Here is a 120,952-nt window from a genome sequence, read left to right as displayed (position 1 = left end):
AACAAAAAACTCTTTTCTTTCTCTTTTAGCTTCCCCCCTTTCCCCCACCTCAGTATTGGAAAAATAACCCCAAACCAAACTCTTATAAGGCAGATGCATAGTCAAGCAAAACAGATTCTCACAATTTCATGTCTTATCAAAAGTCTTGATCTGTAGCCAGAGTCCATCACTCTCTCTTAGCAAATGGCCATTTTAATAATCAATTCTGTGAAATTGTAGCTAGTTATTATATTGATCAGTTAGTATTTCAAATTTGCTTGTCTTTACAAAGTTGTTATTTTATAAATTATTATTAGAGACAGCTAAGTAGTACACTGCACCAAATAATGGGTCTAAAGTCAGGAAGGCCTGAAATTAAACCTTGCCTCAGACATGTATTAGCTGCATGACCCTGGCAAATCACTAAACCACTATTTGCTTAAGTTTTCTTAACTATAAAGAGATGTAATAATAATATCTAACTTGCAGAATTGTTGGGATGATTAAATGAGATAATATTTGTAAAGTGGTTAGCATGGAGTCTGGCATATAGTAGGTGTTATATAAATGCTCATTCCTTCTCCTGTTTCTCCAAATGATGAATTGAAATGGGTAGGAAAACTTGATTATCTTTTTCATTTTTAAATTCCTTGAATTCAGGGAGACCTCATTGTAATTGTCACAATGAATTAGCTATAATTCACAAATTCTATTAATTATAGTCCTGCAATGGGTATTGCATCTGTTCCTTCTACTATAAATTTCTTCAAATGTATAGAAAGAGACTGGGAAAATTATCTCTATGGTCTCTTATATGTTAATTTGCATATCAAGGAGGTAAGAAAGTACTATGAAAGGTCCCTTATGTAAATCAAAACAAAGTCAGTACTTGTTGACTGGAGATTGGCTGAACAATCATGGTATATGAACATAATGGAGTATTATGAAAAACAATGAATATGAAGGATTTAGAGATTCATGGAAAGTCTCATTTGAAACGATGCAGGGTAAAGTAAGGTGAACCATGGTAACAACATACATAATACTATAATAAAATCAGTGAAAAGAACATGAAAAGGAAACAAAACTATGGTCAATTTTAACCAAACATACTTCACTCTTTTCAGGAGAGATGGGGACTGTAGGTACAGAGTGCTGAATATACAATCATATGGTATGTCTGTTGGTTTTACTTAACTGTTCTTTGTATAAAGGGAATTTTGATGCTGGGAGTGGGTAGGAGGGGAAGATTATATCTAGAAATGACTCTTGTAAAAACAAAAGACATAAGTAAAACTTTAAAAAATCATATAGTTCTATGATAAATGTAGTATATATATATATGTTTTGTTTGCATTGACATGCATATACACACGAATCTTCTAGATATGGTATTAATAGATATCTCTAGAATTTTCATCACCCATCCTTCTCTAAGGAGACTGATTTCTTTCAAGAGAAGAAGTAGGAGATTATTGCCAGAGATTGACCACTCTTCTCCTTTGAGAAATGATACTGGGCTGAGATTATATTTATCTCCCTCCACCTCCTAAATATTGTTAGTCTTGGGGCAATAATCTATAAATTCAAGCTGAGCTCCTGATCACTATCCTTTCACAGGGAAGTTGTGCCTTTTTATATACCCAGCTATATCCAAAGCTTGATAACCTTTCCAACAAATACTAGTTCCACAATGAACACACATAATAGAGAGAGAGAGAGAGAGAGAGAGAGAGAGAGAGAGAGAGAGAGAGAGAGAGAGAGAGAGAGAGAGAGAAGGAGGGAGGGACAGAGGCAGAGAAAGAGACACAGAGAAAGACAAAGAGACAGAGAAAAGAGATAGACAGATAGACACAGAAACACAAAGAAACAGAGAAAAGAGAGACATACAGAGAGGAGACAAAAAGAGACAAAGACAGGCAGAGAACAGAGAGACAGAGTCCCAGACCTCCCAAAGTCTCCTGTGTTGTAAACTGGGGACATGATCAGGGTGCCTCAACATGTTATAGTCTTCCCAGAGTCCTCTCCTTAAAGAGAGTCTTGAAACTTCATGTCTTTTTTCTTACAGAGAGAAGTCCAACATCAGGATGTCTTTTCTTCTATGCTCCTGCCAACTCTGTCCTTCTGGCAATCACAGAATACTGAATAAACAGAGTCCTATGTAAACCTGAGGCCTGCGTTATATAATAATAGGAAGCTGAATACGGATTACATAATAACTAATCTTGAATCTAGAGGGCATATGATGAAACACACCTCTCTTTCAGTGGGAAGTGGGACAGTATTGTGTGGTGATATATATTATTAATTGTCATTATGTTGGTTGGTTTTGATGAACAGTGTCTGTTAATTACAAGGGAAGGTGGAAAATTATTGGGATTTATATTAGGAAATTATCATGGTATATATGAGGAAGTAAGTGGGGCAGTGGATAGAATACTGAACTTAGAATCCTGAAGATCTGAATTCAAGTATGCTGTTAGACACTAGCTGTGTGACTCTGAACATGTCATTGAACCCCTTTTCTCTCAGTACCTTATCTGTAAAATGAGTACACATTGGAGAAGAAAACTATTCCAGTACCTTTGCCAAGAATACTCTGTGATCAAGTCCCATGGAGTCACAAAGAGTTGGATATAACTGAACAACAATAAAAAGTGGAGGGAAGGAAATGCATTTCTCTATCACTGGATGCTGTAAGTGCTTTGCCACTATTATTTCATTAGATCCTCTCTGTAAAGTAGTTACCCACATTTTATTGTCCTCATTTTACAATTAAGGAAACCGAGACAGAGGATAAGTGACTTGTCCAAGGTCACACAGATAATAAATATCTCATGCCATGTTTGAACTCATGTTTTCCTGATTCCAGGCCTAGCACTTTATTCACTTTGTCATCCAGCTGTCTAGCTGGTGCAATAAAATAAAATAAAGGCATCAGTAAAAATGCCTAAGCACTCAAATGATACAATGTATAGAGTGCTAAACTTGAAGCCAGGCAGATCTGAGTTCAAATCTTACCTTAGACACTTCTTATATGTGACAAAACTGTGGGAAAATTATTTAATCTCTCCTAGTCTGTTTCTTGGTCTCTCAGATGGGGGATAATAACAGCTTTTACCTCCTAGGGTTTTTGTGAAGAACAAATGAGATGACATATTTAAAGCACTATGAAGATCTTAAAGAATTATATAAATGCCAGTTATTATTGAGAAAAAATAAAGAAAACATTATCTGGATATTTGGGTCTGAATCCTAGTTCTGAATTCTCTGAAAAAATAGGGAGAACAATGAATGAATTATTTCATGGCTGTTATGAAGAGAGTGCCTACAAAATTTTAAAGTTCTATAAAAATGTGAAGGGTTATTTTTAGTAATAAATAATAAAATGAAATAAATACAAAGAGAGAGAAGGCTCAAGGCCTTTCTGTCTTGTTTCATCAAAGAAGGAAGCTCATTTGTTGTCTGTGTTGTCAGGGTGATAGCAGAGGCCTGGAAGGAACAATTCCTCTAACTTGACCTCTCATTTCTCAGGAGTCCAAAAGTCTTCTTGTCCTATTGTCTTTCCTTCCATTTCCACATCAGTACAGAAAGGTGAAAAATCTCCTGGCTTCTCTAGGGAGCACACATGATCAGGCTCAGGAATGAAGTTGAACATTCTCATAACTGCCTATGTCATCTTCCTGTGTCTCTTGTGTAGCCTCAGTCATCCTGTTTCTCTCCTGCAGAGGTTGTTCTGCTTTCACTTCACTGTACACAACAGAGAAATCCTGAGAGAAAAAGTACATGGATGAAGGCGCATGAAAGAAAGAGGGAGAGTGAGAGGGAGAAGAAAAGGGAGATGAAGGAGAAGAGGAGGGGAAGGGAGAGAGGGAGGGGGAAAGGAGAGAGAAATTCTGAAAGATGGATGAAGGTTTAGGAGGGAGAAGGAGAGAAAAGAGAGTGGGAGAGGAGAGAAGAATGTGAAGGAAGGGAAGGGAAGGAAAAAGAAGAGAAAGAGAAGAGAAAAGGAGGGGAGAAAAGAGGAGAGGAGAGGAGAGTAGGGAATGAAGGGGAAGGGAAGAGAAAAGAAAATAACAGGGGGAAACCAAAAGGAAGGGGTTGTAGTAACAAAGAGGATCTGAGGGAATTGATTGACTCACCTGGGTGGATGATAGCATTGATGTGAAGTCAACTGTGGGGGAAAGCAAGCATTTAGCTTTAGGCAATGACTCTATTTAAAGTTCACCCCACCCCAAATTGTAAACCCTAGAACTCTGAATCATCTGTTCATTTCTGTCTTTACAAAGTTTTAGATAAGCTGAATTGAAAAGTCAATTAGTCCAAGCTATATTTGAATAGGAGTCCTTTCTATAAACTCCTAATGGTTGTTCATCAAACCTTTGCTTGAAAACTTCTAATAACAGTTCAATTCAATTTGACATTCATTGAAGTGAACCTTTTTGAAAGCACCTTTGGGGAAAAAAGGGAATCATGTACTTTTGTGAAAAGTGAATTTTATTGCTCCAGAAAAGGCAGAGGAAGAGGTAGTGATGGATGGGGTATGTCCAAACAATAGAGCAACAAGAGTGTGTGTGTATGTGTGTGTGTGTGTGTGTAGAAGGAATGGAGCAATGAAATAATTCTCAGACAAGTCAAAGAATTCTTGGACAAAGACAGGTGGATATAGTGGAGGAGTTCCTGCACAAAATCAAGTTACCAGATCAAGTATCCTAGGGCTGGATTTCTTAGCCTTTAATCTATCATGGACCCCTTGGGCAGAATCTGGTGAAGTCTATGGACCCTTTCTCAGAATATTTTTTTAATTTTTAATTTTTCAAAATACACACAAAGATAGTTTTCAACATTCACCCTTGCAAAATCTTGTGTTCCAATCCCCGACCCCTCTCTATACCTTCCCTTTTCCTAGACAGCAAGTAATTCAATATAGGTTAAATATATGCAATTCCAGAAAGATGTTTTTAAATGGGTAAAATACAACACCCAAGCTTACAAAGGAAACCAATCATATTGAAAGAACTTATCAAAATATATTAACAATTTCATAGACAACCTGTAATCTAGCCATGAACTTTTGGGAGTTGACAGATCCTAAGTTAAGAGGATTCTTGTCCTAGAGAGAAGAGGAAATGGCACAGTGCTAAATGCTTTACAAATAAATCATTTGATCCTTAAGGCAGCAGAGGTGGAAACTGAGGCAGACAGAGGTTGACTTGTTCAGGGTCCCATAGCTAGTAAGTATCCCTCGGGGAACACTTCCTTGGCTTATTGACATAACTCATTGTTTTTTCAGTTCAGGAAGAAAAGGAAAACAATGAAACAGTGACTAAGCAGTCCAGAATATGATATATCATTTGTTCTCTAAACACTGAAAGATCCAGATTGTTAGCTGACAAATATCACTTTTAGCTCTGATAAGAACTAACTGCATGACTTTGGATAGATCATCTGATCTTGCTCTTAGTTTTCCAAATGATTTGAGTAGATGCCCGGTAAGGTCTCTTCTAGGTCTAGCATTCTCTAGTTTTGTGATTTATTTGATTGTTTCCTAGGCCACAATTAAGGTGCTAATATGGAGTAAAAAAAAAAGCACCAAAATTCCCTTGACTTCATGGTGCCCAACCAAGCAATTTTGGGGTGTTCCTTTTTGTACTGTGATAAAAAGAAGCCCACCTTTCCTGTCTATTACCTTGTTACCTTATTTACCTGTCACCTTATTATGTGACCTTAGTACTTGATCTAATTTGCTTCAGCCAAAAAAATGAGGTGAGATTTCTTAAACTTATTCTACACATCATTTCTTTTCACTTGAGAAATTTTATTTGACTCCAGATATGTAGGCAAATAAAATAAGTATACAAATCTAATATTTACTAATAATAAGTCATAATTTTGTGATTCCCACATTTAATTATGTGACCTCATATGGGGTTATAACACATAGTTTAAGAAACTTTGATCTAGATGACCTCTAAGGTCCCATGCAGCTGTAAATCTCTTTTCCCCTATACAGAGTACTGGTCCTAAGAGGCTCTAAAAGTCCTGTTCCAATCTGAACTTTTGTTAATTGCCAACTACTATTTGATCATAGATTAGTAATAAACTTGGAATGGAAACAGAATTTGGGAAAAAAAAAAACCCTGAATTTCCTTCTCATCTCTCTCAGCCTTCAACTCTTACCCACTGGAGATGTTTTCTTTTTAATCCACTTTATTTTATTTTAATTAAGGGAATGATTTAGCAACACATAGCTCAGAAAGCTAAGGGACTAGTTTAGCCAAAGATTAAGTAAAGGGAGAACCCCTTTAGGGCAAAACTGCCATTCATCTGCAAGACATTTTCCTCATTGTCCTGGTCATTTTGTCACAGGTTAATAACAACAAGAATATATCGTGCAGCCAATCCACCAGTTCATAAATATATGTATCAATTAGTTGACAAGCATTTGTTAAGCATCTACAATCCATCAAGAATTGTGCCAAAAGCTGAGGATGCAAAGATTAAAAAAATATTGTCTTAAAGAGAACACATGGGCAGTTCTGCTGAGCAAGTTTTCAGAAGAGGATGGCCAAGAAAGTCTGGCACCATGTTGAGTGAGCTAACCTAATTTGGAACGGACCTCATACAACAGGACAGTATACAACTCAATATAAGAACCAGTTCCTATTATCTCACCTGCATCTTCTTTTTTTTGCTGTGAATTCCAGACCTCAGAATATACTATGTCACTGATGACAGGATTCACTGCAAGTTCTTGGTCTGCAAAGACTGGGTTGTGTGTTCTAGACTGTTGGTCTGTGTCTGCAGGTGCTGAGCCAGAAATGAGAATAGAACCTTATAAGCAGGATCAGATGGATGTGTCAGAAGTTAAAAATTTATATTTACTACATTATAGCAGAAGATGAAATCCTCTCACACACCAACCCTGATTCCTTTTTCCAACAATCTCTTTCATCTCAGGCATGTTATTGGGCATTCTAGAAAAATTCCATGTTTATTGAAATGTAGCACAAACAGTATTGGTTTTGTTATCAAAATCCTCAGTTCAGATGCTAGAATTGATATTTATCAGCTATATGGCTATGGGCAAAATTTGGAAATTTAGATCTTTAAAATTTGCCCTTTAATAAACTTATTTGTAAAATGGGAGGATTACACTCTATAAATCATAAAGTTCATTTAGAAAACCTTTCAGCTCTACATTCTCTAAAAAGCCATATTATTCACTTTATATTAGGGTTGTGAGCTCACATAAGAATATTTCACAATTATATGATAATATAAAGAGATACCCAAGGGATCTATGATCCACAAAAGGTTAGATGAATGTAATATCTGCTTCCTACTGGCTGAGAGGCTGATTAAACCACTTTCTCACAAAAGCCATGGGAAACAGGTTTAAAAAGGTTTGATCATCCAATCTTTTAGATAAGGAACCTAAAGTGCTAGGTACTTATGACTTATTATTGAAATCATCATAAAGTAATAATGACATTAATATAGTGCTTTAAGGTTAAAATTACTTTATATAAATTATGTCTTTTTATTCTTATAACTCTGTGAGGTAGATATTATAGACAGAGATAAACCCATTTTACAGAGAAGAAAACCGAAACTCAGAGTGACTAACTAATTTGCCCATGGTCACATAGCTAGCAAGTCAGAAGTAGAATTCAAATTTAGATCTCTTGCCTGGTTCCAAGTGTATCCTTCTTTCCATTAAATCTGTTTGCCTCACAAAGCTATACTCAAGAAGTCTTGTTCTCTGAGGCTCAGCAAAATCTAGGATAGATGGTAGGCTAAACTGATAAGATAATTTATGTTTCCTTCTCCTCCTCCTAATTGCCTGGCCTCAGATCTGAAACCCTTATTTAATGAGGAGGTTGTTACCATTGACATATGTTGGTTCCAGCTCCACTTCAGTAGGATTTTGGAATCCTGGGATGGCAAGGTTCCTGTAAAATATACACATACAACATATTTACTGGCATAGTAACCACACTAATTATACATTAATGACATCATCAAAGAGAGAAGCCTGCAGGAAATGGTGTGATAACACTGAGTTTTAGGGAAATCAATAACTAGAAAGGGAAGAAAAAGTTGGTGTTTTTCATGGGGTTTTAATGTGCATGAATCTGTGCATAGGTAGAAAAGCACATTAAGGAATAGGATGGACCAATGATAACTAAAACTAGGGAAGCAGGGCAGGAAGCCTGGGGACAGAGCCAGAGGGTGATGGTCATTTAGTCACAAAGTACTAATTTATCCTACTGACATGGTGGCCACTCTAGTTGACCATTTCAGGTAATGTCATCCTTGTCCCCCTTGTGTCCCCTACCTCTTTTTTCCTCTCCTCTCCTTTCCTCTCTTCTTTTATTCTCCCCTCCCCTTCCTCTTCACTTCTCCTTCTCTTCTCCTCCTCCCACTCTCTCCTTTTTTTCCTCCCTCCTCTACTTGAAAGGCATACATTAATACTTAGGTTTGTAATATAAAAATCTAGTTAGGTGAGTGTAGTATCTTCCCCTAATGACCAAGATGCTCCTATTCCAAGATTTAATTAACTTAATTAACTTTTTAATTATGGAAATCAACGACATATCAATGCTAGGTATATATAGAATGGTTAATGCATATTTGGTGAGTGACTTTTCTTTATGTATCCCAAAGCATACAGGGCAGAAAGGTGGTGCAGTAGATAAAGCACTTGTCCTGGAATCAGAAAGATTCATCTTGCTGAGTTCAAATCTGGTCTCGGATATTTCCTAAGTGTGTGACCTTGGGCAAGGTCACTTAATCCTATTTCCCTCAGTTTCCTCATCTGTAGAATGAGCTGGAGAAGAAAATAGAAAATCACTCCAGTATTTTTGCCAAGGAAACCCTAAATGGGATCATGAAGAGTTGTACAAGATTAAAACAACTGAACAACAACAAATCTCAAAGTGTGTGAAATCAGGAAATGTATAAGTATGTTCTCAGGGATAAATGGCATTTTCCTGCTCCTGGATTGTGGGCTTCTTAGCAGATGACAAGAAGTCAGCCACTGAAAGGACTAAGAACTTGCCTGGAGAGTCCAGGAGCAAAATTTTCTCCTGCAAAGAAAGGAAAAATTAATGTCAATTAATCAGAAAATATTGTTTCAGTCATTAAATATAACTCAGACACTGTTCTAGATATTGGCAATGCAAAGACAAAATGGCGAGTACAAATGTCTTGCCCTCATGAAGCTTGCATTGTATTGGGGAATGTCAGGAGAGAATATGCAGCATTGTAGGAATCTTACACAAAATATGGAAATGGACGCCTATGTCCTTTTTTGTGCCAGGTTAAAACAAGATAACACACTGTAAGAAAAAGGCATGATTTTCACTTGCTAGACTCTTGGAATTTGAATGAAGCCCTTAGACGTGATTGTGGACTTCACTATTATATCCTAAGATGTTAACAGTTCTGACAGACCCAAATTCACATTGAACAAAGTTGCAAGCACTCATCTTCCATAAAGTTCTGTGCTAAGCCCAACCAGGAAATACAGAAGTGCTCAAGGAGCTTGGGAAGTTATTGCATCATGGGTTTATAGATTTAGTTTTGGAAGGAAGCATGGAAGCCAAGTAGACCAGTTTCCTGGTTTTACAGATGAGTAAAACACTGGTCTTGGAATCAAGAAGATGAGCCAGAATCCTGCTACAGATACAGAAGGAGCTATATGGTTTCATACAAATCACTTACCCTTTGTCTGTAAAGTGGAGGCACCTATTATGAAATGAGATTATATAGATACATACATATACATATATGTATATATATATAACCCTTTGAAATCCTTAAACTCATATATAAATACCATTTATTTATGCTATTTATTAATAATAATAATAATAATAATTATGATGGCAAAGTTGATAGAGTCATGCATCTGGAGTTATTAAAAAAAAACCTAAGTTTAAATCCAGCTGCAGATACCTCCTAGTGCTGTTATTTAACTTCCTAGCAAGTTATATAACCTCTGTTTGCCTCAGTTTTCTCATCTGCAAAATGGGAATAAATAATGATAACACTGATCTCCCAGGATGGTTGTGAAGATCATATGAGATAATAATTGGTAAAATACTTAGCGCAGGACTTTGCACATGGTAAATCCTTTTTGAATGTTAGCTATCATCAGTCATCATCATCATCATCATCATCATCATCATCATCATCATCATCATCTGACTTGTGCTAGGTCATATAACTAGGCACACAAGCAACATCTTATTGTGCTTATTAAAGCACTTGTCCTTTAACCTTAGAACTGAGGCCCCTTTCTATATATTTTCCTAGTTCTGTTGTAAAGGCTATACCCAAGAAGTGCCTAGGATATTTCTCCTGAATCTATGTTGTTTCTCCTTAGTGAGATATTAAATTCTCTTCAAAGATTAACTCTTTGTTAAGCTAAGAACTCCTCTAACTGTAGATATCATCCCAGTCCCTTTATTGTAACATTTTAAATGATTGGTTCATAGCCAGTTCTCACATCTAGGCTGTAAATCAGAAGAACTATATCTTTGGCTAGTGAAAGAACTGGCATGTGTGAACTCTGAACCACTCTCAGTGATCTTTGAAAGATCTGGAGAATGGGAGGACAACAACATTGGGTTGGAGAGGGGCAACTATTTAAAAAAAAAGGGAGGAATGTTTGAAAATAAATAACCAGGGACCCTAATCTTTATTCCTGGCAAAATTCTAGAATATATTATATAATATATTCTATATCTTTTACAGATTATATTCTATATAAAATATTTCATAGATTCTATAGAGTATATTTTACAATATATTACTGGAAATCTAAAGAAAAAAACAGAGATTGCACACTGAATGAGGTGGTATAGAAGAAGTTTATTTCCTTTTATGATGTGGCTAACTGATTTGTAGAAGGCAAGAATGCTATTGTTACTATTTTTAGTGAATTCACCAAAGCATCTGACATCCATGAGATAGCTAATTAGTACAATGGTTCTGGGTTTAGCAAACCTGAGTGGACTTGAATTTAAATGTGGTCTCAGTTACTTGCTAGTTGTGGGACCCTGGGTAAATTACTTAATTTTTTTAAACCTCAGTTTTCTCATCTGTAAAAATGGGGATAACAATAATACTTCTCCATAAGGATATTGTGAGGATCAAATGAGATTTTATATAAAAATACATGTATAATGATTATATATATGTATATATATACACACACACAAATACAAATTATATATATGCCTCTGTATATACATACATACTATATATATATATGATTCTATGTGCATATATACATAAACAAATTATATATATGTGTGTTTCTGTATATATACATATACACATTATATATATATATATAATCTTGGGGCAGTAGGTAGCTCAATGAATAAAGCACTAGGCTTGGAATTAGGAAGATTTATTTTAGATACTTATTGTCTGTGTGATTCTGGCTAAGTTACTTAACCCTTTTTGCTTCAGTTTTAGCATGTTCCAGTATCTTTGCCAAGAAAACCCCAAATAGGGTCACAGGAAGTAGGATACAATTGAATAGTAACATCAATCTAATCTGTCTAAATAGGGATGTAGGTATATATACACATCCATATCTACACATAAATTTATAAATCTTAAAGTACCATACTAAAATGTTATTGTTTTTATTATTAGCTATGATTATGCTATTATTGTGGATGTCATACAGAAATATGGGTTAGCTAGTATAATAATTAAGAACTTTTGTTATAAAACCCTAAATGCAAATCAGATGTTTTTAAGTGAGACTGAATAGGAGAAAGGGCCAAAGAAAAAGATAACAGAGAAGTCTAAGATTGAATCTAATCCATGAATAATAAGAGTTTCAGTTCTGAGTCTGATTAAATGGTGATTTTCAAAATATGTGACAGAACAAAACTGGTATTTGACTTGGAGTATTCACATCTAATGCTCCCTAAACTTGTCCTCTTTTCCTTATTCTATTTCTTTCTTTAGCAAGCCCAGAGAACATATGTATGTTCTCCACAGATTGTCATTCACCAGAAAAGGAGGTAATAAATGTTGATTATCCTCTTGTTGGGACAGGGATACAGATTTTGGTCACTTAAGACTGGATTTAGGAACTGTGACTGGAATTTTGGTGCTTTTTATTCCATTGTTTTCAGTCATGTCTGACTTTTCATGATATCATTTGGGATTTTCTTGGCAAAGATAATAGAATGATTTGCCATTTCCTTCTCCAGTCCATTTTTAGATGAGGACACTGAGGCAAACAAGATTAAGTGATTTGCCTGGGGTCACATAGTATCTGAAGCCAGATTTCAACTCAGGAAGATGAGTTTTTCTGACTTCCTATGTAGCACTTTATCTACTGCATCACTTTGCTGTCCCTAGGTGCTATTTCTACCAAGGATGCTTTTCTTCCCTGATTCATGTAAGCTTCATGTAAGGTCATGTAAGGTCAAGAGCAAGGGAATCCTTGCCTCAGAGCGGAGATTTGTGGGGAAATGACACAAGAGATCTTGAGGTATTATTGGATACTCAGAGATTCAGGGCTCACATAAGACCAGCTCTATATGCTAGATTCTGAGTTGAAGGGTTTAGGGAGAATATAGGTCAAAAGCTTCCAATGTCTAGTTTCCTAGGGAGAAGGATGAAAGAACCATCTCATAGCATGTTCTTAAACTGAGAAATGAAGTATACACCCACTAACAGAGAGGTCAATCAACAAACATTTATTAAGCACTTATTAAGCAATATGCTAAGGGGAAATAGGTGTTTAATAAAAAAAAGATTATTGATTAATTGATTTCTAGGCACACTGTGTTAAGCCCTGGGGGAAAAAATGAAAAAAGAAAGAAAGAAAAAAGACCCTGTCCTTAAAGATCTCACATTCTAATAGTGGAGACAACTACTTACTTATGAGATAACAGAATAGATGGAAAGTAATATCACAGGGGAAAGTACTGGTAGTGGACAGAACCAGGAAGGTGGGGCTTAAGCTGGGTTCTGAAGGAAGCTGGGATCCTAAGGCAAAAAGGTGAGGAGGGATAATTTTCCAGACCTGGGAAATTACAGAGGCTTGAGGATGGAATGTCATGTTTGAAGAACAGCAATTAGGTGAGAACAGTTGGATCACAGATTTTGTGGAGGAGAATAAAGTATAAGAAGACTGGGAAGGTAGAAAGAAATCGAGTTGGGAAGAGGCTTAAATGCCAGATATATACTTTTTATTTGATGTTTAAAATGATAGGGAGACTTTGAAGTTTATTGAGAAGATAATTGCTGAGAACACACCTGTGGGATAGGGGCTAGGAACCAACCAATGGAAACAAGCCAACAGAATGGAGACATAGGGACACAGTGAACAAGTTGGCAAGTTTTCACAGGACTCATCCGACCTAGGATAAACACTCTGCATAGTTAACAGATTCATATACTATCAGAATTTGAAGGGATCTCAGAAGCCATAATAATAATTAACATTTGTATAACAATTTAAAGCTTCAAAAACACTTTTTAAACACCTCATTTTACCCAAAGATAAAATTTTTATCCAAAGAATTTTACTATCCCCATTTATAGATGAGGAAACTGAGTCAGGCAGAAGTTACATGATTTGTTCAGAGTCACATAACTAGTAACTGTCCAAGTTTGGATTGGAACTCAGATCTTTGCCATTTTGGGACCACTACTCTATCCACTACTCCATCTAGTCCAATTTATACCTGGGTAAGAATTCTCTCTCCAAAATATCTAACAAATACTCATCTAACCTCTCCTCAAAGAGTTAAAGTGATTTGAAGAGGTGGGGACAGTATTTTTATTTGAATTTCCAGTACTTAGCACCATATCTGTCATATAATAAGGTTTTTTTTTTTTTTTGTTATTGTTGTTGTTATTGTTGTTTTGCTGAGGCAATTGGGGTTAAGTGACTTGCTCAGGGTTACACAGCTAGGAAGTGTTAAGTGTCTGAGGCCAGATTTGAGCTGAGATCCTTCTGACTTCAGGGCTCTATCCACTATGCCACCTATAGTAAGTTTTTAACAAACTTTTATTGACTTTGACTGTTGAAGGGGAACTCAAACTTCCTATTCTACTTTTGGCCAATTATAATTTTTTAGGAAATTTTCTTTATAAAAAGTGGGAATCTGTGTATTTGCATTTTCTATGCAATCTTCTTCCTTCTGCTCCTTGAGACCAATCAGTTTTTTTTTTTTTGATTGATTGATTGGTGAAAATGTGGAGGGGAATAAAGGAGAATTATATTGTAGCTAACCATAAGGACATTTGTTTAAGCTCATATGATCTTCATAAACCCATAGGGTGGCCCATGTATTTAAAAAAAAATAGAAAAAACCCAAAATCTGAATTTCCAATGAGTTCAAGGCCTAGATGATAAGGTTCGGCTGTTTTCATATATTAAAAAATCAGGGGGCAGCAAGGTGGCACATTGGATAGAGAGAACATGGGTTCTGAAGTTAGGAACAACTTAGTCAAAATGTGACCTCAGACATGTTACCCTTAGCAAGTCACTTAGCCCCAATTGTCTTCTAAAAACAAGCAAAAAAAAAGTCAAATAAATGTCATTTCTGCTGGTATGATAGAGCCAATTCTTAATGAGAGGTATGGTTAAATTTTTAGTGTGAACATTAATATTTCAGAAATCTACAAACATAAATCAGGGCTTAATTTATTGTTTTGTTCATTGTCTGGACAAAAATGTTGGAGATATAGATTAAATTTAAAAGTATATTTTGTATACACATTTTAATTTTTTATTTTTCAGAGATCTGGCTAAACATTTACTAGCATACCTCTGGTCTGGTCTATTTTTCATTTGGTGCTGCACTAATTGTTCAGTGAAGTCTGAAGCATCAAGGTGATAGTCTGGGCATGAGGCAGAATGGGCTCAGACATTCTGTAAATGTTATGGAACAGGGCCTACAAACCTGATCTTCTTCGGGATCTGAAGTATAGCAGAAGAGCAACACCAATGAGACCCAGGAATCCAAGCAGGCCCAAGCTGAGTCCTCCAGCAAACAGGCCCCTTTGCTTCCCTTTAGGGGTTAAGAAAGGAGAGTATGGCATGAGACGAGGATGGGAAAACAGACCTAACCATTACTGAACCAATAATCCTGGTGGCTCAGAAAATGGGAAGATGGACCAAAGAGGAGGGGACAAGGGAGGATTTTTGAATTAGGCTTAGATTTTAAAAGATAGATACCCGCTTTAGCTCATATACAGGAATACAGAAAATATTCCTTTTGTCTTTGAGCAGCTGAGTCCTGAAATTGAGTTTGAGAATTGGTGACTGTGAAGCCAGGGATGGAATGTAATCAATTATACTATTATACCATCCTCAGCAGTATTTGTATTTTTGCCCAATGTTCAGTAAAGTGATTGCCTCACATGAGGAATAGGGTTCTTGGGATTTAGAGAGAAGAGACTCAGCCAGTTGTTGAGCCATCCCTCCCCCAATATCTACCTAGTGATATCACCCAGGATGATACTGATCCCCAAGGACTCAACCTTACACCTTCCCAAATGAAACAATGTTCCATGATCTGGTATCATGAGAAATGGCCCCATTCTTTTGGGAAGATATCAGATGTTCATCTTTAAGATGCCAGGTCCAGTCTTCCTTAGATACCTGGGAGAGAAAGTTCCACTCCTTCACTGAGCTGGGGACCGATGCCATTGTCAGCCTCACAAGAGTAGATCCCAGAATCCTCAGCTTTTAGAGAGAGGTTGAGAAATGCAGCTTCTCCTAAGTGGGTCCAAACACTCCCCAGGATTATACCCTGGTGAAAAAACTGATAGAAGATTGGACTGGTGCCTGTCTCAGCTTCACAGTGAAGCTCCGCCAAGTGCTGTCCAGGGGCTTGAGACTTGATTTCACTGATAGTCAGAAGAGGACGGGACACTGGAACTGAGGGAGAGATTGGAAATCAATATGTAAGTTTTGGAAAATGAGTCCTTTATTTCAATAACTTCTATCAGGAACAAGTCCATATATATAGGGCGTTACTTTAAATATATATATATATATATATATATTTATTTATATTTATAGTAACACTTTTTCCTACATTGCCCAAATTTCCTCCCTGTATCCTTCCCCCTCACAGAGAGCCATCTTATATAACAAAGAATATATATATATATATATATATGTATATATATATACACACACACACATATATATGTGCATATATATATATATATATTCACACACACACACAAAATCTTTCTAGTTTTTCATCTCTGATGTAGTAGTAGTAACAATAGCAGTAGTAGTAGCAGAAGCAGCAGCAGTAGGTAGTTGAAGTGGGATAGTAGTAGTAGTAGTAGCAGCAGCAGCAGCAATAGTAATAATAATAGTAGTAGTAATATTAACAGCAGTAATAGTAGTGAGAATAATAGTAGTAGTAATAGCAGCAGCAGCAATAATGAGAGTGGCAGCAGCAGTGGTAGTGGTAGAGGTAATGATGATAGTACTAGTAGTAGTGGTAGTGGTGGTGATAGTGGTATAGTACCTGTTTTGGTAATAATATCTACCCCTCAGTTTTGTTGTTAGGTTTAACAGAGATAGTGCATATAAAGCACCATAGAAATGTCATCTATTATTAGAGGCCACCTTTCTACTCCTTTTAAAATTGAAGTGACAGACACAGAGAAAGGCAGCTTGATGAAGAAGTGACATAGCCAGGACCTGAGCCTATGTTCCTACTCTCAGTCCAGCATTCTCTCAGTGATGCTGTGCTAGTCCTCATTGTGTAACAAGATATTCTGGGGGCAGAATAATGGGGGGAAAGTGTACCAATTGGAAAGAAGTCCAGTTATTCAAGTCATCATTCAGTGATTAGAAGAAGGAATAAAGTCACCAAGTCAGTTTGTTTGCTAGAAACAGGAGAAACAAAAGTGATTTGTTCTATAGATAGTTTGGGATGACAACTTTGTTAGAAGCAGGAATAGAAGCCTGAAAGAAAGAGACTTATTTGTGTGGGGAGAACAGGAGAGCCTCAGCCTGGACTATAGCTAAGAGTCATAAGACAAGAAAGGAGCAAGAAGAGATTTCTTGGGGAATCATGGAGAGAAGAATTGGGGCTGGGAATGGGAAAGGTTTGTAAGGTTGGTCAGAGGTATTTAGAATGAAGGGATTCCTTCTTAAGATTCATTATCTAAGCTAGAATCTATTTTACCTGTTGTATAGTCCTAAGTTCCAGTTCCCATTCTGCCACTAATCAGCTGGGAGACCTTAGATAAGTTACTTGATTCCTCTGAAACGCAATTATTTTTCCCCAAAAATTCAAAGATTGCAGATTAAATTATCTCTAAAATCCCCTTTAGGTCTAATAATCCGTGGATCTTTATAAGCAAATGTAGTGCTAAACCAACATTGTTAAAATCAGTTTATTAAAATAATTTCCTGAGGGTTTTTGTTTTGTTGTGGTAGTGGTGTTGGGTGGTGATGGTGGTTGTTTTCTTGTTTTTACAGATTTGACCATATACACTGGTACATTCAAATAAAGATAGCATTTGGGAAGCTTTTCTAGGTGAATACTTGAAGGAAAGAATCTCGTCTCTTCAGAGTAAAGAAATTAAAGATGAGGATTTCTCTTTACCACCATATGTCATTTCCTTTCAATGAATTGTAGAAAGCTGCAGGCCTGGTCTTTCTGATTCAAAGCCCAAAATCTAATCCCATATACTGGCTTCCCATATATGAAGGATATACAAACAAAATAAGAAAAGTGTTTGAAATGGGGAAAGTTAATTCTTTTGTGGCATTTTGACTTAATGAGCTAGTTCCTATTCAAAGCTTATTATAGGTCACTCTAGTTGTCAACTTGACTACCATTAAGGTACATTAATCTTTGGAAGTCAGTTTATTATTGTTGTAAGCACAGTGGTCTTATAGGGTTATAGGGGCGTGGTGCATACCAGGCACTGGGGACAGAGAAAAGTCATTATTAAGGCTGGTGTTTGTGACAAGGTACATAAAAGCAGTAGAAGAACTAAACACTGACTGATCAGTATCAGAAAACTAGCAAGATTAGAGAACTACATATTAAAATAGCCTTGACATACCTTTTTATACCTACCAGACTGGCTTAAATGATAGAAGGGAAAAGGGACAAATATTGATGGGGATGTGGAAAAATGGAGACATTAATTCACTGTTGGAGAAATTATGAACTGATTCAGCCATTTTGGAGAACAATCTGGAATTATGCCAAAAGAGTTATTAAACTATCTATGCCCTTTGATCCATCAATACTACTACTTAGTCAATTTCTGAGGATCATTAAGGGGAAAGGAAAAGAAAGTTTATGTTCTAAAATATTTATAGCAGCTCTCTTTGTGGCAGTAAAGTATTGAAATTTTTGAGTATGGCCATCAATTTAGAATTGACTAAACAAGTTGTGGTGTATGATTATGATGAAATATTACTGTGTTATAAAAATGATAAACTCAATGATATTAGAAAAACATGAAAGACTTGCATAAAATAATGAAGAGTGAAATGAAAAGAACCAAGAGAACATTGTATACAATAACAGCATTATTGTTTAAGAACTTTCATTGAATAAGTTTTTTTGACTATTGCACCCAAATTAACCATAAAGGATATATGAAGAATGATGTTATCTGAATTCAGAGTAAGAACTGATAAGTAGAGCTATATAAAGAATAATTATATATATATGTGTGTGTTATATGTGTATATATATATATATATATATATATATATATATATACACACACACACACAAATATGCACACACATATCTATTTGTGTCTAATGGTAGCCATCTCTAGATTGCATGGAGGGAAGAAAAAATAAATTTACATGATAATTTTACTGTATATTTGAAAGCAATAGCAAATTGTACATAGCAGATTTACAATTTCATATGCGATCATCTTTTTAGTCGTACTGTGTAATAGTAATGCTTGTTTTATTCCATAAGTTACAAACAAAACAAAAAAGGAAATTAGCAAGATCTTAGCATGCTTTAGAAGCAGCATAGTTTCTAATAACCATTTTGAATATGTCTATTAAATTAACCTCAGACACACTAACTGTGTGACCCTGGGCATGTCATTTATTCCTTTTTGCCTCAGTTTCCTCATCTGTGAAATTAATTGGAGAAGGCAGTATTTCTGCCAAGAAAACCCCATATGGGATCATGAAGAGTCAGATGCAGCTGAAAACAACTGGGTGAAAACTGAGCAAAAGCAACAAATCACTGGCTTTGTTGAATTGTTATTACACTGACTGCTATGAGGGGACCTGTAAGAAATAAGAGCAGTGTCTGAGTTCCTAAGGTCTCAGCCCCTTAGGGAAGGGCAGAGAAGTCCAGAAGCCTATTATGATACCATCCCACCCCACCAGAGGACAGCCTGGATCCCATAAGAGAAATACTCAATATTGGAAATGTGCTATCTGCCATGCATGTGGCTCCCCTCTGGGAAGGGTCAACATACCTTTGACTGATAGCATCAACACCTGACTAGATTGTACAGATATGCCATTGTCGGCCTCACAGAAGTAATTCCCAGAATGCTGTTTGGTCAGGGATAGGTTAAAGGATGCTGCATCTCCAAAAGAAGCTGAGCTGTTTTTCATGATTTTGCCCTCATGATAAAATCGATATAAGATTGGGGATGATCCTCTCTGGACATCACATCGAAGCTCCACAATCTTCCCCACAAACATTTGTGTCTTAGGGATGCTGAAAGTGAGGAGAGGAGGAGACACTGGAACTGAGAAAAAGATAAGGATAAGAGTCAGGCAAACCCAAAGATCCCAGTTTTTGGAATAAGAATGCATTATTTGATAAAAATTGCTGGGAAAATTGGAAATTAGTATGGCAGAAACTAGGCATTGACCCACACTTAACACTGTACACCAAGATAAGGTCAAAATGGGTTCATGACCTAGGCATAAAGAATGAAATTATAAATAAATTGGAAGAGCATAGGATAGTATACCTCTCAGACCTGTGGAAGAGGGAGGAATTTATGACCAAAGAAGAACTAGAGATCACTATTGACCACAAAATAGAAAATTTTGATTATATCATATTGAAAAGGTTTTGTATAAACAAAACAAATGCAGACAAGATTAGAAGGGAAACAATAAACTGGGAAAACATTTTTACAGTCAAAGGTTCTGATAAAGGCCTCATTTCCAAAATATATAGAGAATTGACTCTAATTTATAAGACATCAAGCCATTCTTCAATTGATAAATGGTCAAAGGATATGAACAGACAATTCTCAGACGAAGAAATTGAAACTATTTCTAGCCATATGAAAATATGCTCCAAATCATTATTAATCAGAGAAATGAAAATTAAGACAACTATGAGATACCACTACACACCTGTCAGATTGGCTAGAATGACAGGGAAAGATAATGTGGAATGTTGGAGGGGATGTGGGAAAACAGGGACATTGATATATTGTTGGAGGAATTATGAACATATTCAGCCATTCTGGAGAGCAATTTGGAACTATGCTCAAAAAGTTATCAAACTGTGCATACCCTTTGATCCAGCAGTGTTTCTACTGGGCTTATATCCCAAAGAGATACTAAAGAAGGGAAAGGGACCTGTATGTGCCAAAATGTTTGTGGCAGTCCTATTTGTAGTGGCTAGAAGCTAGAAAATGAATGGATGCCCATCAATTGGAGAATGGTTGAGTAAATTATGGTATATGAATGTTATGGAATATTATTGTTCTGTAAGAAATGACCAGCAGGATGAATACACAGAGGACTAGCAAGACTTACATGAACTGATGCTAAGTGAAATGAGCAGAACTAGGAAATCATTATATACTTCAACAACGATATTGTATGAGGATGTATTCTGATGAAAGTAGATCTCTTCGATAAAGAGATCTAATTCATTTTCAATTGATCAAGGATGGACAGAAGCGGCTACACCCAAAGAAAGAACACTGGGAAATGAATATAAACTGCTTGCATTTTTTGTTTTTCTTCCCGGGTTATTTCTACCTTCTGAATCCAATTCTCCCTGTGCAGCAAGAGAACTGTTTGGTTCTGCACACATATATTGTATCTAGGATATACTGTCACCTATTTAACATGTAAAGGACTGCTTGCCATCTGGGGGAGGGGGTGGAGGGAAGGAGGGGAAAAATCGGAACAGAAGTGAGTGCAAGGGATAATGCTGTAAAAAATTACCCTGGCATGGGTTCTGTCAATAAAAAAAATATTTAAAATAAATAATAATAAAGAAATAAATTCAAAAAGAAAAACAAAAGGATAAGAGTCAGGGTGAGCTTCTGCTGCTGTGGCTCATGACCCTAGGCATCTGGGGTAGGGAAAGAGTACTCTCATCAATCCTGATTCCTATTTTTTTTTGTTCTGCATCTAGCTCCCTCAGAGGTTTTTCTCCAAAATCTAAGAAGAGAATGTCTAAATATTAATCACCTTGACATCAGCTCAGAGCCTTTCTTAATCTTCATCTTACTATTTGGTCACCGTCCCTGCCACCCCCATGATCCTTCTTTGCCCCATATGTCCTGTCCTTCCATAACAAATTACAATTTGTTAGGAAGAACTGATACCACTAAATAAGTATTTATTTTCCCTCCAAAGCTCTACTTTTCGTAAAACCATTGGACACCATTCCATATACTACTGATTCATCTCTGAATGGAACTCTAAAAAATAATTAAAATACATTAGTTGAAAAGTAATAGCATGGTATGTAATTAACAGTAAGAGCCCTAGCATTGGCACTGGGATACCTGGTTCAAATCTCAGTGCCAATATTTATTCTCTTGTATTGTATTTACTCTGCTCCTCTAAGTCTTGATTTCCTCATCTTTAAAATAAAGTCTACAAACAATTTGTCAATAAAGATAACATTTTACTTCTATTACAGAGCTAGAGTGAGGAAACTATGTTGCAAACCTCAGAATATAATGTAAGCATATATTATTATTAAGGAGCAGAAGAAAGGGATGTTAATACTTACTTTTTATAGAGATGCTCACTAGTCTACTATGTAGAGGACTATTGGTATTGTCAGCTGTACAGTAATATTTCCCAGCTTCACTCTCTCTAACAGCCAGTATTTTAAACTCTGCTTCTAGCAACCGCTCAGTTTTCTTCTTCAGGACTGTTCTCGTGCCTTTCTTGTACCACGAGAATGTGATGTCACCTGTGCCCTCAGCTACTGAACAGAGGAGAACCAGTGTTTGCCCTTCTGTCACTTGCCCTCCAGGGGGTTGGATCTCCATATGGATTCCTGAGACAGGGATTCCTGAGTGAAAGTGAAGTAACAAATAAGGAGCCTGATCCTGATAGACTTCAGGTTTAGGGAAGTTGTGAAGGGTGAGGCTAATGGTAGCTACTTGCATAATCATAAAATAAATGACGTTTGAATTTAAGTTATTGAAAACAGATCATTATAGGCACTGATTTTAGAATGTAGGTCAAGAGTTTTAAAAAATCAAAGGAAAACCAGTCTGCTCTGGATATAATAGCAATGAATTTGAAATCAGAATATGTGGGTGAAAATCCTAGCTTTGCAATTTCACACACACATGTACATGGGTCAAGTCCCTTTTCCAATCTGGTACTTGATTTCCCTATCTGTAAAATGAGAGGAGTAAACTAGATAATTCCCAGGACCCCTTAAAAATTCTAAATTATGAAACACAAACCTTTTTTTTTTTTTTTTTTTACCCCGGAGAATATATATTTCTGACTCATGATCTTTTAAACTTTATCTAGTTTAACAGAGTTCCATTTCAGGACCTTAATTCTTTCTTCCTGACCACTTTCCCAACCTCTAGCAACAGAGGAGCAGACTAATTCTTGGTCAGCTTTGGGGCATTTCCCTGAAAGTCCTGATGGGCAGCTTATTCTGTTTTAAAGGGATATGGAAGAACAATAGTAAATGTAAACAAAGTTCATTTGTTTTTAAAACTCCATCTTCTTATGATTTACTATATGAAAGGACAACAGAAACCTAGGCTATCTGGAGATAGGAAGGCAAATGCTTCCTGCAGCTTTTTTTTCCCAAAGAATCTCTTCATTTTCACTTCACTCCTAGTTCATCAACTGATAGGAAGCCCATCTCTCTAAGAGAGCTGTTTACATTGTCACAGGGATAATGTGATGAGTTATAAGGGCAACTAAATGGTCCAGTGGGTAGATTGTAGGACTTGGAGTCAGGAAGATTTGTGTTCAAATCTGGCCTTAGACACTTACTGACTGTGTGACCCTGGACAAGTCACTTGACTTCTGTTTGCCTCTGTTTGAGTTCATCTGTAAAAAAGGAATAAGAATAGCATCTGCCTCCCATGGTGGTTGAGTGGATCAACTGAGATAATATTTGTAACTTAGCAGAGTGTCTGATATACAATAAGTACAATATAAAGATTAGTTATTATTATGATTAATGGAAGTAGTACAAAAAAAGTCTCAAAATGCATGATGTAATTTACTCAGCCTCCCTCGTATTAACCCTAGACCTATTAGATATTTTTCAAATACATACTCTTCACTTTGATCCTAACTGAAAAGCTCTTCTTCCAGACTTCTGATGTCATTGTTTTTGCCTCACAAAAATAAAATCCAGAGTCTTCCTTCCAGATGTTGGTGAGCTGGAGTTTTGAGGTTCCTGTCCATCCTGACAAGTTGATAATGCTATTTCTGAAGAAGGAGAAATGCAACTGGGTATTTGCTTTCTCTGGAGGGAACTGGGTCTCACAGCTCAGAGTCACAGTGGTCCCCTCTAAGGGCTCTAAAGTTGTACTTTTCAGTATGGGAAGTGAAAACAACTCTAGAAAGAAAAGATAAGATAATGTTCAGGAAAGTGCACTTCAGAAATTCTGAGGAAACAAGATTTGGATTTTTAGCAAAACTAATGGCAAATCCAATATTAGAAAAAAGGCACACTTCTTTTGGTACATTTTCCCTTCTTATTTTCTTCCATCCAATTAACATTTAACCTGATCGCCAGTGAGTCAATTCTGTGCTGACCCAGAATTCCAATCATTGGTAAGCTCATGAGATCCAAAAATTACCCGTCTCACCCTCTGCCAATCCATCCCTCTCACGCTCTCATAGATTCTGTGCCAACCCATCCCTATGGGGCTGAAAATCTTTACCTTGGACTTGGATTGCTACTGGTTTAGCTTTTATTTTGCTTGATATCCCCCAAAATGTTGGCTTCTTTGCAGTACAGTGATACTTGTCATTATTACTTAATCTTGCTTTGGGGATAGAAAAATTTGTGTCTTTAAAAGAGTCTTTTAAAAAACTTTTAAGAGTTTTTCCATTCTTATAGTATGTTACATCAGTAAGTTTTGTTTCCTTCTTTCTCCGGCATCTTAAACCCAGTGTGTCTCCTTCATACACAGGATATGGGGTCTGTAGAATGAGCTCATCTGTATGAGACAGAAGGAGACATCAGTCACTTAGTCTATCCATGATTACTTTCCCTTTGGTCTTTCGATTTTTTTTATCCCCAACAATGGCTTGAGGATCTGTAATTGCCCCAGTTTTTAAAAATGTCTTCCATATTTCCCATAAGACTCAGACTTCTTCCTTCTCCAGGTTGTAGTGATTGCTCTCTATTCCAAACACATGCAGAACCATCTGTGTAGTGATTTAAAATCTGAGAGCTACCTGGTTCTCTAAATATAGGAACTGATTGCATAGCTTTAGAGATGGCTAAAACCTTAGGAGCCATCTAGTTCAACACCCTTAGATCTTAGATGAGGAAAATGAGCCTTTGAGAAGCTAGAATTTGTATAAGATCACACTAACAGTGACAGAGATGACATTTGAACCCAGCACCTCTTACGCTAGAGCTTCATCTACTGAATCAGACTGAAAGGGAAAAAAAAAAAACTCAGAGAATAATAGAACCAAAGATATTAGTATTCAATCCCAAACCTAAAATACTGGAGGATCAAAACCTAGTTCAATTCTGCCCTCATTTCTATTTAGGTCCACTTCCACTTCCATTCTGGAGTGAATTTATTTTAAAAAAAATTCTCTCTAAGCTCACCTTCCTATAAAACTTTGTCATTCAGGAGCTGCCATGCCTATGGAGCTGAGCCTTAGTCTCTTTCTCTCTATATGCACACACACTCAGACACATAAATATACACACAAACATATACACATACAAAGTTACTGCTAGGGGGATAGAAAGAAAGGGAGAACAATCTTGCTCGACTCATACCATATCAAAAACTGAAAAAATTTAGTTGTTTTAATTGTATTTGACTCTTTGCAACAACATTTGGTGCTTTCTTGTCAAAGAAACTGGAGTGGTTTGCAATTTTCTTCTGCAATTCATTTGATAGATGAAAAAACCGAGGCAAACAGGGTTAAGTGGTTTTGGTTAGGGTCACATAGTTAATAAGTATTTGAGGCCAAATTAGAATTCAGGAAGATGAATGGCACTAGATCCACTGCTCTACCTAACTTCTACATATGCATATACTCAGAATACACACACACACACACACACACACACACACACACACACACACACAAACATATATCCACATTGACATATATGTATATAGCAACACATACATACATATATATATATAGTATATGACACACCTTTCTTAGCACACCTTTCTTAACTACTTACTATGTTTTAGACACTGAGGATATATAGAAAGGCAAAAACATAATTTCTGCCTTCAGGGAGCTGACATATTAAAGGAGGAAATGATGTGGAAACAAGAATGTTCACCCATAGCAGAATCAAGGTAAATGGGAGATGATCTCAGAGGGAAGGCACTAACAATGGGAAGATGGAAGGCTGGGATGGAGGATTAGGAAAGATACATACTACTTAACATGATGCCTGATGTATAGGAGGCATTTAATAAATGCTATTTGACTGGCTTGAGAGATCAATTGACATGTGTTCCCAACATCTAAAACAGAATAATATAAAACCATTGGATTTGGAGTCAATGAACCTCTATTCACATTCTAGCTCTGCCTTAATAAGTATCTGACTTTGGATGACTCCTTGAGCTGTTTCCTCAATTGTAAAACGAATAAGATGGATTAGATGGTCTTTGGGGGCCCCATTCAATTCTAAATTTTTCAGGATAGAGAAATCTGTGTCTTATTTGAAATTAGCAAGAGTTCTTCCATTCCTATGTGTCACTTCAATAAATTTCCTTCCTTCCTTTCTCTGGAATTTTTAGAATCAGTCTCTTTCAAATATAGGAAATGGGGTCTATCGGATCAGCTTGTCTATATGATGGGATGAAATCCTAGCCTTCCCACATAGACAAGTCACTCTTCTATATAGTTGATCTCTAAGACCTCTGTTGATCTCTAAGACCTCTTTCAAGTTCAAATGGCTGATATCATGTGTAGGATCCAGTTCCAGTTAATAGGATGAGTGTGAATATGAAATGAAAATACACAGCCAGGTAGGATGTGTCTAAGCAGTCCATTAGGAGATTTGAGAGCCAGAGTTAATATACTTTTTAAGCTAGTGCTACATTAACACCAGAATTAAGCTACATTACCACCAGATGTCTCCAGGTGACATTATGTACATTTCAGGGTTAATGTATATACCATACTTCGACATTTCAGTTTGACATTAACTTTAAATAGTAACTAGCAGTAACAATAAGAGTTATAAATAGCAGTAACTAGCAGTAACAATGTACCTATGATAAGAGTTGTAAATAGTACAGTTTGTGATGCCCTGTTTCTGTTACATGCATTCTTCACCAAGATTATACTAAATTTATCTCCAGGATGTCTTTCACTATTGTTACATGGATACTGTGAACCAGTGCTTTGAACTGCATGCCTTTACAGAGAGCAGCTCTCAAGTAATACCTGAACTGGACTCTCTTCTGTACATGGACTTATTCAATACTGACCCTCTACACTAATGTCTTTCTGGCTCAACAGTTTAACTCCAACTTTGTGGTTAAATGTTTCAAGCAGATTTGGAGCAATAAATTCATAATTTTATTTCCTAGAAAAAGGAGGCTGCTTTGCAGGATCTATCTATGATAATTTGTGCTTGTTGTTATAAAGGGGAAAAAAACTGTCCCATTCTAAAAGAATCATTTCATGACACTACTAGAGAAATGAAGGTCCAATATAGTATGTAATTATGCTAATTCTCATATATTAATCAAGAAATGAATCCCATACCATAGCTCTATAATACTTAGGGTAATGTCTTGTAATTAGTGCACAAAGATTCTTATTTTTTTCTATGCCTGCTTGTTTAAACTAGAAGACCAAACTATTACCCTACAACCAACTAGAAGTGAATACTAATATCCTAAAGGCCAAAGCAGGGGATGGAGAAGAAGATAGATGCTTGGCTGACCAGGTATCAGGATAGTCCTGAAAATAGGGATATGCTATTATTGTCCTATAAAATTTCTAATTGCTCCCCAATTCCCTGTCCAGGAAACATTAACATGCAAAACTTAGAGGCAATAAAGATTTACTCCTCAGCCCAAAGTAAGACTGAAATGAAGAACCTGAGCTCTTAGAGGAACTGAAACCAATTTTTAAAGATGAAATTAATAAGTATCTATTGGTATTTGCTATTTCTATATTACCTACATTTAAAGAATTTAAAAAGAAGAAAAAACAAATTCAGCAAAATTAATCAACATGTTGAAAAACTTTGGTGTTATAGGCTAATATTTCATATTGAACAATTCTAATTTCTACAAAGAGATTTGGGGGATCCAAGTTTTTTCCTTGGATACAGGATTACTGAGGGGTGAATCCTGGATCCTGCATTGGTACTGTCCAGAATTTTGAACACTAATGCTGCTATGGGTTTCTTCAAGTAGTTTCTGGTTGAAGTACCATTGTGTTTTCCCTGTTACATAGGAGTGAAATCCATTGCATTTTAGAAGCACTGTTTCCCCTTCGAAGTAAGTAGTCCATGGGGGTGTGAGGAAAATCACTGGCTTCAGTGTAGCTGATGTGAAGAAGGAAAAAAAGGGTCAAAGTTGAAAGAACTCACAACTACAGCCATAATAGCTAATATACAAAATACAAAAAGATGATTGTCTCTTTATCTCAATGTATTTTGGGTTCATAAAGGGAATCCCTATGCTATCCCTTTCCTTTCCCTCACACAGTCCTCCAGATGTTCCTGCTTTTCAAAGACTGTCCCCAGCCTCCAGATATCAGCTCACCAATTGGGAGAAGTCTGTCCATGTATTTCAAACAATGAAAGAACATTTAAGAAAGGACATCCATAGAACTGTCTTAGGATCTCAGAAAGGAAAAAGGCTAAATTAGTTCTTTTTTTTCTTAATGTTTTATTTTTTCCCCATGACATGAAAAACAATTTTAACAATTTTTTGTCTTCAAATTTTGAGTTTCAAATTCTCTTCTTTCTTTCCCTCCTTCCTCATTGAAAAGACAAGTAATTTGACATAGATTATATGTGTGTTTTCTTATAAAACACATTTCCATGTAAAACATTCTGTAAAAGCAAACATAGATAAAAAAACCCAAGGAAAAAAAAGGAATCAAATTTGAATAAAAGTTCTCTGACTCCATAATAGAAATGTATGGCTACCAGAAAGGGGTCTCAAACACTGCCATTTCCAGAAAAAGAAATATCATACAATATTAATACTTGAAATAGGCCATTCAGTCCAAGTTCCCCATTTTATAGATGAGCAAATTAAAGAACCTCAAAGTTATGACTTACTTAAGATCATATAGTTACAAGTGACAGATCTGGGATTTGAATCCAGGTTTTCTGACTCTACTGAATTTTAGGTGATGGATACACTTGTATGTACAGGTATTTGGATATGTGTGTGTGTGTGTGTGTGTGTGTGTGTGTATACATACACATTTACGCATGTATGTATATAGACAATCAATAAGGGCTACTATGTGCCAGGCACTGTGAGTGCATATCCATCTATCTATCTGTTCTTGATATATTGTTAATGACAGAGTTTGATTCAAGATCCAAGTCTAATATTTCTCATGCCTGATGCATTTTTCAACACACATCTCTTTTAGGAGAGCAGAGGGGAAACTGGATAGTTGCAATATCCCAGGAAATGTTGATTTGAAGAAAAGGATTAATGTCTTAGTTTCTGGCTCTTGCCTATTTGGAGATCATGAAAAATAAAATGTAACTCACCAGATTGTCCACAGACTGAAGCTGCAAGAGAGGCAAGAAACAGATTACTTAATGTGGGAATTCTCAAAACTTTTCATTTAATATCTCATGTTCTGGCAAAGAAAAAAGGAGGAAGAGAAAGAGAAAATGGAAGAAGAAAAAGAAGAAAAGAAAAATAAGGATGATAGGAAGCAAAAAGAGGGAAAACAGGAAGATGTTCTTTCTTGTACCATGAGATCATTATTCACATTCTTTCCTTCTCTTCCTCTTCCTTCTCCTCCTCTTCATCTCCCTCCTCCTTTTCCTGCTGCTGTTGTCTCCTCCTCTTCATTATCATCATTGTCATAGCTAGCATTCTTATAACACTTTGGTTTGCAAAGCATTTTGTATATGTTAGCTTATTTGATTCTCAGAACCATCCTTTGAAGTAGGGACTATTTTAAATTCTCATTTTACAGAGCTAATAAGTGCCTGAGGCAAGACTTCTAACTCCCAATCCAGTCTATATGAGTGCCACCTGACTATCTCTGGGTCAAGTTCTTAGAATGATTGTCACCATCTTGCCTAAGCCATTCATACTCATTTTTACAATGCACTATTCAAGTCTTGCCTTACCCAGAAAGCTCTCCTTTGCAAACCAAAAGAATATAGCCTTCCTTCATTTTTATTGCAATTATCAGGAGTTTGACACTTAGCTTGGGTTGACTCATATCACTGCTGTGTTTGGGATTGTCTTGTTCAACTTCTTACTCTCTATGACAAGAAAGTAGCACAGCCCCTTGGTAGGTGGACAAATAAATTAACTTTCATTCATTTCTGGTTTGAAATTCTGAAAGAGGGCAGATATAATCATATTATATCATTTTTGCTAAACTGTTATTTACTATAAAGTAGGACTTTTTATACTTCAGATGGCAATGAAGCCCCACCATTTACTCAAACCTTGGTCATCTGGATTGATCAAATCTTTAAAACATCCCTTCCCCCCCGCAAAAAATGGAAACCATCACAGTCAGCATAAAGAAAATACCATTTCTTTAGGCAAGGACCCACACTTAACACCATATACCAAGATAAGATCAAAATGGGTCCATGACCTAGGCATAAAGAACGAGATTATAAATAAATTAGAGGAACATAGGATAGTTTATCTCTCAGACTTGTGGAGGAGAAAGAAATTTGTGACCAAAGATGAACTAGAGACCATTACTGATCACAAAATAGAAAATTTTGATTATATCAAAATAAAAAGCCTTTGTACAAACAGAACGAATGCAAACAAGAGTAGCAACAAACTGGGAAAACATCTTTACAATTAAAGGTTCTGATAAAGGCCTCATTTCCAAAATATATAGAGAACTGACTCAAATTTATAAGAAATCAAGCCATTCTCCAATTGATAAATGGTCAAAGGATATGAACAGACAATTTTCAGATGATGAAATTGAAACTATTACCACTCACATGAAAGAGTGTTCCAAATCACTATTGATCAGAGAAATGCAAATTAAGACAACTCTGAGATATCACTACACACCTGTCAGATTGGCTAAGATGACAGGAAAAAATAATGATGAATGTTGGAGGGGATGAGGGAACACGGGGACACTGATGCATTGTTGGTGGAGTTGTGAACGAATCCAACCATTCTGGAGAGCAATCTGGAATTATGCCCAAAAAGTTATCAAACTGTGCATATCCTTTGACCCAGCAGTGTTTCTATTGGGCTTATACCCCAAAGAGATACTAAAAAAGGGAAAGGGACCTGTATGTGCCAAAATGTTTGTAGCAGCCCTGTTTGTAGTGGCTAGAAACTGGAAAATGAATGGATACCCATCAATTGGAGAATGGCTGGGTAAATTGTGGCATATGAATGTTATGGAATATTATTGCTCTGTAAGGAATGACCAGCAGGATGAATACAGAGAGGCCTGGAGAGACCTACATGGACTGATGCTAAATGAGATGAGCAGAACCAGGAGATCATTATACACTTCAACAACGATATTGTATGAGGATGTATTCTGATGGAAGTGGATTTCTATGACAAAGAGACCTAACTGAGTTTCAATGGATAAATGATGGACAGAAACAGCTACACCCAAAGAAGGAACACTGGGAAACGAATGTGAACTATTTGCATTTTTGATTTTCTTCCCGAGTTATTTTTACCTTCTGAATCCAATTCTCCCTGTGCAACAGGAGAACTGTTCGGTTCTGCAAATATGTATTGTATCTAGAATATACTGCAACATATTTAACATATATAGGACTGCTTGCCATCTTGGGGGGGGGTGGAGGGAGGGAGGGGAAAAAAACGAAACATAAGCGAGTGCAAGGGATAATGATGTAAAAAATTACCCTGGCATGGATTCTGTCAATACAAAGTCATTATTAAATAAAATAAAATTTAAATTAAAAAAAAAGAAAATACCATTTCTACAACACTTAATATTTATTGTATTATATAATATAATTTTTGAAGGTCTAGAAGTTCCCTCCTCCAAACTCCTCCCCCCAAACATTTCCAGGGTCTTTTCCTATGATAAAAAATAGTTTATTGTAAATACCAGTGGGAGTAAGGATAAGGGAAAGAATCTGGAATTCAAAAGTTGTTTTAAGTGTAATTGGGAAAAATATTAAATAAATAAATTTTAAAAATAAAATAAACCTCATTTTTAAAAATTGAGTTTTATCATTTCATACACACACAATTGGAATTTTAAGAAAAAAGGAAAAAAATTGTCATAAAAAATAACAGAGGTAAGTAAGGCATTTTATGTACAAAATCACCAAATAGAAACTAAAATCTTAAACAATTTAGATAATGATTAAAGACTTCTAAAGAAAAGCCAAAGAGTATAAATAGACAAAAGAATCTTAGAAAGAAAAGAATAATGGAGAATAATCAGGAAGAGAATAAGAGAAAGGGAAATAAATATTTCAGGGACAAAAATATCTTACTCCTCATTAGTGGTGGTTAAATTTTTATTTTTATTTTGAGCGAAGAGGAGGGTGGAACAGAGGCATTAAGGAAAAGATTTAACAGAATTCTAGTGTAAGTAGAAATTTTTAGATTTCTCTCCCTGCTTTTGAGAAGATAAGAAAGTAGGGATAGAATATTGGAGAAGGGAGAAGAATGTCACAGAAGGAGAAATTAGTATTTGGCCCCCTCAACAGAAAGGAATTGCATATAGAAGTGATATCATAGTATGGGGAAGGGAGAGAGAAAGAGAGAAAGAGAGAGACAGAGAGAGAGAGAGAGAGAAAGAGAGAGAGAGAAAGATTATTATCTTATGTCATAAATCACAATAAGTTCCAAATGAATATGTGGCCTAAATATAAAATGTAATACCATAAGTTACAGTGGTTAATAAAATGAGGTACCTTTCATATCGGTGGTTAAAGGGAGATTTCTCAACCAAATAAGGCAGAGAAGTAATTGTAAAAGATGAAAAAGATAGTTTTGGTTATACAAAATTTAAAAGTTTTTATACAAATAAAATAAAAACATAATAAGAAGAGGAATTGTTAAAAATATGTATATCAAATATTACTCATTATAGTCTGATCTCAAAGATGTATGGGAATTGACAGAAAGATATTAGACCAAGTCATTCCCAATATGTAAACAGCCAAAAGGTCTCAAAAGAAGAACTGCAAATGATGAAAAAATATACAAAGCAATATATGCTTCAAATCTCTAATAGTAAGTAGGAAAAATGATCTGAACTTTCATTTCATCTATCAGCATAGCAAGGGTAATAGTTAATTAAATGAATAGTTAATTTTGGAAGAAGTGTGAGAATAAAGGATCACATGCCTGTGGATGGAACTATGACTTCCAATCCTTCTTGTCATTGACTTGGAAATTATACCAAAAATGTTATTACATTGCTTATATTTTTTTACTCAGAAACTTCACTTTAGGAATGTTTTCTAAAGATGGGAAAAATAGAAATAAACACCCTATATTCCCAAATATTTGTAGTCAAGAACAGGAAATAAAGGGAATGCCCACTGATTAAGAAAGGATGGAATATATTATATCATAACAGAATATGGTATAGTGAAAAGAGCACAGACTCTGGAATCAAAAGTCTTGGATTCAAGTGTTTTCTCTGATAATTATTACCTGTGTGACTTTGGGCAAGTCACTTCAATGGGCCTCTGTGTCTACATGCATAAAATGAGGAGGTGGGACTAAGAGATCTCTGAGAGTCCCTATAGCTAATATGCAAGGTGTGAATGTAATGGAATATTATGACTGATTAAGAGATATTGAGTTTCTCCAAAGGATCTAAGAAGGAAAATGTTAGCCATCTCTGGAGAAAGAGCTGATTAAATACATGTATGCATAGTGTGATTTTACATATATATTTTTTGTGTGTGTGTTAAATGGTGGCCTTCTTTAGTGTGGGTTGGGGAGAGAGTGAGAGAGAAAATTTGAAACTTAAAATGTAACAAAAAATTAGATTAAAAAAGATGATGAATGTGAGTTGAGAGGAAGGGGGGGTACAATGGATAGAACATTAAATCTGAATCAAGAAGGCTTGGGTTCTCTGGCTTCAGATGCTTCCTCATTGTGTAATGCTGGTCAAGTCATTTAACTACTGTTTGCCTCAGTTTTCTTCTCTGTAAAATAGGGATAATAACAGCATTTATTGCCTAGGGTTGAGTGAAAGCCAAATAAGATAGTGCTTAGCAGAATACGAGAAATATTGTATTGTTATTTAATGATTTCAGTTGTGTCCCACTCCTTGTGATCCCATTTGAGGTTTTCTTGGCAGATACTGGATATTGCCATTTTATCTCCAGCTCATTCACATAGTAGGTAGTAAGTAAATAAATTAGCTCTTATTATTGTTGGAAAAACATAGGAAAATTTGAATGAATTTATGCAGAGTGAAATAAGCTGAACTCAAAGAGTGACATATATATATATATATACAGGGTGTTGAAAATATTATTAGTAGAAAGTTGAAACCTGATTAACTAAAAAAAAAATACCAACAGTTATCCTAGAGAATGGATCAAAAGGACCATTCTCCTCATGGTGAGATACATGGAACAACAAGGACCGAATGTTGAATATATTGTCAGATTTGGCCTTTTCATCACTTGTTTAATTTTTTCCCCTAAAAATTCCTGTAATGTAAAACCAACATTCTTTAAACTTGTTTGAACAAAAGATAAAAAGAAAGAAATATGAACAATTAATGTGACTATTCCAGGCTGCTCAGGGCAAGAATTTCTTCTCCGAGATCAACTCAGAGAGGGCTTTGTTTCCCTTACAGCTCAGATCCCAGTCTGAAAATCCTACTTACCAATTACCAGCAGTGATGCCCACAGGAGTATGAGGAGAAGGTCCAAGGATGATTGGAAGGGAAATGTTCTTTCAGTAGCAAACAGATTCATTTCTGATCCTTGAAACAGAAATGTGCACATTAAGACAAAGGTTCGGAAGCAACTTTTCAGAAGAGAAGTGGCCATCTTAATTAAAAAAGGGAAGTAAAGAAATCCTCCTTCAGCTAATTATAATTTCTTCCCTTTTAATTGACATTTGTCTTCTTTATTCTCTCTTTCTAAAAAAAACAGTTTGATTTCCATATTTTCTTCATATTGTTATTTGTCAAATTTTCCAACTTTTGGCTGCCTCTCAAAATCAGCTCTTTCTGGCGCTGCATTTGGGACCAAACTGAGATCCCTTTAAATTGTATATAATTTGCTTTGTATTGCTAAAGAGATCTTCACTTTCACATATGCAAATGCTTGATGACTTTAGTGTATAATTCCCCCCCCTCCTTTGAAAAACACACAGCTGTCAGGCTATAGAAAAAGCATTTATGTGCTTCTAAACAAATCAAGTCTTCTAATTCTAAACAGAAAGTTCAAAAAGGAGTAAGGACAGTTTAGCCCCTACCTGATAAGTTAAATTAAAGACACAGAGCTACGAGAGCTGGAAAATTTTCCTCAGCTGAGCAAAGAGCCCTAGTTTGAAATGTTTGCTTTAGGTCTTAGAAGACAATACTCTTCTTCATATGATCAAAATCTATTAGAGCCTAAATGAACCGCAGAAAATAGTAAGTCCAGCTCCCGGTGATGTAATGGAAAGATCATTGACTTCTAAGCGAAGTTTCTTTTCAACTATTTAGGTCACACAGTTTGAAAAACTCTGCTTTAAGGCACCTGCAACTTGGTGGAAAACCAGAAGCTGCACCAGAAGTTAAGAGAGATACAATGTATTAGGAGTAGGGCAGGGCAAAGCAGAGGCAAAAGATGTCTTCTTCCAAGCATATGGCTAAGGAAGAAAAGATATAAGAAACATAAATAACAAGATGGAATTCAGAATGTGCCCAGTTTAATTCAACAAACTTTTATTAAGCCCTTACTCTATGTAAGAGTTCTGTTCTTTTTGTCCTGTTCCTATTATATCTAACGTAGTCATACTCAGGAATAGGGAAGCAGTGTTGTCAAGAAAGCAGCCGCTACTGGTTTTGGTGGGCAGAGTCCCATAGGTATATTTTATGCAAAAGATCTAAGCAGTCAGAAAACCCAAAGTATTAATATTTCCCTAGAGAAACAGATAACATAGGGGGAACAGAAACATTGACTCAAAGGCCTAGATCCTACCCTCAATTATATATTCAATAATAGCCTTTGTCTCACTACAGGGTTATTGAATTGTTAAATGGATGCTTCTAGTTGTAATTTATTATTTTTAAATAATATTTTAGTTTTTCTCTAATCACATGTAAAAATGATTTGATATTTTTTAAAGTTTTTTTTTGTTCCACATTCTATCCCTTCCTTCCTTCCCTTTCCCCTCCCTGATGTAGGTCATACATATCAATCATATAAAAATTTTCATATTAGTCATTTTGCACAAGAAAATTCAATCAGGAAGAAAGAAAAAGAAAGAAAGAAAAGAGGAAGAAAAAGTATGCTTCAGTCTGCATTCAAACAATATTAATTCTTTCTTTAGAGGAAGATGACATTTTTCATGATGAGTCTTTTGGGATCATGTTGGATCATTGTATTGCTGACATTGACTTTATTATTCACAATTTTTCATCATTTATTATTGATCTTATTGTATACAGTCTTTTACCAGTTCGGTTTTCTTCACTTTGTATTAGTTCATGTAAGTCCAGGTTTTTTTCTGAAATCATATTGCTTGTCATTTTTTTAAGCATATAGAATGGCTAAACAAGTTCTAGTGTTTTTTTTTTCCCTGAGGCAATTGGAGTTAAGTGATTTGCCCAGGGTCACACAACTAAGAAGTGTTAAGTGTCTGAGGCTCGATTTGAAGTCATATCCTCCTGACTTCAGGGCTGGTACTCTATCCACCATGCCACCTAGCTGCCCCACAAGTTGTAATATTAAAACAATATACCACAACTTGTTCAGCCCTTCCCCAATTGATGGACATCCCCTAAATTTCCAATTCTTGACACAAAAAGAACTGCTATAAATATTTTTGTACAAACATTTGATTTTTTTTTTTTTTGGTCTATAGAACAATATGCAGTGGATACAACCACTTTCAGGTTCTATTATGAATCAATTAGTGTCTGATATTCAACATACCATACATAGCTTCCACTTTTCCCTTTAGTGAGTTCATCCTGAAGCTTTCATCTTGTAAAGGGATTCTGTTCCTGACTTTTGGAATTTCAGAATTGTGTAAAACCTACCTTTGATTTTCAGGTAACTTTTATATTTTGTCTTCTTTCTCTATTAGAAGCTTATATCCCCAGGATAATACACCATTACCAAATAGGATTTATACCAGGAATGCAGGACTGTTTTAATATTAAGAAAACTAGGAGCACAATTTATTACATTAATAACCAAATTAACAAAAATAATATGATTATCTCAATAGATGCAGAAAAATCATTTGACAAAATCCAACACTTATTCCTATTGAAAACACTGGAGAGTATAGAAATAAATAGACTTTTCCTTAAAATGATAAGTAGCATCTATTTAAAACCATCAGCAAGTATCATATGTAATGGAAATGAAATAGAACCATTCCCAATAAGATAAGAGGTAAAACAAGATAGCCTACAATCACTAGAAATTTAGCTTTAGCAATAAGAGAAGAAAAAGAAATTAAAGGAATTAGAGTATGTAATGAGGAAACCAAATTTTCATCATTTTGCAGCACTTTTGCAGATCTTGCAAAGGTGCAAGATACAAAATAAATCCATATAAATCATCAGCATTTTTATATGTTAGCAACAAAGTCCAGCATACAAAGAGAAATTCCAGTTAAAATAACTGTAGATAATATAAAATATTGGGGAGTTTACCAAGACAAAGTCAGGAACTATATGAATACAATTACAAAACACTTTTCACACAAATAAAATCAGATCTAATCAGTTAGTTATATGAAAAAATGCTCTAAATAATTTTTGATCAGATAAATAAAATTAAGACAACTCTGAGATACTACCACATACCTTTCAGATTGGCTAAGATGACAGGAATAGACAAGGATGAATGTTGGAGGGGATGTGGGAAAACTGGGAGACTAAAACATTGTTGGTGGAGTTGTGAATGGATCTAAGCCATTCTGGAGAGCAATTTGGAACTATGTTCAAAAAGTTATCAAAGTGTGCATACCCTTTGACCCAGCAGTGTTTCTATTGGGCCTATATCCCAAAAAGATCTTAAAGGAAGGAAAGGGACCCACATGTGCAAAAATGTTTGTGGCAGCCCTTTTTGTAGTGACACTCACTGGAAAGTGAGTGGATGCCCATCAGTTGGAGAATGGCTGAGTAAGTTATGGTATATGAATGTTATGGAATATTATTGTTCTGTAAGAATGATCAGCAGGATGATTTCATAGAGACCTGGAAAGACTTATATGAACTGATGCTAAGTGAAGTGAGTAGAAGCAGGAGAACATTGTACACAGCAACAGCAAGATTGTATGATGATCAATTCTGACAGAGGTGGCTCTTTTCAACAGTGAGATGATTCAAGCTAGTTCCAATGATCTTATGATGAAGAGAGCCATCTGCAACCAGAGAGAGGACTGTGGGGATTGAGTGTGGATCACATTTTCCTCCCACCCACCCCCCCCCACCTTTTTATTGTTGTTTGCTTGCATTTTGTTTTCTTTCTCATTTTCCCCTTTTTCGTCTGATTTTTCTTGTGCAGTATGATAATTATGGAAATATGTATAGAAGCATTGCACATACTTAACATATATTGGATTACTTGCCATCTAGGGGAGGAGGTGGGGAGAAGAGAAGGAAAAAAAAATTGGAACACAAAGTTTTGCAAAGGTAAATTTTGAAAATTATCTTTGCATATGTTTGAAAAATAAAAAGCTTTAATTATTAAAAAAAAAAAAAAAGAAAATAAGCTCATGTTGCCTGGTGCACATAAGATAGTATTAACAAATGCCAGTTCCTTCTTTTTCCCTCACTCTCTCTTTCCTTCCCTCCCTCCCTTCTTTCACTTTCCTTCCTCCCTCTCTCCTTCCCTTCCTTCCTCCCTCTCTTCCTTCCTTCCTCCTTTCCTTCTTTCCTTCCTTACTTCTTTCCTTCTTTCATTCTGTCCCTCCCTTCTTCCTTTCTTCTTCTCTTGCTTTCTTCCCACTTAAAAGGCAAAAAAAATGACAAGGACACCAATAACAATGCTAAAAATAACAATTGAAAAGCTGGGTACATTTGTGTCAATGAAATAGAATTTTTAAATTGTTTTTCTTTTAAAATATTTTTTTTCAAAGAGCAAAATTTTATTTTCTATTCTTCCCATCTTTCTCTGCCAATAAAACAAACAAAAAATCCAAGCATTTGTAACACACATAGTCAAACAAAACAGATTCTTGCATCAAAATCTATACTTGTGCTTATATCGTCTTTCTGTCTCTGTCTTTGTTATAAGATTAGGCCTAGTAGCTTTGACACTAGCCTTGATGGTTTTGAGATATCATGACACTCTTCCCTTAAGGGAGGGTGTAAGCTTGTAGGACATCCCATAGGGAAATAGTGACAATAATATTTTTCACAGGTTAGTACTTTTGTGTCACCCAAATAATATATTATATGCCATCAGGTCATTGTTTTTTTCCCTGATGACAAATTCCCCTGAATACTATTTCACTTCGACCCCTGATATGTAACTTCACCAACTTAGAGGAGCCACTCAAAATCAGAGTATGAGAACCCCACACTAAGAAGACCATTTTGGACCATATATTTCCTTCTATTGAGAGCACCCTCTTCCTTCCAGGAGCTCATCTATCTATTGCAGCTGCTGAATGGACTTGTATCTCTATGCTCCCCACCTCAGCACTATCCTTGAATGAGTTATACTCCATGTTAATGAATTTGCTGAGTTATGTTTGGCTTCCCTTTTTTCTCTTTTTTTTGCTCACAACAAAACTTTTCCTTGAATTAATGCTCATTCTTTTACATGCTATTGCTAGCACCTAAACTCATTAAGGGGTTATTTTCTCCAACATTATTGGCTGGCCCATATGTCTTTCCTTAGACATAAACTGGATTCCTGAACAAGAATTTAATCTATTAACAGCCACACATTCATTGTGGGAGTATGAAAATGTGAGTACAGTTGTAGAAAGTCTGGGTCAATAGGGGAAACCTACATTCTCCCAACAGAGACTCCTTTATGGCAGAGGATTGTCTCAAAACATTCTTTCTTTCTGTATATATACACATGTGTACACACATACAAATATCTGCATTTCTGTCATTCTGCACCCTAAGTTTTTCATCTCTCTATTGGGAGATTGGTAGTATTCTTTATTATCAGTTCTCTCAAATCATAGTTGGCAATTGAGCTGATTAAATCTTCCAAAGCTGTTGCTATTGTGTAAATTGTGCTCTCTCTGCATCATGCCATGCAGATCTTCCCAGGTTTCTCTGAAACCATATCCCTTTTATTCCTTATAGTACAAAAAAACTTTTCTATGTAATCATTTGTTCAGTCCTTTCTTAATTGGTGTATATTTCTTCAGTTTTCAGTTCTTTGATAAGATTAAAAGAATTTACATGAAAGAGAACTGAAGGGGTTTAAGTTCTTTTCAAAACAGAAGATGCTATAAAAAGGATTCTGACATGAAGGGGGATGTTGGGCTTAATAGCCTTTACAATTTCTTCCATCTATAAGACCCAGGGATGATTTTAATTGAATGATACAGGTCTGATGATGTGAAACCTCTTTGGGACCTTAGCCTGGTATTATTCTTGGACCCAGAAATAATAGCTTGGGAAAATTCCTTGGAGAGAGAAGCTGAAGAACTCAGGACAGTTCAGAAAGGGCAACGATATCTTTAGGCACCACACAGACTAGACTTACTTAAACAGCTACTTTATAGAAACTTCAAGCTGAGAAAAGAGTCATTCCTATCCTTGCGGAAGCACTGATCAGTATGATCATGAGCATGCTTAGTAGAGAAGCACTTCTACTTCTCTTTTTCTAATTCACTTTCTCTGAGGAAGCAAGTACCCTTATTTGGATGCTGGTGTGGACTGTGCCTAGTCTGAATTTGTCTGATTTCTTTTTTTATCTCTATGGATCCATTCTTCATTCTGGCCCTGGGTGAGTAGGATAATTTAACACGAGTTCTCAGGGATAAGATACGGATGGAGGCCTGCAGGTTTCCCAGAAATGATATCTCTGGATATGCTGTTTGAAATGTATCTTATTGGTGAATTTCATTTTTCAAAGATCATGGTGAACAGGAGGGATACAGTAGGACTTCAGGAGAACAAAATATTAGGATCTCAAAAAGAAGGGAAGAGAATAGAATCCACAAATTATACAACAGAAAATAGAGTTTGACTTCTCTTTCTGGCAAAATTCTAGATGCTCTTATCAAAGACATCACAAAAAGGCATTAAGACCTGGTCTTGCCAGTCTAATTTTATGTCCTTTTTTGATAGGGTGACTGTGCTGGTAGATAAAGGGGATGTTAAACATATTATTTATCTAGATTTTAGCAAAACATTTGACAAAATCATAGTATTAATTGGCATTTACATAGCAGTTTGAGGTTTACAAAACAATTTTGAAAAGAAAATATAATCTCATTTGATCAGCACAAGAACTCTAGAAGATAAGTGCTATTATTAGCCTCATTTTACAGATGAGGAAAATGAGGTACACAGAGATTAAGTGATTTGTCTAGGGCAAAAAAGGGTCTGAGGCTAATTTTGGATTCAGATCTTCCTGATTTCCTGATCTAGCACTCTAATCACTGCACACTATGCTATTCTTGAAGAAAAGACTCGAATATGGGCTAAATCAAAGAGTCTTAAACTGCGATTTGCAATGCCTTATGAGATCACATAACTGAATGTTGGGGGGGGTGCATGAAATTATGATTTATTATCAGCTTTGCTCAGCATTGCAGAGAGCCAATATATACTAGCATAGGAACCATGAATATTAGAATCTTACCTAATTTTTATCCTGTCCTTTATGTCAGGGTGGCAAACTCCCCAAGGACCAGATTCATGTCTGTTTATGTACTCATCCAACCTAAGAATGGTTTTATATCACTATGAGATACATACCTCAAGGAGATCATGATAGAAAGGAAGTCTTCATGTGCACCAAAATATTTGTAGCAACACTTTAAAATTTTTTTATAATAGCTTTTTATTTTCAAAAAAAAATGCAAAGATAGTTTTCAACATTTATCCTTGTAAACCTTGAGTTCCAAATTTTTCCCCCTCCTCCCCCTCCATTCCCCCTGCCCTAGACAACAAGTAATCTAATATAGGTTAAACATGTGCAATTTGTCTAAACACATTTTCATATTTATCATGCTACACAAGAAAAATCAGATCAAAAATGAAAAAAAGTGAGAAAGGAAAAAAAAAAAACTCAAGCAAACAACAACAAAAAGGTGAAAATACTATGTTGTGATCCACATTTAGTCCCCATAGTCCTCTTTCTGTATGCAGATGGCACTCTCTATCACAATATTGATTGACCTTAATCATCTCATTGCTGAAAAGAGCCACTCTTTTTTTTAAGGAAAAAAGAACCCGAGACCAAGTAATTGACCATCATCTGAGGACCAGATAAATTGGAATACATGAACATAACAGTATCATAGATAGAAAAGCACATGTTTTGTGGAGGGAATTATTGGTGAATATTTAGGACTAGTGACTGTTTATAGGGTAGAGAGGAGTTCATTGCCAGGTAAAATAATGACAGGAGAATTCTGAAAACGGACTTGAAACTGAGTATGTGAAAAGAGACATACATTTTTGAACTTGACCAATGTGTGAATCTGTTTTGCTGGACTATTAATGTTTGCTTTGAAGATTTTGCTTATTTTTAAAAATGGTTCAACTGAGGACAAAATCAATGAGAAAGATAATAAATGCGTGTATATATATACATATATGTATGTATATATGTATATATACACACATATAATATACATATGGGTGTATGCACATGTATGTATATATACACATGTGCAAAGCAAATGCAGAGGTTTGTGTAGCGTAGCTCTGCATTGAAGCTTGAAGCAAAGAGACTGGATGAAGGACCTTTTCCACCCAGAGATATCAATATTCAGGGATATGATGAGGAAGTCTGGTTAGATTGTTTTTTATATGATGGTGCAAGGAGATTAAGAGTTTGGGATGTCATTGATTATAAGGTCATCTGTAACAGCACCAAATTAGTGGTAGAGACAATAAAAGTTGATAGGCAGAGAGAGAACTCATTGTGAATTAAGGCAGAGAGAGAGCTCATTATGAATTAAGGTGATACAGGCTAGTATAACAAAGAGTAAAATGCTTGAACTGGACCTGGATGGGAAAAATAGAAAAACAGTGTTCTAGTTGTGAAGGAGAGGGACTATTTTATTTTCTTTCTGGTGGAAACAGGCACCTGAGTTTACATGGCTTGAGGAGCAGCCTCTCATATCACAATGGATACAGAGCTAATCTAACTTAGAAAATCCTGGTTTCAAGTACTTTCTCTGACACATATTGACTGTGTTACTCTAGGCAAGACATCTAAGCTCAGAGTGCTCAGATAATTCTAAGCTGTTAAAATGTAGAACAGCTGTTGATACACATGATTGAACACCTTCTGTTCCTTCTTCACTTCTTCCCCTCTGTTATTTCTATAGATACAACTACTCTCTCTTTTTAAAAATTAATTAATTAGTTAATTGATTGATTAATTTACAAAGCATATGCCTGGGTAATTTTTCCAACACTGACTCTTGCAAAACCTTTTTATTCCAAATTTTCCCCACCTTTTCCCCCATTCCTTCCTCTAGCTGGCAGGTAGTCCAATACATGTTAAATATGTATACATATTTATACAGTTATCTTGCTGCATAAGAAAAATCAGATCAAGGAGGAAGGAAAAGAAAAACTGAGAAAGAAAACAAAATGCAAGCAAATAACAACAGTGTGAAAATGCTATGTTGTTTTCTACACTGTTACCATGGTTCTTTCTCTAGGTGTAGATGGCTTTCTTCATCACTGAACAAATGGAACCGGTTTGAATCCTCTCATTGTTGAAGAGAGCCACATCCAACAGAATTGATCATCATATATTCTTGTTGTTGCCGTGTATAATAATCTCCTAGTTCTGCTCATTTCACTTAGTTCATATAGGCCTCTTCAACCCTCTCTGAAAACATCCTGCTGGTCGTTTCTTATAGAACAATAGTATTCCATAGCATTCATATACCATAATTTATTCAGCCATTCTCCAGTTGATGGGCATCCACTCAGTTTCCAGTTTGTTGCCACTACAAAAAGGGCTGTCACAAAAATTTTTGCACATGTGGGTCCCTTTCCCTCCTTTAAGATCTCTTTGGGAAGGGAAAGGGACCTGTATGTGCCAAAATGTTTGTAGCAGCCCTGTTTGTAGTGGCCAGAAACTGGAAAATGAATGGATGCCCATCAATTGGAGAATGGCTGGGTAAATTGTGGTATATGAATGTTATGGAATATTATTGTTCTGTAAGAAATGACCAGCAGGATGAATACAGAGAGGACTGGCGAGACTTACATGAACTGATGCTAAGTGAAATGAGCAGAACCAGGAGATCATTATACACTTCGACAACGATATTGTATGAGGACATATTTTGATGGAAGTGGATTTCTTTGACAAAGAGACCTGAGTTTCAATTGATAAATGACGGACAAAAGCAGCTACACCCAAAGAAAGAACACTGGGAAACGAATGTGAACTATCTGCATTTTTGTTTTTCTTCCCGGGTTATTTATACCTTCTGAATCCAATTCTCCCTATGCAACAAGAGAACTGTTCGGTTCTGCAAACATATATTGTATCTAGGATATACTGCAACATATCCAACATATAAAGGACTACTTGCCATCTAGGGGAGGGGATGGAGGGAGGGAGGGAAAAAAAATCGGAACAGAAACGAGTGTCAATATAAAGTAATTATTAAATAAAAAATTAAAAAAAAATAGAATGCAAAAAAAAAAAAAGATCTCTTTGGGATATAATCTCAGAAAAAACACTGCTGCATCAAAGGGTATGCACAGTTTGATAACTTTTTGAGCATAGTTCCAAGCTGCTCTACAAAATGGTTTTTTCCGTTCAGTTTCACCAACAATGTATCAGTGTCCCCTCATCCCCTCCAACATTTGTCGTTATCTTTTCCTGTCATCTTAGCCAATGAAATGATGAAAGCTGAACAAAGGGAGCAATAGATATTAAAATAACATTAAGGGAAACAAAAAGAATAGTAAAAGGCAATTGAACTCTGGGCACTTTTAACAAACAGTCTTGGGTCCTTTTGGTTTTCTGCAGAGAACAGAAGATAAAATGCCCTTAATTCTTCTCAGTATAGAGGCTTGTCTTACATTATAGGAGGTCGCTGTAATGTAATCCTTACTTTGTTTAGCAATTTAACAATTTTTGTTTAACACAAGTCATCAACAAAACTTATAACAATAAAATAAGGAAGAGAACAAAATAGAGACTTTTGAATCTAATAACCATTAGTTCCAAAGAGATATTTGTATATATATATTTACATATTTATATATATGCATATACATATACACATATATCTACATATGAAAAAAATCTAAATACATAAATCTCTAAAGTGACTTAGAATTCCAAACATAAAGGTTCCTCTTTGAAAAACCCTTCCTAATCACCCTAATAAGTTTTGATCCTGATGATTTTTCTCTGTCTCTTGTTCTATCTCTTTTTCTTTTCTTTTTTTCTTTTTAATAACTTTTTATTGGTAGAACCCATGCCAGGATAATTTTTTACATTATCCCTTGCATTCACTTCTGTTCTGATTTTTCCCCTCCCTCCCTTCACCCCCTCCCCCAGATGGCAAGCAGTCCTTTACATGTTAAATAGGTGACAGTATATCCTAGATACAATATATGTGTGCAGAACCGAACAATTCTCTTGTTGCACAAGGAGAATTGGATTCAGAAGGTATAAATAACCCAGGAAGAAAAACAAGAATGCAAGCAGTTTACATTCATTTCTCAGTGTTCTTTCTTTGGGTGTAGCTGCTTCTGTCCATCCTTGATCAATTGAACTTTAGTTAGATCTCTTTGTTGAAGAAATCCACTTCCATCAGAATACATCCTCATACAGTATCATTGTTGAGGTATATAATGATCTCTTGGTTCTGCTCATTTCATTTAGCATTAGTTCATGTAAGTCTCGCCAATACTCTCTGTATTCATCCTGCTGGTCATTTCTTACAGAACAATAATATTCCGTAACATTCATATACCACAATTTACTTAACCATTCTCCAATTGATGGGCATCCATTCATTTGCCAGCTTCTAGCCACTACAAACAGGGCTGCCACAAACATTTTGGCACATACAGGTCCCTTTCCCTTCTTTAGTATCTCTTTGGAGTATAAGCCTAGTAGTAGCACTGCTGGATCAAAGGGTATGCACAGTTTGATAACTTTTTGGGCATAATTCCAAATTGCTCTCCAGAATGGCTGGATGTGTTCACAATTCCACCAATAATGTATCAGTGTCCCTGTTTTCCCACATCCCCTCCAACATTGCACATTATCTTTCCCTGTCATTCTAGCCAATCTGACAGGTATGTAGTGGTATCTCAGAGTTGTCTTAATTTGCATTTTTCTGATTAATAATGATTTGGAGCATATTTTCATATGGCTAAAAATAGTTTTAATTTCTTCATCTGAGAATTGTCTGTTCATATCCATTGACCATTTATCAATTGGAGAACGGCTTGATTAAGAAATCAATTATAAATTAGAGTCAATTCTCTATATATTTTGGAAATGAGACCTTTATCAGAACCTTTGACTGTAAAAATGTTTTCCCAGTTTATTGTTTCCCTTCTAATCTTGTCTGCATTTGTTTTGTTTGTACAAAAACTTTTCAATTTGATATAATCAAAATTTTCTATTTTGTAGTCAATAGTGATCTCTAGTTCTTCTTTGGTCATAAATTCTTTTCTCTTCCACAGGTCTGAGAAAACTATCCTTTGCTCTTCCAATTTATTTATAATCTCATTCTTTATGCCTAGGTCATGAACCCATTTTTGACCTTATCTCAGTGTACGGTATTAAATGTGGGTCAATATCTAGTTTCTGCCATACTAATTTCCAATTTTCCCAGCAATTTTTGTCAAATAATGCATTCTTATCCCAGAAACTGGGGTTTTTGGATTTGTCAAACACTAGATTATTAAAGTTATTGACTGTTTTGTCCTTTGAATCTAACCTATTCCACTGATCAACTAGTCTTTTTCTTAGCCAATACCAGATGGTTTTTAGTAACCATTGCTTTATAATATAAATTTAGATCTGGTACAGCTAGGCCACCTTCATTTGATTTTTTTTTTCATTAATTCCCTTGAAATTCTTGACCTTTTGTTTTTCCATATGAACTATGTTGTTATTTTTTCTAGATCATCAAAATAGTTTTTTGGGAGTCTGATTGGTATAGCACTAAATAAATAGATTAGTTTAGGTAGTATTGTCATCTTTATTATATTTGCTTGCCCAATCCAAGAGCATTTAACATTTTTCCAGTTGGTTAGATCAGACTTAATTTGTGTGGAAAGTGTTTTGTAGTTTTAAACATAAAGTTTCTGATTTTCCCTTGGCAAATAGATTCCTAAATATTTTATACAATCAGTAGTTACTTTAAGTGGAATTTCTCTTTGTAACTCCAACTGTTGGGTTTTGTTAGTGATATATAAGAATGCTGATGACTCATGTGGGTTTATTTTGTACCCTGCAACTTTGCTAAAGGTGTGGATTGTTTCTAATAAGTATACCATCATATCATCAGCAAAGAGTGATAATTTGGTTTTCTCATTGCCTATTCTTATTCCTTTAATCTCTTTCTCAACTCTTATTGCCAAAGTTAGCATTTCTAATACAATATTAAATAGTAACGGTGATAGTGGGTAACCTTGTTTCACTCCTGATCTTACTGGGAATGATTGCAATTTGTCCCTGTTACCTATGATGCTTACTGCTGGTTTTAAATAGATGCTACTGATTATTTTAAGGAAAAGTCCATTTATTCCTATACTCTCAAGTGCTTTTAATAGGAATGGGTGTTGGATTTTATTAAATGCTTTTTCTGCATCTATTGAGATGATCATATGGTTTTTGTTAATTTGATTATTAATATGGCCAATTATACTGATAGTTTTCCTAATATTGAACCAGCCCTGCATTCCTGGTATAAATCCTACTTGATCATGGTGTATTATCATGGGGGTGCTTTTCTGTAGTCTTTTTGCTAATATCTTATTTAAGATCTTAGCATCAATATTCATTAGGGAGATTGGTCTATAATTTTCTTTCTCTGTTTTCAACCTACCTGGTTTAGGCATCAGTACCATGTCTGTGTCATAAAAGGAATTTGGTAAGACTCCTTCATTCCCTATTTTTTCAAATAGTTTATAAAGCATTGGGGTAATTGTTCTTTGAATGTTTGGTAGAATTCACATGTAAATCCATTTAGTCCTGGGGATTTTTTTTAGGGAGTCGATTAATAGCTTGTTTTATTTCTTTTTCTGAAATGGGACTATTTAAGCAATTTACTTCCTCCTCTGATAATCTGGGGAGCCTATATTTTTGGTGGTAGTCATCCATTTCGCTTAGGTTATCAAATTTATTGGCATAAAGTTGGGCAAAGTAACCCCTTATTATTTCTTTAGTTTCCTCTTCATTGGTGGAAAGTTCTCTCTTTTCATTTTTAAGACTACTAATTTGATTTTCCCCTCTCCTTTTTCTAATCAGATTTACCAAAGGTTTATCAATTTTATTGTTTTTTTCATAAAACCAACTCTTAGCTTTATTTATTAGTTCAATAGTTTTTTTTTTTACTTTCTATATTATTAATTTCTCCTTTTAATTTTAGAATTTCAAGTTTAGTAATTGATTGGGGTTTTTAATTTGGTCTTTTTCTAGCCTTTTAAGTTGCAAGCCCAATTCATTGATCTTCTCTTTCTCTATTTTATTCAAGTAAGCCTCTAAGGATATAAAATTTCCCCTTATTACTGCTTTGACTGCATCCCACAAATTTTGGTATGATGTCTCATCATTGTCATTATCTTGAGTGCAATTATTAATTGTGTCTATAATTTGGTGACTTACCCAATCATTGTTTAAGATGAGATTATTTAATTTCCAGTTACTTTTTGGTCTATTTTTTTGTTGAATGTTGTTTTTATTGCATTGTGATCTGAAAAGGAAGCATTTACTATTTTTGCCTTTCTGCATTTAATTTTGAGGTCTTTATGTCCTAATATATGGTCAATTTTTGTGTAGGTTCCATGAACTGCTGAGAAGAAAATATATTCCTTTCTGTCACCATTCAGTTTTCTCCAGAGATCTATCATAACTAATTTTTCTAATATTCTATTTACCTCTTTAATTTCTTTTTTATTTGTTTTGTGATTTGATTTATCTAAATCTGAGAGTGCAAGATTGAAATCTCCCGCTATTATAGTTTTGCTGTCTATTTCTTCTTGCAACTTTCTTAACTTCTCCTTTAGGAAGTTAGATGCTATACTGCTTGGTGCATACATGTTTAATACTGATATTGCTTCATTGTCTATAGTACCCTTTAGCAAGATATAGTTTCCTTCCTTATCTCTTTTAATTAGATCAATTTTTGCTTTTGCTTGACCTGAGATAAGGATGGCTACCCCTGATTTTTTGACTTCACCTGAAGAATAATAGATTCTGTTCCAGCCTTTTCCCTTTACTCTGTATGTGTCTCCCAGTTTTAAATGTATTTCCTATAAACAACATATTGTAGGGTCCTGACTTTTGATCCAGTCTGCTATCCACCTCCTCTTTATGGGAGAGTTCATCCCATTCATATTTACAGTTAAAATTACTAAATCTGTATTTCCTGACATCCTAATATCCCCAGATTATGTTTTTCTTTTTTTTTTTTTTGCCCTCCTTCCCCCCTTTCCTAGTATTAAACTTATTGGTCCCATTTGTGTCACGCAGCTCTCCCTCTTTAATATCCCTCTCTCCTCCCTTTGAATCCCTTCCCCTTTCTTGTACCCTTCCCTTATTACTCTTTTTCCTTTTTCCTTTTCCTCTCCCACTTTTTAATGAGGTGAGAGAAGATTCTCTATAAAACAAATATGTCAATTATTTCCTCTTTGAGCCAACTCTGATGAGAATAGGATTCACACAATGTTCCTCACCCTCTCTAAGTTCCCTCAGATATAATAGGTTTCCTTTGCCTCATTGTTGCATGTAGTTTCCCTCTTTATATCTCCCCTTTTCCCTTGTTCTGACACTATCCGCTTTCCATTTCTACTTCTTTTTTAATGTTATATCAGTAAAATCAAATTATACATGTGGTTTTTATGTATATCCACAACAGAAATACAGTTCTCAAGAGTTCCTTTTACCTTTTTCTACTTCTTTTGAGTTCTGTTGTTGGAGATCAAATTTTTTGTTTAAGTCTGGTTTTTTCCTTAGAAACAAATGGAATTCCTCTGTTTCATTAAATGTCCATCTTCTTCCATGGAAAAAAATGCTCAGCTTAGCTGGGTAGTTTATTCGTGCCTGCATTCTAAGTTCTTTTGACTTTCAGAATATCAGATTTCAGGCCCTTCGATCCTTTAATGTTGAGGCAGCCAGATCTTGCGTGACCCTTATTGTGGCACCTCGGTATTTGAACTATTTTTTTTCTGGCTGCTTGTAAAATTTTTTCTTTAGTCTGAAAATTCTGAAGTTTGGCCACAATATTCCTCAGAGTCTTTATTTTAGGGTCTTTTTCAGAAGGTGTTCGATGAATTCTTTCAACGCCTAATTTCCCTTCCGGTTCTATTACTTCTGGGCAGTTCTCTTTGATGATTTCCTGTAAAATAGTATTTAGGCTCTTTTTTTTTCATCATAATTTTCGGGTAGTCCAATGATCTTCAGGTTATTTCTCCTAGATCTATTTTCCCGGTCTGTTGTTTTTCCAAGTAAATATTTGACATTTTTTCCAGTCTTTCATTTTTTTGGTTTTGCTTGACTGATTCTTGATGTCTCAATGAATCAGTCATTTCTATTTGTTCAGTTCTGATTTTTAGTGAGTTATTTTCTTCATTAGCTTTTTTTTACTTCTTTTTGTATATGGCCAATTGAGTTTTTAAATGAGTCATTTTGCTCTATGGAATTTTTTTCCATTTCACTAATTTTTTTTTTTTTTTTTTTTTTTTTTTTTAGTGAGTTATTTTCTTTTTCCAATTCACAAATTCTGTTTCCCTGAACTTCTTGGGAGTTTTTTACCTTTTCCAATTCACATTTCAGGAATTTGTTTTCTTTTTCCACTTTATCAAATTTTTCTTTTAATGAGTTATATATCTTTTCTGTACTCTCTTACACAGCTTCTCTTTCCTTTCCCCATTTTTCTTCTAGTTCTCTTTTAAGGTTTTTAATAGTCTCTTCTAGGAGAACCTTTTGTATTGGAGACCAACAGTTGTCTGGAGACTGTCTGCTATTAGTCTCTTCAGGGTTGAAAAGCGGTTCTCTTTCTGTATAGAAACTATCAATCATTCTTTTGATTTTTTTACTCATTTTGTTAAAGCCTGTAAGGTCTTCCTTCAGGGCCAGGAGGTTACCAGCTTCCTCTGCAGAGCAGTGATAGGTGTATGGACGGGTAGCTGTCCTGCCAACCGGCTACAAAAAGCAGCGAGGTACTGGAGTGCTCTGGGAAAGAGTTCCCCACCCTGGAGTAACTCAGGCCTGCAGGGCCGAGCTGGGAAAATGCCCTGCAAAGAACCCCCATTGTGTGAGATAACGACTGCCCTGGGGCTAGATGCTGAGCAGTGAGAGTTTCACTATCCCAAGCCAAAGCCCACCCTGGGGATATGGGTATTAGCAGTTAAGCAGTGAATGGATTTGCAGGGACCAGAAATGTCTATGCCCCAGGAAGCACAGCCTCCTGGGGAAGTTCTATTGCTCCAGGCCAAGCCCCCGACTGTGCCAATTAGAGGCTGCCCAGGCTGTGCCCCCCTGCTGTGCAGATTTAGAACTGCCCCCGCAAAAGCCCCGAACTGCAGGATGTGGCTGCAGGGCTGCATTAAGTCTGCCTGAGTCATTTCCGGTTTTGGGTGATTAGGGATAGATCTTGTTAGTTTCTGGCATTTTTTAGAATACCCTCTGTTTTAGGCTTTAATTTCTCTGCCAGTTTACTGCTTTGTAATTAAAGCAGAGCAGTTAGCCTATAGCAGAGTCGTCTCTATAATTTCTCTAGCCACAGAGATCACCCCCGCCCCTGGTCTGCTCAGAATGCTAGTCTCTAACTCCCTGCACTAAGTCTGCTTCTGGCCCCTCAGAACAAACCTTTCCTGGTGATCTTCCAGATTGACTTTAGCTGGTAAGTTGTAGTGCTTCTAATCTTCATGAATTTAAGCAGTGAAGAGCTATTTTTGAGGCTGAATTAAATAATTGGTTATGAGGGGAATGAGAGGAGCTTAGAAAGTCACATGTGCCTTCTCTGTCATCTTGGCTCCCTGTCTCTTTTTCTTTATAATGTTGTCATTTTATAAATTATTCTCTTACTTCTGCTCGTTTCATTCTGATCAACAAATCAATCAATAAACATTTATTAATCATGTATGATATGCCAGATACTGTGCTAATCATTAGGAATACCAAAAGAGGTAAAAAAAAAAAATCAGTTCCTGCCCTCAAGGACCTTACAATGTAATGGGGTGGTGACAACATGTGTACAAATATATGTAAAGCAAGCTATATACAGAATAAATAGGAAATGATTAACAGAGGGAAGGCTTTATAATTAAGATAGATTAGATCAGGATTAGCTCATAGAGGCCTTCTGAGTTTCCTTCAACATTCCTTATGGCAAAATTATATCCTATTACGTCATATATCATCACTACTTAACCATTTCCCAATAGGTAAGCACCCTTTTAGTTTGTGGGGTTTTCTTTTTTTTCTTTTTTTTCTTTTTTTTTTGTGCTACTACAAAAGAACTGCTATAAATATATATTTTTGGATAATATGAATCCTCCTCTTTCTTAGATCTTTAGGTATAGGTTTAATCAGTGGAATTATTAGATCAAAGAGTTTAGATGTTTAATAATATGTTTTGTGGCTCATTATTCTGTATCTTCTAATATTGGATCTGAGTAGTTGGTAAGAAGTGAGAGGGCATAAAGACACTTGACCTATCTATTTATTCATTTCTTGTCCATTGTGAAAGAAGCTAAGTATTATGGGATAATACTATGACTACTATGCTAAGATAAACAACATATAGCCTTTCCCTCTAGGTATGAGAATACAGAATGCAAGACAAGACAGAAAATTCTGTAATACAGACTATGGAATCTTGAGGAGGGAAAAACTACTTATAGCAGAGATGATGAAGTTGTTGTTTGTCCTTTCTTATTTGTTCTTTTTTTGTGCCCAGTTGGGACCCCAGAATGGCAGCTACTACTACCTATAGGTTGTTGTTTGTCCTTTCTTCATGATGAGGACCATGACATCAGGAAGGTAATGCCATGACTTGCAAATGAATTGAATTTATGTGAGGGAAAACTTTGCAGAGTCACCAGCCTTACTCTCTCCTCCAGAGCCCTGTGGGTTCTTTGTATAAAGGCATATAAATTTTGATTTCTAAAACCTCACAAGATATTTTGGGTTTTAAAATTAGATTTCTTTTTAAGGATCATGTCTTAAACCAAAGTCACCCTGGCTCTCATTGGCCAACAATAGGTCCTAACTCATGTATCACTTAGTCATTGTTTTGGACCCTGATAGCTTTCAGTGAGTGTAAGTAGCAATTCTTTCTGTTTTGGTCAAAAACCTTCAGGTGTTCCCTTCCCAGATAAAATTTTTTTGAGGGGGAGTAGCTAAAAGAGGTCATTCTTTGCCTCATTTCTTACCTAAACGTAATTACTGAATGGGTTTTGCCTCAGTCAAACTGAGACCCGTTAAAGACCTTAACTCAGAGATTCCTATTACTTCCAGGACTATCTTCCTGATCTATGTCTTGTCACTGGGTCCATATGACTCTGGAAGAAAAAGTAAGAATGGTAATTGTTCACAGACAGCCCTCATTTAAATACAATTTACTTTTAAGTCATGGCATCACTTTCCTGATGACATGGTCCTCTTAGAGAAGAAAAAACAGACAACAACCTATGAGCAGTAGAGATGTCCCTCTGGAGACCCAACTGGACAATTCCAGTGGGGCAATACAGCTCCTTTTCTCCCTCCCTCTCTCCTTTCCTTCCTTCCTTCCTTCCTTCCTTCCTTCCTTCCTTCCTTCCTTCCTTCCTTCCTTCCTTCCTTCCTTCCTTCCTTCTTGTAGAGGGCTCAAACTATTGGGTTGATGCACTGAAGTCGGGACTGCTAGGTGCTTGAGGCTAACTACTGATTGGACAATACTCTATGGGCATATGCTTGGAAAATGGTCCTTTTCACTATCTGTACTGGTTGAATGATTGGTGTATAGAGGATTGTAGGAGGGACTAGGGGGTGGAGAAAAGCTAACCAGGGGGCGGTAGATGAGGAAGGAGGCAGTCGGGGAGATTCTGCTTCCATCCTGTTCAATCCTGCGTCTGGGGACCAAGAATAAAGATTAAGGACTTTTATTTATCCTGACTCCGGCTGATTCTAGGATGTCCTGGGTATTAGCACATCATTACACCTTCCTTCCTTCCTTCCTTCCTTCCTTCCTTCCTTCCTTCCTTCCTTCCTTCCTTCCTTCCTTCCTTCCTTCCTTCCTTCTTTTCTTCCTTTCTTCCTTCTCTCTCTCTCCCTTCTTCCTTCTCTCCATCCCTCAGTCTGCACAGGAAATCTTATCCTTACCTATAGGTGCTCTGCAAAATATAAATTTTGATTGTTGAAATCTTGAATGCCATCTTGGGGTTTATGGGTTAGATGTCTTTCTTAAGATGTCTATCTTAAACCCAAATCCCTTTGACTCTCATACCTTAGTCAAAAATAAGTCCCAATTCAAGCCTCATTAGGTCATTATTCAAGCCCTGGTGGTTCAGAGTTAGTGTAAATAACAATAGGGGTAATGAGGAAAGGCTTTTTGACAGAAGAAGTATTTTCTTGGAAAATCAGTAGGATTTTGATAAGCAATGACTGAGAATAAGGCATGGCTTTAGAGGCCATAAAGAAAACATGTCCAAAGACAGGAAGGAAGAATGCCTACAGAATAAAGGGAGAATTGAAGGGACTAATATTCCATGCAATTTTAACCATTGATAGTCTTGGATATTTCAGAGGCCCTATTGGTACTTTCAAGTGAGGAAGGCACTTACAGTGAGTTGAGAGCAGTCTATGGTCTTGCTTCCCCTGCTTTTTTCCTCTATCCCAACTGTTTAGATTAATTTAATTAAAATTAACAAGTGTTTTACAGGCAGGCAGTGGACAGAGCACTGGGTCTGATGGCAAGAAGATCTGAGTTCAAATCCTGTATCAGACATTTGCTAACTGTGTAATCTTGGGCATGTCACTTAGCCCCTATCTGCCTCATCTGTAAAATGGGGACACACAAGAAAACCCCACAGACAGTATTCATGGAGTCACAGAGTTGGACATGACTAAACAAAAACAGCAACAATATTATATGTCAACCCTCTATTCAATGCTAGAAGCACGAAAGTGAAAAAGTGTTCACTCATTTAATGGTGCTTTTAAGCAACATATACATAGAAAATTAAATATAAAAGACAAAATAATTTTGGGCAAAAGAGCACTAAAAAGTATGCATATGTGATAAGAATAAGCTTTTTCTCTGTGTGTGTGTGACCAGAATCAATTTCCTGTGGAAGGTTGTAACTGTCATTGTTGTTTGTCCTTCATTCTCAAAGACTTTAGAGAGGTAATGCCATGAGAGATAAGTGAATTTCATTTAAATGAGAGAGGGTATTGCAAAATCACCAGTTTAATTTTCTCCTCTGGGTGAAACTAGATCAGGATTACAAGAGATGATCCTTACCTCAGATTATGATTATCTTGAGTTCCAAAGCTAATTCTCATTGAATGATCTCAACATTTCTATGGTCTATATAAAGTAATAAACAAACAAACTCTGAACATATTTGGTAGCAGAAAATGGCAAATACTGAGCCCTATGGTCCCTTGTGAATATAGAAAGTAATCAGAAAGAAGCCAGAAGACCCAGATTTTAGAAAAAGCTTGAAATTAGTATGTGAGAATAGATAGGTGAGCTATGTTTGAAAAAATCTGTTCCTAAGTCATGTGAAGCAATCCCCTTTCTATCATTTATATATTAATTTTGAATGTTGGAACAGCATATATCTTTCCTTTTTTTCCTTTTTCCATCTGTTACTCAGCTCTTTCATCAAAACCCATGATTTTTATCAATCCTCCATGGACCACTTTCTTCAAAGGGGAAAAGGTGCTTCTGACATGCAATGGATCAAATTTCTATGCACCAGGAAAGACAAAATGGTACCACAAGGGGGAAATGCTCCAAGAAACTTCTGGAAACAACATAAGGGTTAATAGTTCTGGAACATATAAATGTACGACTAACAATTCACGCCTTAGTGACTCTGTAACCTTGATCTTTTCTCCAGGTAAGAAAAGAGATGAATTAAAAAACATTAAAATGGTTTCACTTTATTTTTCTCTTCCTGGGAATCCCAGGACTCAGAGCCCATAACTCAGTTCTTCTTCAAGTCTAGAAGTCAAGGCCTTGTTACCTCCAGTTCTAGCTTCAGTTTAGGACCAGAAATTTAAATGGCTTAATAGCCTGAGTGATTGTGAGGATATTGTCACTTTTGACAATAAAATGGAAGTTGAGAAGAGGGAAAGGTTTGGGAGGGGAACTAACTGGTTCTATTTTGGACATGTTGAGCATCAGTTGAATTTTTTCACCTGGGAAAAAAATCAGGATGTAGGGAGGATGGCAAGAGTAATCTAACCAAGATTCTAGTCTTGTCCAAGGAGAAGGAACAGCTCATTGTTTAGAAAATCTTGAGTGTATCTCTATGGGACTTGGGAAAGGGGAGGGTATCATTAAATATATTACCATTTAGGGTAACATGACTTTTATATGCTCTGGAAAACTTTAAAAAAGTGTGATTTGTTTTATTGCAGTGGTCTGGAACTAGTAACTCTGAGGTATAAGTCTGTATATTCTTAAGTATCAGATATCACCAGATCATTTTTATTTTAATTTGGTCAAAAAAGATAAGAATAATGAGATAATAGTGATATTAATGATGATGATGATGTCAATAATGATGGTATCTTCCATTTTATATAGTTGTTTAGTTGGCTTTCAAGTCAGGAGAATAGCATTCAAGTTTCCCTTTTGATAAATACTGGCTGTATAACATTGCTAAATCACTTTACTTTTCAGGGCTTAGACATGGCTTTAAAAAGCTAACTTTAGAGAGAGTGCTGATGTTTGATAAAGGGAATTTCCTCAAGTGGGCATTCTTATACCAATGAAAATCAGAGGTCCAGCCTTTAATCTTAAATATTTTGCCTCATTTGATCTTCATATAAAATCAATGAAATGGGTATTATTATCATCTTTATTTTACCAATATGGAAATGAAGGCTCAGAGAAATTAAATGAATTTCCAAAAGACACAGCTAATATCTGAAGCAGCATTTGAACCCAGTTCTGCTTAACTCAAATTTCAGTTATATATTCACTAAGCCACTCTGATTCTAAGTAGAACACTTTTTCTCCTTCTCCACAAATCCAAAATTTTGAATCTGCCCTTTATAGGCTCAACAATGTTGACAGACATTATTTGAGAGAAATCATCTCACTTTGAAGAGGAGGGAAATTGTCTCATGGAATTAATCTTAATTAATCTAAGCAAACAGGAAACAGGGCTACCCACGCAAGCCCTGAACATCCTGATGAAGCTTCACACTAAGGATTTCCTGGTCCTCCTCATCTCTGCATTGCACTCAGTAGATAATGGTCTACTGAGTGCAGAGAAGTCCATATCATCATTGATTCTGCAGGATGGCCTTTGTTATAAATGAATGAATATATTAAAGCTCAAAAGGTTTAGAGATAATTAAGTAACTAATGAATGTGGGTATGTCTTACAGTTCTTTTGATCATGCGGATTCCATACCCTGTATTTGAAGGAGACAGTCTGATTCTTCGGTGCCAGGAAAAAGATAACAATACTTTGACCCAGGTGACATACTACAAGAATAAAAAAAAAATTTCTGCTTTTAATCAAAACTCATATGTCTTTATCCCACAAGCAAGATTAAATGATAGGGGTCAATATTCCTGTACGGCATTCAAACATAAATCATGGAAGATTATTTCAAATGAAGCGGTTCTCTACATCCAGGGTATGATTGACATTATTATGGGGAAGGGAATAAGGATAGTCAGTGGCAGGATTACTGATTGGGTAGAGTGGGATGGGCAAGACAAAGGAACATCTTATGGACTGACCATTAATGGAAACAGACTGGGCCATTAATTCCCTTCTCTAGGAAGTTGGAAAAGCAGGAGTTAAAGCAACTAGGGGAAGAGAAAACAGGATTGTGGAGGTGATTGTGGATGGGTATGTCTCTTTCTCTGGCTAAGAATCAGCAGGTGTTAAAAAAAAAAAGTTCACTTTTTTTTGGTCTCTTCTTTCTAGAGCTGTTTTCACATCCAGTTCTGCAAACAACAGATTCCCAGCCCATAGAGGGGAGTGCGGTGACTCTGAGGTGTGAAATCCGGATCCCTCCACAGAAATCAAATATCCAACTTCTCTTCTCCTTCTTCAGAGAACCTGGAATCATGCTATTGGGCCAGTCTAGAGCTGGAGAGTTCCAGATCTCAAAATTCTGGAGGGAAGACTCAGGGTCTTACTGGTGTGAGGTAGAAACTGTGTATCCTCGGGTTTACAAACAAAGTCACCCGATAATGATGAGTGCAAGAAGTAAGTGTGAGGGAGAGAGATCTGGAATTAAGAAAAGGGAGGCTGAGTAAATGGTATCACTTTTGGCATTAAATCACATTTTATATGATTTTTCCTGTCCATAGTATAGGAATGAGACTCTTACTAGAGAGATAGGGCTCTGCTGCTTAAGTAGAGCATTAGGATTGGATTGAAAACCATAAGAATCCAAGGCAATGGATGCATATTGCTTCTGGAGGTGGAAGCAATGTTTACAATGTCTCAAAGACACATTCTTCCCTAACATATATGTGTGTGTGTGTGTGTGTGTGTGTGTGTGTGTGTGTGTGGGGGTATGGGTGTGATGAGAGGGAGAGAGGCATATTCTAAACTGAGATATTCAGATGAGCAAAATTCCAGAATGGTAGGTCGATGGAGTAGGACATTTAGGAAAGGGACATCCATTATAATGAGAATAAACATATGAAACACATCATGATAAGCACTGGGAATACAAAAAGGAATAAATAATGTAATTTCTTTCTCCACAATATATTTACAATCTAGTTGGGAAGTTATTTTTAAAAAGGAGCATATGCTAAAGGTGGAGTATATGCTAAGGATCAAGTCAATATGGAAATAAGTGAGTTCAACATTCAGCAAGCATTTATTAAATATCTCTGCCTATCAAGATATCACTGAGAGCTAGAAGAGGAGTAGAGGAGAAGCTTGGCTCAATATATGGCCAATCTCAATGCTTCGAAAATAGTAGAGGAAAATCTGTTGGAGGAACTAGTTTTCCATGTAGAAGTCCAATCCTATTTAATATTGGACAATTGATGCCATTGGCATTAGATTAGAAAGTTAGCTAGTTAGAAAGTTCATAAAACTTGATTAAAGAGGAGGGAGGATATTGTTTCCTTCCTAAGAGTAGTTTGGAATTATTTTCAATTTTCATTCTTCAACATCTGGCCCTGAAACATTTCCTATTTCATGTACTCTGACCTTTTATTTCAGCACTTCAAATGTTTGTTTTTCCTAACCCCAAATCCCCTATAGAAGATTACCTCACAAGTCATATATTCACCCAGGAATCCCCATCACTGGAGTTCATATAGAAGTGCAACCTCATGGAGGGCATGTGATAGGAGGGCAGAAGCTGGTTCTTCTTTGCTCAGTAGCTGAAGGCTCAGGAACTATTACATTCTCCTGGCACAAAGAAGGCACAGAAGCCATTCTGGAGAAGAAGATTCAGCACTCTTTGGTAGCAGAGTTCACAATTTCTGCTGTGAGGGAGAATGATTCTGGGAAATACTATTGCACAGCTGACAACAATAGCAGCCTTATTCCCAGTCATTCTGTGAGCATTACTGTAAAAAGTAAGTTTACTTCTATTCCTCTCCTCTTCTCTTGTCTCCTTTCATTTCCTCTCCTCTCTTCTCTTCTCATGGCTTTCTCCCTCTCTCCCTCTTTCTTTCTTTGTTTTCTTTTTTTCTTTCCCTCTCTCCTTCCCTCCCTCCTTCCCTCCTTCTCTCCCTCCTTTTCTTTCCTTCTTTCCTTCCTTCCTTCCTTCCTTCCTTCCTTCCTTCCTTCCTTCCTTCCTTCCTTCCTTCCTTCCTTCCTTCCTTCCTTTTTTCCTTGGTAATTACAAATACAGAAAATAACTTACAAAACTTCAACTTATGGGAGAAAAAGTTTGTTTAGCAGTCCCTTAGTCAAGCTCATTCTTGGTCCAGAGCCATCCTTGTTCTTCCAAAAGTTTCCATTTTCCTTCCTCCTTCCCTGTCTACTCCCAGTCCAAGTTGGGCTCGCACTAAACTCTCCTGTCCATCTTTTTGTTCTAGGTCTCCACTCCTCTTTCTGTCCAGATTGAATTTTTTTTCCAATATTCTGAATTTCTTTATTCCCAAGAGATAAGCTGAAAATGAAGAGATTCTAAGAAAAGAAATACAGATTGGATAATGTTTTTCCAAGATTTGCTATCTCTAAAGTTCACATAGAAACCTATTACCTTAAGGACTAAGCCATAGCAGGACAGAAAGAGGAAACACTGAGTCATATTCATCAGGCACAGAGAGAACACTGGAGAAATCTGGGGGGGGGGGGGGATGGAGGGGAAGAGGGTGTTTACTGAAAGCAGATTTTGAATTGTTATGAAGGAAGGTGATGGCAGCAAAGTGAACTGACTTTCTTGTTTTCTCAATCAATCCTCCTTTTCCCTGCATTACTTGAGATGGCAATCTAATCTTCTGCTCTTAGATTTTTCATCTGATGATTTTAAATCCCTAAATTGATTTTTTTGATCTTCTGTAGATTCACTTGAAGATATCTTTGGGACACTTCCAATGGCAGTCAGGACAGCAGAGATAACAAGGACCTTATCCCTTCTTCAATTTCTATTTGATACTTAAGAAGCCCAAGAGACTCTTCTATGTCCTGTTTTTTAGATTTGCTGTTTCACTTTTTTTGCCAGTCCAAATGAAGCAATAGGTTTTTTGCCCCAGGAAATTCTAGGCCCTGGGTTGCCCTTCTCTAAGATTCATACTTTGCTCTGTGCCTACAGGGAATGGAAGGGGCTCACTTATAGCAGTAATCACCGTAGCTCTGGGCAGTGTTCTTGGTTTTATTGCTGTTGCTCTTCTGGTTTACTTCAAGCATCAAAGGAAATCAGGTTTGTTGTCCTCTGTTATTTCATCTTTGTGACAGCTAGAGAAAGTGTGGTAACTACTGGACTAGAGTCAGTAGCCCTGGGTTTAAGTACCAGCTCTGACACTTACAAGTTCCCCATATCAATGAAAGCATTGGATCAGTCTTTAGACTAGAGATGAAAGGTGCAGAAAAGTATCCCGACTCCAAATCCTAGCTCCTTTACATTGGAGCCGCGCCAACTCCTTACAATGTAGTGCCCTTACCATTTAACAAATTAGTACCCCTGGAGGTGGTTGGTAGCACATTCGCCAGATTGCTGGGCCTGGAGTCAGGAAGGCATGAGTTCAAAACCAGCGTTAGACACTTAAATATGACCTTAGGCAAGTTACACGCACAAATAATATTTGTAAATACCTGGTCCACAGTAGTAGATTCCAAATAAATATTCCTTTTCTTTCTTTCTTTCTTTCTTTCTTTCTTTCTTTCTTTCTTTCTTTCTTTCTTTCTTTCTTTCTTTCTTTCTTTCTTTCTCTTTCTTTCTTTCTTTCTTTCTTTCTTTCTTCTTTCTTTCTTTCTTTCTTTCTTTTCTTTCTTTCTTTCTCTTTCTTTCTTTCTTTCTTTCTTTCTTTCTTTCTTTTCTTTCTTTCTTTTTCTTTCTTTCTTTCTTTCTTTCTTTCTTTCTTTTTCTTTCTTTCTTTCTTTCTTTCTTTCTTTCTTTCTTTCTTTCTTTCTTTCTTTTTCTTTCTTTCTTCCTTCCTCTCTTCCTCCCTCTCTTCCTCCCTCCCTCCCTCTCTTCCTTCCTTCCTTCCTTCCTTCCTTCCTTCCTTCCTTTTTTACCCTTTTCTTTTCTTTTCCTTTCCCTTCTCTTCTCTTCTTTTTTGGTAAAGGAAAGGAGAAAAAGCATTTATCTAGTACCTACTATTTGCCAAGCTTAGCGCTAAGTAGTTGGCAAACTCATTTAATCCTCACAATAACCCCCAAAGGCAGGACTTTGAGAGTGCTATTGTGTCCATTATATACTTGAGAAAACTAAGACAAGCAGTTATGTGACTTGCCCAGAGTCACACATCTAGTAAATGTCGATTTGCATTTGGGTTTTCCTGGCTTCAGAGCAGGCACTCTATCTACTGTGTACCTAGCTGCCTTTTCAATCCCTTGGTGTTTCTGTGATAATTAACACATGTTCCTCTTTGAAGGCCTCACCTTCCCTTCAATAACTTGTAATTAAGTTTGAACTTTCCCCTTTTTTGTAATGTGATCATTTAAAAGAATATTACAAATGGAAAATAGCTAGTCCAGTACCCCCTTCTTCATTTGACAAACGAGAAGACTGAAAGCCAGAAAAGTTATTTACCTAAGACCCCATTCAGTCTTGAGGGTTGGCTCTTCTGATATGAAGTCCAGCAAGCTCCACTTCTGTTATTCTGTGCTAAAAAAATCTTAACATAGACTGAAAGATTACATGCTAAATAACCCAATTTTCCAATGAGAAATTTTTCTTATAAATTTAAATGCAAATTATGAAAAATACAAATTTAACTAGGACATTGTTGTTGTTTTTGAATATTGATAATATTATAAAGAATTAATTTCATTATCCTGTGGTCAGTTAAGCAACAAGAGTCTTCTCAAAGGGAAGAGTCCTCAGTCCAGGAGCTATTTTTAGAGATCTTGACATCTGGGGAGTGTGGTGACCTCTGCCTCAAGGTGTGAAAGAATAGTTTTGCATCTTAAAAGATTGTACTAAAATAGCTCAGTCATTTCTGGGAACTTCTGTTTGTTCTTCAGGGTTAATTTCACTTCCTCAATATAGGTATATTTTCCAAGAATTTATGAGAAATTAGCATCTACTTTGGGAACTAAAGTTAAATGAGTAATACAGGCAACTTAATAGATTTTTGTGAGGAAGGAGGAAACTGCAAATTGTTGGACAAGTTGTGATAACATAATTAAGAAGATGTGTGTTTGGTTATCTACTGTTGACACTTTTATGGTTCAAAGAAGTCATAGATGGCATGTTTGTCAAATTGCAAATGACAAGATACCAAGGTGGAATACTTAACATATTGGATAAGAGAGCTCATGACAGGGTACATGAGGAACCAGGTCTAATTAGGTGGAATTTGTGATCAAGTAATCATCTTTACTTTTTTTTTATGATCAAGTAATCATTTTAAAAAATATAGAATGGAATAGGCATAGCTAGAGTGGAAAGAGATCTAGGTTTTTAAGCAGACTACAATCTCAAAATGAGTCTAAACTAGAGAGATTTCTAATGCAGATCACTGTTAGAATAGATGCTTTCTATTATCCCTTCAGATTCAGATTTTATGATGCCCTTCAAAGTTGGAGAACTCACTATATTTCAAAGCAGCATATTTCCTCTTTTTATACCTTTCTAATTGACAAGTTTTTCTTTATGTTGAGTAAAAATCATCTGCGATATGATCTCTGTTCATTGTTCTTAGTTCTAAACTCTAAGACCAGTAGAAAATTGGTCAATGAAAACCACATGAAAGTCTTTCAAAAGATACTCACTTCTCCCTTCCTGATATTCCTTACCAAGGCTCCTTAATTTCCCTGTCTTTATTCCTTCCCTTTGCTTTCTGAACCCAGACTGGGAAGACTTTGCTGATGATGTGAGCTTACCATCACCATATATTTTTTTGTGATTCTGACTGAGTGGGAACATTTGATTCCATGGATTTGGGGAGGTTTTAAATGAGAGAGCATTATAAGACAAAGAAAGACATGCCATTTTGAGGGGCAAAGAGCAGGGGGAAAAACCCAGAGAGAAAAGAAAAATCTTAGTGACACAAGGCTTTGGGGAGTCTTTAGCCAAGAGGGCACAGAGAAATTTGTGTGATTTGTGGGGTGATAACACCAAATAGATTTTTTCCTTCAGTTTTCCACATAGTGATGAAACTAGCTGAAAGGATGAGCCTAAGCCAGGAAAACATGATTTCTGTCACATATTGAGTGTGTGACTTTAACCTCAGTGCTCTAGGGCCAGGGGTGTAAAACTCTGGGAGGCCCCAAAATTCTTGAGAGGCCTAATCAGATTGAAATGTAACTGGGAAATGTTTAATAAAATAAATAAAAATACAACACAATGGATAATGCAAATTTGTGATTTTCTAAGCTAATATGGGACCACAGGGATCCATTTATATTTGAGTTTGATGACAGCTAATGTACTCAGTTCTCCAAGACTAAGAATTGACTTTACATCAATGAAATCACAAAGTCTAGTACCTATGTTTAGAAATTTAAAAATAGTGAAATTGACAGCTTCTTATTTTCAAGTTTCTGCACATATAGTGGATGCCTACTTTGTGTAGACAGGGAGTATGCTGGGACATTTGACATTTGAGAACAAGGATTTGGGTCTGAGTTCAGGTTCTACTATTTACTTGTTTAACTTTGCAATCTTGGGCCAACCAAACCATCTTATTAAACTTTAGCTTTTTTTAAATCAGTAAAATAGGAACGATCAGTTTTGCATTACCTAGCTCTCAGGATTGTAGAGAGCATCAGATGAGATAATATGTGAGAAATATTTTTAAACCCATGGTCACAACCTTAATTATAACTTACTTGCCTTGTGATTTTGATAGGTTCCAGAAGGCTTTCCACCCACATTTTTCTCTTAATCTCTTTTTCCATATCACTACTCCGGTAATCTTCCATATATAAAAATTTAGCTGGAAGTAGTGAGGTGTATAAGTGGTCCTTGCTACTAGGGAAGATAAGGGGAGAGGCATATTACTAGAGTTTAGGAATTCTGAGTTACAGGAGGTTAAACACCAAATTGGGTACCACATTAAGTCAGACATCAATATGAAATGCCCCTAGAAAAAGAATATCTTGAGGTTGCCTAAGAAAGAACAAACTAACCCAAATCAGGTTTACATGTCTATCAATATTGGGATTAGCCTGTGAGTGGATGTTGCGCTTTTTGCTTGGGATACTAGGTCTCAAAAAACAAAACAAAACAAAATCAAAAAACCCAACAACCTCAAAACCTTTAGTTTAATGACTCCTTCTCAGGTAAAATTTAAATATGTTTTCATTGACATTCGGGGTTATTGTCATTATAGTTCCATTCTAACTTTCTATCTATCACCAACATTAAGAAATAGAAATCTCTTCTGGGGTTAAGAGGAGTAATATCTAAATCAGGATTTAAGTAAATACAGATGTAAAAGTCATGAAATGTTGGCAGTAGGGTTTCTTCAGGGTACGTATATTCAAGGGGCTGAAATAAGAGCTAGAAACCAGTAAGAGAAATAGAGATTTAGAAAGAGGTTAGTTGTTATCTTTGGATCCTAGAATGTGAAGAGGTGATGGTGACACCTAATTTGTTTCCCCAAAGCTTTGTATATGTGTGTATACACACACACACACACACACACACGACTCCAAATGACAGGGGTAGACCGAGGCAGGGGCAGAGTCAGAACACTGAGAGCAGACCATCAATCCAGTTCTGACAGGGTGGGGGGAGGCACCAGACATTCTGATAAGTAGGGAAGGTCTGGGGTCATGATGTCTAAGAGAGAAGGTCTTTCTCCTTATCTGGAATAAACATTTACAGTTTATAATCTAATGTAGTCAATCCTAAATTATATTAGTTCTAATGATTAGGAGGGAAGGGTGGTGTTGCAACCAGGGGGATTGAGGCAGAACAACTAAGGACAGAACAATTGGGAAACTGAGGCAGGATCATTAGGGAAACTGAGGGAGCTGTGGCACAACAATGCTGTGCTACCCTCTTCCCTGGCTGCTAAATTCTTACTCATCCTTCAAAACCTATCTCAAATGGTATCTTCTCCAGAAGCGTTCCCATATTTTCCCATTCAGTAATGACTTTTCAATCTTTGTGTTTCCCATAGTACTATGTACCTTTCTGATGTAACCAATATGTATGATTTTGTATTATAGGTATGTGCCATATCCACTTAATAAACTGCAAACTTCATAAAGGCAGGGACAGTGATTTATCTTAACTTGGCATTTCCTCCAGAGCCTAGGGCAGGGCTTTGCACTTAGTAGGCTCTTCATAAATGTCCAAATTGTTGGCACATGTAGCAACTAGCCTTTGGCCTTTGGGAGCTTAAAGTCTTGTTGAGGAGATAAGGATTATGAAACAATTAGAGAACAATATAATAATTTATAGTTTAAGAACTTCATTTGGTTTGTAAACTTCTCAGGACCCAATGAACCATCAAAGCAGCCCATGACCAGATGATTGTAGATTTATGAGCCTCCAAATTATATTTTATACACACACACACATATACATAAAAACAGACACACAGATATACACATACATATAGATATTTCAGCACATTCACAACCTTGACAGACTATATCTTGAGAAGTTAGCATAAAATTCACCCACAAATCACCTTTTTACAAATTCAGTTGGTTTGTTTCAGGGGAACAAAATGAGAGAGTTGTAGTATGTATATGTATACAGACATGTGTATATGTATATATGGGTGTATGTGTGTATATATATATATATATGTATATATATATATATATACACACACACATATATATATACACGTATACATATATATGTATATATACGTACACATATATGTATATATATACGTATACATATATGTGTATATATACGTATACATATATATATATATATATATATATAATGCTTTGTGAACTATAAACTGCTATATTAAAGCCAACTATTATAACTAGAAGGTGACTGTAGAAGATAGCTAGAGTGTGGGCCTGGAGTCAGGAGGAATCTGAATTCAAATCCATCTTCAGACATTTACAATCTTCCTCAGTTTCTTCATTGTTAAAATGGGAATGATAATAATAGCACCTACCTCTCAGGGTTGTTATGCAGATCAAATTAAATTACATTTGTAAAGTACTTTGTGATGAGGTTCTGGATGCCTGGGTGCAATTGGCAGAAAAAGACTGAAGAATTGCTCTGAGGCAGATAGGGAAGGGCATCAGTTTAACCTTATCAGTTTAAGCCCACCTTGATGTGTCCAGCCAAGAAATACAACTTATATCAACCTCCTGAGGCCCACCCTCTATGGAGGTTGTGGGCAGCCCCATTTTGCTGTGCAAGAAATCCCAGTTATGTCCCTGAGGTTAAATTTCCCCTATAAAATTTGGCTATGATCCATACCATCATTGCTGGAACCCACTTTGGGTCAGTCCACTTGTACTTGTTATGGTCTGTTTTTCCTCATTCTTCCATCACATGGTATCTCTCCTGTGATCCCTACACCATGCCTTAGGATGTCTGTCTTTTTCTTATAGATAACTCTTTTAGGCTGCTAAGTCCCTTTCAGGATTTAAAGCTGTCAGCTAAGGGCACTTCCAACTTCTTGGGGGTATTTCCTTTCTCCTAACGAATTGTGGGTTTCACTAGGGAACGTGTCCTTTCCATCATTAATTATTAAAACTTTTTTGCTAACTAAATGCTCTCCCACTCTTTTTCATATTTGCCATTCCTAGTGTTTATTGTATTCTTTTATTTTGTCTGGAATGTCTCCTAAATAAACCAACCTTTTGCCAAAGAGAATGGCCATTGTGGATTCTATCATTTGGTGCCTGAGACTACAAATCACATCTTTTGCTACATCAGCCGCATCACTTTGCAAACCCCAAAGTCTTATATAAATGCTAGCTTTTATTAAATTTCTAGACACAAGGTTTTGTGCTGTGGAGGAAGTGTGCTATCTAATAATTTCCTATCCTAATTCATAAATGAAATTATATACTTGTATGTGTGTGTGTGTGTGTGTGTGTATGTATGTATGTGTGTATATACACACATACATCACTATAAAGCAATAATATTTATAAAGTACCTGGAATGTTGTGGACACAATGTTTGTCTCCGCTAATCCATCCACCTCCAACTAATTATTCTTGTAAACTAGGTGTTTCTGTTGTTTCTAAAGAAATTTGAGTTTCTTCAGTGTCCCTCTAAATTTTGGTCCCTCTAAATTGAGAAAAAGCCCTAATTCCTCTATTGTAGTTCCAGATCTGCCAGAGAAAGAGACCTCTACTGATACATACTTCTACTTTGCTTTTTAGGGCAAGATTTTTCTACAGACCTGCCCAGGTGAGATCTACCTAGACTTCCCCAGACCTCTGCTTTTCTTTTTGCTACTGTTTTTTTTTAAAGGTGTATACACTTCAGAAATATGGAATTTAGTTACTGTTTATCTCAGTGATTGGACATGTCTTGCTCTTTTCTTAACATCCTTCTAGATGTATGAAAGTTGTTCCCTGAACTCACCTTCCTTCACCTGGGGCATATGTTTTCTGGGTTCTGCTTACAACAGGTGTTATAACATTTATTTCTTTAACTCATTGGTTTATATAGTGCTGTTTATTTATATATATTCTGTCCATGACAGTGACTCAGACATGGAATATCATAATTACACTGGACTTTTCATCACCCATGGTATGATCTGTATTTAATTCTAAACATGGACAGCCAAGGATCAAGTCCAGGCATGTGCTGAGTTTATGTCTTTCCACAAAGTGTTTCCCTTTCATTCCTAAGAGCTTCATTGCATTTAAATGTACATTGTCTAGCTTTTGGTCCCAAGCTGCCTGATCTTCTCCAACCAGTTCTAGCATGAAGGGAAAAAATCTGCTTGATGTTGTCAACTCATGTCATTCAGAGTTTTCTGTGCCTTCTTGGCTGCTCATTTCCCTAAAGTTCTGTGTCATTCTAATTTTCCTTTTTTCTCAGGAATCGCTCTCCACATTTAGTTCTGTCATTGTTTCCCAAAATGACATGCTTTTCTGTGTCTTGCAGGAGTCTTCCTATCCAAATCCAAGGAACTATGGAATCAAATGCATGTACACAGTTGAAACTGCAAGAAATACATAGTGATGGTAAGGGTCATGCAATCAGCAATATCTTCCTAAGGTGGGCTCAGAGAGTAGAAGGAGGGGAGAAGAAAAGGGAACCTGAGGAACTTTTTTGAGCAGTGTGGGGGGAAGACAAAGGAATATTATTCTTTAAAAGATTTTCATTTAGTATTGACCAATGCACACTAATCCCATAGTATAGAATCAGAAACAATGGGCAGAAATCATACTGTGAATGATTTTTAGCCAATGTAAATGAAAATTTCCTGTTAGAGAGGTATAAAGAAAATAAAATACATTTTCTTGAAAGGTAATGACATTCCCATCATTGAATGACATCACAAAATCTCAGAATTAGAAGGAACATCAGAGAGTATCTAATCTAATATACATCTGAAACCTATCTATAATATACTCAATAAATGATCACAAAATTTTATTTGAGGAAATCCAATAGGGTGGAACCTACTACCCTGCCACTTCTTGAGGCAGGCCATATCATTTTTTAATAGGGGAGTAAAGTGTAAAATTTACTTTCCTATTAAATGTCCTCTTATTAGATTTAGATAACATTCTAGCATTATTTGGTATATTTCAATCAGGTAAAGGGTTGGATAAAAAGACATCCCTGATGTCCAACCATAAGAATCTATGAATTTGAGGTTAAGTCTTGTACAGTCTTTCTAACCACCTCAAGGTTGAATTTTTAGGGAGTTGGCTGGAAAAAGTCAGTAGCATCTTAGACAATCTCATCTTCTATTCCAGAGATGCCAGTTGTTGAAGATGTGATCTATTCAGAAGTCTGGAGTACACAGCAGGGAAAAGAAGAGGCGGGTGAGATACTGGAACTCTGTATAGAATAATTTTGTTGGAGCTTAAGAGTACTAGCTTATTATCAGTAGATATTGACATCCTTCAGCTGATTCTCAAAGTGGTAGATGTGAATGATGTGAAAACTGTCCTCAGGTCTGCACTGAGAGGAACTACCTAGTCTCTGTGTGACTACCTCACCTCACCCTACCTGCCTCTCTGCTTCCTCAGCCATCCCTTCATACAAAGCTATATGTGATAGCACAGACTGGGAATCTATCACTTGGAACAAGTAACAAATCCTCTGTTTGACCAACATGAGTTTGGCTTATGGCAGAGTAGTCATAGAACTACTTTTCTGGACTATTGAAGTTCATTGCTCTCTTGCAGAGCTGCACAAATAATGTCCCATCTCTGTTATGTTGAGGAATTGGCTTCATTCTATATACTTTATTTATTTTAACATTCATTTTTTAATATAATGAGTTCCAAATTCTCTCCTCTCCTTCATCTCTCACTTACTGAGAAGGCAAGCAATATGTTATCAATTACACATGTGAAGTCTATATTTCCATATTAGCCAAAATGATTCTAGTATATGGAATTTTTTGCTTTGGAGCTTCTGTGAAGCTCCCTCCAGGTCCCTTTGGTAGGGAATTAGACACATAGGTTTCTTTATCTTTTTTACTATCTTCCTGGAAAGCTGTTATAGAACTTGGAAGCTCTGCCTAATCCCATCTAGCCTCCATTTTTTAGGATGTATATTGAAGAGAATCAAACTTGCCCCCTTATCACTGTAGTCTCTTTCCACAGAATTATAGTAGTGGGCAAACTAAATAATACAAAGGGTTTGGAGTTTGCTTCAGGGAAAGTTTCTGATCATGGGTGAGTTTTTTTTCCCCCTTTTTTACTCTTAGTGGAGAACACTAAGAGGCAGCAATCAAAAGTGACTCTAGTTAGGGAATTCTCATGTTCACATTAATAAGATGCTAAGATGTGAATGCAAAAATCAGGTGTTAGAAGAAAAACTTTGCTAGTTTTATTGGAAGATTTGCTCTATGAAATCTTGTCAAGGACTTAGAAAAAAGTAAACTAAGGCAAGTCTTCTTAAACTTTTTCTACTTGTGACCCCTTTTCATCAAAGAAATTTTTACATGACCCCAGATATAGGGGTAAATAAAATATGCATACATTTATTCATAATAAATCATAATTTCAAGACTCCCATATTCAGTTATGAGACCCTTATTGGGTAGCAACCTATAGTTTAAGAAGCTGGAGGATAAAGGATGAATAAGCCAGAAAGTTGAGTCTGTTGAAATAAGAACAGAAGTGGAAGAAAGGAATAGTCTTTTAAAAAGAGATGACAATGACCAATGGAAAAGTTTGGAGTAGCCTGGGCTCTTGGATGAGTAAATATAAGCTCTAAGGTTGAACATTACTCTTACCTCGCCTTTTCTTTCCATAGAAGATGCCTCAGAAAAGCCTCCACTTGACAAGGTGAGTCATATTCCCTGGCTTCCCAGTCCCATTTCCTTTCTCTCTCTTCTCTAGTGCTTTACATTTGTATTTTGTTTCCTAGGACTACTCAGTCATCTACTTGGTAGTGAAGAAGGCAGAAACTCAAGGAGACTCAACTGGGAGTTCCCAGATTGTGAATGGGATCAATGGAGATACTACAGATGGCTTTAAAAATGTCCTACTTTCTTGATCCATCCAGAGCTTCGGTTTCATGTTTGGCACATTCTTTAAAGCAGAAGAAATATTTGTATTATGTATGGCTTATTGGAATTCTTTTGTAATAGATTTTTAATGGTTTATCATAATTTTTTTCTTTTTGTATGTTGAGCTAATAGTTTTCTTTGAAGTACAGCTGCTTGTAGTCTCATAAACTTGTTTTCCAAGAATGTAACTGGTGGTTTTTCTTTCTCTTGATTTATGTAAAAATTCCTGCCCTATCCCCTTTCTTAAGGTAATGGTAGTTCTTGTCAAGGTTATTTTCAGTTTATTTACTAGCTGTAGAACAGAGCAGATAAACAATCTTGAGATGATCATCCCAAAGTCACTGACTGCATTACAGACAAAGGTTAATGATGGGAAGGAGGTCTCTAGCAAGTGCCTGAAGCTGAGGTCACAGAGAATCTGAAATATATGTTTAGACTGAGGTTGCCACAAAGACTAATTAAGACTGTGGGGGGGGGGGGGGGAAGTCTGTAAGTCTGCAAGTGCCTAAACCTTCAAAAAGTGTCCTTTAGCTCAGGCTCTGGTACCCTGGCCGATTAGCATCTGCAAATCTTTAGAACACTTGATCAAATTCCTTGCAAATGAAAAGCAAGGGACTTCAGCCATCGAACATTTTCTCTTTGTAAACAAGAACAATCCAGTCTTAAGTTGCTTTGGTGCAAAAGACAGGCCCTTTGACCCTTTCACAGATGTGCATATATTTAGTCTAAAGAAATCTGGTGGAAAAACAGAAACTTTACAATCTGAAAAGATCTATATCCCTCATTTGAAAGAACTCAATGAGGGGAGCTTGTAGCATTCATGTTCTGGGGATTTGCTGTTTATTCAAGATGAAGCCTTTGTAGTTAGTAGTTTTTCAGTTGTGTCTGACTCTTTGTAACCTTTTTGGGGGTTTTCTTGGCAAAGATACTTGAGTGGTTTGCTATTTCCTTCTCTAGCTCCTTTTAAAATGAGGAAACTGAGGCAAATAGGGTTAAGTAACTTGTTGGAGGGCACACAGTAGTGTTTGAGGCAGGATTTGAACTCAGGAGTTCCTGATTGAGAAATCAGCACTCTCCCCACTGTGCCATCTACATGCCTGAGATGGAATTGTTATAACTTATTTCCTTGATACACCTTATTATTCATTTAACTGCATTAGAATATGTGTGTGTTATGTGTTGCATTTGTTTTCATCTTTTAGTGCCATGGAAGTAACTATCTATTTAGAGAGCACCTGCTATTAATTGCTGGTCAATAAGAGTGACAGTCTGATGTCATTCATGGAATTAGCTTTCTAAATCTAGAAAAGATGCTATGAAAGAATCATAGGGCTAGCAATGAAGACCAACTTAGTCCATGATAATCCCTCGGGGACAAAATGATTCAATGGAAATATCACTGATAGGGATCTAGTTATATCCAGCTCTGTTATTATATGTTTTTAGAGTAGTCACTTCTCTTTGAGCTTCAATTCCTCATCAATGAAATGAGAGGGTGGGACAAGATGGCCTGGAAGTTTTCTTCCAGTTATGATTCTATGACTTCCAAGATATTCCCACTGTCCAGATAACAATAAATCACATTTCCATAGGCCTCCAAGTTTCAAAGTGCTTTTTTTCACAACAACCCTTTGAGATAAAAAATATGAATATTATTATACCCAATTTACAGAGCAGGAAAGTGAAAGTGTGTGTATGTGTCTGTGAAGTAATATGCTGAAGAGGCATTCCAAGACTAAAAAAGAAGCTCACTGTTATCATCCTCTTCCTCCCCATTCCTACTATTACGATATTCTCTTGTGATTAGAAAGAATTCCTCACAAATAATAATAATAATAATAGCTATGCTTAATAGAAGCAGCTTGGAATAGCTTGTTGTGACTGTTTGCCTATTATAAAGGAAAATATTAGGGTGAAAGAGGAATTATCCATCTTGTAGACAAGAATTGCTTGCTGTCAAGGCAACTTTTGTTCTAGTATTTTAAGAATCTAGTTAATTTTTTTCAATGAACAAAGATCTACCTTCTTTCCCTTCTACTTTTCCACTCCTCCCTCCTTGAAAAATCAAGAAAAACAAAACACTTGTTACAAATATGCATAGTAAATGAAAATAAAATCTCTCTTATTGCCATTGAACTTCACAAAGGTTTCTATTATCTCTCTGTCAGGAGCTGCTGCTAAGTTTCATCACAACTCCTCTGGAATAGTGATTATTCATTACATTGATCAGGTGGCCTTTGAAGGATAATAATATCATACTTTAAAAAATATTTTTATCTTTTATTTCACCTCCAAATAATTTCCTCTTAAATCTATGAATCCTTCCTTGTACCAACCCCCCTCCCCCATTTTTGCTAACACAGATAAACATAGGCTGTGCCTAATTGTAGGTGACATTCCACAGGCATAGTTTTCTCCTGAAAACACTGGTTATTTCATTATCAGTTCTAAAGATTTAAAATTGTTAGTGCCATTTCATTAGTGTTTAGCTTCCTTTCAGAAGAGTTATTATTTACATGATTGTGGTCATTTTGAATATTGTGGTTTTATTTTCTTCAATCTATATTACATCATCAGATCTTTCCTCATTTCTCTGGATTCTTTACATAGAATATTTGTTATGATACAATAAAATGCCATTCCATTCATATTCTGAAATTAGTATGGCTAATTTCATAACATAACATAAATAACAAAGCGTATTTGTGGCCACCAGAGGGAGATTTCAAATCAGTTGCTGCTATGTAAGTTTCTGTGAAGAAGCATATGAGGAACTATAACAGCATTATTAATGCTATCTATTCCAGCTCCCTCACTTGATTGTTTTGAGTGTCAAATGTGATGATAGATGGGAAAACATTTTGAAAAAAATAGTAAAATATCTTAATAACAAATATTGTTGTTCATCTGTGACCTTTACGACCACATTTGAGATTTTTCTTGGCAAAAATACTGAAGTGGTTTGCCATTTCCTTCTCTAGCTCATTTTACAGATGAGGAAACATGCTCACAGCATGAATGTTTGCCCAGATTCCCCCAGTAAGAGTCTGAGACCAGATTCGAACTCAGGAAAATCAGTCTTCAAATGTGAGATATTATTTCAAGTCAAAAAAATTGCACAACTAAAATGTTAATCCCAATTTTAAAAGTATGACAGACATAGTTTCTGGATAATTAATTAATTTATTAATAATGCTACTATTTTATTGATAAAATAGGTCAATGGCATTTTCCAATGCCAATATATCCTCATGGAGGTGAGCTCACGGTTTATACAGCCTTGAAAGAGTGGGTGTTCCTGAGGGTGGCTATCAACTCTGGTTAACAATTAATGAGAGAATGAATATTATAATGAAGTGCTGAGCTATATTTCAAAGAAGATCATGGGGTACATTACATGGATCACTCAAGTCTTGCTCAAAGATGTATCAATTTCCATTTCACTTTTCTGAGAAATGGGAAAATCCACATTTTCCTGGATCTGTGTAAACATAATTAGCAGGAATCCACTCACTCATCTAAACTTAAAATTTGTTTTACTATCTTTAATTAGATTTTAGCCTGGGTAAATCTTTTTTTTTCCCCCTAAGGCAATTGGGGTTAAGTGACTTGCCTAGAATCAAACAGCCAAGACATTTAGTGTCTGAGGTCAGATTTGACCTCAGGTCCCCCTGACTTAAGTGCTGGTGCTCTATCCACTACACTAACTAGCTGCCTCATGGGTAAATCTTTAAGAGATTTCCCATACTGGTTGATTTCTGGAGAAGAAATCCAGTAGTAGAAAAGGATAAAAACTTTGGTCCTAATTTAGCAATTAGTTATTAAATACAAGAAAGAATCATTTCTCTCAGTTAAAATCCTGTGAGGTGCAAGTGGAAGTATATACCACACAAGAAGTTACCTATATAAGACTCAATAGATTGTATTTGAATGTACTTGCCTCACAATACTGTACTGTAGATTTCTGTTCCAGTATTCTGTCTCCCTACTAAGCTACTAAACCCTGGCTGATGTAAAGCAATTTTTTTCTCCCCTCCAGCAGCAGTATGAGCTTTAAAAATGTTTATTCTTAATGACTTACTGAAATAATGAATAAATGAAGAGCACTATAAGAAAAGAAATCATGGGGGGAAGGTCTAGTACTGGTGAGGTGGGACTTGGGGAGCTGTCATTTTTCATCTAGGGAATTTGGGAAGTTTTTTGAAGAAGTGGAATGATAAAGGGATCATTACAGGATAATTTAGAAGGAATGTATAAAAGTGAGAATAGATAGTAAAAAAGTGAGTCGAGTGAATGATTACTGAATTAGGAGGACCTTTAATATACTGATATATGAGAGGCATATAGACAGTGATTTTAAGAATTTTGACTGACATTCTGGAGAGCAATAGGAACTATGCCCCAAAAGCCATAAAACTAATGCAAGCCCTTTGATTCAAAATATTGCTACTGGGTCTGTATCTCAAAAAAAGATCATAAAAATGGAAAAGAACCCATATGTGCAAAAATGTTTATAGAAGTTCTCTTTGTGGTGGCACAGGATTGGAAATCAAGGAGACGCCCATCAACTGGGGAATGGCTGAACAAACTGTAGTTTCTGATTGTAATGGAATATTATTGTTTTATAAGAAATGATGAACAGGTAGATTTCAGAAAAACCTGGAAAGAGTTACATGAACTGCCACTGAGTGAAGTGAGCAGAACCAGAGAACACTGGACACAGTAACAGTAACATTGTGCAAATGATTAACTTTGATGGACTTTGTTCTTCTCAGCAATACAATGATCTAAGGTAATTCCAAAAGACTCATGATGGAAAATGCTATACACATCCAGACAAAGAACTATGGAGTCAATGCAAATCTGCATACTATTAGCATACTATTTTCACTTTTTTTTTCCCTTTCCTGCGGCTTTCCCCTTTTGTTCTGATTCTTCTTTCTCAAAATGACTAATGTAGAAATATGTTTAATATGATTATACATGTATAACCTATATCAAATTGACTGCTGTCTTGGCTAGGGGAAGGAAGGTAAAGGAGAATAAAATGGAAATCAAAATCTTATAAGAATAAATGCTGCTACTGGGCTTATACCCCAAAAAATACTAAAGAAGGGAAAGGGACCTGTATGTGCCAAAATGTTTGTGGCAGCCCTGTTTGTAGTGGCTAGAAACTGGAAAATGAATGGATGCCCATCAATTGGAGAATGGTTGGGTAAATTGTGGTCTGTGAACGTTATGGAATATTATTGTTTTGTAAGAAATGACCATCAGGATGAATACAGAGAGACTTGGAAAGACTTACATGAACTGATGCTAAGTGAAATGGGCAGGGCCAGGAGATCATTATATACCACAACAACGATACTATATGAGGATGTATTCTGAAGGAAGTGGATCTCTTCGACAAAGAGAAGATCTAACTCAGTTTCAGTTGATCAAGGATGGACAGAAGCAGCTACACCCAAAGAAAGAACACTGGGAAATGAGTTTGCATTTTTGTTTTTCTTCCCGGGTTATTTTTGCCTTCTGAATCCAATTCTTCCTGTGCAACAAGAGAACTGTTCGGTTCTGCACACATATATTGTATCTAGGATATACTATAACATATTTAACATATATAGGACTGCTTGCCATCTAGGGGAGGGGGTGGAGGGAGGGAGGAAAAGTCAGAACAGAAGTGAATGCAAGGGATAATATTGTAAAAAAGTTTTTTTCAAAATAAAAAAAATAAATGCTGAAAACTGATAAATCAATTTTAAAAAAGAGTTTTGGTCGAATAGTCATTATCTATATAATTTCTTAACAGCAGATTTGGACTCCTCTGATACTGAGATGATTGAATTGATGTAATGGTAGCCTTTTGAAAACAAAAATCATAGAAACAAAACACCCTAATAAAATAAATATTTATTTTATTGTATCTACATAGTATAAAATAAATATTTATTGTACTTATATAGTATGCATTAACATTTGCATATTGACTCAAGAGGAATAAAATTCTTAATGGCACCTTAGTGCCAGGAGACAGGATGTGAGAGTAATGACAGTCCAGAGTGTTGAACTAATCAAACACTTATCCTCTCCAAACAAACTAGTCACATTTAACAAAAGCAGCAGCCCCAAGGCAAAACAACAACACAATACCTACCAGATGAATTCATGCCAACAAATTAGAGAGCTCTGTGTGGGAGAGAATGTTGAGCCAATACACAGTTGGCAACAGTGGAGCAGAAAAGCAGTGAGCAGTTTTCAGAGGTTTGTTGTACAATGTTGTATTTGCTGATCTGGGTCAAAACATTTGCAAACGTCAAGCCTCGTTTGACTAAAACGATAGAAAAATTCAGAAGGTGCTAAATGAAAAATAAGAACTCCGTAGGGAGTTTCAGCAGGATAGTTTATTCATGTCTTAGAAGGCAGCATTTAATTCCATTCAAAGTAAAGTACAAGTGAATTTCAGAAATTTGCAGGATTCTTGGTTCACTAAATAGGCAGATGAAATTCAGTTTTATGATGACCATAAACAATTCAAATAGGCTTATATTTTCTCTTTTTGATCTGTTCTACAGATCTGTTGTTTTTTTAATAAGATGTTTTACATTCTCTTGTTTTTTTCATTCTTTATAATCTTTTTGTTTTTAATCTCTCATAGCTTCACTGACTTTCCCTTGCCCAATTCTAATTTTCAAAACATTTTCATCTTTGAGACTGTATCTCTTTTTCTAGTTGGTTAATTTTCTCATAATCTTCTTATTTTTCTTGGATAGTTTAAAATTTTTTTCTTCAATTAGCCTTGATCTTTTCTATTTCCATAGTATGTTTGTGTGGTGGGGTTTTTCTTCTTTGCCAATTCATTTTTTTTTTTTTTTAATTAAGAGGTATTAGAGTAAGCACCTCTAATCCTAGAGTCAGTAGAGTGTGAAGCTTCTGCCTTCACTTCATCTTTCCTCTCTGACCCTGTTTCTCTGAACAGGAACCCCAAACCAAGAGCTCCACCCTCCAGCAAGTGTCCCCCCTGCCTCTGCACTCACCCAGTGTTCAGGTTCCTTCTTACCCAGGGCCACATTCCAGCAGCACAGCTGGGCCTGGTACTTCCTAATTACCCAAGTTCCCAGACTCAGACTCCAATTTCACAAACAGGAGGTGAAAGTTTCTGTGGATCCTTCTGAGGTTCCAGTCATACTTAGCTAGCCCCAAGGCTCCCCACTTGCTGTTTCTATGGAACTAGTCTAGAGGTGTTTGCACTTCACGGGGGTTAATCCTCAACCTGGGTCTTTCTTCAGATCTTCTCAGGTTGTACCTGGAAGACCTCTGTTCTGCCTCAAATTTTCTTGATTTTCTTTCACTGAGGCACAGATTTGTTCTGTTATAGGGAAAGTCTGAAGAGCTTGAAATTTATCACCCTACTCCACCATCTTGCCAGAGTCCTCCCTCATAGTGTTTTCAACAGATTACCATCAATCAATACTAAAGCCACTGGCTATTTACCTCAAATTGAAGTCAATCTTTCCTTGGCTGAAATTCCAACTGAAGAACAGGTTTTTAACGCCATTAGGCTTCTTTCATGTGGCAAAGCATCTGAAACTAATTCTATTCCAGCTAAGATTTACAAGGTGGGGGGTGGGTCCATTGCTCATACAAAAGTGAACTAAAATTTTCTGGGTTGTATGGCAAGAAGAGGGTATCCTCCAGGAATTCATCTTTGTAAAGACAAAGGGAATAGATTGTTCTGTGACTGTCACAGAGGGACCTCTCTTTTAATCACTGCTGACAAGATTCTTGCCAGAGTCCTTTAATAAGCCAATCTTTTGGGGAAGCTAGGTGGCACAGTGGGTAGAGCACCAGCCCTGAAGGCAGAAAGACCTGAGTTCAAATTTAGCCTCAGACACGTAATACTTCCTACCTTTGTGACCCTGGGCTAGTCACTTAACCCCAATTGTCTCAGGAAAAAAAAAGCTGATCCTTCACCTGGAAGATTGTCATCTATCTAGAAAGTCAGAAAGGACTGAGTAATGATCAATGGTCAATTTTTGCTACTTGACAACTCCAGGACAAATGCCAGGAGATGAACAGAGGTCTGACCCAAGTTTGTGTAGCAGTCTGTAAACCTAACCAAGGCCTTTGGTACTGTTAGTCAAGAGGACTTATGGAAATTATGTCAAAATTTGGTTGCCTGGAAAAGTTCATCAATTTGTTTTTTTTAAATCAATTTCATGATGACATGCTTGCCTGAGTTCTGGATAATGGACAATGTTCTTGTACTTTCCTAGTCACCAATGGAGTGAAACAAGGCCATGTGCTTGCTGCCATGCTTGCCAGGATGATATTTTCAATCATTTTGTCAAATGTCTTCATGGAGGACATACATGACATCAAGGTCAGCTACAGTACTGATGTAAATTCTTCAACTTGCAAAGACTACAAGCCAAGGCTAAAATGGAAGAAGTGTTGGTGGGTGATTTTTTGTTTGCAAATAATTGTGCAGCCTCTGAAGCTGAGATGCAATGAAGTATGGAGTGATTCTCAGCTACTTGTGCTAATTTTGGCCTGCAACATTAAGACACAAGTGCTCCATCAGCCAGCACTATACCATCCATATGAAGAACCACTGATAACAGCAAATGGAAAAAATGTGCATAAGTTGACTTACCTTGGCGGTGTACTTTCTAGGAATGTACCCATGGATACTGAGGTTGATAGATGCATTGCTGGAGATAACTCGGTGCTTGGGAGATTTTGAAGGAGAGGGTGGGAGAGTTAGACTGAGTACCAAACTGAAGGTCAATAGAGCTGTTGTGCTGGCTTCATTGCTGTATGCCTGTGAAAACTGAATAATATACTAGTGTCGTGTCAGGAGACTGGATTGCTTCCGTCTGAATTGTCTTAGAAAGATTCTGAAGACTGTCTGACATATCAATAAGATATCAAATATTGAGATTCTTTCTTGAAGAAAACTGCTCAGCATTCCCCATTCTACCACAGAGAGCATTCTAAGCTGATTGAGCTTTTCACAGACAAAATGTAACAGCTCCAACATAGTGGTGTCATTTTGGTCCTCTTCAAGAATGAAGGACAACAATCAACCAACACTTTCTCCCATATTATCTGAATCACTGGTTCTGCTATGAAAGCTGGAATAGCATTGTGATTTTTCCTATCATATATCCCTTTCATATATCACAAAATGGCATAAGAAATTAAATGGGATTTTTTTTTTTTTTTGGAGTTTTGCAGATGCCACGGAGAACACAAGACACAAAAAAATTAGAAATTCACAAATGCATAAAAAATATATATGGTATTATAGAACTTTTAATACCATAATTATTCAGCCTTCTTCTCAGGTAGGAAGGGAGGGCCAAAAATTTTCACGTGGATTTTCCAGATCATGAGGGTGCTATGCCCCTAACTTCAACAATGTCATTTTCAGTTCTGTATTCCGGGTCTCTCTAGAATAGAGGATATGGAGCACTGAAAGCATACTGGACTTGAAGAAAGGGGACTTGGGTTCAAGCTCTAGCCAGGGATGTACTGGAGTTAGCTCAAACAGGTTCAGAAAAGCTGATTGTTAAATTTTCAATGTAGACATGTATACCTCAAAAATCAACAAATATTACATATAAATGCTCAACTTACTATTTGTTGATTGTCTACTTTTAGAAAGTGATTGAAAAAATATTTATAATGAAAATTAAACTTAAATATGGGCTTTCTCTGTGTGTATGTATTTCTTCCCATAGACTTGGATGTTAAACATTTATTGGTATATCACTGTTCTTAATTTTTTATTTAACTAGTTCAGGGAAAGTCATCAATCTCTCTCATTCTCAGTTTTTCCATCTGTAAAATATGAACGTTTGGTTGCATGACCTTTAAAATGCTTTCCAGCTCTATTTTTTTAAATTATAAAATAATTTAAATAGAGGATACGAGGGGACCAGTAATACAGAATCTGGAGTGACCTGGACTTGGAGCTTTTAGATGCCCAAGAACAAACACTGGAAATCCCCCTTCATTTCCCACAATAGAATTTTGCTCAGGGGTTTTTTCAGGAAGTTTAGAGAGGAAAAACCTTAGAAAACAGAAGCTTCAAGTTAGATAATATACTTCATCTGTCAGAGATAGAAAGGTTCACAGAAATCAGCTAATTCAGTTCCTCATTTTACAGAATAGGAAATAGGAAAATGTGGCCCAGTAATAGATGTAAAATTGTCTAAAATCACACAGCACTTGTGTGACAGAACCAGGGCTCAAATTCAGTTGTTCTGATGCTTACTCCATGGCCGTGTCAGGTTGTCTTCCTGTCTTCTTAGGCACTTAAATTTTGGGAAGGAATCAAATTGAGAAGAGCAATTACTCACAGTTTGAAAAAAATCTAAGTTTCTAAGTCCATGGAGAGTAGAAAGAATCTCCCTCTTAATATCATACAAGCAAGATATATCTATATCTATATATAGATATATAATATCTATAAGCAAGATACTGTAGTGCTTAAGGAGGAAATGAGACAAAAATGGATATGAATTTAAGACTTGGAGCTGAGAGTCTTACTTGGCTTTAAATCCTATCTCTGACACTAGTCATTGTTACGTCACAACCTTTCTTTGACATTAATTGTGTGCTCATTGTTAAGTCACAGTCTTTTGGGCTTTAGTTTCTTCATCTGTAAAATGTAACACACAAAACTTTGAAGCACCATATACTTGTCAGCTATTATTATTTTCATAAATTTTTATCAATTTTCTGGAAATGACATAAAGAGAGAGAGAGAACAATTTTGTGGGCAAAAAACATTCATCATTTAGCAAATAACATTCTGGTATTTAGTTTCTTTGCATTTAGGCTGCTTTTTGAGTGATGACAAAAACATTGTTCATTACTAAATATAATTAGCAATTTTCATTTGGGTAAAACAGTAAGAAATATGTCTTCAAATTATCTCTACAATTCATGAGGTAAAAACTATAAGTAATTAAGAAAAATTCAGTTGAGGGAGAAAGGTAATTTTAGTGATCTCAGATACATATGGTAGGTTTCTATTTTAACTAATTATTCTTATTAACTAGGTGCTATATTTAATTATTTCTACACTAAAATATGAAATCCTGAAAAACAACCCTAGTTACCTCAACAGAATTTTTAAAATTATCATTTCCTCTCATGTGTCTTTCATAGAACCTTCTTGTAATATTTTTGCACTTTCTCATTCATTCAACCATTTATTAACTTGATATACTTTTTTATTACTTATTTTCACCTCCTGGTCTTTTATTTGTGTCAGAGCCCTATCAGTCTTCGAAACCCTATGGTCACTTTCATAGCACACAGTGGAATGGGATTTTGATGGAGAGCATATGATATGGGAACACAATATGGCAGCTGCAGAAGGAAGATGCCATGGAAATTTACTAAAGAGCTGCTTTTGTAACATTTGGACCAGAAAGAATTCCCAAAATGAGTTCATCTCTTACAAAGACAGAAAGATGAAAAGACTTGAGTAAAATTAGGTTTCATAATACTTTGAAGTGGGAACTCAAAACAACCCTGTACTTCATGGATAATTTTGTGAATGCTAGTTTTTTCATTCATTTATTTATTTAGAATGCCAATTAGTCACAGAGTCCCTGTGAATATAGTCCCTGATAATTTCACTTATCTAAACTGGAGAACTTTGATTTTTAATTTTTAGAAATATATCTCTATTTTATAAGTTGTCTTTGTGAGAATCACAGATGGAATGCTGTGAAAGTTGCGTTAGATGACTTCTAAAATTTTTCAGCCCTAATTTTCTATGATTCTATAATTAAGCAATTTACTTTCCTCCTGAGTTTTAATATGATTTGTACTCTTGTCCATTAAAACAGGCTGCTTTCTTGCCTGCCTATGCACTTAAATAGTAGAAGGAAGAACAATTCAGAAAGATTAAATCAGTCAAGAGTTTGATCAAAACCCAATTTTTGGTCTGATTCTAGAAAGAAGAGAAAAGCCCTTTCTGAGCCCTTTTATGTAATCAGAAGTAGAGGTTGTTTTTTGGGACAAGCCAAACAGTCAAAAAATGCTCTTAACAGATTTCTGAAGACAGGAATCCTTTAGGACAGTGGTCCTCAAAGTGTAGTCCAAAGAATTGTTGGGGTGTCTGAAACCCTTTCAGAGGGTATACAAATTCAAAATTATTTTTTATTTCTAATATAGTAAATAGTTATAAATATAACCCTGTGAACAAAAACTCTTTGAACAGATCCTCGATAGTTTTTTTTAACAACATGAAGATACTGAGAACAAAAGCTTGAGAACCACTGCTTAGGATTTCAAAATCCCATAATTTTATCCTTGAGAATACTCCCTCGACTTGATCATATTTCATTCCCCATAGCTTTGTAGATCAATTTTACATGGTTGAAAACTACCCATCACTTGAGTATTTTTATAATAAAAATGCATAAATTTAGGATGATGAGCATTTCCTAAACCAGCTATATTGGTTTTCAGACATTAAACAAAGCTCCCCTTACTCTATACCCCCACCAAAAGTTCTCATTAACTTGGCACTTTGATCTTTGTAAAGCCCTTTCTTCACAATAATTCTGTGAGACAGGTAATACAAACACCATTTTCTCTTTTTCACCTCCCTCTCTAGTCTCAAGGTAAAGCAATTGATGCCTCCAAAGGGGAAATGACTTGCTAAAAGGTCACATAGCTAACTAGTAGCAGAGGCAGGATGGATTCCAAGGTCATCTAATTCCAGACTTAGTGTTTTTTCTCTTATACCAGGAGACTTCACCAGATCATCCAAGTGTTAACTGTCCCATTCCAGTAAAAGTAGGAGCAAAGTTTGACAAAACCATGCAGTAATGAAGTTTGACTAGCACACCACTTTTCAATTAATCAGTTTGTTTAATCATATTGTTTTGATTTGAGGGAAGAATTCATGGAATTCCAAGACTGGAAAGGTAGGAAATAGATGGTGGGGAATACTGAATGCTAAACTGAAGAAGTTATATTTTGCCTTAAAAGCCATAGGGATAATGTTGTAAAAAATTACCCTGGCATGGATTCTGTCAATACAAAGTTATTATTAAATAAAATAAAATTAAAATAAAAAAAAAGTCATAGGGAGCTTTTGAGAAGATTTTTGAGTAGGAGAGTTGTTGAGGTGTGAGAAATGAGGGGGAGAGATCCCCAGGCCAGTGTCCCAGGTTCTTGAGAAAGCATTCATAGTACTGAATGCAGGTGAGGTTTGTGGCAAAAAAAAAAAAAAAAAAAAAAAAAAAAAAAATGGGTTTATTACATTGAGAAACAATTTCTCAGTGGGCCAAATCCTGAAAGGATTTTTAGCAAAGATTTGGGGTTCAGTCTTTGATTATATTGGTTTTTTATGGCCTGAGGCTAAGGAGCAATCTCTAAATGAATTTGAGGGACTAATTTTTCAGTTCAATAAAGGGTGATGATTATGCCCCAGGTCAAGATCTCCAATTGAATTGTAGGTGGAGATCTCCTCAATGGAGGTCCATTGTAGGTGGAGTTTCCCCTGGAACAGGAGGGTGGGACCCTCCCAAAAGTTGGGAGAGGTTGAGATTTTAGGGTTTCTCTAACCCAGGTCCATCCACTCCCAAAGATCAGGAGGACACAATTTACATCACAATTATGCCTTAGAGTCTTTCAGCTGTTAATTGAAGAATGGATTGGAGAAAGAATAATGGAATCTTATTGTGTTGGAGGAAAACATGGTGACAGTTTCAGAAAAATCTGGGAAGCCTGGTATCAATTAACGCAGAGGAAGTAGATTCAGGAGAACAATTTGTATTGCAACAACATTATCAACATGGACACTTAAGACGTCTGAACAGTGTCCAATTATGACTCCAGAAGACCAAGCACAAATCACATCCTGCTTATCTCCTGACAGAGAAAAGTAAACCCAAGATGTAGAATGAGATAAATTCCTTCATTGGCATTTTCAAAAACATATTTTTTATTCTGTATATCAAGTTTATTTGTTGTTAGGAGGTGGGTATTATGCTTCATCATGAATTCTTTGGAAACACAATGAGTTATTATCCTTATCAGAGTTTTTCAAAGAATCTTTCAGAGTAGTCCATTTTAAAAATGCTATTATTATAGTATAAATGTAGCATTTTTTTTTTTTCCATTGTGAGGGATGGGAGGTAGGAGAAACAGAAAACTGCTGATTAATTGAAACTAATTAAAAATAAAATAAATTAAAGCAATTTAATTTTAAAAAAGAAAAAATGGATTGGAGAATGGGCAGATTGAAAGCAGGAAGACAAATTCAGAGTAAGTCAATTAACAAGCATTTATTAAGAGTTTACCATGTTTCTGACATTGTGCCAAGTACTGGTAATATAAGAAAAATTAAACAAGCAAAACCAGTGCCTTTCTGTAAAGAGTTTTTATTCTGTGAAAATTATCTGTTTATAGAGAATAGATGGAAGGTAATCTCTGAGGGAATTTACTAGCAGCTAAGGCGGATCACGAAAGGTCTATTGTTTGAGTCTTTAAAGGAAAAAAAAAAATTAAGGGAAAGACAGGGAAACTAAGAAGCCAATGAAGAACATTCCCACTATGAGAAAATTCTAGTGAATGGAATGGAGTGAAGAAAGATTGAAGACAGGGAGACCAACTAGAAGAACAGTTCATTAGCTCAGACAAGAGATGAATAGGGAATGAAGGGAGATGGAAGCTATGTGAGCAGTCAGCTCTAGGGGCCTCCATTTCTTTTCCACTAACCAGCTTTGATTTTATCATTCAACTGAAATCCCTCTCTCCAAATTTACCGATGTTCTCCTTGTCATTGTAATTGTTAAGTGTACATAAAGGAGTCAACTGGAACCAGCTTGAATTGGCTCCAGAGAGCTGATTATTGTTGGGTGATTATACTGTAGAAATGGCAAATGCTATTAATGGCTTGATTTTTCTTTCTTTTTTGAATTGTCAGTTTAAGAAAGTTTTAACAATTCTGATTAAACTTAAAAGTATACCTTGTGCATTTGTTTTAAAAAAATTAAGATGCTTGTTAACTATTTTCCAACAAATCTCTGATTATGTGTCTTGGTGTTGCAGCATAGATTGAATATTTTTCTGGAAATAATCTTGAGTTATTTTGATTGTTGCTTTGTTTTCTATGTTGAGATATGTCAGACACTTTTCTTCGATTATTTCTTGTATTATGGTGCTCAGGTTTTTTTGACTTTTCTTGTTCTTTTGGGAAGTCTATAATACTTAAGTTCTCTCCTATCTTCAAGATCAACATGCTTTGCTTGATGGAAATAATATTTTCTTTTAACATTTTTGTTTCTAAATACTATCTTTCATTTCCATATATTTGTGTTCCCAATCAAGTATTTCCTCTTTTGTTTCTTTAGTGAGGCTTGCCACCATTGATTCAAGTTTTGTTTTGCTTTTTTAATTTTGCCAATTATTTCTCTCATGTAGTCCATAAATTCTATTTTCACATTGCATATTTTCTTTTAATCTGTTAAGAAACAATTGGCTGTAGGTTCATACTTTCTTGGCAATCCATAACTTCTATTGCCTCATTAGTTGTTGATTCATTTTTCTTTGTCTTGCAATATTTATTCATAGATGTCTGGGGTCATTTAGCTGATGGTGATCTAAAGGATGTATTCCATTCTCTTACATTTCAATATTTTCCTTGTTGGTACATTTGCTCATGCACAAGGTCTTTACGTTAATTTTCTTCTTCCTGAAATTGTTAGCAATTTCAGTTTTTTTTTCATATTTTCCTCTATTGCTTACTTTCTGATTCCTTCCCCTATGATTGTGGTTTCCTGGCTGCTGTACCTCTAATATGTCTCAACTTACAGCATGCAGGCAATTCATATTTCGACATCCTCAGTCTTTATTTTAAGTGAGTTTTAGAAGAACAGAACTGCGTCCAAATGCATGCTGAACTCTTTCCCTCAGGCTTAAATGGAATATCCAATAATTCTACATGTATCCTACCCCAATTCCCTCTATTCTTTAGTTTTTTGAACCCTGCTAACAAAACCAAGTGATGATGCTATTGTCCTAGCCAAGACAAGAGACTTATCTTTTGGTTTTCTCTATCGGTGGGAAGAGAGAATGTCAGCATCCTCTTCTTTGTATGACATTTTAAAAGTTTGAGAGTCATAATTTCTGAATAATTAATCATCTTATTAATAATGCAAGCATGTTATTAATAAAAGGGGTCAGTGGCACTCTTAAATGCCAAAGACTCACAGCTGCGACTTACACCTTATATGCCCTTAGAAAATTTGTTTTTCCTGAGAATGGCAATCAACTCTGACTAGGTACCAATTAGTGAAAGAATAAATATTACAATGAGAGGCTGGATGTATTCTAATGAACTTTGATTCTGTAATTTACTTCTAAATAACCCCAGACCTTGTGCAATACAATCAAAGAATTTAGCAGCACCAAACTCATGTAGAGCACAGTAGTCTTCTCCCTTGGATTAAGTTCCTTATGAGTTGGGTGGGTTTTGATTTGTTCAGAGTCACATTTTAATATGTTTGCCAGGAAAACATCAGATGGAGTCATGAGGAGTCAGATACTAAAACATTTCAACAACAAAATTCCTTATTCCACCTAGATGCTTCACTTGGCTACTGATTGCTTTGGGGAGGGAGAGGGAGACAAGAGGGAGGAAGAAGAGATAACAAGAAATCCTGGAGTTTGAACCTGGGTGACTGAGGAAATAATGCTATTTTGATAAGAAAGAGCATGAAGCCTTGATTTGCCAGAAGAATTTGCATATGAACTCAAGAAGGAAGCACACACAAAAGGGGAAGAGATCATCTTAAAATGAAATTAATGCAAGCTGAGCTGAAATAGCAGAAATTAATTTCCCCCACCAGGAAGGAAGTGTTGTAATGACAGAATGTTATAAATAAAAAGAGCTAAAGTTAAAGAATTTCTTTAGATTTAATTACAGGACCATAGATTCAGAATGGGAAGGTATCTGTGAGGTTTTTGAGGTTAGTGCCTTCTTTTTACAGATAAGAAAATTGAGGTCCAGAAAGGTCAAATTACTTACCAGAGAACAGAGAACTAGTGAGTGCCTGAGGAGAGGCACAAAGGCAGCCTGATTCCAAGTCCAGTGTTCTATCCATTAAATTATGAGATCTTTCTCCAAGGGAAGGCTGTTCAAATTTGAGATGACAGTTAGTAATTCTTTACCTAGAAAAAACCGCAGACTGAAACTAAGACCAGCATAAGACCAGCATGAGGATGATAGAAGGGATTGGGGGAAGGGTAGTCAGAAGCAAAACACTTTGAGGAAAGACAGGGTGAAAGGTGGAAAGAGAAAAAAATAGAGGGGAAAATATAGTTAGCAATAGTAACCATGAAAAAAAATTGAAATGATTTTCTCTGATAAAGACTTCATTTCTCAAACAGAGAGAACTGAGTTAAATTTAAAGAAGAGCCATTCTCCAATTGATAATGATCAATTTTTAGTTTTCAGACTAACTAATCAAAACTAGCAATAGCCATATAAAAATGCTCTAACTCACTTATTTTTAAATAAAATTTAATTTTCAAAATACATGCATCTAATTTTCAATATTCAACTTTGCAAAACCTTGTATTCCAAATTTTTCTCCATCCCTTCTCGCCATCCCCTTCCTTAGTAATCCAATATATTCTAACTCTCTTTTGATTGGAGAAATGCAAATTAAAAGCAATTCTAAGGTACTACCTCATGGCTATTCAATTGGCTAATATGATGGAAAAGAAAATGACAAATGTTGAAAGTGTTGTGGGAAAAATGAAACATTAATGCATTGTTGGTGGAGTTGTGAATTGATTTAATCATTCTTTGGAGCAATTTGGAATTGTGCCCAAATGTATACACTTTGACCAAGCAATATCAGCAGTAGGTCTGTAGTCCATAAAATATATATATATATATATTAAAAAGGAAAAGGACCCATGTGTACAAAGATATTTATATTAGCTTTTTTTTTTTTTCGTGGTGGCAAAGAATTAGAAATTAAGAGGATGCCTGTTATTTGGGGAATGGGTGAACAAATATGAGATGTATGATGAAATACTATAATAAATGAAAAGGAAATTGTTCTCAGAAAAAACATAGAAAGACTTCCATGAGCTGATGCAAAGTGAAATGTACTGTGCACAAAGTAACAGCAATATTGTGAGATGATCAATTGTGAATATCTTAGCTATTTTCAGCAATATAATGATCTAAAACAATTCTAAAGGACTTATGATAATAGATCTATTTATCTCCAAAGAAAGAATTGATGCTATCTGAATACAAATTGAACATACTTTTCTTACTTTATTTTTCTTGAAGTTTTGGGTTTTTGGTCCATTTTCTTTTACAATGATTACAATGATTAATATGAAAATATTTTGCATGACTACACATATATAACCTATATCAAATTACTTGACTTCTCAATGAGAGGGATGGGGATGTAGAAAGGGAGAGAATTTGGAACCCTAAGTTTTAAATACAAATATTAAAAATGTTTCTACATGTATTTGGGGCAAATAATATACTAAACAAAAATTTAAAATTAAGGCCATCATGTTTATTAATAAAAGGATGGTAATTTGGTTGTCTCTCTTAAGGACCCCTCATAGTGGTGGGCTCGGAATTTATATGTCCTTGGAAGAGTAAGTATTCCTGAAGGAGGCAATGAACTCTGGTTAACAATTAATGAGATAATGAATATTACAATAAGAGGGTGGGCTATATGACAACGAGAGTCTATGTGATTTGGATCATCCAAATCTTAGTCAAAGAGACACCAATTGCCATAATACATCTTTGACAAAAGGGAGAATCAACATTTTTCCAGAACTATCTGGGTAAACCCAATAAACAGGAATCCATCCATTTGTCTAAACTTATAATTTCTTTTACAATTAGATTAAATCTTGGCCTGGATAAATCTTTGAGATAGATTTCCTATGCCAGGTGATATCTGGATGAGAAAGTAGAAAAGAGGGAAAAGCTTGTTTCTGATTGAATAATTAGTTAATACAAGAGAGAAATAATAATTTCTCATAAATCTAATGAAATTAAAATTATGTAAATTGTGTCCCCCTTGGCTTTTGGGGAGAAATGGGGAAAAACCCGCTGACAAACTCTCCTCTGAGAGAGGCCCACCTCAGGGAATCAAGATAAGTGGTTTCATTCTGTTATCTTGATGGTGACTAACTGCACCCGCTATTGTGCTGAAAATTACTCCAGGACCACTTCTAGTAGCTGAAACTTAAGTGGTCTCATTCAGCTGGAAATCTAGGCCTGGGGGCAGTAACGACATTGAAGGAATCTCATTTAATAGAAATGCCAGTCTCAGATTTCTTATAAAAAGACAATTTTAAACTCCAAATCTTTTCAGAAGTCTGAAGTAGGATTATGCTTTGCCAAAGGACCTCCCCCTTGGCACAGCTGCCTACCAGGACTTCTGCCCTCTGTGAAGAGATCCTCTTCTCAGTGATAACCTTTTGTTATTTCTCTGCCAGAACAATCTTGCCACTGAAGAGTCAGTCTTCCTAGCAAAGCTGGCTTCTCAGTGCCAATAAAAATCCCTTTCGCCATTCAAACTTTTGGGGTTTGTGAATTCTTTCATGTTGGACCTGTGCATCTCTGACCAGAGGGGAGTCCCACAACTCTCTGCACTGCCACTAACTGCATCAATAATTGTCAAACAGTTAACAGTGCCTACCTATTAAATAGCTAATAAATGCTTGTCCTCCCTTTACCACCCCTTCCCCTTCTCAGATTAACTCATCAAGTCTGCTGATCATTTCCCTTTTGCACATTGCTTTGAGTGGATTTGCCATCTTTGGAGGTTTGTATGCAGAAGAGACTGGATGACCAATCCTCAGGTATATTATAGTGGAGAGTCCTTTTGTGTATGAGTTGGAATACAGGGACACTTGGTTGTCTTACACCTCTCAGGTGAATTCTGAATTTGCCATGGAAGCTCCTGATCTTGCAGTTTGATCTTTTTGAGTAGATTGAGGCTCAAGTAGGGACTTCCCCCTGCAGGTGACAGGGAATGGTTCTCATGTTGGCTACACATCCCGTTATAGGCTAACAGACAAACAGACATAAAATCCCCACAATATTAATGTTCTGGCTAATAAATCAGTCTCATGCCCCAGCAGCCAAGTCAGCCCCTCACTTCTCAAAGGGTATAATATGAAATGCTCTGTGAATGCTTATCTTTTTATTATTGTTGTTCACATATCATCATTGAAGGGAACTCTTGGTAAGAAAATTCCCTCAACTAAGGGAGCCTGTCAATGACATTTTACAGTCTTAGAAAATTGTCCAGAGAGCTTGAGACATTAAGTAATTTTCCCAGGGTTACATAGTCAATATAAGTTAGAGATAAATTTGGAACCCAGATGGAGGACAAAGTCCTGGTCACACCACCCTTATTCCTGTTCTGATGAAAGTGGGTTTATGTAAAATTTGGTTTCTGCTTTAGCAATTAGCCAGGAAAGTGATCACAAGATCTCACTTTAGATTTGGGAGGGACTTTCCACCTCCCACACTTTACTGAATGTTAAATTGTAAATTCTAATGTAAAATTTTAAGTGTAAAATGTAAAATACACACATACACACATAATTTACTGAAGCCCAGAGAGATAGGTGATTTGGGGAATAAGTGTTTAAAGCAGCATTCAAATCCAGGCCTTCCTTTCTCCAAGTTCAGTCAACTATATCTCCCCGTCTTTCTTTCTGTATTAATGCTTAATGACAGTGTTCAGTAGTCATATGATAAAGCTGGCAACTGACATGAGAGACAAAAGCAGAAGAATGAAATATGAATAAGGAAATATGATTCTCCATGTATTTTCTTTGCAAAGCTTCTGGAATTGTCATTTCCTTCTCTAGCTCATTTTACAGATGAGGAAACTGAGGCAAACAGTTAAGTGTTTTGCCCAGGATCACCTAGCTAGTATCTGAGGCCAGAGTTAAATTTAGGAAGATGAATTTTCCTGACTTCAGGCCTATGCACTTGGCACCTAGCTGCCTTCATACTTACTTGGCACACAGTAGGTACTTAATAAATGCTAATTTTCCTTTTCTTTTAAAAAATAATAGCTTTTTATTTTCAAAATATGTGCAAAGATAGTTTTCATCATTCACCCTTGCAAAACCTTGTACTCTAAATTTTTTTTTCTTCCCTTCTCCCTATCCTCCCCCCAGACAACAAATAATCCAATATAGGTTAAACATGTGCAATTCTTCTATAAATATTTCCATATTTATCATGCTGCACAAAAAAATTATTTTCTTTTTCCTATTCATGGCCTTGTTGTTTATTATTCTGTTCTCAAGCATCCAACATTTGCTCTGCCCCTACCCTGGCATAATTTATCTTTCAAAGTTTATTTGAGACCATTTTTCATACAAATAGTATGGTAGCCTTGGGTAGGTTTTATGAATCAGACTTATATTTTGTGAGGTTTATTTCAGGTGCAAAAAAATATTATTTATGGCTGCGATTTCAATTAAACTGAATAGATCTTTATTAAAGACTTTGTGTATTTGACCCTATGCTAGCCTATAGGGATATAGAGGTAGAAAAATCAAGGTATGTGCAGGAGATTGAGGGTACTTAGAAGCCCCAAAGTCAACTTTATTCCAGAATAGACATTAAAAATGGTCACATTTCCATCTTTTTCCTATATGTCTCCAACTCTGTTCTTACTTTGCCTCAAATTCAACTTGGCTAAAATCAAACTCAGGTCCCTCCCCCAAGTCCTCCTTCTGATTATCCTATTTCTGTTCATTATAAACCAGCTTTTCTATTAGATTAGACTAATACCTATGAGGTAGATCATCACTGACTCTTCTTTTTCCCACCCTCATGAACAATGGTCAAGAAAGGAATGGTCCAGTTGAAATGAACATTCTCCAAAGTGAACAGTCCTGGAGGGTAATTTGTAGGCATCTTACTAAGAAAGCAAGGTGCCACCAGAATCCACTGACTCTAAAATGTAATTAATATAAGACAAACACTGAAGGTGGTAATTTTAGCACATTATGAAAGTGTACTGAGGAAAAAGGGGAATTATGTAATGACAAGAACAGATAGAACTCTTCAATAGGATCCCTGGACCATAGAAACTTTGGTCAATCCATATTTAAAGATGAGAAAATGAAGCCTGAGAGATGAGATGATTTTTTTCTTATAAGTGCTTAAGCCTGTTTGAGGCAGTTCTAAAGAGCTGATTATTAAATTTTTAGCATGAGCATAATTTATACCTTAAAAATGGCCGGGAAAAGGCTTGTTATACTATTTCAATGATGATCTAGACTTAAGAAAGTGATGAAAAATCTTGTATAATCAAGTATACTTGTCCAATTGTTAAATATTTACAAGCATACTTCTCTCTAGAGAGTAGATTAAAAAGTGTCAGGACTAGAACTGAGAATTTCTGGGAGGAAAAAAATTAGTGTTTTCTCCCTTGCACCAAGATGTCTCTCAGTATATGAACATTGTCAATAGCTACACATAATGTTTAAGACTGGAATGATTTTAATGATCATTCATTCTGTCTAGTTCATTTTAGAGATGAAGAAACTGAGATATAGCCTGTAAGAATATTGAAAAAGAAGGAAAAGATAATCAGAATTTGTTAAAATGTTTCTAGTTAATTCTAGGTTCTCTGCCCTCCGGTGTGGGATCCTGAATTTTTTTTTTTTTAAATAGCAATAATCCTTGACTGGAAGCATATTTTACTAAATTATCAAACCTTGATAAATATAATTATTAAACAAATCCAAATTCTCTGCTTTATCTTTGCATTTACTAAGCAATCTTTTGTTTTGTAATTTATTTTCCTGGATGGATGAGCTAGGCCAGAAAGTATACACTCTCCATGTAGCTGATTCCATTTCCTTTCATAATGAAAATATCAATGAATCAATTAGATGGCTTCAAATGTGTGTCTGCTCAGAGTGCAGTTTTGAACTTAGGGAAAGAATTAAAAATAGAAATGGAAAAACAATTTGAGTGTGAATCAAATTGTTGCTGAGGGGTCAGAAGAGATTTGCATTTTCATTATTTTCAGCAACATCTAGACATCTGTCTGCAGCGTTGGTCTTCTCTGAATCTGTAGGTTTTCACTTCACTTCACTTCAGCTGCTTCACTTCAGCATAGATAACTGGGGAGTCCTGGAAGGGAAAATACTAGGGTGAGGATATGGGAGAGAAAGAAAAGGGGCAAGGAATAGCCAGAAAACCCAACTCACCTTAATCTCTGGAAGCTTCTTTGTGTTGTTTACTGTGGAAAGAAGGGAAGCTTTGACTTGTGAGTCTGTTCAAATTCAGTCTCAATCTCTTATTAGGTGTATAATCCAACAGCAGTCAAATAACCTCTGTCTACCTCAGTTTCCTCAACTTTAAAAATGAGAATTATACAGCACCTACTTTATAGCTTGTGAAGGATAAGATGACATAACATTTATAAAGTGTTCAGTATAGTGCCTAAGCACATGGTAGGTGCTTAATAAACTTGGGTTCATTTCTCTTATCACTATATCATCAAAAGTGATTGTCAGACTAGATGCTAATCCTCACATAAAAAGAATTAAATTCAAAGAATTTGCTTTTGCAATTGTCTGTTCACTAATCATTGATCCTATATATCATAGGTCAGAGATTTAAAAGAAACAGGATAGACTTATCATCTACAGGCAACACAGTGAATAGAACTCCAGATGTGGTATTTTTATAGATGAAACACAGAGATGGACAAAGACTTGCTCATAGTGACACAGGTGGTAAGTAAACAGTTAAGATTTGAAACTAAATCCTCTGGATTTAAATAACAATATTACCAAGCTTTTGATTTTTCCAAGTATTAACAATATGTCTCTTTAATGCATTTATCTTATTTTTATATTATAGTTATTTGTATTTGTATCTTATTAATTTATTAGATTAAAAGCACCATGTATGTAGGGACAAAATCTTATCTAATTTTTTTCTTTCCTCTGGGAACAATATACTAAAGCACTGAAAATGTACTTGCTAAATTAAATTTTGGTGAATTGAATTAAACTAATTGAGATACAAAACCTTAGTCTTAATCCTTTTTCTCCCTGTACTTTCTTGTTTGCTAATCTCGTCACTTCTTAGGAGTCACTAGATAAACTAGATAAAAGTAATTAAATAACTGAGTGATCTTACCTTCTTTTCCATGTTCTTTGGAAGTGATTAACTCAGAATAAACCACATTTTCAGCTACAGGATTTACTAAAAGAGAAGACAAAAAAGACAAAAATTTCCAGAAGATATTGACCAAGGAACTAACACCATAGATTTTTAGAAGATTTCAGAGATCATCTAATCCAGACCCTTTGCAATGCAGGAACCCTTTCTTCAACCATTCTACAGATAGTCATCAAACCTTTGTTGGAATACCTCTAGTATTGTTGAGTTTACTAATTGCAATAAAGCATTTTCCATTTTTAGAAACTGATAGTCATTGTTATAGAGCAATACTCTAAGATCCAACAAAACATAATTTAGAATCACAATCACTTCCCATTGACTCATTTTTATTTACTTTTCCCAACAGGGTACTCCAGAGCTCAGAATAGACAATGTCCTTACTTATAGGATTCACTGTAAGAAAAGACAAAATTGATCAAGAGGCTCTGGTCAAGAGCTTGGATTACTAGCTTTTCTTAACCATCTTTCTCAGAATCTTCCTTACTTGATGATGAGACAGGCAAATCCAAAAAGATCAAGATACTTGAATCAAGAGCCTTGAGAAAAGCACTGTCTCACAGAACCACTGACTGTTTCTAATTTGGGCTCCATAGCTAACATTGATGAGAATAATCATAGTGCATGATTTGAATCGAATAATATGTAGGATCATTTTTTTTCTCCAGATACCAGCATTAGTTGCTGACCAACTGCCATTGATGGTCAGGTAAAGCCAAGAATTCTGGGAAATATAGGACAGCATTCCCAGACTATACTTCCTACTTCCAATCTAGTCCCCACAATCATTATTCCAGGAAGCAATCCTAGGGAATAAATGGTCTGGCAGATCTTTCTGCAATTGTTTATGAACAAAATGATCAACACTATCAAATGGCCCATCCCTTTTAAGTTACTGGAAATAGAAAAAAATTCATTTATATCTGCTTTGCCACTTTACCATGGGGCCTTTCCATCTGACTTGCAATTAAAACCTTTATATGTTGTCTACCACCATCAGAATGTGAGTTTCTTAAGAGAATTTATTGGATGATCTTAATTTTTGATTTCTATCCTCAGCACTTGACATAGTATTTTTCTTATATTAAATAATTAATAAGTGATTTTTTATTCTTTCATTCATTCATAATTCTAGGTAGGCCACTCATTGATTTTGGGTAACTGAGCTTGAGCAAAGCATTGAGCACCTACAAGAATTTAGCTCTGTTTACCTTATGTTCCCTTTCTTTTGCTTCACTCTACTCACAAAGCCCAGTTCTTCAACCTTTGCCCAAAGATGAGGTCCTTACCATTACCATATATTGGCACCAGTTCCTTTTGGGAAGGTGAATTTGAATAGACAGGTTCTTGAAGGTTCGAGATGGAAGAGACCCTGTGGGAAATAGATACACAAGCTATACCTTGGAACATAAATAAGTTATGGGCAGAGTCCTGGAAGCAAAAAGAATGGAAATGGTATTGAATTTTAGGGAAATCAGAAGACAAAAATATCATGGAGAGATCTGGATATTCTATCAGATGCATTCTTTATGAGCGTAAGTATTATCAATTACACAGGCAACTTATGTGGGTTCTTTTAAGAAAGAAACAATGAAAAAAATAAAAATAAAGAGAAACAATGTGATGGAACAATCAAAGGAGGCATAGTCTTAAATTGGAATGATTTAGTAACAGGCTCCATCCATAGATAAGAATGCCTTAATGATGAAAGACCCACTCTGAATGGCTGAAATGTTTATCCTTTTCATTATCATAATAACTCTCATAAGAGTTTAATTTATCACCTTTATTTGTTGGGTTAGCCTTTGTATAAAATCAATTAGAAAAAACACAGCCCATGGGTTAGAATCTCATAACCTAAGGGTCAAATACAGGGAAATGAAAAGCATTGTGTGATATCAAGCCTGTGTGATAAATAAACATATTAATATTAGACAAAAGCAGATCAAAAAACTGGGTAGTAAAGGGCAAGTTTTAAGAATAGTGATGAGGGACACTGTCCTATGAAATCATCTGCACATTCCAAAAGGTCTGAAAACAGCCCCATCTCCAAGGACAAAAGGTAGTAATCCATTTTTGAGCTTCTGCATGGGTGAGTGGGATAATGTGATGGGAGATGGGAGGGCAGAAAACATGAAGAGGGTAGAAGAAGCAGAGGCTTTACCTGTATGGGCTGGGGGCAGAGCTTCTTCCTAAAAAGCACAAGAACAGGGTATCAGAAGAGAAGTAGGTCTTCTCTTCTCTCCTTCCCTCTCTTTTCTTTCCTTCCTTCCTTCTTTTTTCCTTCCTTCCTTCCTTCCTTCCTTCCTTCCTTCCTTCCTTCCTTCCTTCCTTCCTTCCTTCCTTCCTTCCTTCCTTCCTTCCTTCCTTCCTTCCTTCTCTCCTCCCTTCTTATCTTTCTTCCTCAATATTTTGTCTTTCTTCTTCTTTTTCATTGTTTTTTCTCTTTCTCTTACCTATTCTGTCTTTTTCTAACTCTCTCTCTCTCTCTCTCTCTCTCTCTCTCTCTCTCTCATACACACACACACACACACACACACACACACACACACACACACACACACACACGGCATTCACTTTTCAGCTGATTTTTATGGATTGTTTTTTCTTATACACTATGAACTCCTTTTGGACAGAGTGTTTTTTGCCTCTTTGTGCCCCTAGAGCTCAGCACAGGCCTTGCATTCACAAATGCTTTTTATTGCCTAACCTAGGAGAATTTCAAGGGCAGATAATCATTTGTCAGATATGATAAAAGCAGACATTTCTCTATCACTTTAAAATTTGCAAAGTTTTGTAATCTGATTTCTACTTCACAACAATACTATCCTTATTGGGATATGGATTAGACTACATGATATCTGAAATTGCTCCCAAATCTGAGTTTTTATAATTCTATGAAAGTTAGCTACCTGCTAACTCACTAGAAGACTTTGAAGATAATGAAAAGTTTTCTTTCCTGGAGAATGGATTCTTCGAGGGGCAGAGAACTAAATGGGGCCTTAGAGAGAGTCTAAAATATTTTTATTCAAAACTGGCTTCAGGCAAATGGGTAAATTACTTAAATTCTCTCTGCCTCAGTTTCTTCATCTGTAAAAGGGAGGGAATAATAATAGCAATACCTTGCAAGACTGAATGACATAATATTTGTAAAGGGCTTCACAAACTTTAAAGCTATTTGGGGAAAAAAAACCACACACAGTAATCTGATTTACCTGAACTGGATTAACAAGCTGACAAGTGGGAATTTTAAAGAAAAGAGCAAAAAATTTTAGGCTCAGAATAGTTTTGTTCTTCCCCATAAAGAAGTGTTAGAAGATAGAATTCTAAAAAGTAGTTTTCTAAATTCAGTGAATTATAAAGTTCTTTTTAGAATGCATTCATTTCATATAGATTTTTTTAAATTGACACTCCTATATGAAATTGCCTTCCATTTTAGGAAGTGGGGAAGGGAGAAAGGGGAGTTTAGGGAGGGAGCGAGAAAAATTTGGAACTCAAGATCTCATAAAAATAAATGTTAAAAATTGTTTTGACATATAATTGGGAAAAAATAGTTTAAAAAATCCATACCCCAACTGCATTTTCTCTCTGCTTATATGTGTTCCACTGAGCTGAGAATATAAGCAAAGAATTAGACATCATCAAAATGTCTTCCTTGGATAGATTTTAATACAAAGCAGATTTGATATTAGAATTTGCATTCAGCCCCTTTACCACCAAAGTCATGGTTTAATCCTCTGCCAAGAAAGGCCTTTGAAAGGCCACATAGTACAATGGAATGATCACTGGATCTTTCTTCTCTCATTTACTTCCTAATGTGAAAATGGGCAAGTTAGTTACTTAACATTTTTGGGCCTTAGTTTTCCCATCTATAAAATGAGCTTCTTATGTCTCTCCCAACTCCAAATCTATGACATCTCTGAAAGAAAACTGAACTAATAATCTTATCATTGGGTATAATTTCATATGGAGATTAACCCTCAATCATCTGAAACTAGAATAAAGGATTGTACCTCATTCTTTGGTGGAATTTCAATATTAAACAATAGCTTATGTCATTATATAGCACAATGGCAAAATACTAGTTTCCCAATCAAAGGCCTTGAGTTTGAATTCCAACTTTCCCATCCTCTACTTGTGTGACATTAGGAAAATCGTTCCATCTCTTAGTACATCAATTTTGTTCTATGTCAAAAATAAGAGTTTGAATTTCTAACTTCTTTTCAGCTTTAAGTTTTATGTTCTCATAAAGCTTCTATTCAGTTGAATTAGTCACTGTTTATGTGATTTTCCTGAGGGCAAACAGGAGAGGTGATTCACAAGGCACTAACTTGTCAAATACTAGACTGGGTTAAGGGCAAGGGAGGCTAGTCGTTATGAGAAATCATCACTGTAACTATGCTTTAGAAGTGTCCTATATTGCACATTCAAAAAATAATATAAAGTATACAGGAGCGGGGAAAAAATGTTTTAGGTCCTTATAAAATGAACTGTGTTAAGAGATAGGGTAGCAACAACAACAAACAAACAAACAAAAAATCAAAGTCTGAACTCCATTTAATTATAATTTAATTATCAAACTTGATAAGGAATTAGAAAATGTACCATCCTCAACTTCATTCAACTTGATTTGAGAAATAGGGAGAAATAGGGAGAAAAAAGGAATGCTGCACCTAATGTCAATTTCTGTTGAAAAATTGGATAGTTTTGCTAAAAAGACTCCTCCCTCTCTCTCTTTTCCTCCTCCTTCTCCTCTTTCTTTTTGTTCAGAGGGATGTCTCATTAACAAAAATTATCAATAAAAATGAAAAAAAAAAAACAATCTATATAAGGAAATAGCTCATTCAGCAACATCAAGTCACAAAACTGAAATTATAGATGTATAGAAACTGCTTGATTAATCATAAAATGTATATTTTCCATGCTTGGAGTCAGAAAGTCCTGAGTTCAAATCCAACTTCAAACACTAGTTAAATGACTCATGGGCAGGATACTTATCTCTGCTTCAATTTCCTCATTTATAAAATGAGGTTAAAAATAGTACTTACCAAAGGATCAAATGACATAATGGTAAAGTGCTTAGTACAGTGCCTGGCACAAAGTAAGAACTATATAAATGTTAACTGTTATTATTATAATACTCCTTTTCTCTCATCTTCCCCTACTTTACATTGCATTAAAATTTTATTTATAGACATTTTATCTTCTCTAGTATGATAAAAGCTATTGAGGGAAAGGGTGTTTCATTTTTACTTATGTATTCTTAGTACCTAATATAATGTCTGGCATATGGTAAGTGCTTAATAAGTGCTTGAAGTGTAACCTAAGAAGTCAAGGTCTTTACTCTCATTGATGGAAAACTTCATGGATAAAAAACTGAGTTATGAGGCAAAACAAGTGAAATGGGAATGCCAAAATATCCTCCAAGATTTATTCTTGTCCTGGGGATGGAGATTTTTATTTTGGCATTGATGTAATTTATTTAATGAACCATGAAACTCCTCTGCCAAGTTGAAAGTCTTCATTGTTAAATTGAGGAAGACATACCCATGGTTGGATGAATGGGTTAACTGGTTGCAGAAGTTCTTCCTTTTTCCTCCTTCAAATAAATCATTCCTTTTAAGTGTCTTGGCTTCTTTATCTTTGTTGAAATGCCCAGATTTCCTTTTCTTCTCTCTACAGATCTCTAAGACCCATCAGGAAGGTGAGATTTCTGAACTGGCATGAAATCCTTAGATCAATTAATTAGGATGGCAGTGGGGACAATAAAACAAAGAATTCACACTTTTTCAAGGAGTTACTTAGTCTGGGGATTTTTTGAACTTTGTGAAAGAGAGAACATCAATCTAGAACTTGTCTTCCTCTGGTGAAGACAAAGAGGATTTTATCAGTCAATCAATTAGTCAATCAACAAACAATTCTTTAACACTCACTGTGTGCCAGGCACTTAGCATCTTAAGTACTGATCGTGCTTGTCTTCAAGGATCTCCCATTCTAATGGGGGAGACACTCTGTAAATAACTAGGTACATTCACAATCTATACTGAACAGATGGAAGGAAATCTCAGGGGAAAAGCAGTTAAGGGCACTTGATAATACTTCCTGAAGAAAAGAAAATGTGAATTGAGACTAGAAGGAAGCCAGGTAAAAGTACAGAGGGAACAGGCATGAGTGGGTCAGCCAGTACAAATGCATAGAGATGACAGTGACAGATGGAGTGTTTGGTGCTAATAAAAAGATCTCTCTCTCTCTTTCTCACTCTCTCTCTCTCTCTCTCTCTCTCACATAACTTGTTTAATTAGAATTGTCTCTTGTGATGGAAAGATCCCAACACATAAGAACAATATAGAACTCACATGCTAGCTTAGTGTAAAAATTGCAGGATTTGATGTCAAGAGGTTGGGGTTCTAGCCTTGAGTTTACCACTGACAAGCATTATAATTAGAGTTGCTTTATTATTTTAGAGTCTCACTTTCCTCTTCTGTAAAATGAGTCATTGGATCAAATAAAATCTAAGATTTATGACAGTTGAGGCATTCTATGATTGTTGAAATTTAGGATTCATTTGTATGATTTTAATTTTTTGTCAAACTATATAAAGTTCTTTCAACATTATAAAAAATAGCATACTAAAAAAAGAAAGAAAGAAACAGTAAGTAAGTCAATAAGCTGAATGCTAAAACACTGGGAAAGTAGGAAGGGTCTAAGCTGTGAAGTGCTTTAAATACCGAATTTGATTATTTGGTTTGGTTCTGGAGGTAATAAAGAGACACTAATATTTACTGAGTAAAGGGGTAACTGTGGTGGAAATTCCTGTTAGCATCTGAGTGGAAAAAGCATTCCTTGAAGCAGAAAGCATCTTGAAACTTGAAGCAACAAGATCAATGAAAATGCTATAACAGTAATCCAACTAAAGATAATAACAACCTGAATTGAGTGGTTTTTTGAGAGATGTTGGGATAGATTACTGGGCCTGGAGTCCTAATAGCTATTTATTTATTTATATTTTTTTGGACTATATGAAAGGAGAGATTCTTTGCCTCAATTGCTATCTAACCTTATTCACTGAATAGGTGTGGGCTTCAGGCTAACTGAGACCTGTTGAAGACCTTAGCTTAAAAAGGCCAAGGTCACCACCCATTTCATTCAGGGCCATCTCCAATCATCTTGATCTTTAACTGGCCATTGGACCCAGATGGCTCTGGAGCAGAAAGTGAAACAGGTAACCTTGCACAGCCCTCCCTCACTTAAATTCAATTCAGTTGTATGTCATGGATCATCTCCCTGATGTCATGGTACTTGAATGAAAGACAAACAACAACAGCTGTTTGACCTCATGTAAGTCTGTTTTGTCTGGAAATCATTGGAATTAATTGATAATTGAAGCATATATAGTTATAACTATATATAAAAATAATAGATCATCTCCCTGATGTCATGGTACTTGAATGAAAGACAAACAACAACAGCTGTTTGACCTCATGTAAGTCTGTTTTGTCTGGAAATTATTGGAATTAAATGATAATTGAAGCATATATAGTTACAACTATATATAAAAATAATATAATGATTATATCAAATATATATAATTACATAATTAAATTTTATATAAAAAGATGTAAAAACAAGAACAAAAGCCTTTATGGTAGAACCATTTTACTTGCATAGACTTTATTTTCTCAATTCTGAAATGATTTCTAAATTCTCTTCTGACTGTTTAAGAAAGTAAATGATCAATTCTGAGTCCTACCTGAATGCATTGGAAAGGGAGTTCATATCATGATTCCAAATTAGCTTTCCTTTTGTATGCATCATCTATTTGCCAGCTAAAGTGGACCTCTTTCTAGTCCCCATGCCATTATCCCTATGTGGATCTCACCTACAGCCTCATAATGTCTATCTCTCTCTTCAATGCCTAATGCCAGTATTACTTGTTCAATGAAGCCTGCCTCTTTTCACTCCCATAAGAAAGAAATCATATTTTTTTCTTCATATTTATGCTAACATTTATGTGGATCACTCTTTTGTATTTGTTTTACACTTCCTTATTTGGCAACTGTGTGCATGACTTTCTCTGTATTTGATTGTAGGCTTCTTGAGGTCATGGGTTGTTTTGGTTTTGTTCTTGCCACCCCCCCTTTCCCAAAATGAGCCTGCCATATGGTTAATATTTAATGGATGAATGTTGAATCGAGTTCAGTTAAGTTCTCAACCTGGCATCTCTGATCACTAGCTATTAGAACTATAGTAGAATCTAAGTGAGGAGAACATAAGCACAAATCTAATATATCAAACTAGTTTCATGAATGTATAAGCTTAAAAAAGGGTAACTAGTAAACTACAAACCTGACTTTCTCAGAAGTTTGAAGTAAACCACAAGAACAACAATAGTGAGGATCAAGATGATGATCAGGGCAACAGTAATTCCCATGATGGCGGTGTTTGGCTGACTTCTTATAGGATCTGTGAGGAAACAACTATGAATGAAACTTTGGGAGATATATCTGGGGCCCAAAGTATCTCCAGATAAGGGAACATGGGTGAAAAATAGGATTTTGTGGGTCTTTCTCTTAGGAACAGGTTGTAGGTATCCAACAGGTTGGATGATCTCAGCTGTATTTACCCGTCAATTATGCTTTGCCAAATACACAATAATATGGAAGAAGGGTGTTAAGCAGTTGTTAAGCTCTGACTTCCCCCATCCCACTCCTTCATGACTCAAGACAGTTTAAAATTTGGCTAAGCCAGTTTCAGAAAATATTGCCCTATAATTCACCATCGTCAAAGTTTTTCCATTATGGAGGACAGCATCAAGCCCAGAGCATCTTACCTACCTGAGATGGAGAGCGTCAGATTTTCACTGAGTTGATAACTGAAACTGTTGTTGGCTTTACAGAAGTAATTCCCAGAATGTCCAACTGTCATGGTGAGGTTGAAGGAAGCTGCACCTCCAGAAGGAGCTATCTTGTTCTCAAGGATTGTGTTCTCATGATAAAATTGATACTGTATTGGAAAAGAACCTCTGAGGGCTTTACAGTGAAACTCTACCACATCCCCCACACTGGCCTGTGCCCTGAATGCACTGAGGTTGAAGAAGGGCTGAGACACTGGAACTGAAAGAGAAAATAAAATTTATCAGAAAGTTTCTCCTCTTGCAAGGAACTCATGAATTCTTTACCTAAAATGTGTGAAACAGAAAGATGTCTCAGTGGTCTTTTCAGGCTCCATAATACATATATTCTATAATAATGAGGCTTCCCCCCAAATACATTCTAGATTTTGGAGGTTTTTTCCCCCCAGCAGAATTCTTCTCTATAATTATAATCTCTAAGATTAGGTTAATAAGACCAGAATTAATTAAACATGTAAGTCTCATCTTCAATAAACTCAATAAATATCTTTTTATGGGGAAAAACCACTTATCTTATGATTTTCAAAACACTATTAAACAATGTGGCAGAAATTATGTTTAGACTGACATTTACACAATATGTCACAATAAGCTCCAAATGGATACATACCTTAAACATAAAATTACAAACAAGATATTCAAGGAACTGAAAGGAGTCATCTTTTACAACTATGACTAGAGGGAGAATTCTTAAATATTTAGTCAAATTCTCAAATAAACAAGGGATGAAAGTAATCACAGAAAATAGAATAGATAATTTCAATCACACAACATTGAAAAGTTTTCATATGAACACAAAGTTTCTTTAATTATAAGATGAAGATAATAATAGCATGTACATCACAAGTTTGCTATGGAATCAATGGAGATAAAATGTACAAAAACATTTATGAAAATATTTGTAAAAGTATTTAGGTGATATAATAAATAATAATATATTATAATGCAATATATAATACATAAACAATATGCACATATGATAATATATGATAATAAATATCATTAAAAGTACATACTAAATGGTTATTTCCTTTTCTTCCCTCAAGGCAGTCAGAATTAGAAAGAAGTAGTTAATTGGGAAACATTTTTGCAGCAATATCTCTCATAAATATCTCATTTTCATGTTATATAGAGAATTGATGAAAATAATATTAGGACCATTACCCAATAGGTAAGTGACCAGAGGATATGAATAAGTAATTTATTCAATTATTAATTCAAGAAGCATTTCTTAAGAACCTACTATGTGGCAGGCATTGAGCTATATCTTGAAGATACAAAGACTAAAATAAAATGTTTTTTGCCTTCAAGGAATTCAACTTGTCTTGACCAAAACAATGTGTGCATAAAAATAAAACACAGAATATATGGAAATAAATTTTGGGGGGAATTCAATTCAAAAATGGAGGAATGAGGAGAAATCTTTTGCAGACAGAAGCATTTGAACTTGACTTTAAATGATACTGGGGATTGTCTGCAGCTACAGTGAGGAGGGGGTGTTCTTTCTTTTATAACAAATTTTGGTATTAGTATCACTAAACCTTAGTCTTCTCCCTTCTCTATCCTCTCTCCTTACCAAAATAAAAAATTCCATTATAACAAATGAGTATAATCACTCAAAACACATCTAGCACTTTGTGCCTGAAAATGCATGTCTCATTTTGCATCTTTAGCTATCACCTCTCTACTAAGAAGTAGATTAGTATTTTGATTGGTTATTGAATTAATCCAAGATCCTAGATTGTTGACAGTTATTTTCCTTTATGATTCTGCAACCATTATGTAATTTTTTCCTGTTGTCTCTGCTTATTTCACTATGGATCATTTCATTCAAGCACTCCCAGGTTCCTCTGAATTCAACCGTTTCATAATTTCTTTCTTTTTTAAAATTTTATTCTCAGTTTAGAATTCTCTCCCTCCTTCCTATTCCTTCTCTAAATATTGAGAAGGCAAAAAACCTTTCAACATTTCTTATGGAAAATTAACATAATTTGTCAATTGGTGATAAGATCACTCCCATGAATTTAATTATCATTTTTATTCTGATGATTTTCATATCTACTAATCTAGCCCTAACTCTGTTGCTAATCTTTTGTCTTGAATTTCTAATTGCTTATTGTACATTTCAAACTCAGTGTCTTACATAAATCTTCGATTTCACATGTCCCAACCTGAACTCATTATCTCCCCCCACCAATATTCTCCCCTTCCAAATTTACCTATGAGGTTCTATCTCTCTCCCAGTCACCCAGGTTTAAAATGTAGATGTCATATTCAACTTCTCACTCTTTCTCACCTTCCATATTGATTTTTTTTTTTTTTTGCCAATGTCTGCTAATTTTACTTTCTTAACATCTGTCATATACATTCCCTTCTCTCTTCTGACATTATCACCATTCTCTTGCAGGCTCTGTCACGTCTGGATTACTGCAAGAGCCTACTGGTTGGTCTCCCAGCCACAGTCTCTCCCCACTTTAGACCATCCTCCAATCAGCTGTCAAAGGGACATCCTAAAGCTTGGGTCTAACGCCTTTTCCTCTTTTATTTGCCCCACCTCACCCCCATTCAACAAACTTTATTTGTTCTCAACCATATACAGGTTCAAATAGAAAATCCTCTAGCATTCAAAGCCTTTCATAACCTATATTTCCCTATTCCCTTCTCCCCCACCTTTCTAGTCTTCTTATGACTTATACCCCAATATGTATTCTATGATTCTATCCTCTTGTTTCTCAAACAAGACACTCCATCTCCTAACTCCAGGCATTTTTATTGGCTGTCCCCTATTTTGGACTTATGTGTCTGTACAATGAGAACTTAGGAAAACATATAATAAAGAAGGAAGAAATGGGTCACTTGTATATTATAAATAAATATGGGGGATTATCTTGAATATATTGGTGAGGAGGAGTCATCTTTTCCCAGTTTAAGATAGTGTTGATTATCCATCCATAATCTTCTGGACCACAACTTTGGTTTTGGGCCATTCTAAGGAAGGATCTAGAGGGGAATTGAAACATTTCAGTAATGCCTCACTGGAAAGACATTTTTATCATATAGGATAGAGAGGCTATTGTGAAGTGTCAGCTCTACCCTAAAGTGGAATCATTCAAGTATTACAAACACATTTGCCTTAAAGTCCCAGAAGAAAACTTTCTTTTATTCCTCTAGCCTACAATTATCTCTCTTCTATCACTTCCTCTTCTAGAGTGAGATGATGAACACTGTTCACCATTAATCTGTTCTGTGATTGTTTGCTGGGAATGTCTTATATCTCCTAATACATTGCTAGCCCTTGCATTCAGAAGCCATGCCTGAAGCTTCTTTGTATTTTACTCTTTTGGCCTAGTTCTAAAGCACTGAGAATAGTATTGGGCATGAAGCAAATACTCAACAAATACTTTTTTGGAAGTGGCTAGAATTGTAGGATTAGTTGATAATATTTTTTTATAATTTTATATCAGAGTTCTCCATGCCAATCTAGCCACTAAGATATAAAGATACAATGACATAGGGTTATAAAAATATTAACTAATCCTGCAATTCTGGGACTCTCTTGTCATTTTAGTCTTGATAACCACAGCTCTAACTTGGCTGGTAAAACTGGGGTGGGCTTCAAGTCATCAAAATTAACGTGGTTATCTTGGAACCTGACAATATTTCTTAAGCAGCATAGAGGTCACTGTATTAATGAATTTCTCTTTCCCTCATCCTCTAATGAACTTATCTCATTTTTAAAATAATATTGTTGCACTGAAAATCTTAAAAATTGACTTGAGGAGGATTGTGCCAGATTTATAGATAATAAGAAAAATTCCTCTTTGATAAATGATCAAAAGATTGGCATAGGCAGTTTTCAGAGGAAAAGTAAAAAAAAAAAAAAAAAAACCTCAATAGTCACACAAAAATGATCTAAATCATTACGAATTAGGGAAACACAAATTAAAAGTACTACCTAACAGCTGTTAGATTAACTAACATGACAGAAAAGGAAAATTACATGTTAGAGGGGACACTAATGTTCTATTGGTGGAGTTGTGAACTGGTCTAAGCATTCTGGAGAATAATTTGGAATTATGTCCAAAAGGCTATGAAACTGTGCATAGCTTTTACTCAGCAATATGATTACCAGGATTGTATTTCAAACATATAAAGGAAAAAGGCAAAGGACATACACACACACACACACACACACACACATATACATGCAATGATAACCATACATATGTGTATGTGTTTATACATATGTATATATAGAAATACTATACATTACATTATATATGTATGTGTATATATGAATATCATAAATATGTGTATAAAAGTAGTTATTTTTGTGATAAGAAATAATTGGAAATTCAGGGGATACTCATCACTTGAAGAATGACTAAACAAGTCATATTTTATGGTTATGTTGGAATGCTGTTGTGTTATAAGAAATGAGAAGAGGGATGGATTCAGGAAACATTGTACAAAGTGCAGCAATCAAGGATTTACACAATTGCAAAGAATTTATGATGAAAAAATGCCATGTACCTCCAAAGAAAGAACTGGTCAACTCTGATGTATTTTGAAGTATACTTTTTTTTTCCACTTGTATTTTTCCTTGCTTTCTTCTTCCCTGCAACATGGCTCATATGGAAATGTTTTGCATAATTTTATATGATCATGAATGATATCTTATTCTTGCCTTCTCAATGGGTGATAAGAGATATGAAGGAGGAGAGAATTTGAAATTCAAAATTTTTAAAAATAATGTTAAAAATTGATTTGAGAGTTCTTGCTCAGGATGGGATTCACACTGCTTGTTTATAGCAAATTTGCTCTTTTGCTTGTCCCCAGCAAATTATTTATTTATAACTCTATTGATGTCTTAATGTAAGAGAAGACCCACAGGAAATCTAGCTGGTTGTCTCCAGCACTACTCCCATTTCCAAGGGAAGAAGAAAAGCATATTACAAAGTAACCCAAGATTTAAAATGATGCCAGGGCCCCTTCCTCCATTTCTCTATCCCAGCCTGCATCACTGATACTCACTTTTCACACTGATCTTCACGTAGTTGCTCTGTTTCAAAATATTCTGAGTCACTGCTTTTGCCTCACACCGGTATGACCCTGAGTCTTTTGTCTGGATGGCTGGGATCTGGAGCACATGGGAATTCTTCCCACCTGAAGTGATGACCGTGCCATCTCTGATGAAGGAGAAGTGCAGTTTGGTGTCTAACCTCTGTGGAGAGAGCTGAGTCTCACAGCTCAGATTCACTGGGGTCCCTTCTATGGGTTCAGAGGTTGTGGTTTTCAGCTCAGGGGGTGAAAACAATTCTAGAGAGAGGAGGCAAAGCCAGGACAGTGAGGGTCAGAGCGCCTGGGGTATTGTCTTATATTCTCAGCTGAACATATGAAGGAAAACACAAATGACTCCATCTCATTTCCCTTCTATGCTCCAGCCATGAGCTCATCTTCCAGTTATGAGTCTACCCAACCCGCCACATAAAGAGCCTGGCCCTGAAAAGTCCTTCTCCTTCCTTCTTCTCCCCTATCTCAGGACTGAAGTTCTTACCTTGGACTTGGATAGTTACAGGTTTTGAAATTTCTGTCCAAGTAGACCATTGAGAAACAATTCTTGTGCAATGATATTTGCTACTGTCATTTAAGTCAACTCGTGAGAGGGAGAAGAAGACATTAAATTTTTTTAAAAAATCAGGCAATTTTCTTTCATCTTTATAGTATGCAATGTAATTGACTGTCCCCGTGTTCTTTCCCCAGCATCTCATGACCAGCGTGTCTCCTTCAAACACAGAATATGGGGTCTGCAGGATCAGCGTTTCTGTAAGAGAACCCAGGAGACATTGGAGAGTCAACTCCCACCTTTCTGCCCTGTCTTCCTTCCAACTGCTCCTAATCTGGAGATTATCTGGTGTATAGTGGGGAATCCACGTTCCCCTTGTGCTTCCCACTTTACCCAGATGATTCACTAACTCTCCCTCCCTGGAACAAGGAGTTTTCCTAGAGGTGTCTTCTCAGATAAATCCCAACACATCTACTGTGTGAAGGGAGTCCCATCCTTTACCCTCAGTGGTCAGAGTTGGTCCCTAGCTGCAGGGAATCTCAGGGTATCCAACTGCTTTCTGAATGACTGAAGGGGAGTCAAGGCATCCCCAGTTCTGCTGCTATCCCAAGGGTATCATGTAGCATTCTAGAGCCCCCAGTGCCTTTCCTCTTGTCCCTCCCTCCCAGTGGGATACTGCACTTAGAAACTCTGTCTTGAGGGTTAGTGAGACCCTCTGTCCTCACCAGAAGAAAATACCAGGTTTACAGGGTCACTGAGGGCTGAGTCCTGGGTCTGGCATCTGTACTCTCCAGGCTGGTTAGTCTGAATGTTTTTAGATAGAATTTCTTGCAATTGTTGGTTTTTGTACCACCATGCCTTTTCTTGTTTAAGAGGGCCAACTCCATGGCAAGTTAAAGTCACTAGCTCCCCTTCCAAAAGAGGTGTCCATGAAGGCCTGGGTTCCACCACAGATTTCTTTGCAATAGCTGGATGAGAGAAAAAGAAGGGCATGAGATGAAGATGCCTGTGCACAATTCTTGAAAATGGGAAAGGTAGGAGAAAAGCAGAGAAGTCCTGACCCCATACTGGCCCCACCCCGGGATGGAACCTAAAGCTTGGAGTTCCAGGTTGAGATGCTCTGTTCCAGCCTCCAGCTCATGCACAGTCCACTTGCCAACTAGAAATTTAGTAAAAATCAGAGAAAAGTGTCTTGGCCTCCTAAAATGTTAAACTTCCTTCTGATTCAGTCCAAATTGAGAGGAGAGATTAGATATCAACTAAAGATTGGTTTGGAGGGAAGGTAATCAAATGTGCCCAAATGAATCCAGGAGATTAGGGCTAATATTGTTTTAATGGCAGGTTAGGTCCCCAGGAGACTGAGTTGGTTCTGAAGTCTCCTTGAAGTAGACTTCCAATTGAAGTAGACACTCAAGATGTAGTTTTTTTCCCCTCTTGCATGTGTTCAATGCTATTTGTACATGTTATCACATTTTATCCTACACACATTAAAGAGGTTTTTGTGATTTTGTGATTACAGATGAGAAAATTTGGTTTGGAGATGAAGTGATTTGTCTAAGGTCACATTGTAGATAGTTTCAGAACCTAGATTTGAAAGTCTCTTGATTCTAAATCTAGTACTTTTCCCACTGCACCATAGTTAGAAGATCTAAATTTGAATTCTAGTTTGAAACTGTGTCCTATAAACATGATTTCACCTAATTAAACCTCAGTTTCCTTTTCTGTAAACATATTAACTTAGATCATCTGCAAGGTCTTTTCCTGCTCTAAAATGTAACAGTTTATGATTCAAGGTATGGTCCTGTTTGCAAGAGGATGCCCCAGGGTCAACCCCCAAATCCTCAGCACAACAGATAATTATGTCAATGTTCATGTCTGGGAGAAGAATCCTGAGCAGAAACCTTGGAGGAACTGGAAGTAGCCTGAGCCTGAGGCCCAGAAGAGAGAACTGAGGAACTGCAAACCTCAATCAAGAAATACAGAGCAGGCAAGGTAGCTCATAGAAGCCTCTGAGTGCATCCTGTGGTCCTGAAGGAGATGGCATTATCCAGAGACCCTGAGAAACAAAGAAAAAGGCGACTCACCAGCTTGTCTGCTGAGCAAACCTGGGAAAGAGAAAAGAGCCAGAAGTTAAATGGAGTGGAGATTCTCAAAGTTTTCAGCATTTCTAACTTCTCAAAAATTCTTCAGATCCCTCAGTTATATTATCAACTTTCTTTAATCTCTTCCCTACACACTGGGTCTAAAAGAAACCTCCTAGATCATGACTTTTAAAATTAATATTTTATTTTTCCCAATTAATTGAAAGACTAACATTTATTTAAAAGTAATTTGAATTTCAAATTCTCTCCTTCCCTTCCTTACCTCCCTCCTCCTTGAGGCAGTAAGGAATTTGATATAGGTTATATATGTATAATCATGTAACACATTTTCATATTGGTCATGATGTAAAAGAAGAATCAGATTAAGAGAAGAAATTATGAAAAAAAATAAAGAAGATGAAAACAGGATACTTTGATCTGCATTCTGACTTCATCCATTTTCTCCTCTGGATGTGGATAGCATTTTCCATTATGAGCATCCATCTAAAAATCCCTTCATAGCTTGGCCTCAGCCTCTCTGTCCAGCCTCACTCTATGTCATGCTGTTTCATGAGCTTTGTGCACCTGGTAACTGTCGTGTCTCTTCTTTCCCCATGATACCTCATCTCTGAACTCCCTCCTTTGTGCTGTCTCCCATACTCACAATGTGTGTCCTTTCCATATCCACCATAAAAATCCCTCTCTTCCCCAGGATTCACTTTAAATACTCTGCCTCCTAAATTATTTTGATTTTTAAAAACTTATATTTATTCTATCTCCATGTAGGTCTGTGTACTTTGATTTCACTGACAGTGTATAAGGTTCTTGAGAGTAGAAATTGTTTCGTTCTTTGTATTTGTAATGTGCAACCTAGATCAGTGATTGGCACATGGTAAGTCTTTAATCACTTTTTGCTGATTGATTTATTCATCATTAAACACTAAACAGATATTTGGAATTCAAAATTCCAACTATTATGAATTCAATAGAAATTTTTAAAGCACCTACTATGTGTTAGTCACTGTGCTCAGGGTTGGGAATATGAAAAGAGGTAAAAGCCCATCATTCTCTTCAAGGAGCTTACAATATAATGATCCCCTTAGAAGTTTGAACTATTTAGTCTGATAAATTATGGAATCGAACAGTACAGTATATAGAAGAGAAGCAGATAAATGATTTTTCCCCATACATGAAGGATTCCTAATCTAAAGGGAATGGTGTGGAGTGAAAAGAACTCTTGAGGGCAAAGAAACCTGGGGTCTAGTCCTGATTTTCTGTCATTTTAACCTCTGTGGTCCTCAATATTCTTATGTTTAAAATAAAAAGGATGAAATAGAATGTTTCTTGAGATTCCTTATGATTTTTATATTTGAGTTACTTTCTAACTCCTACTTTGAAAGAAATTGTAGAATCATAGATCATAAAACCATAGAAATTTGAGTTGAAAGGGAACTCAGTAACCACCATAGGTATTCCCAAATTATTTGGTTTAAATTAAAATAATTCAATTTGTGGAGCTATATAATGAACCTTTATGATTCGTTATGTCTTTGAAATTTAAATGCGCAATATTTTGTCTTTTTTCCATAGTCACTTATTTTATGTGATTTGTCATTGAATTCACAAAATTTTGACATAGATTCTTTAGTTCTTCATCATGAAATTAGTCCACATTGGATTAGACAGACTTTGATTAATAGTGTATTTTTAAAAGTCTAGGTTTTTAACCGAATTTAAATTAAGCAAGTTCTTAGGCCTTTGAAGCATTTTTATTTTTTTCTTGGATAAATTTCTTAAACTTATATGACATGTAACATGTTTCAATATTCCATTTACATTTGGGAATTTCTGTAATTCCAGAGCAATTTTGCTTTTCAGTCTATCATTATTTGTTTCAGAGTTGACCATTATGTCTATGGGAACAAAACTTCAGGCTCAGTAGAATTTTTTTAAATCCCCAAAACATTTTTGGGATGTTTTATAGTCTGATAAAGACCCATTCTTTTGGGCTCACTTGTCATTTCAACCTTCAAAGAAAATTGAGCCTCTTCTGTAAGGAAAATACATTTTTTCATATTTTCAGTACTTTAGTCTTTGTATTTTATTGCACATGAGAAGTTTTCTATTCTAAGTTAAACCTTCACAGGCTAATTCACACATTATTTCTAAGTCCAATTTTTTTTTTATACAGCAACATAACTATTTGGACATGTACACATATATTGTATATAACTTACACTTTAACATATTTAATATGTATTGGTCAACCTGCCATCTGCGGGAAGGGATGGGGGGAAGGAGGGGAAAAGTTGGAACAAAAGGTTTTGCAATTGTTAATGCTGAAAAATTACCCATGCATATCTCTTGTAAATAAAAAAGTTATAATAAAAAATTATGTATTTCAGGAGTTAGACTTATCTAAATCTGAAAGGAGCAAATTAAGATCTCACTATTTTTCTTTATTTTTCTGTTTTTATTTTCCTCTGTAACTTATTTAACTTTTTCTTTAAGAAATAGATACTATGCTTTGTGATGCACTGGTATTGGTATTAAGTCATTGTGTGATAACTTTAAGCAAAATAAGATTTTCCAATTTATTTCTTTTCAATTAATTCCATATTTATTGTTAATACAACTGGGGTCAGGTTTGCTGCTCCTGCCTTTTTTACTTCAGATAAAATATAGCAGTCTACTATAACCGTTTATTTTAACTCTTTATACATCTTTCTGCTTCAAATGTATTTCTTGTAAATAACATACTGTTTGATTTCCCATTCTACTATCCTCTTCTGTTTTATGGATGATTTCATACCATTCACATTTGCAGTTGTGATTGTTAATTATGGATTTCCCTCCATTCTATCCTCATATTTTTTTCTCTTTATTTTCTGCTCCATCTTTAAGAATTTGTTTTGCTTCTGACTAATTACTCCCTCAGTTTACCCTGTCTCTTATTTTTCCTTTTCCTATAAGCCTTTTCTCTCATGCTTCTCTGTTGCATAAAATGTATTACTATACCCAAATCTCTGTGTATAGGAAAATTCTTCCCTCCTTTGACCAGGATAGCTGAAAATGAGGTTCAAATGTTTCTTTCCCCCATCCTCTTTGTTAAATAAATATCTATTTTCAAACTATATTTATGTGAAATTTTTCTCCTTTCCCCCTTCCCAGTGTATTTTTCTTCCTTTGCCTTTTCATTCTTTTTTTAGGATCCTTCAAAGATAATAAAATCACTTCCATGGCCTCTAATTAAAAGCCTTTTATGATGATGAGTGAATTCTGAGGGAATACATATAGTATTTTTTACATATTTTACCTGTAAAATATGTTTCAACCAGTCATAAAAATTTTATGGAATGCTTGTTATATGTTAGGCATTGTGCTGAATGCTGGGACTGCAAATAAAAGGAAAAGGATGGTTCTTGACCACAAGGAGCTCACAATCTAATGGAAAAGACAACAGGCACATAATTTTGTAATGACAGACAAAATCGATAAGAAATAAAAGCCACATAAAGACAAAATTTGTGGGAAATAAACAACAGAGGAACCATTTGAATTAAGAAAGATTAGGGCAGACTTCTGGTGGAAGAAAGGACTTTAGGTAACCAGTTTGTAAGCCAGAAAAGGAAGGAAGCTTGGGAGGCACAGGTGAGGAGGAAGAGCAGGTCACACATGGGAGATGGCAAGGGAGAATACCTATTGTTGGGAGATGGAGTTTCTTGTTTGAAGAAGAGCAGGAAGGTCAAAGTGCCTGGAATGAATAGAGTGGGATATAGCTGGGATGAAAATGATATATAAAGGGTAAGAAGAGTGGAAGTGTTTATGCATGTGCATATGTGTGTATATGTTTATGTATACATGTATTTGTTAGTGTGCAACAACAATAACAACATGAACTAAAACAAAGTGGAGTGAGCAAAAGCAGGGTACAATTTATACAAATATAGAAACATTGTGAAGAAAAAACTTTGAAAGACATAAGAACTTTGATCAATGAAGTGACCAACCATATCTCTAAAGAAAATGATGAAATATGCTACATCCTTCCTGATATGTGCAAAGAGAGAAATACATTTCTGGATGTGTCCACTATGTGGATTCATTTTGCTTGATTATGTTTATTTGTTATAAGTTTTTTTCTTTATTTCAGATTTTAAGTGAGAATATCAGTGGTCAGATGGGATCATATATAATAATGAACAAAAACAAAAAGGTCACTGAAATATTTTTCAAATTCAAAGTAGAGAAAAGGAAATTCAGAAGGAAGCACAGATAAGGTAATTTTTAAAATGATGTGAAATTTATTATTTTTTTTTAAAACAAGCATTATGAAAAGGAGATTCATTATTTCATATAGAATAATCTTTTTGTTTTCTGCTATATACATGGAAATTTTTTTTTGATATTTTAGTTAAGAATTTTAATTTAAAAAACCCAACTATCTGGTAGTTAATCTGCCAAGGCACATTCGAGATCTATATTTATATAATGACAAAATGTTTTTTAAAGAAATAAAAAACAGATAAATTAACTAGAGACATATTTAGTGCTCCTGGGTAGGCAGTGCAATATCATAAATACTACCTATACAAATGTACAAATTTATTGCTATCCAAATTAAACTACCAAAGGAATACTCTATAGACAAAATAATAATACAATTCATTAGAGGACCAAAGATCTACTCTCTCAAGGAAAATAATGAATGGAAGTAAGCATGATGGAGGAATACTACTTCCAGATCTCAAATGGTACTATAAAGACACAATAACAAAACTATTTGGTAATGGTCAACTCCCTAATTTTTCCACTGTTTGATTCACCATAAAAGCCTTTTCAAATTTTTTTATCTGTCTTCAAACCTCTGTTACCCTTCCTCCTCCCTTCTCAGTTGAGAACTTTTCTTCATATTTGCAAGTTGAGGTTTTCCTTGAGAATTTCCTCTTCTTTTTTCTTCATGTCAAATTACTTAGATGTTTTCTGCCACAGTTTCCTCCTTCATGTGTTTCACATAACAAGGTGGCTCTTCTATTTGCCAAAGCAAACAGCTCTACTTCTATGGGTGATCCTATTCATTCCCATCTTCTCTACCAGCTTGTCTCCTCTGTCATCTTGACTTGATTGGAGTGGTCACTTGACTGTCACTAATCTTTGACCTCTCCCTGTCTATTGGTTGCTTCTTGATTGCTTTCAAACTTGCTTATCTCTCCTCCCTCCCCAAAAAACTTTCAACTGATACATCCATCTCAACTAGATCTTGTCCCATATCTCTCCTCCTTTTCATAATTAAATTCCTTGAAAGAGATCCCTTCCTTTGGTGCATTTACTTTCTTTTTTCTTCCTTCTTAACTACAGTCTTGCTTCAAATTTTATCTTTCAATGAACTTGTTCTCTTCAAAGTCAGTAATGATCTCTTAACTGTTAAATTTAATGGCCTTTTCTCAATCCTCTTGACCTCTCTATAATCATTTACATGGTCAGTCACCCTCTTTGTCCTTAACATTCCTTTCTGTCTTGATGTTTGTGACATTATCCTCTCCTGGTTTTCTTTCTACTGTTTGACCACTCCAATCTATTAGACTACTCCTCAGTCTCCTTCATTTAGGTTGTACTTATTACCCATGAGTGTCCAACAGAATTTTATCCTTGCCTCTCTTTTCTTCTCTCTCTCCATTTTTTGCTTTATCCAGTCCTAAGATCTGTCTTGATGTCATGTCTTGCATATCCACCTGCCTATTAAATACCTTAAAATGATTGTCCCAGATACACCTCAAATTCAACATGTTCAAAACTGAGTTCATTATCTTTCCACCCAATCCTTTTCCTCTTTCTAACTTTTCTATTACTGTTGAGGATACTTCCCATCCTCCCAGTCACCTAGGCTTACAATCTAGGAGTCATTCTCTTCTCTCACTACTTATATCTAATCTGTTGCCAACATCAGTTGATTTTACCTTCTTAATATCTCTTATTTATAGCTCTTTCTCTTGCTCCCAACACTGCCACCCCTGTGGTGCAGGTCCTTAATACCTGTCACCTGGATTATTACAATAATCTGCTCATTGGGCTCCAAGCCACAATCTTCTCCCCACTCCAATCCATCCTCTGGTCAGCTGCCAAAACAATTTTCCTAAAGCACAAATCTGGTCATATCATATCTTTACTCGTTGAACTCCCATGGCTCCTGATCCCCTCCAGGATCCAAAATAAAATCTTCATTCATTCACAGTCCTTTATGTCTTGCTCTCTCAGATTTTCCTTCTTCCCAGCCCTGTGATCTTGTGCCACTGACCTCTTTTCTGTTCTTGCACAAGAGAGTCTCTTTCCCACCTCTTGGCACTTTCACTCACTGTCCCCCATCCTTGGAGTTCTCTCCCTCTTCCTCACCACCTCCTGATTTTCCTAGTCTTCTTCAAGTCCCGACTAAAATCCTTCCTTCTACAGGAAGCCTATTCTGCATCCCACTTACTACTGGTGCCTTGTGTCTCTTGCCTCTCTTGCTTAAATGTTATCTCTCCCATGAGACTGTGAGCTCCTTGAAAGAAAGAATTTTCCTTTGACCTTCTTTGTATCTTTAGTGCTTGGCACATAGTAAATAGCACCTGTTCAATGATTGGATGACTACTCTCCTTCAAGCCATAAATTCCTAATTGTTTTCTCTTCTTTTAATCTTTCTCTTTCCCAATCCATCTATTTCATAGAACCAAATTAATTTTCTTCAAACTCAAATGAGACCATATCATTCTTCAACTTGAAAATTCTTAACCATTCATTATTCCTTCTAGGATAAATAGAAAAAAATTCTCCTTTTATTTAAGTCTCTCATCAATTTGCCTTCCTAATTTTATATCCTATTGCTAGTTTTGGTATACTTTCCATTTCAATCAAATTAGGACAGAAATGCAGACAGAAATAGATACTATTTGTGGAGAATTTGCACCATTTATATATCTCCTGCCTTAGTGCCTTGGCACAAATGGCCCTCTCTATCTGTAATGGGTCCTTTCCCTTTTGTTAAGACACAGCTCAAGTTTTACCTTCTACAGAAAGTCTTTCCTTAGCTCAGCTGTCAACAGACTCATTGTTTTGAAATTTTCTATTGTTCTGAATATATTTGAATTTATTTAATTGGGTAAATTGAAGATAATTTCTATTTCATTTTTCCTTTTACAGCCCCATCATCTTGCTTTGGAAAAAGTTGTTTTTTTTTTTTTTTAATTGAATTGGTTCCTTTTAGTCTCTACTTTGGAAAAAGGTTTTTTGAATTGAATCGGTCCCTTTGCAGAGAAACTGACATCCACCCATTAAAAATTCCATTTCTAGATGATTTTCTGATTTATGAAATTAAAAACAGATATATTCAAGACATAATTTAATGATTTTTCCTGCAGTATCAAGGTTGTTCATCTTTTTATTGTTTTTCTAATATGCAAGATTTGCTTTGTCCTCCCTCTCTCCAACTTGGCCTTGTTCCTGTAGCCTTGAGGAAGAGACTGACTTTCCCATCTCCTTGTAAAGATAGATTTTCTCTTAATCCCAGTTTCCCCAGAATAGGATCTTTTATTCTAAAGAAAATTTGTTCTCTGAAAACCAGGATTCTCTCTGATCTCACTCCAGGTTCCCCTCTGAGTTACTGTACTCACCAAGAATCAATAGCAGTACCCACAGCAGCATGAGGGGTAGGTCCAGAGATACTGGGACAGGGGATCCTCTAAGCAGTAGAAAATGTCAATTCAAAGATCAGAATTAGAGACTTTCCAAACTGTCCTTCAAAAGAGAGCAAAAGTTTTTGTGAAATTAGAAAAAAAAGGAAGTCAAAGGGACTTCCCTCTATTGTTAACCCACATTTCCTTTCAGACATTGAGAAAACTAAGATATTCATTCTTTTTGATAAAACAGCTCACGTACACATTCCACTCTCCTTTCACCCCCTGGATCTATGATGATCCTAATCTTCTTTATCTGCTATCTCCCCAAAAACTGATTTCTTCAGGTCCAGTTTCCCAGGAGAAATTGCCTCAATTTGCTCTATTTTCAGAGAAAATATTAGATTGTGATCCTTTTTGAATCCAACTTTATCTACTTTGCATCTTTCAAGGGGCATCTCCCTCTTCTACTTTGAGATATGTAGTGTTTTTTTCCTCATTTATAATCACCCTTGTGAAGATTTGATTTGATCCCTCATTTGAAGGTCACAGTCTAACGGATCCTTTATTCTGATGTCTAGTCATTGAGTTTTCCTCTTCCTTTTTCTTCTCTCTTTTGTGCTATGCCATTAATGTGGAGAATAATTTAGCTAAATTAGCTAAATACAATCCCTATACTGAAATCTTATAATGTCAGAAAATTACACTATTTGATACATATGTTTAAAGCTAAAAGAAGAGGAAACATTAACTAATATATAATAATAAGCAATATGAAAGTTTTTAAGTAGTATATTTCCAAAGTAGATGCACATTTGGAGTGAGGAAATAGGAAAGGGACAAAGTTAAGGGGTTAATGGCTTAAAATGTGTTTATGTATGTAGT

The 120,952-nt window shown here is 35.8% G+C and overlaps 3 protein-coding genes across 6 annotated transcripts; 1 reads left to right on the top strand and 2 right to left on the bottom strand.

Moving 5' to 3' along the window:
* Positions 1-3,166: 3,166 nt before the first annotated feature.
* Positions 3,167-34,872, bottom strand: FCRL3 (Fc receptor like 3). Its single transcript, XM_051993750.1, is given in 16 exon segments — positions 3,167-3,749; positions 4,122-4,153; positions 6,655-6,813; positions 7,870-7,934; positions 9,044-9,071; positions 14,934-15,041; positions 15,635-15,913; positions 19,477-19,755; positions 22,002-22,289; positions 23,532-23,816; positions 24,145-24,423; positions 24,836-24,843; positions 27,728-27,983; positions 29,175-29,195; positions 34,481-34,683; positions 34,685-34,872. Coding segments are annotated over 16 exon segments (2,454 nt in total). The 5' UTR covers positions 34,717-34,872; the 3' UTR covers positions 3,167-3,617.
* Positions 34,873-40,646: 5,774 nt separating this feature from the next.
* Positions 40,647-71,789, top strand: LOC127559748 (Fc receptor-like protein 4). Of its 4 annotated transcripts, none has more exons than XM_051993736.1 (11): positions 40,647-40,742; positions 55,997-56,242; positions 57,744-57,998; positions 58,295-58,529; positions 59,597-59,916; positions 61,101-61,208; positions 68,276-68,303; positions 69,012-69,091; positions 69,833-69,901; positions 71,346-71,377; positions 71,460-71,789. In XM_051993736.1, the coding sequence occupies exons 1-11, from the start codon at positions 40,715-40,717 to the stop codon at positions 71,586-71,588; spliced, it is 1,530 nt and encodes a 509-aa protein (XP_051849696.1). In that variant the 5' UTR covers positions 40,647-40,714; the 3' UTR covers positions 71,589-71,789. The 4 variants fall into 4 exon arrangements, with proteins under 4 accessions (XP_051849696.1, XP_051849695.1, XP_051849694.1 ...); XM_051993735.1 differs by having other exon boundaries at positions 58,295-58,579; positions 59,629-59,916; positions 71,349-71,377; XM_051993734.1 differs by having other exon boundaries at positions 58,295-58,579; positions 59,629-59,916.
* A 20,905-nt stretch (positions 71,790-92,694) lies between these two features.
* Positions 92,695-120,168, bottom strand: LOC127559749 (Fc receptor-like protein 5). The gene is made up of 12 exons (XM_051993738.1): positions 120,065-120,168; positions 112,422-112,442; positions 111,063-111,305; positions 110,329-110,595; positions 109,806-110,090; positions 104,695-104,973; positions 104,207-104,323; positions 98,025-98,052; positions 97,150-97,232; positions 95,819-95,884; positions 94,879-94,910; positions 92,695-94,801 (listed from the first exon to the last, which is right to left on the bottom strand). The coding sequence occupies exons 1-12, from the start codon at positions 120,093-120,095 to the stop codon at positions 94,760-94,762; spliced, it is 1,494 nt and encodes a 497-aa protein (XP_051849698.1). The 5' UTR covers positions 120,096-120,168; the 3' UTR covers positions 92,695-94,759.
* Positions 120,169-120,952: the final 784 nt, after the last annotated feature.

This window comes from Antechinus flavipes, chromosome 4 (genome assembly GCF_016432865.1).
Source record: "Antechinus flavipes isolate AdamAnt ecotype Samford, QLD, Australia chromosome 4, AdamAnt_v2, whole genome shotgun sequence".
Classification (NCBI taxonomy): domain Eukaryota; kingdom Metazoa; phylum Chordata; class Mammalia; order Dasyuromorphia; family Dasyuridae; genus Antechinus; species Antechinus flavipes.
The sequence above is the reverse complement of the archived record's forward strand: the minus strand, read 5'-3'. Positions and strand labels throughout refer to the sequence as shown.

Excerpts from the sequence above, each read along its gene's own strand:
- LOC127559749 (XM_051993738.1), bottom strand. The coding sequence starts at position 120,095 with ATGCTGCTGTGGGTACTGCTATTGATTCTTG. Across the intron at positions 112,443-120,064 it reads GGTACTGCTATTGATTCTTG|GTTTGCTCAGCAGACAAGCT; the intron begins GTGAGTACAGTA and ends TCTCTTTCCCAG. Across the intron at positions 97,233-98,024 it reads TCTGCCCCCAGCCCATACAG|GGTCTCTTCCATCTCGAACC; the intron begins GTAAAGCCTCTG and ends TATTTCCCACAG.
- LOC127559748 (XM_051993734.1), top strand. The coding sequence starts at position 40,715 with ATGGATCCATTCTTCATTCTGGCCCTGG. Across the intron at positions 69,902-71,345 it reads GCAGGGAAAAGAAGAGGCGG|AAGATGCCTCAGAAAAGCCT; the intron begins GTGAGATACTGG and ends TTCTTTCCATAG. Across the intron at positions 71,378-71,459 it reads AAAAGCCTCCACTTGACAAG|GACTACTCAGTCATCTACTT; the intron begins GTGAGTCATATT and ends TTTGTTTCCTAG.